Source organism: Schistocerca americana, chromosome 4 (assembly GCF_021461395.2).
Source record: "Schistocerca americana isolate TAMUIC-IGC-003095 chromosome 4, iqSchAmer2.1, whole genome shotgun sequence".
NCBI lineage: Eukaryota > Metazoa > Arthropoda > Insecta > Orthoptera > Acrididae > Schistocerca > Schistocerca americana.
Genome location: NC_060122.1, coordinates 610333633 through 610477004, shown reverse-complemented (window position 1 = coordinate 610477004; position 143372 = coordinate 610333633). Strand labels below are relative to the sequence as shown.

General features: G+C 41.8%; 1 protein-coding gene and 1 pseudogene across 1 annotated transcript; both read right to left on the bottom strand.

Moving 5' to 3' along the window:
• Positions 1 to 21867: 21867 nt before the first annotated feature.
• LOC124613218 (serine--tRNA ligase, chloroplastic/mitochondrial) lies at positions 21868 to 113234 on the bottom strand. The gene is made up of 4 exons (XM_047141891.1): positions 112462 to 113234; positions 72231 to 72418; positions 41363 to 41632; positions 21868 to 22912 (listed from the first exon to the last, which is right to left on the bottom strand). The coding sequence occupies exons 1-4, from the start codon at positions 113122 to 113124 to the stop codon at positions 22675 to 22677; spliced, it is 1359 nt and encodes a 452-aa protein (XP_046997847.1). The 5' UTR covers positions 113125 to 113234; the 3' UTR covers positions 21868 to 22674.
• Positions 113235 to 138034: 24800 nt separating this feature from the next.
• Positions 138035 to 138152, bottom strand: LOC124614157 (annotated as a pseudogene).
• Between the last annotated feature and the right edge of the window lie 5220 nt (positions 138153 to 143372).

Genomic DNA, 143372 nt, shown 5'->3' with positions numbered 1-143372 from the left:
TGAGTACATATAACAGCTCTGCCAATGCACTGCCTTTCATACCTAGTTACATCATACTACCACCATCTGCATATGTGCGTATTTCTATCCCATGACTTCTGTCATCTCAGAGTATATCCCTGGGGCTTATATTACAGGTGATGAGCATCAGTGTACTTCCAGAGAATGGTGACCATTCAAGGAGTACATTCCTGAAAAACCTGAAAGTACAGTGTAGAAGTGTGGGCTGCTGTGGACTGTGAGACCAATTATCCCTAAATGCACAACTGTATACAGGGAAATAAATCAAGGGAGACATCTGATACACAATTTATTTGATCACCTGAGGGGAAGTGGTAGGAACATTACCTCTGATAATTTTTTTACAAGTCATGGTTTGGGACAGGAACTTCTTGCTAACAAATTAATCTTGTGGGAACTGTTCAGAGTAACTGAAAAGACACATACAAAAAAGTTGCCATCAAAACAAAGCGCTCCCTCATTGACCACTTTTGGGTACACAGAGAATACTGCTTAGCTTCTTATGTGACTACACAAAACATATCATTTATTTTGTTGTCTGCTCAACACCAAATATTTGACATAAGTGTGCATGAACACAATAATCCTGAAATAACTATCTTCTACAGCTCAAAAAATTCAGGCGTTGCTATGGCTGATAAGATGGCTAGACTTTATTCAGTGGAACATGGAACAAGAAAGTGGTCATTATATTTTCTTGATTTACCATTTCTCAGTGCTTATGTCCTGCACTGCAAATTTTTCATGATACGAGAGGCAAAAATGCAACAAAAAGAATTCCTCTCAGGACTGGGAAAAGAACTAGTCAATCCTCACATTGAAAGATGGTTTGACAGGTTTGTTTGACTCTGGGAGAGCATCATGGAAATGCTGAAAAATCTAGAGTGACAACACACTTGAAGTTAAATGACAACTGCCTCACTGAAGCCTACTTACTTCATGTTTTTACCATGTACCTTCTCTTTCTTCCAAATATGCTTTGCAACAGATGACTCAGTGTATTCCTTGTTTATGTGGTTGTGGTTTTCAAGAACCAGAAACAAAACTATCAGTTTCCAGGCAAAATGAACACAGTAATTTACAGGATAGCTGGCCAAAAGACACAATGATTTGTGTATTTCCTTGAGTTCTTCTCCATGCTCTAGCAGGACTTTGTGTTACTTGCAGTATTTTGAAAAGAAATTAATATTTTTTGGCTGCCTTTATGTTCAGTCACTACATTTGACTGAGTCACTAAAGAGTGCTGCTCTCTGTAGCTATCTCTACCTGAGACACACTGGGCAGGAGGTAACCTAGTCCAACGGCACGTAATGGTACACTTGCCCTGCTACAGAACAGCAATGAACGCAGTGCCTGTCTGTCATCTGTCTTAAGCTAGTGGCATGTGGGCCACCAGACGGCTGAGGGTGTTCTACGTTACACAGGAAAAATTCGTAATTTGTTTAGTGAACATTCATCTAACCATGAATAGTACGTGTTTCACCAACACCTCTCATCATTCATTACAGTCGGAAGGGGTGCCAACCATTATGCAGTCCTTGTAAATTCTTGGTCCTCTGGACCACATGAAGTTTGACATTTCCATCTATGGATGCAAGCATTACATCACCAATTTTTTTTTAAATGTAATTCTGCTCTTTGTCATTGACAGAGGATATATGGTCACTATGTAAATAGATCACAATAAAAGACACCATTGTTTTGGTAGGTAGGTTGAGCAATTATGTTTACAGAGATCCTAAGTACTCTATGTAATGTGCCCTGGCAGACATAGCACTGGCATCAAATCATACCAGTGGTAAACTATACTTGTTTGCCATGATCGATCTTATCAGGAGAGTTAGTTTTGACTGGAATGTCTGGTTATGTTGAATGCTGACTCACACATTCAAGAAGTGTGATTACACTAGACATGGCTCCCATCTGAATAGAAAAAGGGAAGAGAAAAGTGGCTGGAATAAAAGCAAAAACTAAAGATGGGAAGGAACTGTTGTTGTTGTTGTTGTGGTCTTCAGTCCTGAGACTGGTTTGATGCAGCTCTCCATGCTACTCTATCCTGTGCAAGCTTCATCTCCCAGTACCTACTGCAACCTACATCCTCCTGAATCTGCTTAGTGTATTGATCTCTTGGTCTCCCTCTATGATTTTTACCCTCCACGCTGCCCTCCAATGCTAAATTTGTGATCCCTTGATGCCTCAAAACATGTCCTACCAACCGATCCCTTCTTCTGGTCAAGTTGTGCCACAAACTTCTCTTCTCCCCAATCCTATTCAATACCTCCTCATTAGTTACGTGATCTACCCACCTTATCTTCAGCATTCAAGGAACTGTTATAAGTGATAATATACCAGTGGTTACATGGGTCTGAGCAACACCATTTTTATGTCATGGAAGGAAGAAGAATTATAGTTCTTTGGCTGCTTAGGATTGAAACAAAGATTCAGTTTTAAAAAGTAATTTAACAGCACAGACCTCTTACTGCTTTTATGGAAAACACAGTATGCTGAAAATTTCCCCCACCCAGTTATTATTCTGTCAACATAAAATGTCAATTTTCAAAACTGCATCAGAATACCAGAGATCTGAAGAGGCAAATAAAGAAATACTTATTTGAACTGATGAGTAATTCATCAAACTCAGCAGACATAATTTGCCTCTCTGAACATCATTTGACCACTGGTACAGATATTTGTTAAGAGGATTTATGTTAGTCTTGGTGGTGTGGACAAGATCCAGGGAAAAGGGAAGTTGCCACATTCATCAGGTTTGGCATACATTTATGAAAATGACGTTAATAAATTTTGCTTTGAGCAGTATTTGGAAGTAGGTGCAATCCAAGTAGAGTTCTTAAGCAATCATTTGTAATGGTAACAGTATAATCAAGCACCTACAAAAAATTTTAATCCAGTGATAAATCTCCTTGAACACCTACTGGCCTACTTCAAAGAAATAAAAAGGGAAATAGTTTCGTAACTTTTTGTAGTGTGGGTATGCTGCGTATAGGGTTGTTTAAAGGACGCAATTTTCGGTTTATAGCTGTAGAAGCTTCTAATCTACTTCCACAGCTGTTAAGTGGAAAAGAAATAGTTGTTGCTGGTGATTTTACTGTACATTTTTTCAAAAAATCTTCTAAAAAAAAGCCACTATAGTCAGTAATATTAGCATTTAATTTAATCCCTACTTTATAGTTTCCAACTAGGGAAGCTACCTGCTTCAAAACAGCAACTGATAATATTTTTATATACAAGTCTAATGAACACATTCTGATTACATAGCCTCCGGAGCAAAAGTATTTTGTAGGACAAAGAAAGAAACTATATTTGCCAGTCAAGAAAAGGTCTGATGTTGATACTGTAATACATTACATGCAATACTGAGCAATACTAATGAAAGTAATCCAGAAACTAAAGCAAATCCATTATGAGAAGAGGATAGTCCCATCAGGTAATGATTTTTATAAAATCTTTACACTATAATGGCTTTATGTGCCTCATACTATATGACTATGTGTTTGACTTTGCCAACAGTGCACAATTACATATATATTCAACTCTACTAATAAGGGACACCCAACAGGTTTTGATCATGGGCTCACTACCGTTCTTGGTTTATATTACTGATCTACCATTTTATCTGAATCAAGGTAAAATTAGTGCCACTGGCAAATGAACAAGCATTGTTGTGAAGCCAAGCAAAGAAACATCAACAGAGAAATTAGCAAATGGTATTTTTCTGAAAGATACTTGAATAGGCTAACTTAAAAAAAAGGAAAAAGTCACAGCTTGTCCAGTTCCATACTGCAAAGAAAATCCCACCTCCTGTTAACTTGGTATAAAAATAATAAACAGCATACAAAAGTCCTAAAATCTCAGATGTGCATACTGATGAAAATAAACTGAAAAACTATACAGTAGATGGCTAAATATTCCAATTACAGTTATGTGTTTATCAGCAGCACAAAGTCCTCTCCTGCAGTATGTCCCTGTGGATGGCATCTCCTCCTGCTTTGGTACTTATGCCTTTCTAAGACGATCCACAAAGTGTTTTAGCATAAACAGCACACACATATTGTGTGCCACAGAAGTTTGTTTAGAATGTGTTTCTGTTTGCACTGCAACACTTTATGCATTGTCCTAAAAAGGTATCAGCACCAAAGCAAGACGAAATACCGTTCACTGGAACACACCATAGGAGTGGACAACATACTGCACATGAATAAATTACTGTAAATGAAAATATTAGCCTTCTGAAGATACGCATGGTAGCCCAAAATCAGTAATAGCATTCAAATAAAGCTTTTTAAAAATATTTGTGACTGGTTGCATTCTTTAGCAACAATCCTTAATGGCTGCGGATTTCAAAAATATCCAGGATGGATAAAATAAAATAAGAATAATTGTAAACTTTGGGAATATACACAAATCAAAAAAAGTTTTGCACCTTGGTTCTGGGAGTTCTGGAACCTGTACAGAAAATTGTAATAGAGATCAACATAAACAACATTTCCGCCCTTTTTATTGCTCATGAAAACCACACATTGTATGTTGTACCACCATACAGCGAGATCTTCAGAGATACACACCAGTACCTCTAATACCCAGTAGCATGTCCTCTTGCATTGATGCATGTCTGTATTCATCTTGGCATACTATCCACAAGTTCATTAAGGCTCTGTTGGTCCAGATTGTCCCACTGGTCAACAGTAATTCGTCATAAATCCCTCAGAGTGGTTGGTGGGTCACATCGCCCATAAACAGCCCTTATCAATCCATTCCAGGCATGTTCGATAGGCTTCATGTCTGGAGAACATCCTGGCCACTCTAGTCAAGCGATGTCGTCATTCACATGATGTACATGACGGAGGTGCGAATTGTCATCCATGAAGATGAATGCCTCGCCAATATGCTGCCGATATGGTTGCACTATCGGTTGGAGGATGGCATTCACGTATCGTACAGCCATTACAGCACCTTCCACGGCCACCAGTAGTGTACACTGGCTCCACATAATGCCACCCCAAAACAGCAGGCAACTTCCACCTTGCTGCACTCGCTGGACAGTGTGTCTAAGGCATTCAGCCTGACTGGGTTGCCTCCAACACGTCTCCGATGATTGTCTGGTTGAAGGCATATGCGACACTCATTGGTGAAGAGAATGTAATGCCAATCCTGAGCAGTCCACTCGGCATGTTATTGGGCCCATCTATACCGCACTGCACGGTGTTGTGGTTGCGAAGACAGACCTCGCCATGGATGTCGGGAGTGAAGTTGCGCACCATGCAGCCTATTGCGCACAGTTTGAGTCGTAACACAACGTCCTCTGGTTGCACGAAAAGCATTATTCAACATGGTGGCACTGCTGTCAGGGTTCCTTTGCGCCATAATCTGTAGGTAGTAGGCATCCACTGCAGTATTAGCCCTTGAGCGGACTGGGTGAGGCATGACATTGACAGTTCCTGTCTCTCTGTATCTCTTCCACGTCCAAACAACATCACTTTGGTTCACTCTGAGACACTTCCCTTGTTGAGAGCCCTTCCTGCACAAAGTAATAATGCAGACATGATCGAACCACAGTATTGACCATCTAGGCATGGTTGAACTATAGACAACACAAGCCATGTACCTCCTTCCTGGTGGAATGACTGGAACTGATCGACTGTCAGACCCATCAGCTATTAGACTCCCTCCATCTAATAGGCACTGCTCATACTTGGTTGTTTACATCTTTGGGTGGGTTTAGTGACATCTCTGAACAGTCAAAGGGACTGTGTCTGTGATGCAAAACCTCTTTTGATGTGTGTAGAAGTCAGTAAGGTAAAATATTTTGCATATTTCCAATCATTGATGTCTTAAGGGACAATACCCTGGGGTAACTTATCACTTAGCAAGTAGTTCTCATTGCAGAAAAAAAGTAATTAGAACTATGTGTGGGGTACACACACATACATCTAGCTGGCATCTCTTTTGGCAGCTCGGAATACTAACCACAGCTTCACAGCACATTTACTCATTTACGAAATTTATTATTAACAATGCATTTGAGTTAGTGAGTAACAGAGAAATTTGCATGTACAACATTAGAAAGGAAATTTATCTGAATTACCTTTTAATGAATCTAAATTGACAACAGGAAGGGGTGTAATATGCAACTACAAAACTCTTTAACAATCTACCCATGCAAATAAAACATCTGGCAGAAAGCACAAATGTTTTCAGATGTAGATTAAACATGTTTCTCCTTAAGAGCTCTTATGCAATACAGGAACTCTTGAATAGAAATAATTAGTCATTTATACAGAAAAACTGATAAATGGGCAGCATGAGATATATAAATATTTTTCAATTCTTTTTTTTTTTAATACATGTGCAATGCTTCTTCAGTTTGTAATACCACAACCCATTGCCTCATATATTTTTCAGATATTTGATTTCTCGATTCCATGGCCTTTTTTTATTTTATTTTTTTTTTATTTTTTTTGTAAATATAATTATTAATGAATTCTGTCAGTAACTTGTGTTTATAAAAATGTAATTTATGTTGATAGGATAATTAAAAATTATTTATGTCAAATCATTGTAGTAAACATGATGTCCAAGTCAGGGTAGTTTTTATTCTATTAAGAACAGAGAATACCTTTCGTGTAACAATAATATTTGGGGTCAGTGCATACAGTTGTAGAGATGAAGGCAGAGAAGTAGCTGTGAAGTACCTCTGGTGTGCAACAGATATATGTGTTGGCCCACAAATGCCAGAGCATTTTGCATCAGAAATGTTGTTGCAATATGTGGCGGGGCAAATAAGTGGGTGAGTGAGTGTGTGGGCCAATGGCCTTGCCACAGTGATAGCACCAGATCACCGAAGTTAAGCACTGTCACACTTGGCAAGCACTTGGATGGGTGACTATCCAGTCTGCCAAGCACCGTTGGTAAGTGGGCGCACTCAGGCCTTGTGAGGCAAACTGAGGAGCTAATTGATTGACAATTAACAGCTCTGGTCATGAAAACTGACAATGGCTGGAAGAGCAGTGTGCTGATCTCCCGCCGGAGTTTAGTTTTTAGTAATAGTGAGTATGTAGGCATGGTCACAAGAAGATTTTGGAAGTAATGAAGACTGAATGGCCCAAATTTATTAAAGCTCTTCGCTAATCAAAAGGAGACTACTGCCAATAATGGATCTCATAATAAGCATTACTTCACACCATAAGCAGTGCTTTGCAAAGTATGATCCAGCTAGTATTTTGTAGCTGTGTAATAGGCATCTCAGTAATTTTTTGTAACATTATAGTGTGTTAACTCAAAGAACAAATTTGTCGAGAGAAATTTCATTAGCCTCATTCATTAACCATTAGGAGGGTCCTATCCTTTCATCACAAATTCCAAGAAAGTCACAGGTGAAACAAACAGTCAAATCACACACACACACACACACACACACACACACACACACACAAACAGAGGACTGCCAACTCCAGCCGGAATACATCATTATCTGGGTTGCAAGCAGCACTCTCGAGGGAGGAGGTGGGGAACGGAAAGGGATAGTAGTGTACAGGTAAAGAGAGAGACAAACGCTGTCTGGTGGAGCGTGCAGGACTAAACTGTCAACAGGTGCAGCATCACGCGGTTGTGCAGCAGGGAGGTGGGGAAAATAGGAGCAAAAAAAGGAGACAAGTGGGGAAAGATGGGCGAATGCATTGGCAGAGGGCTGCAAATAAACAGGACGGGAGTTGAGAATGGGAGAAGATGATAGGGCAGAGGTGCGAAAATAGTTAGGTGGAGGGTGTGGGGACAGTATGTTACCACAGGTTGAGGTCGGGATAATTACGTGAGTGGAGAATGTGTTGTACAGATACCTCCCAGTTCAGAAAAGCTGCTGGTGGAGGGAAGGATCCAGATGGTTCAGCTAGTGAAGTAGCCATTGAAATCAAGTGTGTTACGTTCAGCTGCATGATGTGCCACAGGCTGGTCTACTTTGCTCATGGCCACAGTTTGGCAGTGGCCGTTCATCCTGGTGGACAGTTGTTTGGTAGTCCTACCAATATAAAAAGCTGTGCAATGATTGCAACAGAGCTGGTAAATGACATGGCTGCTTTCACAGGTGGCCTTGCCCCTGATGTCATCAGGTAAACCTGTGACAGGACTGGAATAGGAAGTGCTGGGTGGGTGGATGGGGCAGGTTTTGTACCTGCGTCTTCCACAGGGTTATGGTCGTTGTGGCAAGGGGTTGCGATTGAGAGTGGCATAGGGACAGACTAGGATGTTGTGGAGGTTGGATGGGTTACGGAACACCACTTTAGGAGGGGTGGGAAGTATCTCGGGTAGGATGTAGTTCAGTTGTTCCAGTCAGGGGTGGTACTAGGTGATGAAGGGGACACTCTTTTGTGGCTGGTTCTTGGGGGTGGTGGGAGGATTTGGGGTGTGAGGGGAAATGGCACAGGACATCTGTTTGCAGACTAGGCCTGGGGGACAGTGCCTGTCTGTGAAGGTCTTGGGACTCAAGGGAGTTGTTATCACTGCAGATACAGCATTCCCGGGTGGCTAGGCTATTTGGGAGGGATTTTTGGCATGAAAGAGATGACAGCTGTCAAAATGCAGGCACTGTTGGTGGTTGGTGGGTTTAATATGGGCAGAGGTGCAAATGGAGCCATAAGAGGAGGAGGTCAATATCTAGGAAGGTGGAATGCTGGGTTGAGAAGGACCATGTGTAGCAGATGTGAGAGGATGTGTTGAGGTTGCAAAGAAACTATCATAGGGTGTCTTGGTCCTGAGTCCAGATCATGAAGTTATTAGCAATGAATCTGACCCAGACCATGGCTTTGATGTTTTGGGAGGCTAGGAAGGTCACCTCTAGATGGCCCACAAAAAGGTTGGCATAGAAGGGTGCCATGTGGGTGCCCAAGGCTGTGTTTGTATACCTTCCCTTCAAATGAGAAGTAATTGTGGTTTCAGATAAAGTTAGTAAGGTGGATGAGGAATGAGGTAGTGGGTTTGGAGTCTGAAGGATGTTGGGAGAGGTAGTGTTCCATAGTGGTAAGTTCATGGGCATGGCCATCCTTCCCCAGGTCCCTCAATCAGAACACTGACCTTTCAGTAGAAGAAAGAACAGTCATACACAATCTCAAAACAAATCCTAGCCTTGTCAAGTTCAACCACTGTTGTTGTGAAATGCAGTGATTACACAGCACAAGGCCTCCACCAGTTATCTGACTCCTCCACCTGTAAACTCTGCCAGAGTGGTCCCATCCCAGAAGTCCAACACAAACTCCATTCTCTGCTTAAAGCAGGGTCCTTCCCACAGCATCTCCCCTGAATCCATTTCCCTCCACACCCCTATGATGCCCTGCACACTTACCTTCTACATGCTCCCCAAAATCCACAAACCCAACAATCCTGGACACCCCATTGTGGCTGGTTACTGTATCCCCACTGAAAGAATTTCGGCCCTCATTGACCAAAACCTCCAAACAATTGCCCATAATCTAGCCTCCTACATCAAAGACACCAGCCACTTCCTTTGCCATCTCTCCACCATCCCCATCCCTTTATCTCCTGGCTCCTTACTTGTCACTGCTGATGCCACCTCCCTATACACCGACATCCCTCATGTCCATGCTCTTACTGCTATTGAACACTTCCTTTCCCAACACCTTACAGACTTCAAACCTACCACCTCGTTCCTCATACACCTTACTAACTTTATCCTAACCCACAATTACTTCTCATTTGAAGGGGAGGTATATAAACAAATCCACAGTACAGCCATGGTCTCCTGCATGGCATCGTCCCATGCCAATCTCTTTATGGGCCATCTAGAGGAGACCTTCCTAGCCTCCCAAAACACCAAACCCCTGGTCTTCATGATCTGGACTCTGGGCCAAGGCACCTTATCTTCATTCCTTCAAAACCTCAACACATTCTCTCCCATCTGTTTCATGTGGTCCTCCTCCAACCCAGTGTGCCACCTTCCTAGATGTTGACCTCCTCCTCTTATGGCTCCATCTGCACCACTGTCCACATTAGACCCACCAACCACCAACAGTACCTGCAATTTGACAGCAGTCATCGCTTTCACATCAAAACACCCATCCCAAATAGCCTGGCTACCTACAGACAGTGTATCTGCAGTGATAAAAACTCCCTTGCTCAGTACATTGTGGGTCTCACCAAGCCTTCACAGACAGGCCCTATTCCCCAGATCCAGTCTACAAATGGATCTCCCATGCCATTTCTCCTCACATCCCCAATTCTCCCACCATCCCCAAGAACCAGCCACAAAGGATTCTCACTCTCATTACCCAGTAGCACCCCTGACTGGAACAACTGAACCACATCCATCGCCAGGGCTTTGATTACTTATAATCGTGCCCTGAAAAGGGGGACATCCTACTCGAGATACTTTCCACCCCTCTTAAAGTGGTGTTCCATTGCTCACCCAACCTCCGCAAAATCCTAGTCCATCCCTATGCCACTCTAAATCCCAACCCTTGACACAATGATCATATCCCTGTGTAAGTCCCAAGCACAAAACCTGCCCCACCCACTCACCCAGCACTTCCCATTGCAGTCCTGTAATATGTTTACCCTACCCCATCAGGGGCCAGGCCACCTGTGATAGCAGCCATGTCATTTACCAGCTCTGTTGCAATCACTGCTCAGCTTTTTATAGTGGTATGACTACCAAACAGCTGTCCATCAGGATGAAGGGCCGCTGCCAAACTGTGGCTATGAGCAAAGTAGATCACCCTGTGGCACATCATGCAGCTGAACATAACACACTTGACTTCAATGGCTGCTTCACTACTCAAACCATCTGGACCCTTCCCCCACCACCTGCTTTTCTGAACTGTGCAGATGGGAATGATTTTTACAACGCATTCTCTACTCCCATAAGTATCCCAACCTCAACTTGTGGCAACATACTGTCCCCACATCCTCCACCCAACAGTTTCCATCCCTCTGTCCTATCATCTCCCAATTCTCAACTCCTACCCTGTTTATTTGCAGCCCTCTGCCAATGTATTCACCCGTCTTTCTCCACTCCTCCCCTTTTTTCCTCCCCTCCCTGCCGCACAACCTGTTGGGAATTTAGTCCCCGCACGCTCCAACAGACAGTATTCATCTCTCTTCTGACTCATACACTAACATCCCTTAGCCTTCCTCACTCCCTCCCTCCAGACTGCTGCTTGCATCCCACATGATGCTGGATTCCAGCCCAAGATGCTGGAGTTGGCAGTCCTGTGTGTGTGTGATTGACGGAGGCTGTGGCTGAAACGTATATGCAAGTGTCTACAACTTGAAGTGTCTTAGATTAGATTAGATTCAGTTTTCATTCTGTAGACCCAAAACATGAGATGATTCTCGTGGGTGTGGAACATGTCAGAAAGTATAATATAAAAACATAAAACATTTGAATATAATACTTACTACCCTGATCATTTATCATTTGTCAGGAGATAGTCGAAATACATTAATACAATGCAGTAAACTGGAACAACTAATATTTACAGAATTAACACACCATCAGAATGAAACACTGTTATGCACTATTAATAAATTTATCATACACAAAATACCTAATCTTGACTGTTGAGACCAAGTGTTGTCAAAACTGAAATTTAACAGATATTTTTACTTAAGGTGGGTTAACAGTCTCTGTTAAGATATTCATCTATGGAGTAGAAGGAGCTTTCTATCAAAAAGTCTTTCAAACTCTGTTCAAACCTGCTTTTTTCTGAAACGAAGTTTTTAATGGTTGCTGGCATTTTATTAAAAATTGTGTTCCTAAATATTGGACCGCTTTTTGGACCAAGGTAAGTGATTTTAGGTCTTTATGTTGATTGTTCTTATTCCTAGTATTGATACCATGTATTGAGCTATTGGTTGGAAATAGAGATGTATTACTTGTAACAAATTTCATTAAGGAATAAATATACTGAGAAGCAGTGGTTAGAATACAAAGTTCTTTGAACAAGTTTCTACAAGATGTTCTTGAATTTACACCACAAATGATTCTTATCACATGCTTTTGCACCTCAAAAACTTTTTTTTCAGTTTGATGAGTTGTCGAAGAATATGATCCCATATTACATAAAAAAATGAAAGTACGCGAAGTATGCAAGTTTTTTTATACTTATATCTTCTATTTCTGAGATCATTCTCATGGCAAATGCAGACTTGTTTAGGCACTTAAGCAATTCTGTGGTATGCCCTTCCCAACTGAATTTATTATTGAGTTGTAATCCCAGAAATTTAACACTGTCAACGTCTTTGATCTGCATGTCTTCATATGTTATACTCATGCTGGAAGGAAATCTCTTACAGGTTCTGAACAGCATATAGTGGGTCTTCTCAAAGTTTAATGACAGTGAATTAGCTTTAAACTACTTATAAATGTCAGTCAAAATTTGATTAGCAGCTATTTCTAAATCTGTACTTGACTTGTGATTCTTCAGTTTCTCCCGGCGTATTTGATGCTCAAACAGTCCACGGGTATACTGCCGGTTCATAGTGTCCAACGGGCACAATATTTCAGCGATCAGACATGTCGCCATCGTCAGTTGCGCTGACGAACTGAGCTCCTGAGGGCGGGCGGCCAATTTAAATCCCCTCCCCCTGTGGGCCACTCTCTTCGTCGTCCGCGCTCGCGTGCCGGCGGTCATGAAGACGTGGGTGTTGGAATCTGTCGTAGCATCGATGTGCTTGCTACGTCCACCCTGGTCACCAGTTCGTACTTCTTGCTGAGAGTCTTCTTAATTAGATTCAATGCCAGTTCCCAAGCTGTGATGAGATTGTAGCCGCAATCTTGGTTGATAAGATCTTCCCTGGTGCGAATTTCGATAGCCTCCCTTACAACGCTGTCCCAATATTTAGATGTCCGAGCCAAGATCTTGGTACGCTCATAATCCATCTCATGTTTCTCAGACAAACAGTGCTCTGCTACCGCCGACTTATTTGGATATTTCAGTCGAGTGTGCCTTTGATGTGCTCGACAACGATCTTCGATGGTGCGTACTGTTTGTCTGATATAAGTCTTCCCACACTCACAGGGAAATTGGTATATGCCGGCCTTCCTCAAACCGAGGTCATCTTTCGCAATTCCCAGTAATGCCCGTGTTTTATTGGTCGGGCAAAAGACGGTTTTAACTCGGTGTTTCTTTAATATATGGCCGATTTTCCCTGATAGTGCGCCATTGTATAGAATAAAGGCAATGGCTACCTCTTCTTCTGTGACTTCATCCGTCTCCACAGGTTGTGCTGTGGTGGTGGGACAGAGAGCGCGTCTCATCTTCCATTCCGAGTACCCGTTTTTTCGGAACACGGTCTTGAGGTGTTCCAATTCCTAGAGCAGATTCTCTGCGTCTGAGATGCTGCGCGCCCTGTGTACTAGTGTTTTTAGTACTCCATTCCTCTGAGAAGGGTGGTGGCAGCTGTCTGCATGCAGGTACAGGTCAGTGTACGTTTTCTTCCTGTACACACCGTGGCTCAGGGTACCATCAGTTCTTCTCTTGACCATGATGTCCAGGAATGGTAATCTTCCTTCTGCTTTGGTCTCCATAATGAATCTGATGTTTGCATGTATGGAGTTTAGATGTGTAAGGAAATCCAGGAGCTTGTCCCTACCATGGAGCCAGATGATGAACGTGTCATCGACATAACGGAAGAAACAAGTAGGCTTCCAATTGGATGACTCCTTGAAGTACTCCATGTACAAATTCGCGACCACCAGCGAGAGTGGGCTGCCCACTGCGACTCCCTCTGTTTGCTCATAGTATTCCCCATTAAACAGAAAATATGTTGAAGTCAAGACATGCCTAAACAGTTCGGTGGTCTTCTCATCAAATTTCTGTCCAATAAGCTCGACTGACTCTCGTAGAGGCACCCTGGTGAATAGTGAAACCACGTCGAAGCTCACTGAGGATATCAGTGTCTTTCAGTCTGAAGTTGTCGAGACGTTTCACGAAATCCACGGAATTATGGATATGGTGAGGGTATTTACCTACATAGGGGCTAAGTAATTCAGCCAGATATTTTGCCAGCAAGTAAGTAGGTGCCCTAATGTTGCTGACAATCAGGCGCATAGGTACCCCCTCTTTGTGGACCTTAGGGAGTCCATAAAGTCTTGGTGGTACAGGTCCTTGAGGTGACAATATCGGACAAACAGTACGCACCATCGAAGATCGTTGCCGAGAACGTCAAAGGCACACTTGACTGAAATATCCAAAAAAGTTGGCAGTAGCAGAGTACTGTTTGTCCGAGAAACATGAGATGGATTATGAGCGTACCAAGATCCTGGCTCAGACCTCTAAATATTGGGACAGTATTATAAGGGAGGCTATCGAAATTCGCACCAGGGAAGATCTTATCAACCGAGATTGCAGCTACAATCTCAGCAAGCCTTGGGACCCGGCATTGAATGTAATTAAGAAGACTCTCAGCAAGAAGTACGAACTGGTGACCAGGATGGACGTAGCAAGCACATCGACGCTACGACAGATTCCGACGCCCACGTCTTGCAACCACCGGCACGCGGACGGCGAAGAGAGCGGCCCGGGGGAGGACGGGATTTAAATCGGCCGCCAACCCTCAGGAGCACAATTCGTCAGCCCACCTGATGATGGCGACATGTCTGATCGCCGAAATATTGTGCCCGTTGGACACTCTGAACCGGCAGTATACCCGTGGACTGTTTGTGTACTTGACTTGCTACTTATTGCAATGTTTGTATCATCTGCAAATAAAACAAACTTAGCATCTGGAAATGTAACAGATGAGAGGTCAATAATGTATGCAAGAGAAAGCAATGGACCCAAAATGGAACCTTGAGGAACACCACATGTAATTAATTTCCAGTCAGGTGAAGTGCACCGGTATTTCGCGACACCCTTTGTTACCTGTTAGATAGGTAAGACTCAAACCATTTTGCAGCACTGCCAGTAACACCATAATATTCTAATTTACTTAAGACAATGCTATGTTTCATACAGTCAAAGGCTTTTGACAGGTCACAGAAAATGCCAGTAGCCTCTAATTTATTATCTAATGAATCAAGTACATTCTCACTGTAAGTGTTAATAGCTTTCTCTATATCAGAACCCTTCAGAAATTCAAACTGTGACTTAGACATTATATTATTTGCAGTCACATGCTTACAGAGACACTTGAACACAACCTTTTCGACACAACCTTCTTGTAAAGCGGCTTAACTTCAGCACATTTTAGCCAGTCTGGAAATGTTTTGCTGATAATAGATTGATTATACAAATAACTTAAGATAGAACTCAACTTGCATGAGCACTCTTCGATTAACTTTGTTGATATAATACTTAGATTTTAAGGATTTTATGATGGATGCTTCTTCTTTGGGAGACATGTCATTTCCATTTTACTGAAATTATTTTTAAAGACTGGTCCCAGATATTACATTGCACAGTTCACCGAACCTGATAACCTCAAGCTGTCAGTAACAGAAATGAAGTACTTGTTTAAGAGGTTTTCAACACTACGTGTACTTGTTACCAAAGTCTCATTTATTTTTAGAGCTATTTGTTCCTCTTCCTTTTTAACCCACCTATCTCTGTCTTCACAATATCCCACACACTTTTTATTTTGTTACCTGAGGTAATTATCCTTTTCCCCATAATAAAGCTGCTTCGATTTCTGGATTACTTGCTTCAATATTTTGCAGTATTCTTTGTAATACATTACAGTTCTAACATCAGAGCTGTTTCCTATATTGTTGATATTCCTACCTGGAGTTTCCACTTTTTAAGTTCAAATTAAAAGTGGTTTAAAGTGAAATTTATGCAACAAAGCATGCTGTCTTTCATGCAGTCAAAGTGCTTTTAGATTTTTATGTTTAGTTTTGTACATGATATGATATGAACGTAATTCTATTTAACATCAGTACCAAAAAATATTTGTTGCAATGAATGTAAATTTTTACTGGATCTATCCAAAAAGCAATCAGTTGCAAAGTAATAAGTAAAGAATGATAAACAGTTTATGTCTCATTTAGGCATGTTGGTGACATTATCAAGCATTACATGACACAGTACAGTTTCCATTAAGTGTTTCTAACCATTCCTTTTTATTGGTTATCTTTAAGGTAACTAACATAATTGCATTACAAATTAACATTTTTTATGTTCATAGTACATGTCTTTTACATGTAAGCTAGTGTGCGTGTGCATTTTGTCAAGTTACTGCTTTATTTTTGCCACACAATATTCACGTGATTACCAAGTCATTAAAGTTACTTATTAAATTAACTTTCGCTCATTTCTGGAGCTGCCAACTGTCTTATTCTGCAGTCTAAATTCATTTAAACTAAGTTCTGACATTCAAAATTACAGCTATCTATGGTGAAATTTTCATTTACCATCATTTATTTACATTTTTGGTATCTTTGTACACAGTAACACTCACAAGTGATGGCGATCAGGTCATAACTATCTATATTCCTTCAGTAAGCACTGGTCTTCGGATTCAATGCCTTGTTTCTACTAACAGTGGAACATTAGGTACATGTGTCATTATAAACCTTACATGCACTGTAGAGTATATGTATATCATAAGCTGACATATTCCACATAATAATAGTTATCATGAATATGGTATATGGAAAATATAACTAACTAATTAACTACCTATAAAAACAAAAAAAGCCAAGTGGTTACGATAAAAGTCGTGTTGTCTCAACATCAGCTCCTATGAAATACTTTATTATTTTCGATTCTTACTAACTGTTATGCATAAGATGTTTTACAATTTACTATCTGCATGGAGATGTGATCTCACTGTATGCAACTCTTAAGTATTACTTATGTAAGGAATGAAAACAGACCCAAACTTAGTGGATATGGTTTGGGCAGGATAAATAATTTATTTTTTCCTCTGTGTAAATAAATGTATAAAATTATATGAAACTCTATGTAAGCGAAAGGTTTAATTATCTTGGAAAAAACGACATTTTGTCTATGGAGTGCGTGATTGATTCTCTTGTAAATTATTTTTTTGTTTATTGTTTGACAATACATGAACCTGTGTTCAGTGTATGCCACCTTTAGCATCTGAAGATGGTCACTGTATGGCCAAAACCGGTTATGACTGTGTCATAAACATGTGATTGTGTTTAATTATCTGGTAATGGTTCATCTTTGAAAAGCAATGATCTCTTATTAGCTGTCATAGCAGATGTATTTTGTGTGTGTCACTCATGTTTTTGTATTTTAATTGAATAACTATGGTGGATTTATGTTAAGCAGCCATGTCATTATTTTGATTCCTCTTCTTAGTACATCCTTGTCATAATGGATTTTTAATGTGTGTTTTTTAAAGTAATGCTTCAGGCCTCATTGGAGAGAAATTGCAGGAGCATTGTCAAGTGGCCGTGAACGAACTTTGATAGTGTTCATTCATTGCTTATTCCATCATTTCAAAGCCACACATCCCCGAGATCATTTTTCTGATCTTTTCTATTCGCGATCTTGGCTATGTGTACTCAAAAAGGATGTATTGTTTCAGATCAGTCATTAGCTGCCTAACAATGTCACCATGAAACAGTCTCGTTGATTTGATGCAGTGATACAGCTGGAGTGCAGGGATAGTCACAGTTATATAAGGGATTAAAGCAATTACAAAATTTATCTGTTTCATGTTTTGTTCTGCAGGAATAGAACCTCCAGTGAAGCATTACATTACATTATGGTGTTTCACATTCAACCAGTTTGAATTCATAATAATATTTTCAATATATTCAATAGTTTTGTTGTTATAATAATTTCAAAAGATATAAATTATATTAAAACCATAGAAAAGAAACAATATAACTCCTTCAACATGAACTTTACATAAAGGAATTATGTACAGTGAGAAGTCTGGTAATTTATGTATACACAAAAATACTATAACTGAAAAACTTTTTGTGCATAACAATAATTAGTAAAAATGAAAACTGCTGACTTTGGCATGACACAACTTTTGACAAATGTCTGCAAGCTGTGGGGCATCAACTACTAAAAAATGTTATGACTAAACAAAATCAATTAAATAGTATTTTTACATATTCAGTAATATCTTTAGTTACCTACATATACACTCCTGGAAATTGAAATAAGAACACCGTGAATTCATTGTCCCAGGAAGGGGAAACTTTATTGACACATTCCTGGGGTCAGATACATCACATGATCACACTGACAGAACCACAGGCACATAGACACAGGCAACAGAGCATGCACAATGTCGGCACTAGTACAGTGTATATCCACCTTTCGCAGCAATGCAGGCTGCTATTCTCCCATGGAGACGATCGTAGAGATGCTGGATGTAGTCCTGTGGAACGGCTTGCCATGCCATTTCCACCTGGCGCCTCAGTTGGACCAGCGTTCGTGCTGGACGTGCAGACCGCGTGAGACGACGCTTCATCCAGCCCCAAACATGCTCAATGGGGGACAGATCCGGAGATCTTGCTGGCCAGGGTAGTTGACTTATACCTTCTAGAGCACGTTGGGTGGCACGGGATACATGCGGACGTGCATTGTCCTGTTGGAACAGCAAGTTCCCTTGCCGGTCTAGGAATGGTAGAACGATGGGTTCGATGACGGTTTGGATGTACCGTGCACTATTCAGTGTCCCCTCGACGATCACCAGTGGTGTACGGCCAGTGTAGGAGATCGCTCCCCACACCATGATGCCGGGTGTTGGCCCTGTGTGCCTCGGTCGTATGCAATCCTGATTGTGGCGCTCACCTGCACGGCGCCAAACACGCATACGACCATCATTGGCACCAAGGCAGAAGCGACTCTCATCGCTGAAGACGACACGTCTCCATTCGTCCCTCCATTCACGCCTGTCGCGACACCACTGGAGGCGGGCTGCACGATGTTGGGGCGTGAGCGGAAGACGGCCTAACGGTGTGCGGGACCGTAGCCCAGCTTCATGGAGACGGTTGCGAATGGTCCTCGCCGATACCCCAGGAGCAACAGTGTCCCTAATTTGCTGGGAAGTGGCGGTGCGGTCCCGTACGGCACTGCGTAGGATCCTACGGTCTTGGCGTGCATCCGTGCGTCGCTGCGGTCCGGTCCCAGGTCGACGGGCACGTGCACCTTCCGCCGACCACTGGCGACAACATCGATGTACTGTGGAGACCTCACGCCCCACGTGTTGAGCAATTCGGCGGTACGTCCACCCGGCCTCCCGCATGCCCACTATACGTCCTCGCTCAAAGTCCGTCAACTGCACATACGGTTCACGTCCACGCTGTCGCGGCATGCTACCAGTGTTAAAGACTGCGATGGAGCTCCGTATGCCACGGCGAACTGGCTGACACTGACGGCGGCGGTGCACAAATGCTGCGCAGCTAGCGCCATTCGACGGCCAACACCGCGGTTCCTGGTGTGTCCGCTGTGCCGTGCGTGTGATCATTGCTTGTACAGCCCTCTCGCAGTGTCCAGAGCAAGTATGGTGGGTCTGACACAGGGGTGTCAATGTGTTCTTTTTTCCATTTCCAGGAGTGTAAATTATTTTTATGAGCTTTCCGGACTAACTTAATGTGAAGTTCAGCCACTGTATAAGAGAGGGAATTCAGAAATACTGTCAACCTCCAGATAAGTTTCACTTTTATTAATATTCTTAAAATTTTTAGAGAAGGTTATACATAAAGGACTTAAATTACGGTCTACCAATATATTTTGAAATCTATCACAGGCATTTAATTGCATAGATCTTGATACACTTAGCTAAATTAATAAATGTCACAAGCAATTCTGTGAAGTAGTTCAAGTCATATTTTCCCAGCAGGAAACAAAGCATCAATTTGAATGTCAACTAATTACACGTCAATTCCCACAAGATTCCTCACTTATATTAATGACAGTACAATAATAACATTATGAGATATTAAGTTTATTTTATTTGCTGATACAAACATTGTGACAACTGACAAATCAAATGTAACTTTGAAGTGTGCTATTAATGAATTTTTTATGGACATTAATAAATGGATTTGAGTCAACTCACTGTCAGGAAGAAACCTGACTACATGAAGTTCAGAATCTGCAATGAATTTTCATGCAACATATGTAAAAAGTAACAAAATTAAAGAAAAGTGTCAGTGTTAAATTTTGTGATCAAAACATGACAAATTCAGCTGGATGGATCACAGAATAGAAACATTGAAATTCCTGAATAAATATTTGTAATGTTCACCTTTTCAGACATCAGTGACTGAAAAGAAAAAAAAAGTGGTGCATTTACTTTATTTGCATTCCATGATGTCATACTGAAGCTTATAGAATTCAAGAGTATGCAGTACAAATTATTGTGGCGTAAATCCAAGTACCTTAAGATAGTCATGTAAAACATCAGCATGTTCCTACATTTTTCACTGTGGTAAAGTAAAGTTGTAAAAGTGTGCTGATGAATTTCTTAGTACAAATCACTGTTTTTGTCGATAATATAAATGGATAGATTAAAAAAGTCTACTCACCAAGCAGCAGCAGGGGAAAACATATACAAAAGGATTTAACGTTTACAAGCTTTCGGAGCCAGTGGCTCCTTCTTCTGGCAGAAGATTTGAAGGGGAAGGAAGAGGCATGATGGAAAAGGACTAGAGAGGTTTAGGGAAAGGGGTACAGTTCAGAAAAGTCACCTACAACCCTGGGTCAGGGGAGACTAACTGGACGGGATGAGAAAGAAAGGCTGATTGTTGGGGACTACACCGGATGAGATTTGAAAACCTGAGAGCTTAAAGGTGGAAGCCAGGGTAATATGCCAGACAGAGATTATTACTAAAACATTGTTCACGAGTTAATAAGAGTGAAAATCTAAGTGCATTGTATGTAAGAGAAGTGGGAGGGGGTTCGCAAAAAATAGACAAGTCAGAAAATGAAAGATGTAGAAAACTAAACTGGAATCTAAAATGGAGTAAAGAAAAGAGTAGTTACTGTTTTTGTTATTAGCTATATCAAGTAGCATACTTGACCTACTATCACCTTAGCATAATCTCATAAAACTACAAAGAGAGACAATAACTTTCCAGTATTTCAGAGGCAAAATTCCAGTACTGCAGACAGAGACATTACAAATGAGAAAACTGTTCCCAGCTTTTGGAACCTTTAGTTCCTTCCTTAAGGACAAAACAGGAATAGGTTGGGGAAGGGTATAAGAGAGAAAACAAACCACTTGGAGTCCATGATCAGATAAACCCTCTCAGTACGATGACCCCTCCTTTCTAATCTTCTCCAGGCTAGTCCTCCTACCATCTCAATGAAGGAATTTACAGTCTTGAAAGGTACAGACAGGTTTTTCACTTTTAAATGTGTACCAGCAGTTCTGGGGTATCATCTCCTTCAGGTGAATATTGGACAGCCACTCTGTCTCTTGTAATTTTATTGTGTTCTCAAGAGAATCTTCCTTTTCATGTTATTATAATTATCTTATATTACTTATTATATTGTCTTATATTATTTACAATATAATTGTCTTATATTAGTGAAGTTTTAGGTGGTAGTAGTCCTTATTTAGTCCCTCTGCAAGATTTGTTTATACGCACTCGTAGTCGCAAGAAGGTAGATGATGATGAGGCTGTATATTTTTGGTGTAAAGGACATGGTGGTTGTGAAGATCTGTCACTTGCTGGTGACTTAACTCTGTATTATCATAAATAATGCGTTGACCTTGAATAAAAAGACTACATGTTGATCTTGCCAAAAGCCGAGAAGCAGTTCTTCTTCGTGTTATAGCTCTCTAGGGCACTCTGGAATGCTCTCTGGGTCATCTACAATGCCCCTGTGTCTTTGTGAATGCACGTGTCTCTGTGAGCTGTAACCGTTTGGTTACGTGGCACAACTGCTTAAAGAAGCTGTTAAGGTAGTGGGACTTAGTTTCTGGCGAGACAGGGCTTGGCACAGGCCCTTGTATTACTAGACCCGTGATGGAGAAAAATTCATTTCCGATTGCACAACTGGCGGGAAATGCATTTAAATGATAATGGTAAGCTTTTTAATTAATATGTAAATGGAAAAAATGTATATTATTTTTACTTATTTTCATATCCAAGAGGACACGCTCACTCAGGTCTATGAAAGGAACATTAGCATATTAGTTTTATTTTTGTAAATATGTGCTGTGTATTTACCTTCCCTGGCATGTTTTACATCCTTGAATATCTCTTCACAAAGGAATGAATACTGCATCCAATTTAAAACTATACCACCAATTTACAAATGTAAGAACAAACACTTATTGTGCAAGAAATGAAAAGTCGGCAGGTGGTCCACATATCCTCTCCCATCAGGTCTGGTTCCTTATGGTTACCACTTTCTGGCTTCATGAATAATTAGGAAGAGTGAACATTATTGCAGCAAACATATGGAGGTACTTCAAATTTACTGTATGACCCACGCTTCTCCATCACAAAAATATTTTTAATATCTCAGAAATATGCACTGAACATAACTTAAGTTCTGCTGAAGATTAATAGGCTATATACTTCCAGCGTGAGAAGCCTTGTACTTCTGTGATTTAACTTATCCCGCAAATAATAAAATGCTCACTACAATATTCAATAAAAGCTTCTAAGATATAATTTTTGAATGTATCTTTGGAATATTAATGAAAACATTTGAAGCAGAGTGACTTTAGATATCTCTTTCAGCCTTTCTCAGTCAGTTCCCTTTTCCTGATAAACTGCATGGCAGGTATTAAATCTTGTTTCCCAATGCAAGTGCTGCCCCTCATGAATGGCTGCAAAGGCTCTGGAATGATGACAGTCCCATCATGTTGTTGATGCGTTTCAATTATAGCTATAAGCATCCGAGGTACAGCACACGCAGTTCCATTCACAGTATGTGCATGGATGGTACAATCTGGCACACCTGTTGGCTTGTATCTGTAAAAACAATAATCACTGTAAGTCAAAGTAGAGCTGGTGCTCTCATTATACAGTGGAATCATTTTTCAACAAATCTCGACATTTTTAAATGAAGATTCAGAATACGAACCAGAACCTATTAGGTCACCTGAATACTCTTTAATTGCAAACCAACCACATGTCAAGTCATTGAGTTTAATGTTAAGCTCATGTTTGAAATGATTAATCATCATCACACTAATTTTTATATTTTCCCTAACCACAATTACACAAACTACCATAGGTAAACAATTTGAAGGTTCAGTAAATAACACAATACTTTACTGTATTTGCATGTCTGGACTTTATGGAACCTATGATATTGCCATGAGGCATGCATGCTGCATGCTGTGTGGCATAGCAGTTACAACTGATGGCTGGTGTACTGCAGGTTGCCAGTTCAAACCCGACCACTCACAATTATTTGTTATTTATGTTTAATAGTTGCGTAGGATCTCAAAATTTATATGTTTGTAATGTTTGTGTATGCTGGAAATTTAGATGCTTGTATAAATAGCTATGCTCTCCATCCAGGAGTTCACTACTGTTTTGGCTGTACGTTGGTGTTCGTAATAAACATACTTTCTGTGCTAAGTGTTGTACTTCATTGACGATCCTTGCTTTCGAATTTGGACTTCATTGTGGTTATGATGCACTATTGCTACGTAACATCTAAATCACCGTGTCTCCAATTAGGCGATGTAAAAGACATTGCCTTCATGGGCAGGAATCTGAATACAAGGAGTACATTGTTCCCATTGTCTGTATGTTCAGGAGACCAATGGATTCCAAGACAGCAGTACGTCATGTAGATTGGTTGGAGAAGGGACCAAACTATGCAGTCATCAGTCCCTCTGACCTCAGATTAACTAAAACCAATAAAATCTCACTTTAGGAGAGGGAACTACAATGTCCATGAAATGATAAACTAATGACAGGGAAGGAAGGAAAAGGGCGGAAGAAGAGGTGAGGGAAAGAAAGTGATTAATGACAAGGGCAGGAAGGAAGAAGCACAGGAGACAAGAGAGACGCTCAAGACATAACAGACCCTATAAGGAAAGGAGTGGGAAGGCAAAGGTCCAGGGTGTACCACCAAGCCCAGGGTGTACCACCAATCCAGTCGGGGCGAAGGGGGGAGCAAGAGGGCCTGCCATCCCCTCCGCTCACCGATAAGGTGGAAGGTCCCTACCTTAAATAAAGTGATAAAAAGCCCATCACGAATAAAACTTAAAACGAGATCTGCCGCTGAGGCATTGTCAGCCAATACCAGGGGCAGCGAGTCTGGAAAGCTAAAAGCCCATCGTAGGGTGGCTAAGCTGGGGCAGTCCAATAAGATGTGAGCCACAGTCAACATCGATCCACAACGACAGAGAGGGGGGTCCTTAAGTTGGAGGAGATAAATGTGAGTCAAAAAAGTATGGCCGATGTGGAGCCAGCATAGGACGACAGAGGCCTTACGAGAAGCCCATAAGGAGGACAGCCATGGAGTTGTAGAACCCTTAATTGACCTGAGCTTGTTCAACGAAGAAAGAGTGATCCATTCTGCATCGCAAAGGCCCAAAACCAGACGACATAATATCAAGCGAAGGTCTATTTCCGGAATACCAATAGCAAGAGATGGCCTGGTAGTAGCTAATTTAGCCAGTTAATTGGCAAGTTCATTGCCAGGAATCCCAACATGGCCTGGGATCCAAATGAAAACCACTGAGCATCCAAGTTGAGCGAGGAGAGAAAGAGAGTCCTGGACAGCAATGACCAATGGGTGGCGAGGGAAGCACTGGCCGATAGCGTGCACACTGCTCAATGAGTCACTACAGATAGTAAAGGATAGCCCTGAGCAGGGGCAGATATGGTCTAGTGCACGCAAGATGGCTACCAATTCTGCAGTAAAAACACTACAGCCATCTGGCAAGGAACAAAGTTCCGTGCATTGCGCATAGGTGTAAGCAAAACCAGTGCAGCCAGCAACCTTGGAGCCATCAGTATAGATCACTTCTGAACCCTGAAAAGAACTGAGACAGGAGAACTCGTGGCAAAGGGCCATCGGAGGGACAGAATCCTTTGAATCAATTGAGAGATCAAGACAGAGCTGTGGCCAAGAGATGCACCATGGAGGGGTACGTGCGTGACCAGAGAAGAGAGGTGGTAAAGGCAATTGCTGGAGCTCAGAAAAAAGCGACTGAATGCGGACAGCCATGGTAAGCCCACATTGTGGCTGCCGCTGAGGCAGGGTGATCTCCATGTCTGGATAAAGGAGACCATAATTAGAGTGCTTTGGAGTGCAGCAAATGTGGATATCAGCTGTTGCTGGTGCAAAACTCGCAGTGGTGGAATCCCTACCTCTGCGAGAAGGCTAAGAACGGGGCTAGTCCGGAAGGCACCAGTCACAAGTCAGACCTCACAGTGGTGGATGGGGTCTAGTATCTGCAGTGTCGAAGGTGATGCAGAACCATAGACAGGACTTCCATAGTCTTAAAGAGACTGGACCAACACTTGATACAATCACAGGAGAACAGAGCAGTCTGCACCCCATGAGGTATTGCACAGACAAGTAAGAACATTGAGATGGAACCAGCATGTCCTCTTCAGGTGGCAAAGATGAGAGAGCCATGTCAACTGGGCATCGAAGACCAGACCCAAGAAGCGATGGGTGTCCACCACCTTGAGGGACTGGCCATCAAGGAACAGTTCTAGATGGGGATGGACTGGATGGCAACAGCAGAAATGCACGACACACATCTTGGCAGCCGAAAACTGAAAGCCATGGGAGAGAGCCCATGAGTGCGCCCGACAGATTGCCCCCCTGTAGAAGGCATTCTGCAGCACCCATTACGGAGGAGGTGAGGTAGATACAAAAATTGTCAGCATACAAAGAGGACGACGCTGTCGGCCCAACAGCTGTCACCAGACCATTAATGGCTATGAGAAAGAGAGGGACACTCAGCACGGAACCCTGCGGAACTCCATTTTCTTGCCGATGGGGAGAGCTGTAGGAGGAGCCAACTTGGACCCGAAAAGAGCAACAGGAAAGGAAATTACGGATAAAACCGGACAGATTGCCACGAAAGCCCCATTCATGAAGAGTGGTGAGGATTTGGTGGTGCCAGGTGGTGTCATAGGCTTTATGTAGATCAAAGAAGACTACAAGGAGGTGGTGCCGATGGGCAAAAGCCGACCGGATAGCAGACTCCAGGTAGACCAGCGAAAACCACTTTGAGTCGATGACAAAAGGTCGCAGGATCCAAAACAGCCACTGACTCACCATGTGTTCAAGGAGCTTGCCGAGGGTATTAGTAAGGCTAACTGGACGATAGCTATCCAACCAAAGAGGCGATTTCCCTGACTTCAACACCGGAACAATGCTTTCCTGCCACTGGGTAGGAAAGACTCCCTCACTCCAAAGATGGTTGAAGAGGGTGTAATGGAACTGACAAATAGACATCATTTTGTTATATTATACACTAAAGTTGTGTTAAAAAAGCTTTTGCTTAAGATAATACTAAGTTAGGTGTTGCGATCAATAATCGATATTTGAATTGTATGTTCTTTGTAGCTTATGACTGTGATCTTTGGTCTACAACGGGTTTTCGGCCACTTGAGTGTTGGCTGCTGTTGAGTGTAGTTGTGTATTTAGTTTTGGCAATAAATGTGTTTTTGATACAAAGAAACCGTGGAATACTGCATCATTTTTCGATAGTTCAGTGATAATTAAAAAACCCGCACCTTTTCTTGGACCCAGAGCAGCAAAGGAATCATCGCCTAGACAACGAGAAGCCACGTGGACAACGCAGACTTGGCAGCATCAACAAAGGAGACATCATGGCCAGCTCTACTAAAGTACTATACAGCCATTAGCCACACCGTAACGGTGTCCTTATGGAGATAACTTTTCCTCCACAGTAGAGCGGGTTCATGACAAGGGTCAGTATACAATGGTGGCCAGCCACCGATAAGTGTTGGAGCATTTGGTTATGTATCTGATCCGGTCCAGGAGTCATGTCAGGACAAAGGGCGAGGACACTGGAAAATTCCCACTTGATGAATGGGGAATTATATGGCTCCAAGCAGTGAGAAACAAAAGACGAAGGCAATCGTTCTGAACGCTCTTTCAGGAGAAGGAACGTAAGTGGACACAACCAGTGGTGAAGCTTGAGCAAAATGTTGAGCGAAATTTTCTGCTACAGAGTCCAGATTGGTAAGGACAACACCACGCACAGAAATTCCTGCAACCCTGGTGGGAGAACGGTGTCCAAAAATTCGCCTGAGTTTCACCCAGACTAGTGAAGAGGGGGTGTGGGGTCCAATGGCAGCTACATATCGCTCCCAGCAAATCCGTTTCTGAAATCTGATTAGGTAGCGGGCCCAGGTGTGGAGTCATTTGAAAACTAGGAGAAGAGCAGTAGAAGAGTGCTGCTTGAAGTGTTGAAGAACATGGCGGCGGTCTTTTATGGCTGCAGCAATTTCTGGAGTCCACCAAGGGACCATCTTCCAGCGGGGGGAACTGAAGAAGAAGGGATTGCTGATACAGCTGCTGAAAGGGTGGCGGCAGTCAAAGTCTGAGTAGATTCATCGACAATGTTGTGTGGCAATACAGGGGGGATGGAAGCAGAGGAGAAGGCACCCCAATCAGCCTTAGATATGGCCCACCTAGGAGGGTGACAGAGCGAGAGACACTGAAGGAAGGTCAAAACAATCAGGTAATGGTCGCTGTCATGTAAGTCATTGTGGATGTCCCACTGAATGGAGGGAAGAAGGCCGGGACTGCAGATGGAGAGGTCAATGGTTGAGAAAGTGCTGTGTGCCACACTAAAGTGTGTGGGAGCACCTGTGTTTAGTAAACAGAGGTCAAGCCCTGCCAGAACAGCTTCAACTGCCCTGCCCAGGGCAGCAGTCGTATGACTACCCCAAAGAGGGTTGTGGGCTTTAAAGACCCCTAATAACAGGAAGGGAGAAGGGAGTTGTTGAAGAAGGGTGGTGAGGGTATGGGATATGGGTGGCCTGCCAGGTGGGAGGTAGAGATTAGAGATTGTGATGGGAGTGGCCAGATGGACCCTGACAGCAATGGCTTCCAGAGTGGTATGGAGGGGAACCTATTTACTAACAATGTCCTTGCGGACCAAGGTGCACACACCACCAGAAGCCCCCAAGGGGCCAATTCGGTTCCAACAGAAAGCATGGAACCCACAAAGGGCAGGTGAGTAAGAACTGAGCGCAATACAAGTGACAGAGTAGAAGGAAAGAAGGGGCTGAAACTCTGGAAGGTGACACAAATATCCAAAGTGTAAGCGAATGGATTGGAGTCGGTCATGCAACCGAGTAGCTATCCGTCACCGATAAGGATGGGGTAATATCCATATAGGTTGGGTCAGACTCTGTGGGTTCATTGACTGTAGGAGGGGAAGGCTGCACCTTAGGGGGTACCACAGGGGCCTTGCCCTTGTTCCTGCATTTCTGCAGCTTCTCTTGGGAAGGAAGAGAAGGGTAGACATCAGCGAGGGCAATCTTGGCACCCACCGGTCGTGGATCACACTGCCGATGTGGAGCAATAGATCGCCTTTCAGGAGGGTGCCGGGAAGAGGAGTCCCGGGAGGGAGCTCCAGTACCAGCGGCCGCCGAAGAGGGGAGCACTTCTCCGGCAGGGGAGGGGGAGCAGCACCCGAAGGGGTGGGTATGGGTACTGAGGGGGGAGTGGGAGAGAGGGGGAGGAGGAGGAGGCTGAAGGCATGGGGTGAAGGGGGCAGGGCTGGGAAGAGGCAGGGGTAGGAGAGGGAATGGATGTAATTGAAGCAAAGTAGAAGTCACAGACATGGGATGGAGCCGGTCAAATTTTTGACGAGCCTCAGTGTAGGTGAGATGATCTAAGGTTTTATACTCTTGAATCCTCCTTTCTTTCAGAAACACCGGGCATGTAGGCAAGCGTGAAGAATGCTGTTCATTACAATTTACACACATTGGCGGGGAGGGGGGGGGGGGCTGCATAGGCACTCCCCTCATGGACGGGGTATCCACAGTCACCACAGAGGGGATCAGTGGTGCAGCGGGAAGACATATGTCCAAACCGTAAGCATTTAAAAGCACCTCATCGGTGGTGGAATATAAGGTTTTACATCACACCAGTACACCATTACCTTGACCTTCTCTGGGAGGACATCCCCCTCAAAGGCTAGGATAAAGGCGCCCATAGCAATGCGATTGTTTGGAGGGCCTCGCTGCACACGGCGGATACAATGAACCCCTCACCACTCGAGGTTAGCACGGAGCTCCTCGTCAATTTGCAAAAGATCTCGGTGGAAAATAATGCCCTGTACTGAGTTCAAAGATTGGTGGGGCATGACAGAGACTGGGATGTCACGAGACAGTCACAAGCATGCAGGGCACCAGATTGGGCAGCAGAAGATGTCTTGATGAGCAAAGCACCCTCCTCCCACAGGGTGGCCAGGGAGGGGAAAGCCGAAGGATCAGGAGAAGGAGTGTCACGTCTGCTACCACTCTTAGAGACGGCCACAGAATGGCCAGAACGGTGAAGCTTTTGTCGCTTCATGTGCAAGGCGTCTGCCCTGGTACCATCCACTCCAGTCAGGGGCTCGCACCATGGGTGCCACCCAGCCACAGCAAGGGCCGTCTGGCACGGCAGCCATTGCCGGGAATTCTGGTGCCCCAAAACGATGAGCATCGACTCCAGGGCATACACGAGGCATTAACAGTTCAGTTACTAGTAGTGTGATCCCTGTGGTTTCAGGGGGCTCAGCCTAGTGAGTACTTAACAGCCCCACCACACGGACTGGCTACCGTGCTGGTGACCTAGCAGGAGGGGGGACAGGGTACAAAGGGAAAGGGGGAGAGGAACCTGCGCCATGGAAGCAAGGTAGGGAGTTCATCCCCAAATGGCTCACAGTGAACGGAAAATTTTGGAAATGGAGGTCAAACCCCAAGGGGACCAAAAACGCCGAAAAGGAGATGGAAACAGCAAACTAAACAATAGCACAGACCAAAACAAAGCCAGGAGGATAGCCAGGTCGACATAAAGAAGTCCACAAAGAGGGAAAGGAGGGGGCAGGGACAAAGGAGCAAGGATAGGAAGGGAGAGGAACAGGGATGGTAATGTAGCCTGGAAAGGAAAGGAAAGGAAAGGAAAGGAGGCTGCAATAGCTCGGGGACCCGTGTGCACCACACACGTACCCACAAAAAGACTGTGGGCCCCCTGGGGAGAGCAGTACGTCAGCTGCACATCAGGCATCCATCAGTGTCTGCTGGAGAGGCTGGTTAGGACCCAATGAAATGGCTGAAAGGATTTGACGGTGCCACAAACTACAACAGTGGGATAACATGATGTAGCTGCTGGTAAGGATTTTGAGATGTGAGGTCAGGGTCCAAGAAACTCTTCTATTCCTGACATTTCACCCAGTGCAGTCCTGGACAAAATGTCAGGAGCAGAAGAGTTTCTTGGACCATGACCTCACATCCCAAAAGGTTTACCAGTAGCTATGTCATCCGGTCATGAAAGCCTTCATTCTATGATAACATGATGTGTTTGGCAAGTGTGTACCTTTGCCTGGATGGCACAGCCCAGCAGTGGTTTGAGAACTCAGAAGCTTGTATGACTTCCAGGCCAAACCGAAGAAAAATTTTGGCAACAGTCAGCAGAATGTCAGTTTCGTGACAGAAAAATTGTAGAGAAAGTCCCAACATCATGGGGAAATGACAAAGTCCTACATATAGAAGGTTTTAGCTCTGTGCCACATTAACAATCTACATATGACAGACACTGACAGAATCTCACATTTCATGTAATGAACTGCAGAAGACACGTTCCAGAACTGAAGCCAGAATGGGTCGATAGGCTTAATCTGTGAAAGGCAGAAGAAGAAGAAGAAGAAGAAATGTTCCAATCTCTTCTGGTAAAGGATGTCTATCACAATAAAAGAGGTATTCCTCGAGTGGTGCCAACTCTTTGTGGAAATTTGATGATACTGTGCCAACACCCTCTGTGCAATTTTTGAATGAAACCATTCCACTTTTGGCTGTTAAAACATTTGGTAATACGTCAGTATAGAACACGTTATGGAAGGAGGAGCTTTGACATAAGCTGAACTTGCTGAAAGCCAAAGTATCATCTTATGAAATGCAAGCCTACTTTGAGGAAATGCAACAGAAAAAAAAGTAGGATGATAGAGGTCTGTAGGGTATTTGTGGAAGACAACCGAGACCTTATATCTCTCATACAACTCGCTGTAAGAGAAGAAATATAGCATTTTATGGCAGCCAGAACTGTCAGACTGAGTAAGCATGAGACAGCAGGCATGAATGTCGACTCTACACATCAGAAGGTAATTGAGAATTTTGAAGAAGTGGTGTATTAGTTTTCAGCACCAATCTCCACCACCAGCTGAACATGCCATGAAGAATGTAGTTGGCCAATTGAGACTTATGCGACAGTTGTGAAACAACGACCCAGCATCTGGCTGCTGCAGATACAATTAACTTCTCTTCCAGGTACAACTACCCAGAGAAGAACAGACTTCTGGAGGACAGAGGACTACATGCTGGTATGCTTCTAATGTGGATGCCCTAGGCACATGGTGCACTACTCCAGAAAAAGAAGATTACTTTTTGATGACTACTACAGCATCAGATATCAACCATCACAACAAATATATTCAAGGTAGTCGACTGCGGGCAATTATAGTTGACCTGCGGGATGAAGATTTATTTATTTATTTGCTATTTTCTTTTAGTATGTTACCTAGATACATGAACACATAAAATGTTGCACATGAATTAGTACATATGAAAATAACAAAATATTTTAATGCAATTTCATATGAGTAAGTACAGGGTGACACACAGGAGATGGACGGTTTTCAACTGCGTAGTACAGAGTGGTGGGAGGTGATCATGGCGGGGATCTACACAACACGCCATTTCATTTACTCAGTCACTATGGAGCAGTGGGACTTGCAACGTCGAGTGTTTGTCTATGACAGTTTCATGAAAAGTGGTGAGTCTATTATTCCTATGCAGCGATTGTTTCGTGCGCAGTTTAATGTCGGTCGACACGGAGCTGTTCCGAGCTGTAACACAATCCCCAGATAGGTGGAAAACTTCGGATCAACTGAGAACATACTGGATAAGAAGCATCCTGGCCCGAGATGCAGAGTAACGACACCAGAAAATGTTGAAAGGGTAAGGCAAGCGGCAGTCAGAAGCCCAGGATGGTCAGCTAGACGTCATGCTAGTGAGTTACGAATCAATCGTGAATCGGTTAGACGAATTTTGCATAAAGAATTAAAATTCCATCCCTACAAAATGCTCATTGTCCAACAACTTAAGGAAACTGATTTTGCTGTACGAGAAGACTTCGCTTACAGAATGCAAGTGATTTTGGGATCGAATGAAAATGAAATTTTATTGATGAGCGATGAAGCTCATTTTCATTTAAACGGGACCGTGATTAAGCAAAACCCACATTACTGGGCTCCAGAGCATCCACACCTTATCTACCAGCATCCTCTACACTCAGAAAAAACAGCAGTCTGGTGTGCTATTGGCTCTGTTGGAATTATTGGACCTTATTTTTTTGAAGAGAACGAGGCCACAGTTACTGTTAATTCGGTTTGTTACATTCGTATGCTTGAAACATTCTTGAAACCAGAACTAAGAAAATGATGAAGCCCTTTAAAATGCGTTTGGTTCCAGCAGGATGGGGCAACATCGCACACCACAAATACTCCAATGACAGTTCTTAGATGCATGATTCTTGGCCGGATTATCTCACATTTTGGCAATATTCCTTGGCGTCCCAGGTCTCCAGACTTGTCAGTGTGAGAGTACCTTAAGAACTGTATCTATAACCACAAACCACGAAATTTGGATGAGTTGAAGAATGCAATCATTCAAGAAATCACTGCCATCCCTGCAGAGATTTTAGTCCGTGTGATGGAGGATTTTGAGAATAGACTTGAGTCCTGCATTCGAAATGATGGACATCACCTTGATGACATTATTTTTCACAAATAACTTTGTTAACTAAAATGGCAAATAATGAGCTTTGATTTTGTGTAAATAAACATGCATTAATTTTAAAGTTGGCTGAGTATTATTTCATTAAAAACTGTCCGTCTCCCTTGTGTCACCCTTTATAAATAAGCATTATGGTGTTAACATGAAATACATAATTTTCACAATCTGTGTACTACCCTTTGGCCATCTAGCGTACAGATAAACTAATTAATCTGGAATACAGAAGGTACATACTACGACATTGCTAGTCACAAATTTTGTAATTTATATTTCTAGACTAAATTGTAGAGCACTACACCACATTTCACTGCTGTACTTGGTAACAGAACAAACCTGGATCTCCTCATTTCTCTGTACAATTGGCTCCTGGGTTGCTGAGGCACAATTCAGAATTCCTTGTGGCTGTGTTGCCAGGCCATCCAGGGTAAAGAGACTGAAAGATTGCTATCAGGATCTTGGGATACTGTTCCTGGTTATCCCCAAGGCTCATTTTCCTGCCTGGCTCGAAAAAGTTGTTGTGGATGGATGTTCTGCCCTTCTCGGTTGTCTCTCAGCCACATAGGGTTGCAGTTTGGCTGTCACCATGTTCAGATTATGCCAAAGTTCCTCATTCCTTACCATGTTATAGACTGATGAATTGCCAAAAATGTGCCTATTTTGATCTGTGAAGTCTTACCTAGTAGCACACTCCCAGATGATATGGTCCAGGTGCTGATTGCTACACATTCACAAGCAGCCTTAGGTGTTCTGACAGATAGTGCATAGCTTCCTTGGTAGAAAGGAAGTACGGCAGTCTTGATCTTTCTTTTATGTCAGGAAGTTCTCTTTCCTGTTTCAGCTCTGTCCTAGATTTCTCGCCATGTCCATCAATGTATGCCTTTATTTCCTTATTTGATGTGGCTCCTGTGGCTAGTGTCTGCTCTACCTTGGCATATTCACCCTTCTTGAGTCAGTATTGTTAATGTCTCTTCCTTACTGCTAGGAGTGGTAGTAATCCTAGTACACTAGCAGTGCCTCAGTTGGTCATGACCTACACACACCGGTCATGTACAGGAGTACACTTCAATTTGCTCACTGAAGAGCTTACGCTGTCTTTACCTTTATGGCTCTAAGAGCTCATACACCCAAACCATAGCCCACAACAGTGATTAAGACTGCATTGTCATATGTTCTTATTGTACTTACAGGCAACTCTGGCCAATTGTTGCAATTTTGTTCAGGATTTAAACACCTCTCTTACAAACAATTTCTAAATGTGCATGAAAGTTTTGATTTTTGTTGATATTTATACCAAGGTACATACACACTTTCTTTCTCTTAATAGACTGGTCCTTCATTCTGACTGTGGGGTTTCTTGATCTTGGTAATGTTCTTTTTAGTAACATGTAAATTGTTTTGTGTGCTGTTATTGTGGTGTCACCACCAGACACCACACTTGCTAGGTGGTAGCCTTTAAATCGGCCGCGGTCCGTTAGTAAACGTCGGACCCGCGTGTCGCCACTATCAGTGATTGCAGACCGAGCGCCGCCACACGGCATGTCTAGAGAGACTTCCTAGCACTCGCCCAAGTTGTACAGCCGACTTTGCTAGCGATGGTTCACTGACAAATTACGCTCTCATTTGCCGAGACGATAGTTAGCATAGCCTTCAGCTATGTCATTTGCTACGACCTAGCAAGGCGCCATTATCATTTGCTATTTATCTTGTGATGCATGTACCGTCAGACTGATGTTCACCAATTATGGATTAAAGTTAAGTATTCTAAAGCTACGTCCTGTTTTTGCTGGTTCATTTCCGTGTCCTGTTCCAGACCTCACGCCAGCCTGCGTGAGCTCAAACGCGTGCCTTTCGGCTTCACCTCGTAGTGGCTTGGCTGTCTTGCAAAGTCACAACAGTTATCATTAATTTATTTTCTACACACCAATTGATAAGTGTTTCAAGAACTTCACTACTTATTTTCCCCCAATTTAGCCCTTGTGGTGGCAGATATTATAAGTAGCAGACCATCTGAGTAGGCAATGCAGTGCCTAGTGTTTGTTGCATTCTTATGTAGGTGATTCAGTAATAGCTCTATGCCAAAATCTCATAACACTGGACTACAAACAGAGCCCTGGGGGCCACTTTGGTGATGGTTTTCATATTTTCTTTCAGTGGTATTTAGTTTCACATACCTGTCTGTGCAGCAGTCGCCCTGTTGCAGAGACAACTGGAGCAGTTCGTCTGCCTGATTCTTTTAAACAGAGGAGGCCACTACAAATTATAAAATGCCGCAACTATGTCAATCATTATGCCTATACCATACTGATCGTCTGAGGAGTTCACAATACATATTGTGTGATTTACCACACTGCTGGTGTATTTCCCTTTTCTGAAATCATACTGCAGGGAGGCCATGCCAATTACCTGTCTGTGGTCCCTCATGCTGTGGCACAGAAGCTTTCCCTGTACTTTGTAGAGCATTCACCAAACAAATTAGTCTACAAGATTTCAATTTCTTTCTTTTTTGGGTCTTTATCATCACTCTTTTTTAGTGTAATGATATTCAAGTTTTTCCAGATTCTGGGCACCTGCCCCTGCAAAAGACAATCATTAAGTAACACTGTTGGGTATGGAAAAATTTGCTCTTCTAGATGATGCAACACTTTCACCATAACTCTGTCTGGCACAGGTGATTTCTTCTCTTTTAACTTCAGCATTGCTACTTCACTTCTTCCTGGGCAAATGGAATCACAATTCTATTATTCACATGCTTCTCTAGTAATTCAGAATGGAGATACTAGTGGTGCTCTGTCTTTTGTATCACATCATCCAGCAACAGTGTTCTCAGTAGGTATTGCACCGACATCTCCCAGTTTGGCACCATACCATCGGATTGAAATGCTGATAATTACAGTGGGTGATCAAATCTTGTTTGTGGCAAGTGTGTATGGTAAGTCCCATACATCTGTTGCCATTTGGTGCTTGACATAAACCCCCCTTTTTTTATTCTTGTATGAGAAAACAGATCTTTGTATTATTGTGTGACTGCTCTTCAGAACTCGCCCCCTTCTGTCATTCTGTCTTCCTTAAGCATCTCTGGTATAATCTTCTGTCCAGCCTTGCTTTGTATCTTGAATACAGTGTGATGCAACACCAGGAAATTTTAATCCCTTTTGACTTCCTAACAAATGTTGGATCACCTCATTTGCATCATCTGCAATGCTAGCACCAATTTGCCTGACAACAAATACACTTCTTTGCAGTAGCTATATCCTGAATTCTATGTTCCCAATTCAATTTCATAGATTGTATATTTTCTTGGGCTAGGTGTTAAGAGTCTAAATAAATGATATTAAGGTCACTTGTAAGTCCATCACAGAACTTCCAGTTTGCAGTGTGGTCACTGACTTTCCAATTTGCAGGGGTGATAATATTTGTTGCTACCCTTGCATAATTTTAGAAACTAGGTTGGTTGTGAGGGACCAAGACCATTGCCATTCCCTAGATGATGTTATTCCCAGTTCCCCATCGCCATACAGAGGTATGAGCAGCTCGCCTAGCCACCAAATAACGAGGCGACCGTCTGTGTGGATTAGGCTGCCACATATGAAAATCTTCCATGCACAACAGTCACCAAGGTATCAGCAAATGTCATTAATGTCATTATCGACTGCCAACCGTTCAGGCACCTGTCAACTCAGGTGCTTTTCTGCCAGTAATGTCGAATTCTTATCATTGCCAGCAAAAGAAGAATATGTTCCACGATATGAAAGTGACTATGCTAAAAGTCACAAATGGGAAACACATCCAGTCAACAGAAACATGTATCACAACAGTAACCACCAATGACAGAACACTGCCCTTCGAATTTGTTGTTTTATTGGAATGCAATCATAATGTTATTCACAGATGGGACTCCTTGGAGGCATCAAATGCAGCCAGACTGTGGAAGATCAAAGCTCCAGAATGACAAAGCTATTTCAACAAGCACACATAACAAAGATTCACCTGGGTGGTGGTTTGTTGTTGAAAATGAGGCTATCCCACCATCCTCAACCAAACGAGTCCCAGCCATCAATCTAGATGCTCTGCTACAGTACAAGGTAGATGTCAATTTAAAAAAACTACTCAGGCTCACAAAAGAAATCTAGATGCTAATGACAGTTGTAAACATTGTAGATGGTCAAAGAAAACTAGCTGTTGTGAGCAGCTACAACTCACTCTTAACGGCACATGTGTTGGAGCAGCCAAAACAGTCCAGTGAGGATGGCTTAATGCCATTGACAGGGAATCGTGATCCCCTACTACTACAGACAACATAAGAGAAGAGGCCAATAGGATTGGCCCAATGGACAATGGTAAAACATTATATCAACACTGGGGTCATTCACCAATTAGCCAGTGCCTGTACAGGGTGTTGCTGGCCGAATGACACACAATCCAGGAGGACCTGGAGAAGATATTGTGAGATGACGTCATTGAATCTTCAGAGAGTCCTTGGTCGACTCCAGCGATCCTTGTGAAGCAGGACAACACATGGTGCTTCTGCATCGACTGCCAATGACTGAACAAAAAAAATGTGTAATCATTGCCTCACACGGACACCCTAGACTATTTGAGTGAAACCTACATAAATCCTGATGGCCTCTGAGTTTAAAGTTATGCCATTTGGAATGTCTAATGCTCCAGCCACCTAAATCATATGACGGACAACCTGCTTTGACACTTAAGACAAAACTTCACAAAGATGCAAGCTGTTATGGGATAGGTGCAGATTTAGTGCAAATCCAGGGAGGTGCTGAAAAAGTAATAGTTTATGTTTCCAGAGAACTCCCCAAATCTCCTCTACAAGTGAGAAAGGATGCCTTGCAGTTGTTTGGGTGATCAACAAGTCCCGACTTTGCAAACCATTCACTGTTGTGATGGACCACCATTCTCTATGCTGGCTGAGTAGCCCGAAGGATCCATCAACATTTGAAATGGGCACCGACACTTCACGAATATGATGTCACAGAGGTACACAAAAATGTACGCTTAACACAAGGAAGTTGACCGACTGGAAGATCCTCAATTGCTGAAAACCCCGAAGTTTTTCCGTAATGATCCAACATCTGATCACCTGGGATTTGTGATGACTCTAGACAACAGAAGCAGACTCAGGTATCACTGGCCATATCTCTACCAATCCAATAAGACACTCCTGAGCCACTGTACGAAATGCCAGTAACAGAAGCACATGTTGCAATTACCCATCCAGAGCATCTGGTACCAGATACTCAGGATGACTACATCAAACGCTCATCACCATTATCGAAAAAGGAGATATGCTCACATGTGGAGCCAGGATACCCAGGAGAAAGACCAAGAGTGCTGTAACACCAAGCACCAACCAGTGAAATAGAGCCAAACTGGTATGTATTTTTACACCTATGAGGAAACTGGAATTATTGGAAAAGTTACTAAAGCACTACATTTGGCCATATAGTATCTGACGTTGCTTGTCAGATCACACATCTGTAGTGATGAGTCACCCCTCTCCAAATATTCTAAGGGTTTCACTGGGGCCTTTACAGCCAAAGTTACCCTCCAAACCTTGTCCAAAAACAGGTTTCCCAAGCCTTGTTTCAGTCACTTACCATCCTCCACATACCTCTGCCCATCCACAATGGAGCACTCATCTTATGACTCTGAACCACCAATGACTGGAACAACTGAATCACATTCTCTGCCATGGACCTGATTACTTATTATCATGCCCAGAAATGAGAAATATCCTCCCCATCATTCTCTCAATGGTATTCCACCACTCACCCAATCTTTGCAATATCTTCGTCCATTTCTACTCCAACCCTACATGGAACCCCTTGCCTTGCAATAGATCTAGATGAAAGATCTGTCCCATACATCGTCCATCTAGCATCTGCTTCACTCCTGTCACTAGCATCTCCTCACCCATCGAAGACAGGGCCACCTGTGAAAGCAGTAATGTGAGCTATCACATTTAGCTGCAACCCCCGTGTTTCGTTCTATGTAGGCACAGGAACTAACAAGTTATGATGTATACAAGCAGACTGAAATGGAAATTTGTACCAAGGCTGGGATTTGACCCTAGTATTCTGCTCACTAGGCAGATGCATTATATATAGCTTGAGGTGATGAATGAAAATTTGCACCAAGGCTGGGTCTCAAACCCGGGTCTCCAGTTGTGCAAAGCCACAGTGCCAGAATGGTGTAGTGGTTACCTCATCTGCATAGTGAGCAGGACAGCTGGGTTCGAATACTAGTCTTGGTACAAATTTTCAGCCATTGCTTCAGTCTGCATATATACATTACAGATGTTTGAGACTTGAAATGGTTTCTGGAACCATATAGTTTCATTTAGCTAAAAAGCTGTCTGTCGAGATGAATCGCCACCACCAAACTGCAGCCAAGAGGCAGCTGGACCACTCAGTTGCCCAACAGGATGTGCTTCACTTTAGTGACTGCTTCACAGCCTGTGCCATCTTGATTCGTCCCATCAACACAGCAATTTTTTTTTTTTGGTTGGACAGGTGGGAACTCTCCCTACAACATATCCCCCCCCCCCCCCCCGACTCTCTCCCAATTCAATTTTTTTCACCAGTCCTGTTCTCTACCTGTCTATCCCCTTCTCTACAACCACTCCACTACTACACACACCATGTATCTTAACAACAAACCTACGAAGTCCTTTCCTTCTCTCTATTTCTCCCCTCTTCCTTTCTCCCCACCCCTCCCTTTTCCCTCCAGCACAGCCTCACAATGCTGCACTTAGCACCCCTGCCCTGTCCTTATCACATCCCTGCAAATTCCAATGGGCACCAATAGCATTTTCCCCCACCCCTGACTGACAATGCTTTCCCCTATCCCCATCCCCATCCCCATCCCCATCCCCATCCCCATCCCCATCCCCATCCCACACCTCTTACCACCTCCCCACCCTCTACCCTTAGCAAGATTGCTGTTCATGTCAGAAATGGCTGTAGTTGGGCCTTGGTGCCTGGAGACAGTGGTCATGTGTGTGTTTTCTACTTCTGATGAAAGATTATGCCCGAAAGCTGGAATATTTCCAGCTCCCCCTGTCTGCAACTCAGTACCTCCTCTATGTGGTCAATATGGACATCCTTTTCATATTGTTAGAACTTTATCACGAGAAATTTTTTGCAATCTTTGCTTTTCTAAATATGCCACCTCAACTCTACAAATAAAGAGAGGTGTTTAAAACACTATCTCCAATATGTCAGTGAACTAGGTGTATAAGACTTCATATCCTGATTTTTATGAAAATGTAACCTGTTTCAATTCAGTTGGCAAATGCCTCTCAGAGTTCTAAATAGGGGACTAATTTGGAATCTTTCTCCAATTGAAAGATGCATGAACTTTTTTTAATACACTGGCCACATTTCCTGTGGACACACAGTGCCTTTAAATGAGTGATTTCGATTGCCTTCCACATCCTCATGCCACTGATCATTCTTAATTCACCCTCCACTAGCGGCAGTTTCCTACCCAAAGGCCGAAAGGCTGCCCTCAACCTCTATTTGTCTCTGTCTTCTTTGATGAGCACTTTAGCAAAGTGACTGTGACTCATACCAGGAGCCTTAAGCCATCACAGCTGAACATTTTTATTAAGAATCTATACAATGGCTAGGAATGAATTTGGGACTTTCAATCTATGGATCTGTATTGTATTGTATTCATCGGTCCTGTTGTCAACAAAAACATCTTTCCATATGGCATTGGACAAGGCAAGTTATAAGTTCATTTTTGAAAGTGCTTTCTAGGCACACTTATTTAAGGTTACAATAATACATTTTATACATTAAGTATTTATGTAATACACTTCAGAAATATAAATATTCTTCAATGGAGTAAACGCAGTCAAAGATGCCATGATACCATGGTTCAATAGTGTTATCTTCTTCGCATTTGGAGGGAGTGGTTCATTACGCATATTCCCCGATTCTAAACTAAATCTCTCTCTCTCTCTCTCTCTCTCTCTCTCTCTCTGAGTGTGTGTGTGTGTGTGTGTGTGTGTGTGTGTTTTGGGGCCGGGGTACAGTTCTCATTACACCAACTGAGTTACTGTGCTATTTTAAACCTGAAAGTATGTTTTGTTTTGATGGAGTTTCTTTTAGGGGCTTTACTACAAATGATTACTTGAACTGTGGCAACATCATGTTAAACACCAGAGTAAAGCTATTATACATTTGTAACTTCCTGTAAATTCTCTGAAAGAAGCTTTTAGTTTATAAATTATATCTGCATATAACAGATAAGCAGTGATGAAATACTTTCAGATGCTTATGAGATGTAAATACTGTTTTTTACACAGCAGCAATAGAATAATTGTTAAAAATTAATTTCTCGAAAAATCAATCTCAATTTTAATGAAATTCATGTCTCACTAACCTAACATTCAGGCGCCGTGTTTGGTAGTCAGTGCAGTTGCTGCAGCTTGAAATCTCACCCCAGGCATTGCGACCAGGCATCCAAGCTTCAATGTCATGCTTACGATATGCAGCAGCTCCCAGCTCATGTGGAGGCATGTCAAGTGTACGAGTATGCAGTCCCAGTGATGAGAAGAGGTGTTCTTGTAAGTGACAAAATTCTGACATAAGCTCAGCTGAGCTTGTTTGATTTGTCACAGCAAACATTTCCACTTTGGTAAACTGGTGCACTCTAAACAAAAAAATATAACACTCTAAACAAAAAAATATTACAATATTGGCTTAAAAGCAATTACTTACTGCAGTTAGTAATCATTTACTTCAATTAGTACAAACACTTTACGAAACAAAACCTACTTAATGCATGTCAGCAGACACACAAACAAAATCAACAGATGCTAAAAATGCTATTAAATTCACAGATTACTTCATCAGTAAAGAAAATAGTAACAGGATGGAAAACTATAGTATCAATAATGAAGCAACTCTTCAGATCTGAAAGCCTTAAAAAAGTTACTAGAGGAAGGCAGAGAAGTTCGGCTGGAGATAAAGAAGACTACAGCACAACTAGAAGTATAAATGAAAAGACGATGCAGAAAAATAAAAAAAAAAAGAACAAAAATATCAGAACTGACAAGAATGCAAATGAAAGAAAAGGCAACTTGTGAAATCATGAAAACAAGAGAAGCAAAAAGCAATGAATAAAATAGCATACATGATGGAGATCATAAAAATACAAACATACCAGAAGTAAATGAGGAACTAGTGTTACCTGGATTTTGGGAAGGAAGGAATGATAGTTATTTAATTCTACATGTATGATTGACGAGCCATCTTATGGTGTATGGCAAAAGGTAATTCTGGTTCCTTTATCATTTCACCTTTTCCTGTTCCATTCATAAACATTACCAAGCCTGTGTTTAAATTATACCTCTGACTTTTCTATAGTACTCATTTTGCAAGTTTTACATAGGAGGAACTAACATGCTGCTCACCTCGTCTTGGAACATATGTTCTCAAAACTTTTAAGAGAAACTAAACTGTGATGCACAGTGCCCATCTTGTAGCACCTGCTACAGAAGATTGGTAAATGTCTCCTCAACACAGTTGCACTTACTGAACAAACCAGTGACAAAATGTGCCACTTTTCGTTGAACCTTCTCTATCTCCTCTGCTATTCTTATCTGGTATGGGTCACAGGATGATACACAATACTCAAGAATCAGTTGAACAATAGTTTTGTGGGTCATTTCTTTCATATCCTCAGAAATCTTTTAATGAATCTCAGCCTGGCATCTGCTTTTCCTACACTAGTTTCATGTGGTTATTCCATTTCAGGTTTCTATGGATGGATACTCCTAGATGGTTTATGTTGTTTCCACTGATAGTGCAATCAAACAGTAATGGATCTCTTCATATATTTATGTGCAATATCTATTTATGTTAGGAGTCAACCGAAAAATCCTGCATCTGTTGTCAGTTCTCTACAGACATTCCTGCATTGTGCTACAAACTTCTGGCATTGCTATCTTCCTAAAGACAACCTCATGGAGCTATACATATTATTCTCTACATCACTTATTTACTCTGCAAATTAAAAAACTCTCTTCAGCCACTCCCAAAATTACTTTTATATTTGTTGATTTTTATGAGATGGAGGATTTCAAGCAAGTACCTCTATGTAACACCTGGATCTGGATCTTGATCTTTCAGGGAGCCATTATGATCCCAATGGCTGCAGTGAAAGTTTCATCTCCTCCACATGCAGTCTTAATTTATTAATCTTACTCTGGAGTAAGCGGACCATTTATTGGCATGTTATTACACTGTCTTACACTTTACCTGTCTGTTGATGTGAACAGACTGAAATACTTGATCTACTGATTAAAGGATTTGCAGTTGCCTCATCCAAACAGCTTTTATATCCTTTTTGGATGCAACACCTTCTAACTTGTCAGATAGGAGCAATGGTGCATCGTATGATGGCTTTTCTGATGTTTCTGTTTTTGTAAGTTGGATTACACTTCTACCTTTTATTCTTTCTTCCTATTTGGGACAGTTCATGACTATGATGTGTTTTAGATACATCAGACTATTGGCTCTACAAATAGTTCACCAATGCAAATTATGAAAATACTGAGTGTACATCAGACTATTGGCTCTACAAATAGTTCACCAATGCAAATTATGAAAATACTGAGTGTTTCACTATATTTATCATCATTGTATGAAGCATTTGGATTGAATATGAAATACAATTTTCTGGTAAGCATACTTGTTAAGGAAATGTGTGTTAACTGTCAGTAAAAGAAACTACAATTACTAAAAACTTTTAAAATCTTAAACATGGCTGCAATTCAGCAACTATCTAAATTTGAAGAGGATGAAAAAACCCAGACAATTAGTTGCAAACCAAAGGTTTATGCAGCCCTTGATCTACGTTTTGATATTTATAAAAATATTTTCTTTGGAAGGTTACAAACTATTTTTACATATATAACAAAATATTAACAATAGAAAAATATTTGTGAGGTAAGCATACTCACTTGTTACATCACATGGTGGTAAATTGCATTAGCTGAAGCCGAGTGACTCTTGTCATATATAAAATGACATAAAAACCAGAAACATCACATGCTATGGCTTAAGCAGCAGCCAGATTATACTCAATGTATGTCAGAATAAATGAGCAAATGTATTCACCAACTAGTTAAGTCACTTGTCTAGATAAAGTATAACAGGAGTCCAAAGAATAAAATGTTTGCATAATATAAGTATTCACAATGCCAGAGACTAAGGCCAACTGTTCAAAGGTACAAGTGCAAGCAATAAGGAAAAATCAGGATGTATAGGGCACTAAATACATGTGTGTAAGAACTATGCCTCGCTTGTGTTAAATAAGAGAATTTTACAATAAAGTAAGAACAAAAATTTCTTCTACAAGACTACTAATAATGCAGTAAATTCACAGGTATACATTACATATAAAATCTCTAATATGTTTGCTGACAGAGTAATACTGAACATATAATTTAGTGTGTAGAAGCTAGAGTTCTATTTCCAAAGCACCACTGTTACAAATTCATGGGGAAAGAAGAGCAAATACAAGCTACCACAATGTCACTAAAACAGGAACTTCCACTTAACAGTACAGAAGCTTAAGTGATATGAAAAAATTGGAATGCAGTGATTGCTATATACATGCATGTAAGCACTGCTTCTTGCTGGTGTTATGGAATGTAATTTTACACTAAAGCAAAATGACAATCTCTTATTGACAGCCAGTCATAAATGCAATAAGTTTAGAGGTACACATTAAATATGTAATTATGTGCAAAACATTTATGTGGCAGAGCGATACTGCAAGTAAATTAAGCATGATGAAGAATACAATTCTATTACAAAAATTAGTTATATTACAAAGAGATGGAGGGAAGAGTAAAATAGATAAAGTTACATCACAGCCTAAGAATAAAAGAAAAATGAGAACCTTCTGCTTAACTGTATGGAGACTTATGCAGGAAAAATGTAAGCCACATCACAAAATACAATTTTTTTGAATACCAACTTTTGGAACATTTGCTAGAAAGGTCTTGAAAAATGAAACCTCGTGATATGACATGTAAGTATCCCAACAGTAGAGAGGAAGAACTGGCACATTCGCCAACGTCAGCAGGGACTGGTAAACACTTATTATGTGACCATGAGCAGCGGCTTAAAGCCATCAAGGAAGCCTCCCATTTTAAGAAGCCAGTTTAAGCTTCACAAGAACTAGCATCCAATTTGCCTGATCATAAATAATTTAGGGAGTGGTCACCACAAGTTAGTTAGACACATACAAAGTGAACTCAAGGAATCTTTTACTTTTGACAGTAATTCTTCTGTTAAAAATAGGAAAGATCCAATTAATAAAATGAAAAACTCAAATTCTCATACTAGGTTGTTGTCCTTTGATATTACATCTACATCTACATTTATACTCCGCAAGCCACCCAATGGTGTGTGGCAGAGGGCACTTTATGTGCCACTGTCATTACCTCCCTTTCCTGTTCCTTCGCGTATGGTTTGCGGGAAGAACGACTGCCGGAAAGCCTCCGTGTGCGCTCTAATCTCTCTAATTTTACATTCGTGATCTCCTCGGGAGGTATAAGTAGGGGGAAGCAATATATTCGATATCTCATCCAGAAACGCACCCTCTCGAAACCTGGACAGCAAGCTACACTGCGATGCAGAGCGCCTCTCTTGCAGAGTCTGCCACTTGAGTTTGCTAAACATCTCCGTAATGCTATCACGCTTACCAAATAACCCTGTGACGAAACGCGCCGCTCTTCTTTGGATCTTCTCTATCTCCTCTGTCAACCCGACCTGCTACGGATCCCACACTGATGAGCAATACTCAAGTATAGGTCGAACGAGTGTTTTGTACGCTACCTCCTTTGTTGATGGGCTACATTTTCTAAGGATTCTCCCAATGAATCTCAACCCGGCACTCACCTTCCCAACAATTAATTTTATATGATCATTCCACTTCAAATCGTTCCGCACGCATTCTCCCAGATTTTTACAGAAGTAACTGCTACCAGTGTTTGTTCCGCTATCATATAATCATATAATAAAGGATCCTTCTTTCTATGTATTTGCAATACATTACATTTGTCTATGTTAAGGGTCAGTTGCCACTCTCTGCACCAAGTGCCTATCTGCTGCAGATCTTCCTGCATTTCGCTGCAATTTTCTAATGCTGCAGCTTCTCTGTATACTACAGCATCATCCACGAAAAGCTGCATGGAACTTCCGACACTATCTACTAGGTCATTTACATATATTGTAAAAAGCAATGTTCCCATAACACTCCCCTGTGGCACGTCAGAGGTTCCTTTAACGTCTATCCATTGAGAACAACATGCTGTGTTCTGTTTGCTAAAAACTCTTCAATCCATCCACACAGCTGGTCTGATATTCCATAGGTTCTTACATTGTTTATCAGGCGACAGTGTGGAACTGTATCGAACGCCTTCCGGAAGTCAAGGAAAATGGCATCTACCTGGGAGCCTGTATCTAATATTTTCTGGGTCTCATGAAGAAATAAAGCGAGTTGGGTCTCACACGATCGCTGTTTCCTGAATCCATGTTGATTCCTACAGAGTAGATTCTGGGTTTCCAGAAATGACATGATACGCAAGCAAAAAACATGTTCTAAAATTCTACAAAAGATTGATTTCAGAGATATAGGTCTATAGTTTTGCGCATCTGCTCAACGACACTTCTTGAAGACTGGGACTACCTGTGCTCTTTTCCAATCATTTGGAACCTTCTGTTCCTCTAGAGACTGGTAAACACTTATTATGTGACCATGATCAGCGGCTTAAAGCCATCAAGGAAGCCTCCCATTTTAAGAAGCCAGTTTAAGCTTCACGAGAACTAGCATCCAGTTTGCCTGATCATGAATAATATAGGGAGTGCGCACCACAATGTTCCTTTTGACATGACACTTGAAATCATAGAAAAGAACCTATTAATGCATAAGAAGTTAACCGAATTGCAAATTAACAGAACTGGTGAGGTTGTTAAAGGTAGTGCTCAAATATAATTATTTTACTTTTAACAGTAAATTGTATGTTGAATCCTTTGGTCATGTGTTGGGTAATCCCTTAGCTGCCATCCTGGCTGATATTTTCATTAACTCCCTTGAAGATGGCTTCTTCAATGCTACATCAGAATTAGTGACTAAAACAGGTTTTTTATGTGTTATATAGATGACTTAATTTTTGCACTGATGGAAGGAAACTGACCAAGGATTAGATTTATTACTTAACAGCATTAACAGCTTCCGCAAGAAAATTAAATTTACAACAGAAATTAAAAAAGAGAATGGTGACCTATATTTCCTCGATTTGAAATTACGTGTACAGAATGGCAGTATCACTTTTGATACTCATTGTAAGACAACCTACTCTCATAATATTATTCCATCATATTATTTCCACCCACAGTCTCGTAAGTTGCTTTTTTCCATTCAGCAGTACATCATGCTTTAACAATGCCTCTTTCCCCATACAATTTTCAGAAAGAAGTTAATTTGATTAAGACTATTGCTAGTAATAATGGTTTTAGACAAGACTGTCAGTCATATAATTAATAACAAAAGGTCAAATAAAAAAATTTCAACACTAGGTGACAATACACGGAAGAGTAAAGAAGATGGAAATGGCAAGTTCATTTTGATACCATTTTTAGGTAATATGTCCTACAGGACTGACCATCTTCTGGCTAGAAAATACACTTTTACAATTACCTCTTTTGCTAACAATAGTTTAAAGAAAAATTTAATACATACATTTCAAAAAGAACAAGATCCTTTCACAAATTCAGATGTCTATAAAATCATCTGTAAAGATTTCCCTACCTATTGTATAGGGCAGACTGGCTATTAAAGTCAGATATAAGTAGAACTTGTTGGGTTAAGAATGGTGGAAATGTTCATAATTCTTATTTTGCTAAAAATTTGCTTATTTCAGACCATTCTCCTGGGGGATTAGAAGACACCATAATTTCACATAAGGAAATATAAGGCTGGAAATTGGACTTATTAGAAGAATTAGAAATTTACAAACATCTTGTTAAGAGAGACAGTAATATTTTAATGATCATTTGCAACTCGCGAGTAAGCACTTCTTTGATGGCTTTAACTTCTGCTCATGGTCACATAACACATGTTTACCAATCTCCGCTAACATCAGCAAATGTGCCATTTTTCTCTAAATACTTCCTCTCTACATATCATATCCTTGGGGTTTCATATTTTGAGGTCTTTCTAGCACATGTTCCTACAGTTGGTATTAAAAAAAATGTATTTTGTAAAATGGTTTACATTTTTTCTGCATAAGCCTCCATATAGTTAAGCAGAAGGTTCTCATTTTTCTATTATTCTTAGGTTGTGATGTGACTTTATCCATTTCACTCTTTCCTCAATCTTTTTGTAATACATGTAATTTTTTGTAAGAATTGTTATCTAATTTACTTGCAGTATCACTATTGTTTAATCTTCCGTACTGTCAAGCAGAAGTTTCTTTTCCAGTGACATTGTTTCAGCTCACATTTACTCTTTCTTCCCCATATATTGTAACAGTGGAAACAGAACTCTAGCTTCTGCATACTGAATTATACATACTGAATTACTCAGCCAGCAAATGTATCAGAGATTTTATATGTAATGTACACCTGTAAATTTATTGCATTATTAGTAGCCTTGTAGAAGAAATTTTCATTCTTACTTTAATGTAAAATGCTGTTACTTAACACAAGGAGGGCATAGTTCTTGTGCGGACATATTTAGTGCCCTGTACATCCTGACTTTTCCTTATTGCTTGCACTTGTACCTTTGAACAGTTGGCCTTGGTTTCTGGCATGGTGAATACTTGCATTATGCAAACATTTTATTCTTTGGACTCCTGTTATAATTTTATGTAGACAAAAGCCTTTACTAGTGGGTGAATACATTTGTGAATTTATTCTAACATACGTTCAGTGTAATCTGGGTGCCCTCTTAAGCCATGGCATGTGATGTTTCTGGTTTTTACATCAGTTTTATGTATATGACAAGAGCCACTTGTCTTCAGCTAGTATAATTTAGCACCATGTAATGTAACAAGTGAGTACGTTTACCTCACATATATTTTTCTGTTGTTAATATTTTGATATATATGTAAAAATAGTTTGCAAACATTTATATACATTTTAGGGCCCATTCCTTCTGAGGAAAACTTTTATTGGATGATGTGAGAGATAGAGTGATTCTGGGTGACACAAGTAATAGAGAGACATCCCAAACCTGAGAGGTGAAAATGCTACTTGGTCTAGCACAATAGCACATTCCTCTAAAGATCAGCACGGGAAACTGGTGGACAGGTTATACATTGAGCCACAGAATGTTCAGAGTATTTGTCCACGTCTATTAAAAGAACTGGATTTCACCATTATAGCTGTGTATGTGGTACCACTGTACAATGGTAACTGACTTCCATTGCAATTATTAAATGTCATGGTTGCTTAAATTGGCTTGGTCTGATGTGAATGTATTTGTGTGTGTGTGTGTGTGTGTGTGTGAGTGTGTGTGTGTGTGTATGAGAGAGAGAGAGAGAGAGAGAGAGAGAGAGAGAGAGAGAGAGAGAGAGAGAGAGAGAGAGAGAGAGAGATTACTGAGTGGTAATGTACGAACACACTGTTCTCGCTTCTGTCCCAAACAAAGTAAATGTAAACCACTAAATTACATTATTGCACAAAACTAGATAGCAGTAGGGAAAAGTACTCAGAAGTAATGTCCAAATAGTGGGAGATATTTGTTTATGAGAGGAAAGTTATAGTACCAAATTGGGATTCCTTCCGTTTTGTTCTTTTACTAGTTAGTTTCCTACATGCAGTACACAATACATTTTGGATATACAGTACATTTGTTTTTCAGTCTGGTGCATACATGAATAAATCGAAAGGTTTTCCAATGTGTTTGCAGGCTACATGGAACTGACTATGTGAGACACATGGATTTACCAAATTTTATCCATACCCCCATAGCAATTGGATACACAACACTTTTTTTCAGGTTGATTGGTTGGTTGTTTCGGGGAAGGAGACCAGACGGCGAGGTCATCGGTCTCATTGGATTAGGGAAGGACGGGGAAGGAAGTTGGCCGTGCCCTTTGAAAGGAACCATCCCGGCATTTGCCTGGAGTGATTTAGGGAAATCACGGAAAACCTAAATCAGGCTGGCCGGACGCGGGATTGAACCTTCGTCCTCCCGAATGCGAGTCCAGTGCCTAACCACTGCGCCACCTCGCTCGGTTTTTCAGGCTGAAAAAATATCATTTAAATGTTTTCAAATGTGTTTGCAGGCCACATACAACTGACCATGTGAGGCACACAGATTTTTCTTATTTAATCCATACACTCATAACAATTGTCACAATGCTTTGTTAGTGATCATTGCAAGTGCGAGATGCACTGGAAACTGCAAATGTTTGAATTCAAATGGCATATCTGTCAGTATCATTGGGATGCATGCCAACTGCACTACTACTCCGGAAAATTTTCCATTTAATATTGTAGTTTTGATGATGTTGTTCATAATCCTTTACACTGAAAACCTTGTACCATTGCAAAATCATAGTGGATTTATGTTCTGAAAAAAAATCAAACACAGGCCAAGATTCAGCATTATAATGTGTGCCAGCACACCTGGCAAATCAAGTGAATTCAACAATTCGATTGGATAAATGACAACTTTACTAAGTCATTATGGTATCGATGGACTGATATGTTGTTGCTTTTCCTGGTATTTCATTTGAATGCTGAAACTGAAGGCATTTACATCGTTGTTTGTGGCTGCTAATATCGCACTTGCACTGAGCCACTGATGATTTTTGTAATTGTATGTAATATTTGGGAAAACTTCCTTAATCAATTCATCCACGGTTCTGTGATTTTACGGAAGTTTGTTTACGATGTGATACACTGAGTGGATTCAGTGACTGCTATTTTCCCACTGTGAATAAAAAAAATTGCTCTGCAAAACGTTCAGTGAATGTACCATGTTGAGCTGTACACACATCTTGGTTGTCAAAATCATTGTCTGTGTATATTACCAGAAAATTGATGATTTGCAACATGCTTTCAGTTCATCAGCAGCTGTTGAAGGTACTGTTTGTCGAAAATAACCAGACAATACAATGAGGGCTCCACCAAACAAATTCCAATTCCTCTCAAATCTCTGAGTGTACAATGAAGTGCCTTAAGTGCTTTTTAGTGTACCATTGTACATTCGCCCCATATAATGAGTTAATATGATTTGGCACTTTATCCACCCCAGAATGTTTGTTGATTTTGTGTATTAGTGTTTCGGTGATTTGCATATCCAATGGTAATTTTAGTGCTGATTGTGCTGTTTGGCCATCATTCTACACAATGATAAATTTGCCCTTGCACCTTGAACGTTGTCATGTAGTTCTCACTCACGATATTTGTTGCACCACTGTCATTTGGAAACATGAATTCAACTTTCCTAGCAATGTTTCAGTTCGCTTATTTCATCTGATACCAATGTTGACAATGGTTCAAGTGGTGAGTGTAATTCTGCCAATTTCACTTTTGCACCCGCACAGTGTTTTCCTGCTGTTTCATTCTTAAATTTGAAGGCACTGCAATACAAACATAATTTACCTGTTTTTCCAATAACCACACTTGGATGAAGACCGTAATCACAATTAGAACCATAATGGAATGCACTAAGATGTAAATCCGCATGCAGTTATCATCTTGATTGAGCAATGCATACTCGAATGGTACCCAGCCTTGTATCCTGTTGCTTGTCTGCTGCAAACAAATGGACTTGGACTTGAGTAGTGCATATTCTAATGGTTTCCAGTCTTGACACTCTGCTTCTGAAGCTCATGATGCCTTTTTCTTTTGTGCTTGAAGTGTAGATTGACCTATCACTTGTCATTTGGGTGGCACAACCAATTTGACATTGAAAGTAATGCTTTTTAATGACTATCATAAATGCACTTGGAGAGAGAAAAGAAAATGCATGTGATATCTATTTTCTGATGTCAATTTGCAATTGGAATTTCACAATCAAAACTACTTGTTACGTCACACATGGAGTGAAATGTCACTCGCATATGATTCAATCCAATTATGTCATGTGTGCACAGACACACACTGAAAACACACAAACTGCCGGCAAACTATATGAGATACATACATTTGCTGAAACAAATCACTTTCCACCTACTGTAAAATGGATGTACTAATCTGGAAACTTTCACAGGCAACTGCATATCAACTCATGTTTCATTATTGAAATGACCTGCATGCTACCTAGTGTAAAATATTTTACTGTTTCAGAAACCTTTGCAGGCAAGTGCACAACAGCTTACCAAAGTTTCACTGCAATCAGATGATTGGTATAGAAATGTAGGTGGCATAAAGAAAGACACATTCATTTTTATAGCTATTGATTGATGTGGATTTAGGTTCAGAAAGCATAGGCCAGATGCAGGGGCACGTCAAATAACCATGTCATCACTTATTTCAGAAACAATCACAGTCAAAATGCCACAACAATACACACAACAGCGACAGCACAGCTTAGTGACAATGCAATCAACAGTGGTGAACAGCATGCTGTGAAGTTGTCAATGAACATCCCCAAACCATTACAACGCGAAGTCTCCAGATGGCTGCTGAGTTCTATCAATAAGAACTAGGAAGCCAATGGGCCAAGTTATAGTTCTCACTTAGTAACATGTCTGTGAAAAATAAGTGCAGCTAATGCTAGGTAAATATATCATGTGGAAAGAAGTTTTTTATTAAACTATAAATAAAGCTGTATATGTTTGATATGTAATGTTTTTTTAGTTATACCTAAAAAGGGAAATACTGAACGTCATTTCAGAATAGTTCATCAAGACTTTGAATCTGAAGCAGCTGTTGGTAGTGAATTAAGCCGAAAGAAACTTTCTTATCCTAAAAGTAAAATACAATAACAGCAGTCTTTTTTGTAAAGCCTCTACAAAAAAAGTGTTTCATCAAACACAGCATACTTTCGCGTATCAGAAGTACTGATGAAACAATCAGAATCACTTGATGATGACAAAGTTGTTACAGAGTGCTTTCCCACAGCTAGCGAGTCTTTGTTTCCAGATTTTAAAATAAGTCAGAGATAATATTAGTCATCAGAGACATGCCTCTATCAACACCTATATAACAGCAAAGTGGGAAAAAATGTAAAAGGTCAACTGGTAACAGATTTAGAATCCTGCTTCTGATTCTCATTGCATTTAGGTGAGTCAATAGATATAGTCAATTCAGCTCATGTAATGATTTTTATGAGAGTGATATTTTTGAATCTCACTGTGGTGTCACCGCCAGACACCACACTTGCTAGGTGGTAGCCTTTAAATCGGACGCGGTCTGTTAGTATATGTCGGACCCACATGTCGCCACTGTCAGTGATTGCAGACCAAGCGCCGCCACACGGCAGGTCTAGAGAGACTTCCTAGCACTCGCCCCAGTGGTACAACCGACTTTGCCAGCGATGGTTCACTGACAAAATACGCTTTCATTTGCCGAGACGATAGTTAGCATAGCCTTCAGCTACGTCATTTGCTACGACCTAGCAAGGCGCCATTACCAGTTACTATTGATACTGTAAAACATGTACCATCAAGAGCGACGTTCACCATTAATGGATTAAAGTTAAGTATTCCACCAGCTACATCCGTTTTTTCTACAGTCTAATTTCCTTGTCCTGTTCCAGACCTCACGCCAGCCTGCGTGAGCTAAAACACGTGCCTTTCGGCTTCCTCTAGTAAACCGGTGTTGGCTCTCCAGCCAACCCACAACACTCACTGTAAAAGAAAACTTGCTTACAATTCTGACCTTGAAAGATACCACATGAGGAGAATTCAATTCGCTCACAATCACTACAGACAAGAAAGTTTAAAGTGCCACAAGAAGAATTGGATTGCCAATATGGAGACCCGCAACTGCACATCAAAGTTTGATGGCTGTGTAGAGGTATGCTTCCAAACAGATGTAGAGAACTTCTGCCAAAGATAAAATCTTTTGTGATTGAAAGAGAGGAAGATAACTCACAACTGTATGATTTAAGATAGTTGTTGGATCTCACATTTGTAACTGATATGGCAGTTAAACTACACGATTTAAAAAAAGAACTTCAAAGAAAGAACCAAACAATCATAACTCTTACCTCTCCTATAAACTATTTCATGCAAAAGCTTGACCTTAGTTACAGATATTAAATGTGAAATGTTTTCCTCAAATACAGTCAGAACTGTGATATACTGATGACATAGTGACTTGTACACTGTTGTGCTAATGGCTATTTGGAGTCATCAAGGGCACTCCAAGGTAGGAAATCAGAGACACAATGCAGAGAGCAGATAAAAGTGGAATCATTTAGGCCCCCGGAGATAAATAGTGGCACTATAGCTGTGCAAGTTGCAGATGCTCTTGGCAGCTGTTCCTGGGCAGAAATTTCACTTCAGAGAATTAACTGGTAACTCCATCCACTGCCTGGATGCTGCTGTAAGGCACCATTGTAGATGATGGCCATGAAAAGGCACACCTTAGCAGAGGCAGCAAACCTGGACTTGCTCCTGAGAACTGCAATGTCAGTGGGTTTACACAGGTTAGAGTGCTACTACACCAGTCCCCACTCACAGAAGGATGGAGGGCGGGGCCAGGTGACATAAAACACTGTTGTTGTTGGCCATAATAGGAGTGGTAGTGACGTTCAGCTGTCAGCTGAAAGCTGTTGATGCCAAACTTGGAGTTTGTTAATGTAAAATCCAGAAGCATCCCTAACTACCGAGTAGGAGTAGGGGAGGAATCTAAATCTGGTTTGCCGCAGGCGCTCTGGAGGTGCTGAACAGTTTGCCAGATTGACTGAAGCTCGTTAAGTGCTGGTGGACTGGTTGGTCGACTATAGGTAGGGAGGAATTGTGCACCACCATGATTCTTTAAAAAACCCATGCTTGTGCATTCAGAGTTCTCAGTCAGATCACTAGGGTGCCAACTCCACGTTCCTTGTGACCAGCCTTGATAAGCTGGAGTGCTGCTCTCAAGTTTGTAATTAACACGCTGCTAGCATTCGCTACTTGTGTTAGTACCTGCCCCTGTGGCTTCAGACACTGACTTCCATTCCCAACCCATTGACATCTTTACTTTTTTTAATGTTTAGAATTAGCCTCCAGTACAGTAGTTAGTCTGATCACAAATAAATAGCGTTAATCAGACCCCTGAATTCCATGAGTCTCCTGCTCCAAACAACCTGTCAAGTCCCAAAATCCGCATCTCTCATAGATGCCCTGTAACAATGTTTGGCACTGATGCAAGTCATCAACTTGCTTCACTGGAAATGTGTCTTTCTGCATTTGCTTCTCACTGCTCAGAAACTGCAGACTGATCACAAACCCCTAACTTCCCTCTACCATGTGTCAGAACATGACCAGGTAAATATTTCTGGTGTCAGATGTGGGGTATTGAGACAGATAGGGGCCTATAATATACTCAGCCCGATTTCATGCTTTGAGACTGAAAAGCAGCAATTGCACTCCAGTGAGAAAAGAGGGAACATGATGAGCAGAAGTACACTTAGGTCTGGAGATCGACGCTTGATGAGGAAAGATGTGGCCAGGGCAGCCTCCTCTGCACAACCTCATGACAACACGTGGCTCACGGGAACAGCTGAGCAACAATGAGATGGAGCTGTGGGGAGCAGTCCAGAGAGATCTGCGAGGGCAACAACACAAGGTGACAGCACAACCAAGAAGTGGAGGATGCTTGGCACCTTTACAAGTTTCAGCAGCAGCAGCGGCCAGTGAGCAGACAGCAGGTGGCAGCAGCGGCCAGCGAGCAGACAGCAGGTGGCAGCAGCGGCCAGCGAGCAGACAGCAGATGGCAGCACAGCTGAGGGTGACATGACGCTGCAGGCATCATGCAGTCATGCCCTGTTCAGCTCAGCTCAGCTCAGCTCACCCCAGCAGAGCGCTCCACTTTCAGCAATGATGCAGTCTTGTGTCACCTCTCCACAACACATCCACAGATAAAAGTAAGTCAAGGCTTTGTTTAACAATGCAGTTGCTGATGGTGGAGCAGAAGTACCTAACATTAGTATCAGTGATGCGCTTAAATGAATTCCCCAGTCTTTCAATAGTACAAAATTGGCATTAAATGAATTTATTAATAAAGTGGATATAGCTTTTCAATTAGTATGTGAAACTGACCATCCAACAGTGTTAAAATTTGTAAAACCCATATTCAGGGACCTGCGTAAAGTAAATTGCTCATGCATGAATTATCTTCCACATGGGAAGAAGTAAGAAATATTTTGTCAGAATTACACATGTAAGAATACTTTAGATTTTTATGCTTGTAATATGTTCTGCAGTGGTCAATCGAAGGGGGGATTGATTGCAGATTGGGCCAGTAAAGTAGATACACTCTGACATCAGTTTTACGAAACAGTCCATTGTGCAATGCCAGCATCAGAACTGGCGAGACCTTTGCCATAAGTAGGAAAATAAAGCAGAGCAGTATTCATTCAAGGCAACTATGATGACCGCAACAGACAATTATGCCTGCAAGGGGCAGAAACATCACCCTCACTGAAGTTGTTATGGTAGTTTTGACTGAAGAGTCAGCAGTTATGTTCACCAAGGAAAAAGGATTTGGTGACAAAATTCATCAGTGCGAGATGGGGAGAGTAACCCTTACATGTTTCTCACATGGATATGTAGGGCACATGTCTAAGGATTGCAGAAGTAATATTAAGTGTAAAACCTGTGGAAAATCAGGGCATTTAATGCGAGACAGCTGACTTGAGAAAAGAATTCACAAAGTAGAACAGCTCAAGCATGACAAGAGTCAGAGCATCCAAGGAGTCTCATGTGAAAGTTGCAATTTACTGGGACAGGGAGGTCCCTGTAAGAAAGCACACCAGTTACGTGTTTCACATGTCACGGTCCAGGGTACATGACTAGAGAGTGTGCTGAGAATGCAGAGACTTCTGTGAAAAATATGAAGCAGGGAAACAAAAGCCTTATGCTGAATTGGGAAAGGTATTCAAAGGTGAATGTGAAAATAAAAGTGAGTTTGTAGGACCGAATTGCCCAAAGAATAAAGAAAGTCCACTAAAATTGCTTCTAGATAATGGATTACAAATTAGCTTGTTGAATATGAAGTATCTGCAAAGCCAGGTCAGGTATAGAACTGAAGGAAGTATAAAGATTAAAGGTATCATAAGTCCAAGAATATATACATACATACGGGACAGCAATTTCAAATCTTGGAATAGATCGGGAATTAAGACTGAAACATAAGTTTCATCTGATAGGAGGGGAATTGGATATTCCCTAAGCTGCTTTAATTGGTACAGACTTCTTTACAAAGTATGGTGTAGTAATTTATTATGACAAAGGAACCCTGTGGATTGCGGGTAGGCCCGTCAAACTGTGTACAGAGATGGAAGCGCAATGTGCAAATACACAGTGGCAGGACATTAGAAAGCCACAAACAGATTCTGAATCTGCAAGGTGCAAATGCAGTGGAGTTCAAGGTTCTCTGAGCTGTTCACAGGGGACAGTAAACAACAGTACACAGCTGAAGAAATGGCGAAGTAAACAGGGTACCAATAGACAGATGTGTTACCTATGTGAAATGGTAACTCAGTTGCTATCAAGTCTTCGAATGAATCACTAGTGTAATGATTGAATTCACAACATCAGAGATTTATGGCTTTATATGACATTTTTGTTTATTTGAAGACATGCATATGGGGCCTGAAGATGGTGTATGAAATGCTGAAAGTAGTAGCCTTCAAAATAAAATAACATCTTAAGTTACACGGCTGTTGGTGAATTTCATTGCCTTTGACAATTACTTAACCGGCTGATATCCCCTGTCCATTATGGACCAATAGAGATAAACCATTGCAGTGGGTCGGAAATATTATCAATCCATCTTCACACTTAATGAAGTTCAGATTGAAATTGAAGGAATGTGATTATGAAATTGTATACAAAAAAGGTATTGTGAAGGATAAGGAAAGTAGTATCAGCTGGTACAGAAACAGGGCCAAATGAAAGCAAGGAAGTGCTGGTAGTCAAGGAAGACCAACAACAGGAGATAACCACTGAAGAAAACCCAGAAATTATGCAGGAATTCGATTACTCACCCAAAGGTGGCCATCAAGGGATCATAACAAATTAGGAAATACCGAATGTGGGCCAGTACGGAAAAGGAATTTGAGGACTACATCAGAAAATGAACTAACTGTAAACAAAAAATTATGCACAATAACACAAAAATGCAATTGGTTATAACACCAACACCAGAAGGAGAGTTTGATAGCTGTGATATTGACGCAATAAATCTGAGGTGAACAGCCTGGTACGAGTGTGCATAGGACACAATATTTCGGCAATCAACCACATTGCCATCATCAGGTGCGCTGATGTACTGAGCGGCAGTGGCCTGGGCGCCATGAATTTATAGGAAAATCCCACTTCCGCTCCTCCCTCAGGCGCTTCCGATGAGTCGATACGCTCCGTGCCCCACGCGCGGTCCAGGTACAGCGTCAGTTCTCCCGCCGTCTGGGCGCTGCATCCTAGCTCTTCTCGTTCAGGAGGGTCTGCCAGCACTGTTCTCGTAATTCTTCCCTCCTCCCCCGAAGTCGGTACACTCTGGGAAATATCCTTTTTCTTCTTAATCCAGTTGATCACGGGTTCCCGCGCCTTGCTAAGGATGTAACCGCTGTCACGATTTAGTTGTGGCTCCCTTACTCTGATCTCTATGGCTTCTTTGATGACACAGTCCCAGTATTAGGAAGTCTGTGTCAGGACTCTAGTATGCTCATAATCCATGCTGTGGAGTTCCGACAGGCAGTGCTCAGCGATTGCCGACTTACTGAGCTGTTGCATTCTAGTGTGCTGTTTATGTTCTCGGCATCGGTCCTCAGTGGTACGAATGGTCTGCCCTACGTATACACTACCACATTTCCAGGTATCTGATAAATCCCTGATTTACATAGACCAAGGTTGTCCTTGACACTACCAAGAAGGCTCTTGGTTTTGCTTGGAGGACAGAAGGTGGTTTTCACTTGGTGTTTACATAAAATGCGTCCAATTTTTCTGGATAAGGCCCCACAAAAGGGAATAATAGCCAAGGCTGCCTCCTCCTGAGGTTCATCCTCAGTTTCTGCCGGTGCTGCAAGTGTGGCATGTAGAGCCTTCCAAATTTGTCCTTCCTTGTAACCGTTCCTGCAAAACACGGTCTTCAGATGGTCCAGTTCTTGTTGGAGACTGTTCCTGTTGGAGATGGTGTGAGCTCTGTGTACAAGAGTTTTGGGCACGCTATTCTTTTGTGCCGGGTGGTGGCAGCTATCCGCATGTAGGTACAAATCGGTGTGCGTCTTCTTCCTATACATGCTGTGGCCCAAAGTGCCGTCAGTTCATCTTCTAATCAAAACATCTAGGAAAGGGAGCATCCCAACTATTTCGATCTCCATGGTGAACTTAATATTCTCTTGTCTGGAGTTGAGATGTGTGAGGAAGTCTGCCAGTTTATCTCTTCCATGTGGCCAGATAACGAAGGTATCATCCACATATCTAAAGAAACAGGTGGGTTTTATATGTGCTGATTCAAGAGCTTCCTCCTCAAAATGTTCCATGTACATATTTGCGACAACGGGTGAGAGTGGGCTCCCCATGGCTACTCCTTCTGCCTGCTCGTAGTATTCACCATCAAATAATAAGTAAGTTGATGTCAGAACATGTCTGAAAAGGTTGGTGGTCTCTTTGTCAAATTTCTGGCTGATGAGTTCCAAGGATTCTTGTAACAGAACTTTAGTGAATAGAGGTACCACGTCAAAGCTTGCCAGTATGTCACATTCCTTAAGCACAAGGTTGTTGATGCATCCCAGGAAGTCCACAGAGTTACGGATATGGTGTGTACATCTCCCAACGTAAGGGCTAAGCAGTTGTTTGAGGTGCTCGGCGAGAAGGTACGTTGGGGCACCAATATTGTTGACAATGGGACGTAACGGAATTGATTCCTTGTGCATCTTCAGCAGTCTGTAAAGTCTAGGAGGAACAGCAGCCCTCTGGCGTAGCTTCTTGGTGATCTCGTCAGGGAAGCCGGAATCCTTGAGAAGCGCCAGAGTCTTCCTCTCGACCCTCTTGGTAGCATCGGTGTCAATCTTGCAGTATGCGCTGTCACCAAGTAGGCCCCGCATCTTCTCAGCATAATCCTGTCAGGATAGGATCACTGCTGCGTTGCCCTTGTCTGCAGGTAATATTACTAGGTCTTAATCTTCTCTTAGCTCCTGTATGGCAATGCATGGGACACAATGTTGTGTGCTATGCACATTCATACCAGGCTGTTCACCCGAGATTTATTTTGTCATAAAATACGCCTGAAAATTGAAGAATCACATCACATACCTCTATGGGGAGAGATGTATCGCAGCATGAAAAGGATCGACAAGCTGTGTCATAGGAGAAGCTGTCTACTGAGTTCTTTTGTTTTTCTTATGAAGTGCTGAGAAGAACGTGTGGTACCAAATTTTGCTTAGGTCAAGCATCACATCAACTCAGAGACGACCAGAAAAATCAAGAAATGTGCAACCTAGCTTCGGTACGAGAGAGAGTTCGCTTCACGTGGTGGCGCTTGGACACTACCAACAAAGAACTCCTACAGTTACATCTACAACTGGCCAACTGGTTCAACCCATGGACGTGGGATTGGGTTGATGATGTCACATGGGCCACAGCGGACTCAACCCAGAGGAAGTCAGCCGAATGACAGGCATCCAAGTTTGAACGTATATCGGAGAAACAAACCTTCTGATGGCAGCGGAAAGACCATCATCAATCTCACTAATGAGGAACTGGATCATGACACTATTCGGTTCTTAAGAAAGGATAGAATATCGCTCTGACTCCTAAAGATGTACCCATTGCTGACATCATTAGCACAGTGGAATAAACAGCTGCTCGACTTCCACCTGCAGCTGCTGAAAAAGTTCGACGTGAAACCTGCAGAACTCTAACCAAAACAAAGGTGATGAAACTGAACGCCTCCTATAGGGAGAGAGCCGCCATATGGGAGCTAAGAGAAGATCCAGACATAGTAATATTACCCGCAGACAAGGGCAACGCAACAGCGACCCTATCCTGACAGGATTATGCTGAGAAGATGCGGGGCCTACTTGGTGACAGTGCATAAAGCAAGATTGACAACGATCCTACCAAGAGGGTCGAGAGGAAGACTCTGGTGCTTCTCAAGGATTCCGGCTTCCCTGAGAAGATTACCAACAAGCTACGCCCAAGGGCTGATGTTCCTCCTAGACTTTACGGAATGCCGAAGGTGCACAAGGAATCGATTCCATTATGTCCCATTGTCAGCAATATTGGTGCCCCAATGTACCTTCTCGCCAAGCACCTCAAACAACTGCTTAGCCCTTACGTTGGGAGATGTACACACCATATCCGTAACTCTGTGGACTTCCTGGGATGCATCAACAACCTTGTGCTTAAGGAATGTGACATACTGGCAAGCTTTGACGTGGTACCTCTATTCACTAAAGTTCCGTTACAAGAATCCTTGGAACTCATCAGCCAGAAATTTGACAAAGAGACCACCAACCTTTTCAGACATGTTCTGACATCAACTTACTTATTATTTGATGGTGAATACTACGAGCAGGCAGAAGGAGTAGCCATGGGGAGCCCACTCTCATCCGTTGTCGCAAATATGTACATGGAACATTTTGAGGAGGAAGCTCTTGAATCAGCACATATAAAACCCACCTGTTTCTTTAGATATGTGGATGATACCTTCGTTATCTGGCCACATGGAAGAGATAAACTGGCAGACTTCCTCACACATCTCAACTCCAGACAAGAGAATATTAAGTTCACCATGGAGATCGAAATAGTTGGGATGCTCCCTTTCCTAGATGTTTTGATTAGAAGATGAACTGACGGCACTTTGGGCCACAGCGTGTATAGGAAGAAGACGCACACCGATTTGTACCTACATGCAGATAGCTGCCACCACCCGGCACAAAAGAATGGCATGCTCAAAACTCTTGTACACAGAGCTCACACCATCTCCAACAGGAACAGTCTCCAACAAGAATTGGACCATCTGAAGACCGTGTTTTGGAGGAACGGTTACAAGGAAGGACAAATTCGGAAGGCTCTACATGCCACACCTGCAGCACCGGCAGAAACTGAGGATGAACCTCAGGAGGAGGCGGCCTTGGCTATTATTCCATTTTGTGGGGCCTTATCCAGAAAAATTGGACGCATTTTATGTAAACACCAAGTGAAAACCACCTTCTGTCCTCCAAGCAAAACCAAGAGCCTTCTTGGTAGTGTCAAGGACAACCTTGGTCTATGTAAATCAGGGATTTATCAGATACCTGGAAATGTGGTAGTGTATACGTAGGGCAGACCATTCACACCACTGAGGACCGATGCCGAGAACATAAACAGCACACTAGAATGCAACAGCTCAGTAAGTCGGCAATCGCTGAGCACTGCCTGTCGGAACTCCACAGCATGGATTATGAGCAAACTAGAGTCCTGACACAGACTTCCTAATACTGGGACTGTGTCATCAAAGAAGCCATAGAGATCAGAGTAAGGGAGCCACAACTAAATCGTGACAGCGGTTACATCCTTAGCAAGGCGCGGGAACCCGTGATCAACTGGATTAAGAAGAAAAAGGATATTTCCCAGAGTGTACCGACTTCGGGGGAGGAGGGAAGAATTACGAGAACAGTGCTGGCAGACCCTCCTGAACGAGAAGAGCTAGGATGCAGCGCCCAGACGGCGGGAGAACTGACGCTGTACCTGGACCGCGCGTGGGGCACGGAGCGTATCGACTCATCGGAAGCGCCTGAGGGAGGAGCGGAAGTGGGATTTTCCTATAAATTCATGGCGCCCAGGCCACTGCCGCTCAGTACATCAGCGCACCTGATGATGGCAATGTGGTTGATTGCCGAAATATTGTGTCCTATGCACACTCGTACCAGGTTGTTCACCCGAGATTTATTTTGTCATAAAATACGCCTGGAGAAATTGAAGAATCACAGCTGTGATATTGATATCAACAGTCCATTGACAATAAAAGACAGAAATAATAGATATTTATACTAACATTCCTGGATGCTCTAACAAAGTTAACTGTAGCAGAACTGATAGAAAAGCAGAATACAGGTACAATAGCTCAGGTCCTTGTGAAAAGAATAATGGAAGTTTGGAATATCCTTAGTAATACTCTGTGACAACAGTAGCAATTTTTTGAGTGACACTTAAAGAGAGTGTGCAGATTGTTAAGGATTAATAGGTAGTGCAAAGACATACTGTTACCATTCCCAATTAAATGGAGCATTCATTGGAAAAATCACACCAAAATATAAGAGAATTCTTTAGAACTTACCAACAGGACTCAATGAAATTGGGACGAATGGCTTCAATTCACAGTACCATGTACAATACCATGCCCCGTAGAGCCAGCCACGAATTATACACCACATGAATTATTTTTCGGCAGAGCATGCAACATATTGGGTATATTGCAGAAAGATCCTGCATGTGTTTCTCATAATTATGATGATTATGCACTTGAATTAAAAGAGAAAATGAGGCAGCACCAGTGTGACACGGAATATACACTAAAGATCCAAAGAAACTGGTACAACTGCCTAATATTGTGTAAGGACTCTGAGAGCACACAGAAGTGCCGCAAAACGATGTGGCATGGACTCGAATAATGTTTGAAGTAGTGCTGGAGGGAACTGGGTATGAGGGGGTTGAGACCTCTTCTGAACAGCATGCTACAAGGCATCCCAGATATGCTCAATAATGGTCATATCTGGGGACTTTGGTGGCCAGCAGAAGTGTTTAAACTCAGAAGTGTGTCCTTGGAGCCACTCTTTAGTAATTCTAGACATGTGGGGTGTCGTATTGTCCAGCTGAAATTGCCCAAGTCTGCCGGAATGCACAACAGATATGAATGGATTCACGTGATCGGACAGAATGAGTCACCTGACAGAGTCATATCTAGAAGTATCAGGGGTCCCACATCACTCCAACTGCACATGCCCCACGCCATTACAGAGTCTCCACCAGTTTGAACAGTCCCCTGCTGACATGCAGGATCCATGGATTCATGAGATTGCCTCCATATCTGTACATGTCCATCCGATGAATACAATTTGAAATGAGACTCGTCCGACCTGGCAACATATTTCCAGTCATCAACAGTCCAATGTCGGTGTTGACGGGCCCAGGCGAGGTGTAGAGCTTTGTGTCACGCAATTATCAAGAAAAGACAAGTGGACCTACACCTCCAAAAGCCCATATCAATGATGTCTCGCTGAATGGTTCGCACGCTGACACTTGTTGATGGCCCAGTATTGAAATCTGCAGCAATTTGCAGAAGGGTTGGACTTCTGTCAAGTTGAATGATTCTCTTCAGTCATCATTGGTCCCGTTCTTGGAGGATCTTTTTCTGGCCATAGGGATGTTGGAGATTTGATGTTTTACCAGATTCCTGAAATTCACAGTACACTCGTGAAATGGTTGTACGGGAAAATCCCCACTTCATCGCTACCTCAGAGATGCTGCATCCCATCGCCCACGTGCTGACTATAACACCACGTTCAACCCCATTTAAATCTTGACAACCTGTCACTGTAGCAGCAGTAACTGGCCTAACAACTGTGCCAGACATTTGTTGTCTTATATAGGCATCACCGACCGCAGCAGAGTACTCTGTCTGTTTACATATCTTTGCATTTGAATACGCATGCCTACAATAGTTTTTTTTGTTGCTTCAGTGCAATACACAGTGTAAGGAAAAAACAAAGAGTATTATGACAGACACCAGAAACCAAAAGATTTTAAAACATATGATCAAGTCTTATTGCACAATGAAAGTGTTAGAAGGGCCAGAAGCTGTAAGTTAGAGATGCAGTAGCATGACCCATACACTGTAGAAAGGACAAAGGGCCCAAATGTGGTCATTCGTTTAAAGAGAATCAAAATTTCAACCATGCATGCTGATAGGTTATAGCAGTTCTACTGAAATAGAACTTTTTCTTGAATTTCGGATGAGGAAATGATGTGTCTTAATTCTAAAACTTTATGGGTGAAATTAGTAAAATGTTGTTTGGAACATTAGATGAACAGGATGCCTCCTATTTCAAATCAGCTACCCTTGCATGTAATGAGGAAATGATGTTAAAAACATGGAAAAGCTCCATAGGTACATGAATGAATATACTAATAGCACTGATCAAAAGATACAGCACCTAGCTCTGATCTCAACTGTTAATAAACAGTTGATACAGTTCGTATCAATTTACAATGAGTTAGAACGGGAATATGAGATGCTAATTACTGCCATAGTAACTGCTCAGAAAGGAATACTGGAACTTCATATAATTAATCCAATGCAAATAGCTAGGTACCTGCATTTAATTCAGGATGATATTAAAGACAAGAAGTTCACAATTGCTCTCACAGAACAGACCGGTTACCAGTTATTATGCATAATTGATGTTGATGCATTTATGTCTGGCCATATACGGGGTTATGTAGTGAATGTACCATTAGTAGGAAAAAAAAAATCTGTACAAAATATTACCCCTAACTTTTGAAGTTGATGGTAGTCAAGGTTTATTTATGTACATAGAGCCAGGAAAAGATTATTTGTCATTTGATGAATCCAAGCTGCACTAGATAAAAATGAGCAACGAAGATCTGTTGCGTTAAGAGATAGATCGCGTTCACAAAATTTGTAAATGAAAGTTTTTTTCAGTGTCCACATATGATCACAAAACATGTGGAACAAGGATGCTGCAATCCATAAGGCAAATTCGCAAAGACTGTATCAAGAAGTTTGTGAACTTAAACAATAGTATTTGGACTCCACCGAGTCAGAACCAATGGTCATTTGTTGCTCCAAAGGAAGAAGGCTTGACAATTCTGTGTAAGGACAACAAGCCAACAGATGTAATGGTCAAATGTACAGGGAGACTAACATTTTATGAAAAATGTACATGGTATGGAACTCCAGTGCTCATACAGTCCAAACAGACAATAAGAATTAATGTGGCCAGTGAAGACATAGTGCCAGTTTTAAATATGGAGACTGACTGCTGTATTACAAATAAGGAAAAGAGGAACATTTCTGAGTTACTGAAATAGAAGAAGAGATATCTTTCCAAGAGCAGCATAGTTTCTCAAAAATACTTTAGTATCATTACTCGTTCTGGTCTTACCTAGGAGTTGTAATATTTACCATGATGTTTATATGTTGTTTGTGTAGATGCTGCAAATTCTTTAGAGATTCCCTTAAGTACTTGTGGAAAGGCAGGGGTGATGACTGTTGTGGCAGAGTGTGAAGGGTCAGAAATGACATGCATTCATAGTAGACAGGTCAAGCAGAGGAAATAGTGAAGAGCACGATGAAGGCTCTGTTACATTTAAATGCAATGAGGAAAGAGCTGTGTTGCCTATGGCATCACAACGCAGAGATCAAAGATGATGCAGGTCACTGCGAAACTCCCCTTAGTAGATAAGAAGTTACTGTTGTGAATCATATAAATGAAATGTACACAAGAATTTTGTAAGACTGTGTGTTTTCTTTCAGATTTATTATTGTAACGATGATACGTAATTTGCAGTATTGATATGTTTATGTATAAGTGATGTGAAGAAAAATAAACAAATAAATAAATATAGATGTGTATATATAATGTACAAACAAAAGTGAGAGAAAAATATTTTATATTGTTGTGTATTTGTATCTGTAATGTAAAAAAGGGCGAAAAGTTAATTACCCAATGATTTAAATTTATATCCTATCTAATGTATGTCTTCATGAAAAATGAACCAATGTTTTATGATGATGCTTCTACATTTATGTATCTATTTGTGTATAAGTGCAGTTAAAAATGAAATTGTGTTTTATGCTGATATTCACATGTGTGAAAAAGTGAAGTGAAATACGAGCTTTACAAAGTGCTAATCGTGAAGAGAACTTTAGTCATTAACCACGAATGGCTATAATGTTGTTCCTAGAGCTAATAAGTTTTATCTACAATAGAAGCCAGATTACAAATTTGTCACCACATAATTGTCAACAAATTTTTCCTGTGGGGTGAGATGTCATATACTGATGACATAATGACTTTTACGTCGTTACGTTTATAGCTACTCGGAGCCGACACGGGTACTCCAAGGTAGGAAATCAGAGACACAATGCAGAGAGCAGGCAAAAGTGGTAGCATTTAGGTTACCAGAGATAAATAGTAACACTAGAGCTGTGCAAATTGCAGACACTCTGGACAGCTGTTCCAGAGGAGAAGTTTCACTTCAGAAAATTAAATGGTAACTCCATCCACCACCTAGACACTGCTGTAAGGCTTCGCTGTAGAAGACGGACACGAAAAGGCACATCTTAGCAGAGGCAGCAATCTTAACACTTGCTCTTGAGAACTTCAATGTCAGTGGGTTTACACAGGTTAGAGTGACACTACACCACACCACACCCACAGAAGGACGGAGGGCAGGCCAAGTGATGTGTAACACTGTTGTTGCTGACCATAATAGGAGTGTTAGTGATGTTTAGCTTTCAGCTGAACAATGTTGATACCAAACTTGGAGTTTGTTAATGTAAAATCCAGAATCATCCATAACTACCGAGTAGGAATAGGGGACAAATCTAAATGTGGTTGGCGAGAGGCGCCCTGGAGGTGCTGAATGATTAGCCAGATTGGCCAAATCTTGTTAAGTGCTGGAGGTTTGTCGCGTCAACTACAGAAGGGAGAAATGGTGCACTGCCATGATTACTTAAAAACCCATGTTTTTGTATTCACAGGAGTCCTCAGTCAGAACACTGTGGCAGCATCTCCAGGTCGCTTGTGGTCAACTTCGATAAGTTCTGACATGTCTGTTTTCCTCATTGGAAGTGCTGCTCTCAAGTTTGTACTTACTGTGCTGCTAGTGTTTGCTACTTCTGTTAGCATCTGCCCCTGTGGCTACAGACACTGACTTCTGTTGGTAAACAGTTGCCACCTTTATTTTTTCTAATGTTCAGAATTAGTCTTCAGTGTAGGAAGTATTTAGTCTGATCACAAATAAATATTGTTAATCAGATCCCTGAATTCCATGAGTCTTCTGCTGCAAGCATCCTGTCAAGTCCCAAAATCCGCATCTCTCATAGATGCCCTGTGACAGGCGCTGATCCAAGTCATCAACCTGCCTTCACGGGAAATTTGTCTTTCTGCATTTGCTCCTCACTCCTTGGAAACAGCAGACTGACCACAAACCCCTGATTTCCCTCTGTCCTGTGTCAGGACATGACAACATGTCATTAGACCAAGAAGCTACAAAAAAGTGTATGCCCCACCTGATAGCACCGAAGATTGAGTCTAAAACCCAATTTTCAGATTTCAAGGCAACTTAACCTGTTCTAGCTTTCATAACTCGGCCTTTCCAAAAACTGGATGTGGAAGATATTTCAAGTGAAATGAGTACTGTTTTCTCTTGTAGTGGGACTGAATTTGAAGAGGAAATAATTCAACTTCAAAATAGCATTTCCCTTGACATCAGAATATCATGATCATAACTTTTGGAAATTAGTGAGTGTAAAGAAAACTATCTTAATATTAATTTTTGAGAACATTTTAAAACTGAATTAAAAACTGCCTTGACCATAATAAAATATTTATTGGCAACGGTAACTGGTTATAGTCAAAATGTTACCATTTTCAGACCATATTATCCTAACACTGTAAAAGTGGCATCATATGTTTTATCGTTTTCTGGATCAGTTTTATCCATGTGAAGCAGCATTTTCAATGCCAAACGGAGTGAAATCTAAGTGTACAAATAAACTGATTGATCCTCATCTTCCGGTCCGAGTAAGGCTGGCTCGGACAAATCATTTGCCAGATTATAATAAACTCGCTAATGATATGCAAAGCCAAGTACCTCATTAAACTTTATTTGACATTTATCATGGTGTGTATTTTAATTTTCTTTTCACATGTGTAATATCTCGAAAACTGAGTAGTAGATTTACAACTTTTTATGGAGAGAAAATTACTGTTTACATATTTTGTGTAATTAAAACAGTATATTTTGGCTACAGTGTTGTTTTGTGATCTCTAAATGAACTAAATTGCATGTAGTACATCTCAGACCAAAAAGAGATGGAGCATCCCTGCCCTAAAATTCTAGTTTTCTTTTTTTTTTTCCCTTCTGTTGGCTAATCACAAACAAAGACCCACCAGAGGGAATAGTTGCAGGTTGTAACACCTGGGATCCTAACCTATGTTACTATATAGAGGGTTTCAAAAAGTCACTCCCACTCCTTGTGGCCTCTGCTTGTTAACTGCCAAGTACTGCGGTCCAGTGTCATTGGTGAGGATTCATACCAAGACAAGACAAATCAATCCTACTATGTAGTTTATATCTAAAAACAAAGATGATGTGACTTACCAAATGAAAGTGCTGGCAGGTCGACAGACACACAAACAAACACAAACATACACACAAAATTCAAGCTTTCGCAACAAACTGTTGCCTCATCAAGAAAGAGGGTAGGAGAGGGAAAGACGAAAGGAAGTGGGTTTTAAGGGAGAGGGTAAGGACCCACATCCTTTCGTCTTTCCCTCTCCTTCCCTCTTTCTTGATGAGGCAACAGTTTGTTGCGAAAGCTTGAATTTTGTGTGTATGTTTGTGTTTGTTTGTGTGTCTATCGACCTGCCGGCACTTTCATTTGGTAAGTCACATCATCTTTGTTTTTAATATAATAGAGGGAAACATTCCACGTGGGAAAAATTATATATAAAAACAAAGATGAGGTGACTTACTGAACGAAAGCGCTGGCAGGTCGATAGACACACAAACAAACGCAAACATACACACAAAATTCAAGCTTTCGCAACAAACTGTTGCCTCATCAGGAAAGAGGGAAGGAGAGGGAAAGACGAAAGGAAGTGGGTTTTAAGGGAGAGGGTAAGGAGTCATTCCAATCCCAGGAGCGGAAAGACTTACCTTATGGGGAAAAAAGGACAGGTATACACTCGCACACACACACATATCCATCCACACATACAGACACAAGCAGACTTAAATATGTCTGCTTGTGTCTGTATGTGTGGATGGATATGTGTGTGTGTGCGCGAGTGTATACCTGTCCTTTTTTCCCCCTAAGGTAAGTCTTTCCGCTCCCGGAATTGGAATGACTCCTTACCCTCTCCCTTAAAACCCACTTCCTTTCGTCTTTCCCTCTCCTTCCCTCTTTCCTGATGAGGCAACAGTTTGTTGCGAAAGCTTGAATTTTGTGTGTATGTTTGTGTTTGTTTGTGTGTCTATCGACCTGCCAGCACTTTCGTTCGGTAAGTCACCTCATCTTTGTTTTTATATACCATCTTTGTTTTTAGATATATTTTTCCTACGTGGAATGTTTCCCTCTATTATAACCACTATGTAGTTTATTACAGAATTTCACTGACCAATAAATATGAAATGGCTATTCATTCAGATTCATGACAGTGCTGAATACTTGAAGGAGGGAAAGGGGAGGGGGGGGGGGGGGAGGGAGGAGGGAGAGAGAGAGAGAGAGAGAGAGAGAGAGAGAGAGAGAGAGAGAGAGAGACTATTGACCAACTTCAAAGTTCTTGTCCACTTCAATCTGTCAGCGGCAAAGATGACTAAATTACACGTAACCCACTATAAGCTTTTCCTCCAATTCGTTCAACACTCAACATTTCCCATGTACGCAAATGCACTTAGGTTATTTGTACAACATTCTGTAATCATCTGATTGCAAATTCATCATATACTAAATAAAACTGATTTTTTAAAGTTTTTTATATCATTATAACCCTTGGAGTACACAAACAAATGCAATTAACAGACAAATACTCTCCGACACCTTATTTAGTCACAGCATTATTAAATATTATATTAAACAATGTAAACTCCAGGTAGGTATATAAAAAATGTAGGAAAAGATAGATTGCTACTTACTGTAAAGAGGACACATTAAGTCGCAGACAGGCATAATTAAAAGACACTTGCAGAAAGCTTTCGGCCACAAGCGTCATCAGCAAAAGAGAAATACACACTATTCATACACGTAAGCAAGCACACATACATACATACATACATACATACAAACACACATGACTCACATGTATGTATGATGTGTGCTCGGTTGCGTGTATGAATAGTGTGTGTTTCTCTTTTGCTGATGAAGGCTGTGGCCAAAAGCTTTGTGCAAGTGTCTTTTAATTACACCCGTCTGCAATTTGCTGTGTCCTCTTTATGGTAAGTAGCTATATATTTTTCCTACATTGTATATATTACTGATTTTATGGCATGTCCATGTGGCATGGTATAAATGATTTGTGAATATAGGCTTTCCCGGCATGTACACTGCTGCTGAAATCATCTTGGTCATCCTTGTGGCTGCGCTGAAAATCCTTGCAACATTTCAATGAGTGTCACTCTCAACATCATCTGGCGAAGTGAAACTCACTGTAACATCATGGAATTTCAACATAGCCATTTGGATGGAGGCCCAGGAACATTTCATCAGCTGAAATAAATGAAATTAAGTTTTTCAGACATGTTTCACCTCAATTTGTTTAAATGACATCTGTGGTAGTTTGTTGTTCTAGATGTGTACTTGCTGTTCTGCTGGTGAAGCTAATCTTCTGCTGACACTGTGGTGGAATGGTGTGTCTCCAGTTTTTTACAGTGGTAACAAGAATGCACAGCATTGTAGACATGAATAGCTACAGACTAGTATATTTGCTAGCATAAAACATGACTTCTGGTTTATCTCGCAATGCAACTTAAAAGAGTTCTGTCACTAAAATAATATCATTACATATTAGAACATTCCACACAACTGGAGTAGTCAATGCAATTTATTTTTAAATGCGGATGATGTAATAAGGAGTAACTAAATGTTTAGGCAATAGTTTGACAATTAAAATGTCATAATACCATACATTAGCTGTCTACTCCAATATTAAACATGGAAGTGGACTCATCACATTATCATAATGATGGGTGAATTATTTTAAATAGTCAGAAGTCATGTTGTATGGAGTAACAACTAGAGTCAAATCATAGTGTTCTTCCACTACCGATAAACATGACAATTTCAGACAGAATGAGTACATATTCCACATGTGGAGAATGTAAATAAATTACCTATAAATTCCCCTTTCTTCTGCAATGCTTGATGTTTCAGCTCTATAGCACCTGCTCACCGCTGCAAGCTTCTCAGGTAATGCAGTCTCTTCAAATACTGCATTTGCCAGGTAGCCAGCAAGGGCCATCTCTGATGTTCCAGATAAACACAGATCTTCACCATGTAGCTGTGCATCCAATGAGAATACCTGCCCACAAAGTTCCAACTATTTTTTTAAAAATATCAGCAACCAAATTCTCTACTACATATGGACTGATACATACTGGAGTATTAATCAGTCTGGTTACATGACTGTTATCACACTTAAGTTCTATTTACACTGATTGTACCTATGCTAAATTGACATGTAGTTATTCTAGAATGTGGCTCAGAAATACTGTGAAGGAGTTGCCTATGTGCAACATTATGTTACTTTTAACAAATAAGATATGAGTTAAATATATAAACACAAAAACCACCTCATATTTTAAACACAACTGGAGAATTTTATTATTTCTAACAGTGAACATATAAGTAACATGATTCTAAAAGTTCAGAATTGAAATAACACTGGTAGAGGATAAGATGTTACTGCCAAAATTCACAGGTTTGGTTCTATGGTGGAAAGTAAGGAATAATTGGAGGAAATAGGCTGTGCACGAAATTTTTGTGAATAACAAGGAAACTATATGGTAAAGGCAATGAAGAAAGACCATTTTAAGTATCAATAAGGTAAGGTAAGATAAATTCAGCTACATAAGATATCAAACTACACTAGTTGTCTGAGGCAAATATAACAAGCTTAAGTTTCTGAAAATGGATGTTCTATGTAGAGAACTGCATGAACATAAAATGACAATAGCAGGAAACAAAGAAGCAACCAGAACAAGTTTGAAATGAAGAGGTAGTGGACAGACAAGTTGAGCTAAGAAATATCTAGAAAACTTTTACCAAGGCTGAAGGCACAGAGGTTTAATATACAGGGCTACTATAAATGATTCATTCATTTTCAGAGCACTATATTTTCCAAAGCATTACATGTACAAATACTCGTCAAGTTTGCGTCTTGCACTCTACAAATGTCCTATGAATGACACTCTTGTCTCATAACATACATCCAAGTGGTAGTCAGGTCCGTACCATACCTTACGTAGCAACAACCTGTCAACAGTCAACAGCAGTGTTGAAGTGCTTTCTGAGCTGTTCCAGCATTCTTGGCAGTGGGGATACATAAACATTCATTAATGTACCACCAAAGGAAAAACGTCGTGCTGCATTAGGTCAGGCAACCGAGTGGGGGTGAGGGGGTGGGGGGCAAGTCAACAGAGTCGCGTCGTCTTCACCATTACACCCAAACCAGTGATGTAGAAGTTCATCATTTAGGTACTGATGGACATCAATGCTACAACAATGGTGGTGTCCCATCTTGTTGGAAGATGAAATTATCAGAATCAGAAGTCAGTTGTATGAACAACCACAAATACAGCATACCAGGGTAAGAGATATCTGTCACAGTCTTCTCACGGAAGAAAAATGGTACACACAGCTTCATCTGTAATGTAGAACAGAAAATATTAACCTTTGGCAAATCTCATTCATGTGCCACAATGTATTGAGAATATTCAATGCTCCACACTCTCACATTATGGTGATTCACATTTCCATACTAATTAAAGATTGCTTCATTACTGAAACTCAGACTGGAAGCGAAATGTTCATCCTCAAGTGCTTCCTGCATTGTAATGCTAAACTGAAGACATCGGCCATAATCTCCTGGTTTTCTTTGCTGCAGAAGCAGCAGTATGGTTTCAAATGTAAGCACTTTCACATTACCTACCACACAGTTTTTTGCAGCATTCCAATTTTGTGGCTTGTGTCGACCATTTACTTTTATTTTTATTTTTGGACTGCATATGAAACATTCCTTCATCTTCTCCACATCTGTATCTGGAACACTCGGTACTTTTCTGTTTACAGAGACAACCTGTGAACCTAAATTGTTGATATCAATATGCAATGCTTGGTTTACAAAATATCATGCATATTCCAACACACAAGAAATCTTTTCTTGCTTTGTTGCCACTCCATCACTGCACTCTTAACACCAACTGGAGGACACAATGCAAACATTGTGAGTTTATGGTTCTTTTCATGTATCAATCGTCTTTGTACGTGTAATACTTTGAAAAACACATAACTCTGAAAGAGAATTAATCATTTACAGTAGCCGTATATTACATCCACTAACACTAATATGTTGACTGAGGTGACAGAAGTAGCAGAGCATGGAAGCTGTAGTGGAATGGAGGCAGGGTGAGGGAGGAGAAGGCACATTACTGGAATATGCAGTGGGCATTAGCGAGAACAATGGGAATGTGAGGAATGGTGAGATCACTGGCATTTTGTGTGGGGAAAAAAGGGAAGGAATGGCATCAAATGCAAGACATCACTGGATAAGAGAAAGTGAGGAAATGCCTGGGCCACCAACAGAGTCTAAAATGATTAATTATGCAGTCTGGGGAAGAATGGGAAAGAACAGTAGAAACCTAACAGAAGAGATGTACAAGAGAAAGCAATAAGAATTGAAGAAAAAAGAGGAAAGGAAATTAAAAGGAGATATTAATTGGGGATAAGACTTTCTGGTTTATTGTTGGACAGGAAAATGGCAGATGGAACCTACCAAGAGATGCTATGCCAATAATAAGGAAAAGTTTTAATGACCCTGCAGCTGCATGTTGGGCTATGTACAGATTGTAGGGCAATTGGTTCCACAGATGTTGTAACGGAAATGGAGATAGAGATGACAGAAGTTCAGAATTATGTGTAAGTACAGGGGGTGGATGAAAACATGGAAACACCAAAAACACAACACATTACCATGTCTAAAATGGAGTAGGTAGGAAACCCCAGGAAATCCGACAGTATTCAAAACAGCTTCCAGTTGTCTTGGAATGAATAAACATGTAGTCTGCATGGTTTTCAAGGGAATCTTATACCATTCCTCCTGCAAAATAGTGGCAACTTCAGGTAATGGCGATGGACATGGATAGTGATCAAGCAACCTTCTCTCCAAAGTAGATCACACAGGCTCAATAATATTGAGACCTGGTGACTGTGATGGCCAGGAGCGATGCAAAAATTCATACTCATTCACACAAAACCAATCCTGGATGATGTGAGCTGTGTGAACAAGGACCCTGTCATCTTGAAACACAGGATCACCAATGGGAAGAAAACCTTGTACCACAGGATGGACCTGATCAGCCAAAATGGCTGCACAATCCTTGGCAGTAATGTAACTTTGCAGATTAACCACAGAGCCTATGGAACACCACAATATGGCGGGCTAAATCATCACTGAACCAGCCCCACACTTCCCTCTTGAGACATAATTGTGGCCAACATGTGGCAACAGTGTGAAACAAGACTTATCTGACCAAATGACATTCTACCATTGCTCCACAGTCCAGGTTTCATGGCTATGGCAGTATGTGTTCCTGTTATGGGGATCTGCATCACTGATAGGTGGTTTTAGGCTTCCAGCTCACCTGGCAATTCCGCATTTATGAAGCTCCCTTCATGTTGTTTTGGTGCCGACACACTTCATAAGTGTGACATTCAGTTTTGCAGTGACTTTTGCAGTTGTCATCCTCTTATTTTTCATCACAATCCTCTTCAGTGACATTCTTCACAACCACTCAACATATGCTTTCATCTGCAATGTGACTTAGTGGTTTGTGTTTTTCCACTTTCACAGTATGTGGTGTAAATCTTTGATATGGTGCTTCTTGAAACATCAAATGATGTTGGCTATCTTTGTTATGGAAGCACTTACCATATGTGCACCAACAATTTCCTCAGTTTCAAATTCACTTAGCTCTGACATAACACACTCACAACTACACAGAATATTTGCCAAGTATAGAGAATATTGCATCGGTGCCATTCATTGTCAAATGCAACAGCGCAACGTAGATGCTGGGCATATAACATTTTTTGTTACATTTATCTGATATGTGTTGAGAAAAAGTGAAGAGGCCAGTGACAACCAATGTATTAAAGCGATATCATATATTTATTTGCACCCACCCAAACTAAGCACAGAGCTGAATAGCATGATCAATCAACCAAATGTTACATGCATACTTTACACAATCATCCATGGCAAGGTTGAATAATCTGATTTTTTCTTTTTTTCAATTTGTGCATAATTACAGCATGATAGTCAACATCTGGAAGGACTAATGATTCACTATGCCCTCCACAGAAAAATCTATCTTGCATGGTGAGGCTTCCCACTGGTTTTTGATACAGTAACAGGATACCACTGAAGAGTATGAGAGGAAGTGATGTGATAGAAGGACCAACTGTAACTTCTTACGTTCAAAGTGGAACCCATATGAAGTGCCAATCTCAATACTGTACAAATGTCTGTTGCATGAGCAGACTGAAATGACATTTCAGTCACTGGCATTTGGATGCAACTGGAATTCGTTAGCACGGAACTGACAGTTATTGTTAGTCACTGGTTAATGCTGTTTTCGTGCCACAGTGTTTTTACAATGACCTAATTGATATCCTGGTGGATGCTACACTCTATCAATGCACAAGAAACATTGTGTTCCAAAGTTTTTGATACCTTAGGTAATATAGTGATTAGCCTGTAATTACTTTTGGGTTTTAATTTCAGCAATACCTTTAATTACTTATAAATTACATACTAAATAAAATGAATTCTCATTATGACTAGTACTGTTCTTACTGAAATAGATTCCAAAGAAAACAGCTCTGTCATTGAAGTGTATAATGATGATGTTTAGGATAAAATTTAGTGGGTCTCAATTTTGTAGTAATTAAACCGTCAATCCTCCTTTGGTATCCAAAGGTATAGGTACAAAGCCTTTGCTTTTGCCCCTCTCTTTGTTTAACAGTAATAAAACTATCATATGTTTTTGTACTACATACATGAATGGGCAACTAGCTTACTACAGGTTCAATCGACAAAATATGGAAACTAAGATCATTACACAAAAGTTGAAATGGCTACTTAATTAATATATAGTTAATGGTGTTGTGACTTGCCGATCATTCAAAGCGCCGCGGCGCAATTACGCGCGTCCTCTACATGCGGCGCTGTCTGCCAGCCATGCAGCAGCTGCGCCACCTAAGCGGCCAGCCGAGCAGCGGCCGCCAGACTGGGACTCAGTGCTCATTCGAATGCTAACGTGTATGCATGTCTTGCTTGTCAACTTACTCTGTGACTTATATGTGTTGTGTCGTTCTGAAATATATGTGTTAAACTTGACGTTATAACAATTGGCGACAAGGTAGTGGATTTTTCCTTTTCACCGTTGACCCACAGGGTTCCATGGCTACTGTCGAGCAACTATTGCAAAATCTCCTCGAACACAAACGCTTCTAACAGCGGTGATTCACGATTTCGTTGTGGCGTCAAATGCGGGGCGTTTCTCGTCATTGGCTATACCTCCTTTTCCTCCTTACGACGAGATGGTGGAAGACTGGTCTGATTATGAAAAATGTCTTCGGCAGCACTTCTTGGCATTTCATGTCACGGACGAACAACCATGTAAGTCTCTGTTCCTTTCCTGGATTTCACCTCAAATGTATCGGTTGTTGTCGCAATTGGCTCCTTTGAAGGATCCTGCGTCTTTGTCCTTTGCTGAAACGTGCTCACTTCTGTCTGTCTATTTTCAAAAGCAAACGCATGTGGTAGCCTCTCGTGTTGCCTTTTATCATTGTCAAAAACAGCCACATCAATCCTATCGCGCTTGCGCTGCTGAACTTCACGGCCTCAGTTGAAAGTGTCAATTTGTAACCGACGTTCACAAAGAATCCTATGCCGATTCAATGGTACGGGAAGCTATTATCCGGTCAGCGCCCGACAAAGAAGTTCGGCAACGTGCCCTTCAGCTGGCGAATCTGACTCTAGATGAAGTTCTCTCCATTGCGCAGTCTTTTGAAATTTCTCGCGCCACTGGGGCGCAAATATAGGCGTGGGGTAATGTCAGGGAAATACAACCTCTGTGCGCTGTTGAGGACGCATGCGGCGCGTCCCCGCCGGCCGACGTGGCCGCAGTGCGCTCCCACGCGCAGCCTCGGCCTAGCCGTAAACAACCCGCTAAGAAACTGCAGCAAAACCCCCGGCAACTTTCTTCATGTCCGCGGTGTTTTACGAAACATTCACGCGAGGATTGTCCCCAACATTGGGCTGTGTGTCACAATTGCAAAAAGAAAGGTCATGTGTCTTCCGTTTGCAAATCCGACCGCATACATGATGATCATCAACATGATGCTGATTCTGATTCTGTATTGTCTGTCAATTGCACTTCTTCTCTTTCAGGGAAGTTATTTCTCACTGTCCAAATCCTTGGTCGAGATGTTCGCATGCAAGTGGATACCGGTTCTGCTGCCACTATAATTAATTCTCAGATGTATCTTCAGTTGGGTTCTCCACTCCTGTCACCTGTCACTCGGCAATTACAGACGTACAATAAACAGAAGATTTCTCTCTTGGGACAGTTTAATGCTGAGGTATCTTACAAATCCGTCGTTCACACTGTTCCCATATTTGTGGTCAACCAGAGCAATGCAGAAAATCTTTTTGGTTTCGATGCCTTTCGCGTTTTTGGGTTCTCCATAGATGACTCTGTCAATATTGTCTCTGATGCTATTCCTTATGCTCAACTGGATTCCTTGTCGACGACATTTTCGTCCCTTCTTTCTCCTAGGTTAGGCCGTGCAAACGACTTTGAAGCTCATATCATGCTCAAACCCACTGCTCGGCCTAAGTTTTTTCAGGCTCGGCCCATTCCTGTGGCCCTTCGTGATCGGGTAAAACGGGAGTTGGTTCGTCTCACTACTTCAGGGGTCTTGCTTCCTGTCACTTCCAGTGAGTGGTCCTGTCCTGTCGTCGTCGTTGCTAAGCCAAATGGTGATATTCATCTCTGTGGCGATTTCAAAGCCACTGTAAATGCTCAATGCCTCATCAACACTTACCCTATGCCCCGTCCTGAAGAACTGTTCACTAAACTTGCTGGAGGCCAGTATTTTTCTAAAATTGACCTGTCAGAAGCTTATCATCAACTTCCTCTTGACGCTGCTTCCCGGCAGTTTCTGGTCCTTAACACGCCTTTCGGCCTCTATCAATACCAATGCTTGCCATTTGGGGTTGCTAGCACCCCTGCTCTGTTTCAGCGATTCTTGGAACAATTATTGCTCCCTGTCCCTGGGTGTATCAATTACATGGACGACATTGTTGCCACTGGCTCCGCCACTGAAGACCATCTTCAAAATCTCTGCACACTTTTTCATGTCTTACAGACTGCCGGTCTTAAGTGTAATCTTCAGAAATCACAATTTTTTCAGGCATCTATCATGTACTTGGGGTTTCAACTCTCTCGGGATGGTATTCGTCCGCTTCAGTAAACTGTCGCTGCGATCGATGCCCTTCCTCGCCCTACATCTGTTAAGGAACTGCAGGCCTTCTTGGGGAAAACAGCATACTATCACAAGTTTTTACCGTCTGCGGCTTCGGTGGCTCAGCCGTTGCATCGCCTGTTGCACAAAAACGTACCTTTTCACTGGTCCGCGTCATGTGAAGCGGCTTTCCAGAAATTGAAGACTATGCTGAAACAGGTCCCGTGCCTGGCTACTTATCGACCTGGCCACCATCTTGTTCTTGCCACAGACGCCTTTCAATACGGGGTTGGTGCAGTCCTTGCGCACCGTTTTTCTAACGGTTCAGAACAACCCATTGCTTATGCCTCCAAAACACTCACGGATGCCCAACAAAAGTATTCTCAAATTGAAAAAGAAGCTTTGGCCATTATTTATGCTCTTCATAAGTTTGGTGTTTTTCTCTATGGCTCAAAATTTCATCTTGTTACAGATCACAAACCACTTGTTTCCTTGTTTCATCCATCAATGTCACTTCCCGACAAGGCTGCACACCGCCTCCAGCGTTGGGCTCTTTACTTGTCTCGTTTCAATTATGAGATTCATTTCCGGCCAACGGCTCAACATGCAAATGCTGATGCTCTGTCTTGCCTTCCCATGGATCCTGATCAGGCATTCGATAGGGACGAACTTTTGTGTTTCCACCTGGATGTTGTCGAGCAGCGGGTTTTGGACGGGTTCCCCATCACTGGGGACAGGCTGGCGGCTGCTAAGGGTTCTGACCCTACCCTCTCCCAGGGTTTACGCTGTATTCAGAAGGGTTGGCCAGATCGCCCATCCGCTAAGACTTCTGATCCGTTGCGGAACTACTATGCTTTGCGCTACCGCCTCACAGCTAGGGATGGTGTTATCCTCCTCTCCACTGACAATGCTTCGCCGCGTGTTGTGGTACCTGCGTCTTTGCGTGCTTCGGTCTAGCACCTCCTTCACCAAGGGCACTGGGGTGTGTCTCGCACAAAATCTCTGGCGCGCCATCATGTGTACTGGCCTGGCATCGACTCTGAAATAGCACACATGGTCGCTGCCTGCGGCCCTTGTGCGTCACAGGCCGCTGCCCCGAAGTAATCTTTGTCACCGTGGCCTTCGCTTGAAAAGCCCTGGGAGCGCATTCATGCTGACTTTGCGGGACCCTTTTTAGGTACTTATTGGCTCCTTGTAATTGATGCCTCCTCTAACTTTCCTTTCATTGTCCGTTGCACGTCACTTACCACCACAGCAACCACCAGTGCTCTCGCCTGCATTTTTTCTTTGGAAGGCCTCCCCTCTACTCTTGTTACTGATAATGGTCCGCAATTTGCCTCTTCCGAATTTGGGGATTTTTGTGCTCATCACGGCCCTGCCGTTCCATCCACAATCCAACGGTGAGGCTGAACGACTGGTCCGCACATTTAAGGCTCAGATGCGGAAACTTCTGACTTCTTCTGCTGCTGATGATGTGCTTCTCCAGTTTCTGGTGTCTTACCGTTTCACCCCCATGGGCGACCACAGCCCGGCTGAGCGCTTACATGGCCGACAGCCCCGCACGCTACTTTATCTTCTGCGGCCTTCCACCTCACGGCCGCGGGTGCCTTCACTTGGCCGGTTCACTGCCGACGACCCCGTCTGGGTACGGAGATATGGCAGGCAGCCAAAATGGAGCCCGGGCCGCATCTTAAGACACCGTGGGAGACGCCTGTATGAAATCCAGATGGACACGGGTGTTGCAATGCGTCATTCGGACCAGCTTCGGCCTCGTGTGCCAGCAATGCCTGTTCCGAATGCCGCTACACCACCTTTGGCTCTACCTGACACTCGGGATCTTGGCATCTCTCAATACTCACAACGCAGCCCTCTCACCATCATCGCGATGCCAGCAGAAGAACGGACGCCACCAGGACACGTGCCCATGCGGGAACCGGATGACCATCCTCTGTCAGAGCAAATCTACTCGCCTCCTCCTCCAACGGACGCCGACACATCGCCCATGTCTCCTGTCATATCAACTGGACTTGCCGCAACGGGCAGATTGGTGCATGGGGCCCCAGCAGATTTGACCCCTAAGTCTCCTATCATCTCGACCTGTTATCATCGGGGACACTTCCGTCTGTACGGGAAGCCTCCTCCTCGAGACTTTACAGCGAGTCAAACAACGCCTATGGACGTTAGCCATCTCCAGGACACCTCCATCAAGACCAGTGCAACAATTTCAAAGGGGGGAAAAGTGTTGTGACTCGCCGATCATTCAAAGCGCCGCCGCGCAATTACACGCGTCCTCTACATGCGGCGCTGTCTGCCAGCCATGCAGCAGCTGCGCCACCTAAGCGGCCAGCCGAGCAGCGGCCGCCAGACTGGGACTCAGTGCTCATTCAAATGCTAACATGTACGCATGTCTTGCTTGTCAACTTACTCTGTGACTTATATGTGTTGTGTCATTCTGAAATATATGTGTTAAACTTGACGTTATAACAAATGGCTACTTAATTAATATATAGTTAGAATCTTAGGTTAAGAGACACAAACAAGAGATACTTTGTTGTTCATGACAGGTTCATGTGTGACAAACAGATTTAGTGGCATGTAACAGTTAAATCAGCAATGGGAGACTCTTCCTCCCACCTCTGCCCCATAAGCCAATATACAATGGTGGTGTGTTTAAACCCTGCAATATCCATTTCTTCATAGGAAGTGTATCACACAGCATATAGTTGTTACATCATCTGCTAGAATTTCTGACAGTTGGCATCCTAAGTCCATTTGACATCGCAGATCTTGGATAGCTGTAGTGTCTTTGAGGAGACGGAGAACCAAAATTAATGCATCTCCACAGATGCACCATGAGGGTTCTTTGAATCATACTAGAAATTCACGAGTGTTGTAGTATGTCCAATTCTGAGACAGCACAAGGTAACACCTTCCTTTCTGTAGAGAAGCCTTCCATACTTTAGTGGTGTGTTTTGTGGTCCATATCTTAATGGACTCTCTATGGTGAGTCTTGCTACTTGTCATCCCATTTCTTCCAGATGTGGCACTGAATGGGAGACCTTAAGTAAGCATTTTGGAGTATCCAGTTCAAATGTTTCCGTCTCCCTTACTTCTTTGGCTAGCTTGTTAGTCAGCTCATTAAGTGGAATGCCAATTTGACTTTGTGTCCAAAGAAAAATGGTGGATATCCCAGTACTGATGTGGGCACATGGTTGTTAATGTATGGCAAAGGTCAATGGATGTTACATATAGCTCTTGTCTGCTGCTGAGGGGACACAGCATATAATTAAAATCTATCGAGAGAAAATCATTATGTTGTGTTGTGCCCTATGGATAGCTGTAGTGTAAATACAGCATTATTTGGGTCCATAACATTGTTAATGATTCCAGTTATGTATGTATGTACAGCAGACTCATTTATTATTTTTGGACCGGTCTATGTAAAGGAGTTTAAAATGTGGATACTCTTGGATGATTGAACAAAATGCACAGTGATAAAAATTGGGAGTCATAATGTGTTTGCTATCACACTATAGAGTAATCCTTACTGTTGGGAGGCGGGGGATTGAAAACAAATAAGTCGCGAAGTCCAGACAGACTCCCCCTTTCCCAATTTGGTTTTACTGAGAATACTCTATGGCAGTGGCTCCTTTTTAGTGTGCATTTATCGCAAATCTCTCGCGCAGCATGAAGTCCCAAGTGATTAGAACAAAGTATAGGTGACTGCTGATGTGTAAGAAAGAGTAAAAGAACCAGCCCACATAATTACATACCAATACCCTTAACATCGGTCACTGCAAAATTCTTGGGCACATTCTGAATTCAAATGTAATAAAGTTCATTGGGATAGAAAAGCTTCTGTCCACAAATTAGCATGGATTTAGGAAGCATCTCCTGCACAAAACTCAGCTTGCCATTTTGTCACATGATATCCTACAGACCATGGATGGAGGGCAACAGACAGATTCCATAAAACTAGATTATCAAATGTGCTTGACATGGGATCCCACTGCACAATGTTAGCAAAGGTAAAAGTGTAAGTAATATGTCCCCAGAAAGGTGAGTGATTTGAAGACCTCTTAAGTAATAGCACCCAGTATGTGATCCTCGATGGCGGGTCTCCATAAGAGATGAGGGTATTGTCAGGAGTACCCCACGGCAGTGTGATAGGATTACTATTACAATGATCAGAAAGAACATTATGACCACCAACCTACTACAGATACAAACACATCCAGGCAATAGCAGTGTCACCTGGCAAGGAATAACTGCTTGTCAGACACACACACAGTGCATGTAGTATCAGTGAGAATGTGGAAGGCATGCAATCTGAGTCTGACTGTGGACAGATTGTGATGGGGCAGAGGCTTGGCAAGAGCATTCCAGAAACTGTACAACTTGCTGGTGTTCAAGGAGTGCTGTGGTGAGTGTGGTGTCACCACCAGACACCACACTTGCTAGGTGGTAGCCTTTAAATCGGCCGCGGTCCGTTAGTATACGTCGGACCCGCGTGTCGCCACTATCAGTGACTGTAGACCGAGCGCTGCCACACGGCAGGTCTAGAGAGACTTCCTAGCACTCGCCCCAGTTGTACAACCGACTTTGCTAGCGATGGTTCACTGACAAAATACGCTCTCATTTGCCGAGACGATAGTTAGCATAGCCTTCAGCTACGTCATTTGCTACGGCCTAGCAAGGCGCCATTACCAATTATGATTGATATTGTAATCATGTACCATCAAGAGCAACGCTCATCATTTATGGATTAAAGTTACGTATTCCACCAGCTATGTCCGTTTTTTTGCTAAAGTCTAATTTCCTTGACCTGTTCCAGACCTCACGCCAGCCTGCATGAGCTAAAACGCGTGCCTTTCGGCTTCCTCTCAAAACTGGTGTTGGCTCTCCTGCCAACCCACAACAGTGAGTGTCTTCAACTTGTGGCGAAACCAAGATTAAACCACCTCCAAATGTAATGGGGTTGGGTGGCCACCCCTCATTGCAAATGCTGGACATCGTAGGCTGGGCAGACTGCTAAAAACAAACAAGTGGCAAATTGTGGTGGAACATCAGACTTTAATGTTGCACAGAGCAGAAGTGTGTGTAAACACACATTGCACCAAATACTCGTAACGATGGATCTCCACAGCCGGTGATACACACATGTGCCAATGTTAAAATCACAAAATCGGCAACTACGACTGAAATGCACATGTGACCACCAGCAGTGGATGTTGGCAGAGTGAAAGAGCATTGCATGGTCCAATGAATCCCAAGAGCTCAGATGGAAAACTAGTTCTAAGCAAAGAGGGAAGGCAGAAAGGTGGAAGGAGTATACAGAGGGTCTATACAAGGGCGATGTACTAAATGGCAACATTATGAAAATCGAAGAGGACGTAGATGAAGATGATATGGGAGATATGATACTGTGTGAAGGTTTGACAGAGCACTGAAAGACCTAAGCTGAAACAACGCCCTGGGAGTAGACAACATTCCATTAGAACTATTGATAGCCTTGGGAAAGCCAGCCCTGACAAAACTATACCATATGGTGAGCAAGATGTATGAGACAGGCGAAATACCCTCAGACTTCAAGAAGAATTCCAAAGAAAGCAAGTGTTGACTGGTGTGAAAATTAGTGAACTATCAGTTTAATAAGTCATGGTTGCAAAATACTAACACAAATTCTTTACAAACGAATGGAAAAACTGGCAGAAGCCGGCCTCAGGGAAGATTAGTTTGGATTCTGTAGAAACATTGGAGCATGTGAGGCAATACTGACCCTCTGACTTATCTGAGAAGATAGATTAAGGAAAGGCAAACCTACGTTTCTAGCATTTGTAGACTTAGAGAAAGCTTTTGACAATGTTGACTGGAATACTTTTTCAAATTCTGAAGGGGGCAGGGGTAAAAATACAGGAAGCAAAAGCCTATTTAAAATTTGTACAGAAACCATATGGCACTTATAAGAGTCGAGAGGCACAAATGGGAAGCACTGGTTGAGAAGGGTCTGAGACAGGGTTGCAGCCTATCTCCGATGTTATTCAATCTGTATATTGAGCATGCAGTAAAGGAAACAAAAGAAACATTTGGAGCAGGAATTAAAATTCATGGAGAATAAATACAAACTTTGAGGTTTGCCGATCACACTGTAAATCAGTAAGACAGCAAAGGACCTGGAAGAGCAGCCAGACAGAATGGACAGTGTTTTGAAAGGAGGGTATAAGATGAACATCAACAAAGGCAAAATGAGGATAATGGAATGTAGTCAAATTAAATCAGGTGATTCTGAGGGAATTAGATTAGGAAATGAGACACTTAGGTCGAAATTGAGAGGATATAAAATGTAGACTGGCTATGGCAAGGAGGCAAGGAAAGCTTTTCTGAAGAAGAGAAATTTGTTAACATCGAGTATAGATTTAAGTGTCAGCAAGTCTTTCCTGAAAGTATTTGTATGTGGTGTAGCCTTGTATGGAAGTGAAACAGACGACAAATAGTTTAGACAAGAAGAGAATAGAAGCTTTCGAAGTGTGGTGCTATAGAAGAATGCTGAAGATTAGGTGGGTAGATCATGCAACTAATGAGGAGGTACCGAACAGAATTGGGGAGGAGAGGAATTTGTGGCACGACTTGACTAGAAGAAAGGATTGGTCGGTAGGACACATTCTGAGGCATCAAGAGATCATCAATTTAGTATTGGAGGGAAGCACGGAGGGTAAAAATCGTGGAGGGAGACCGAGGCATGAATACACTAAACAGATTCAGAAGGATGTAGGTTGCAGTAGTTACTCGGAGATGAAGAAGCTCACACAGGATAGAGTAGCATGGAGAGCTGCATCAAACCAGTCTCTGTGCTGAAGACCAGAACAACAACTACTACTACTACTACAATAAAAACAACAGCAACAGTGTGCAAACATTTCCAGATGTTCATTATTTTTGTCTTACACATTGGAGTTGAATGATGGTCTTCCAAAAACCTTGATTCTTGTATTGCTATACATATTGTGGAACAGCTGGTGATTGATTGTGGAATTTCTACAAGGTGACGACGGCAGCCACTATAATTTTATCATAAAATCATTGAAAAGGTGTCTGTGGGGTCAGCAAGAGTGAAGATGAGTTTCCTATGAAGATAATATTACTGAATCACAGTTGGAATGTGTGAACTCATACAAATACTTGAGTGTAACACTCGGTAGGAACATGATATGATGTGCGATCAGAATGTAATGAGACCTTTGAATGTTGTGGGCTTTATACATCCAATTTTAATTTTTTTATCTTGTTGGTGAACATGTTCTGGATGTAAGTTTGCATTTTCAGCTGTTTTGAAATTTAAGTTTCCTGTTAACATTAGAAAAGGTTACAAGTGTTTCTGATTGCAAGGCAAATTTTTACTTCTGAAAAAGATGGCTCAAAGATTGAGCATTAAATTTTGCTTGAAAAAATGGAATAAAGTACAATACTGCATTCGAAATGTTAACAGTGGCTTTTCATGAATCTACTACAAGCAAGACAAGAGTTTACGAGTGATGTAAAGTTTCAAAGAGGTTCGAGAAGATGAAGATGATGACCACCCTAGACACCTTAGCATATCAATAACTGACAACAATCTGGAATAAGCTCTGGAAAATCGCCAAATCACTATCAGAGTGCTGCCACAAGTGTATTATATCTGAAGGTGATTACTTTGAAGGCGAGAAAGTTGATTTTGATGAATAAATAAAGATTCTTTAAGGAAAATAAAAATTTTGATTACATCTTGCATGCTCAGTCGGAGGTAAAGAACGTATCAGATTTTATTGGTAGAATACTAGGGAAATGCAATAGTCTACAAAAGGGATTGCTTACAAATCACTTGGGCAATCCATCCTAGAAAACTGCTCAACAGGACTGGTAGGGAATATTGAACATACACAGAGAAAGGTAGCACAAATTGTCACAGGATTCTTTGACCTGTGGAAGAGTGTTCCAAGATGGTGAAATAATTGAATTGGCAGACTCTTGGAGATAGACAGAAACCATTGCACGAAAGTTTACTAACAAATTTTCAAGAACTGGCTTTAAATGAGGAATCTAGGAATATACTACAATCCCCCAACATATTGCTCCCATGGGGATCGTCAGGGTAAAATCAGATTAATTACAGAACACACACACAGGCACTTTAAGCAATCATTTTTCCTGTGTTCCATATGCAAATGGAATGGAAAAATGCCCTAACAGCTGGAATAGTGCGACATACCCTTTGCCATGCACTCCACTTTGGTTCCCAGGGTATAGATGTATGTGTAGATATTGATCTGCAGAGTATTCCCATGCCTCCCATGCAGTTGGCATAGTGTCCGCAGAGTATTCTGCTGTCAAAAAGAGCTCTTGTTCCGTCAGAACCAATGATGAATTAGTTCTTTGCTTTGTTCATTTCCTATCTTTTTCCTTCTTTTTCTCATTTTGCTGTTTTCCTTCATGAAATTTTTCCAGTTGGAGGTCGAAGTAAGAAGATAATTGGATATTTCTTTGGTTCACTGTCTTGGTCTCTTTGAACCACTGACTAGTATCTGACTGTACACCAGTCATATTTTGGGAGGAAGAAGCTGTGGAGTGGGTCTTCTCTCTTGTGGTATCAGAGGGATATGAACTATCACATTTCTGTATCTGCTGGAAAGCTCCTCAATTAGATGTAAGAGGGATGGAGCTCTTCTTTGGACATAATGTTTCACTTTGCTTGAGTGTTATTGGTTTGTAGTAAGTTGAAGATTTAGTTATGAAGAAGCTGAGGAAGGTGAGGTGACAGCAGTGACTTTGGCATAATTGGTCATCATGTCGACTGTGTGGTATCAGCCGCTATCTGGTCGGCCACACATCAAAACATGCACCGGCATTTATGCAGCCATCACCATGGCATGAGAGCGCTACCCCAAATGATTATGCCACTGTCAATTAGATCCAAGCATCCCTTCTCGGGAGTTCCAGTAGCTGGTGTACTCAAGTTCGAACTTTCACAGATTGACACCTTTTCGTGCATTTGCCAGTTGAATGACATTTACAGACTTTCATGGTGGCAAGAGCTCAACATCTTCTGAATAGACATTGTATTGGAGATTGACATATTTACAAATCTTTTGTATATGTATACATTTCTACATTCAAAATAACTATCAGCAACTGACACTGCAAATTCAGCAACAAAGTTAGGTATTACTTTTATTATTTGATATTAGAAGTAGAATACATTAATATCTGAATTCTCTGTTCATGAACAGCATCTGCTCCTCGGTCCTGTATCCACTAAAGAACCACACAGCGTGCAAAGGAAGAGGCAACAGATTGGCAATGAGAAAAAGGAAGTGGAACTAGGAGCTTTGGACACTACAGCAGGAACATTTTTTTCCTTTCTATTGCTTCTTTGTATGTGTGTGTTAAGTTGAAATATATAAGCTGAAATAATTAAACTGAGATATTTAAGGAATCATGGATCATGGCAAACCAGGAAGAGCAACATCTAAGCACTGAGCAGCATCCAACATCTCTTGTTCAATTTCAGAGCCAACAAATATCAGAACTGCTGTCAGCTGCTACCTCTGCCCTACCGAACAATTCAATGAGACGGAGGAAACAAGAAAAGAATACATATCACAGTTGCACCAACATTTCGACACCTATAAAGTAACAAGTGAATCACATTGTGCATTTTTCTTTTCTTGTGTAGGAGTGTACACCTACTGCCTCCTAGTGAAATTGTTTTCTCTTAGCAAGTATTGCAGGGCGTTACTCAAGGCTGCAAATTCAATTGTGGCAACTTATTAGGAAAAAATGCTTTGTGATGCTATTATTCGGAATCTATCAGATCAGAGATTGTAAATTGTAAAGCATCACAACCCTATACTCAGTGAAGTGCTTAAAGCTACTGATGCATGCGAAGATCAAGATTTAGCGAGCAAGATTTATCTACCAGTTATTGCTTCACATGGGACAAACAACCCATGCCCCTGCAACAGCCCCAGTCCCAGCATTTGTAAGTCAGCACTGCACAAACATGGCCGGACACACTACACACAGCATTTGCTGCAACAGTGCAATGCTAATTACACAGTCTCAGCTTCATGCAAAGCAAAGACATGTGTGAAAGGCTATGTCACCAATAATTGGAAGAACTGCTTCTTCAGACAAGATGAATGCAATTTCTGTCATTACAAAACCAGTCTGCCCACAAAATACTAGAAAGTCCTTCTCCATTTCATCTGGGAATAATGCAAAGCAGGAATGGATAGAAATCAATGCCATTTCATGTTCAGATTATGCACCTCCTCCTGCACAAAAATCAGTCAAGTGAAGATGCAGAAAACCCACACACGTGTTTAATGTGAATACCAGAGCACTGGTGGAAACAGAGAACACTTTTTCACAACACGAAATGGACAATTGTATTCAGAGAACATACCACAGACCGTGGATTACAATGCAAATTTGTAACTAGTCAGTGCCTTTTTAACTAGATACCAGAGCTTCTGCCACATTACTAAACCTAGATACATATGAAGAAATTGGTCAACCACTGTTGCAGAAATCAAGTCCACATCTTACAGCCCTTAACAGTGACAGCATTTCAATGCTTGGAATGTGCTGCTTACCTGCAAAATACAAAAACATAATGAAGGAAGTCCCTTTCACTGTGGTCTGCTCATGTAAGAGCCCAAATATTTTCAGCATGGCCGTGTTTGATTCCTTTGTATTAGATATACAGGACAATGTGAATTCCATTGACACAAAAGTTTTACATTCTGCAATTCAATGATTCTGTGACAAGGATCAACATTTGTTCGGCAGTACTCAGGAACTGCAAGAGATTTTCACACTCATGTTACACTAGCTAATGTACAACCCAAATTTTGCCACACACACCCTGTGCCACATGGTCAGCTCACAGACAGTCATTCATTACTACCAGCTCCCAAATATTTGACCGCCTAGTGGGAGGACAGTTTTCCTCAAAAATTAATCTTGCAGAAGCCTACCTTCAATAACCACTGGACAAAGAAAATTTTTGTTGTAAATATCCTTGTCAGCTCATTTGAATATCAATGCCTAAGTTTCAGAAGTGCTTCCATGTCTGCGTTGTTTCAAAAATTTCTTATACAAGTAACTTCCAAGATGCCTTCTTGTTTTAATTATCTTGACAATATAATCACCTCTGGACAAATACCAGAACACCACCTTAAAAATTTGGACTGTTGTTTTCAAGTTTTCACTTTTTTTTTCTTCCAACACAATTATCAGATGCTTACGATAGTCCATCAATGACAATGGTGTTCATCCTTTGATGAGACATTTGCATATGTGAAATACAAGCTGTTCTTGGAAAACTGACTTACTACATTAAGTTCATTCCTAATGTGGCACAAATTGCCATTCCTCTGAACTGCCTCAGACGTAAAGGTGTTCCATTCCATTGGACAAAAGACTGTTACCTATGTTTTTATCCAACAAAATTGCCACAACAGAATGCCCCATCACATTTGCTTCCCAAACTCTGAAAAGTTCTTCAATGTCATTTGTTGTTATTGTCAAATTACCAGCATGAACTTCTGTATTGCCTGATGGTGCACCATGGAAATGCTGACACAATGTCTCATTTACCTGTCGGCATAAATTCAGGATCTGATGCATTGGAAGCATCTTGTTTACATAATGATTCTTCTGGCTCTCAGGAATGTATTCCCGATTCCTTAGTGCGGATATATTTCATGCACCACAACAGTTCCTTTCTTCTAAATAATGTGATTCTACTTCACATGCCTAATGAACACACAAGAGTGTTAATTCCCACCTCATTGCAACAGCAAGTGTTACGTCTTCTACACAGAGGTCATTGAGGAACAGTTTGCACTAAGCAGCTGGCACATCAACATTGCATGTGGCTTGATTTATATCAGCAAATAGAACATGTGATGGCACAATGTTGCACTTGCGTGAACAGTCAGGCTACTCTGTGCCAAGAATTTTTTTTCTGGCCACATTCTGATAAACCATGGCAATGCCTCCATACAGATTTTTGCTGACCCCTTTTGGCAAATACTTCGGTTGATTATCATTGATGCCTACAGCAAATACCCTTTTGTTATTCCAATATCTTTGACGAATGCTGCAAGCACTATCAAAGCACTTACTTCTGTATTTTCTCTCAAAGGGTGAATGTTTGCACAGGAGACGTCATCGAACATTGCTTCATCCTTACTAATCTGCTCCAGCTTCACACTTCACCAAGAAGTTTCACCCAAATGAGTGTACAACAAGCTACTTTTATGGGAATCCAGCATTGTTCTCAGATCAGCTTGGCAGAGTGCAGTACACTATTTGTGGCAGCGCTGGCAAGCATCAGTGCCACCAAAATCAGCTACAGATCTGAAAATTCAGTGATCCTGCCATAAATGAAACCCAGATTTCTTCACTGCATGATGTCCAGCCGCCACAATGCAGCCTCCTACACAACTTACCGGGCAGGTGCCTCCACTTGCGGTCGTCTCACTGATGGAAGTCTCCATGTGCCCAACTGTGATGCTGTGCCACCAATGCCACAGTTTATCTCTCCCACGGAAATTAATGCTGTCATCAACAGCTAGTCACCAACACCCTCTGCAGCATCATCCATGTTCCTACCTGTGCCGTCAGATGCATCCTGCTGTGCCTGGTTTTCCAGGGCAGGTTCCCACAGCACTCGCAAGACACAAAGTCGGGATGCAGGTTGGTCTGCTTGCCCCCAGCCAAACAATCAACCTCATCACTATTCATAGCACAGGCCTCCCCCCCTCCCACATACCTTCCAAGTTGAGGAGGGGTTGCAGTATCGACCACTATCCAGTTGGCCACACTTTAAATTTGCGCTTGCCAGTTATACCACTGTATTTCCTATAGCCACCCTTTTCTTGAGTTCCAGCAGATGGTGTACTTAAGTTCAAAGTTTCATTAACTGACACCTTTTTATGTGCTTGCCAGTTGAATGACATTTACAGACTTTCATAGTGGTGAAGGCTCAACATCTTCTGAATAGGGACTGTACTGAAGAGTGACAGATTTATAAATCTTTTGTATCTGTATATATTTCTATGGTCAAATTGACTGTCAGCAACTGACACTGCAAATTCAGCAACAGAGTTATTATTTGATATTAGATGCAGAATAAATTAATATCTGAATTCTCTGTTCATGAATAGCATCTGTTCTTCACTCTTGTATCCACTAAAGAATCACACAGAGTGCAAAAGAAATCACAACAGACTGGATGCTTGCATTCATGTTTTTATCATTTTATACTCTTGTATTTTCTTTTTTAAATACTGGGCAAACTGCTCATGGTTGGGAATACTGTTCAGCACAATTTACACACAAAGGTGGTGGTTCACAGGGACAATCTTCGTGAAGTGACCTTCTAGTGTTACAGCACTTTGGGTCTGCTGTGCAGTGGGATGACATGTCCAAAATGTAAGCACCAAAAACTTCTCAAGAGGTTGTGGGATGTGAGGTGTCATCTCACACTTGTACACCCTAACTCAAACTTTCTCCAGGAGAACATTTCCTTAAAAAGCTACAATGAAATTGCCTGTGTCTATTCAATTATCTCTTTGGACCTGTAGGACAAAATGTATACCTTGCCATGTGAGATTAGCCTGTAGCTACTTCTCTGTCTACAGTGTAAGGTCTCTCTGAAAGATAAATCTTTGTACCATACTCAAGTTTTATGTGGAGTAATAGTTACTGGTACATCACCCAGTATTCCACATGTTTGAAGTTCTTGTGAGATTGTGTGCAGCAGGAGGCTTTAATCAATAGAGTCATATTTCACATTTTTTTCCCCATTTGCTCTATGAAAAATAACAGCTGCAGCAATGTAAAAAAATCTCCAAAAGCTCTAGTACACACCGGGTATTGAATATTGAATGAGTTGTTTTGTTCCCACTCTTCTGGCTTGTCTCTGTTCCCATGGTGTAGCCAGTGTAGAAAAAGAAGTTGGATTGTAACAGGCCGTACTGAAATACCTGTTGAGATACCTACCTGTTGAGACAGCAATACCCATATGGCCATTGTGTTGATTTAGTTTTGCCTGTATCATCTGTGAAACATTTGTCATGATGACATCTACTACTAGCAAGAGCTCTCTGCAGAGGTATCACTCTGCCACAGCAAAGGTCATCTGACATGATGGGCGTTGCCAGGAGTCCTGATGCCCCAAGAAAACAGGCATCTACTCCCTGGCATGCATGGGGAGCTAGCAGCTCAGTATTAGATATGCAACTCCTGTGTTGTCAGTGGAGTCTACTAAAAGATTGCATAACAATTCCACTACACAAGATTGTCAATTGCATTGGGTTTTATGTGCATATATTACATTAGACAGTTATTGTGTGCAGAGGATCTTCAACACTGCAGGCAGTAGGCCCTATTTAAGGTGTTCTTCCCCTGCCAGTCCACACTACAGAAAAAAATATATATCAAAATGTAGGTCAAACTCAAAGGGGGGCCAAAAATTATTTTACCCAAAAAGAGATGTAAAAGTAAATGGTTAAAGATATAACTGGAAGAGGGTAGAAACCAAGCACACAGATGGGCCAGTATCAAAGGCTGTCACCATGTGCTAGAGAGAAACAAAAGTAAGGATAGTTGGAGATGGGAGACTGCAGCAGAAGAAAGAAAGTGGATGCTGCAGTAGCTTGGGAACCATGCTAGTATGTGTGTACTCACAAAAGAGTCGTTGGGCACACAAATGCTAACTTGTGGTTGTGACTACTAAATTTATTCAACCTGAAGACCCAATTAAGACATCTTCAGAAGCTTGAACACAGCATCAGGTTTTGCATACCTTGCCCTCTTCAATAACAGTAAGATCTGCTTGAAACTGCTCAGGAAACAGAGAAACATATTAATTTCACTATACAAAGATTAAATAACCAAATAATGGTTTGTAATGAATATGAAAGAGTGAATATACTTCTATATCTGCATGATTACTCTGCTATTCACAATTAAGGGCCTGGCAGAGGGTTCATCGAACCACCTTCAAGCTACTTCTCTACAGTTGCACTGTCGAACAGCACATGAAAAAAAATTAATGCTTAAATCTTTCCATGTGAGTTCATATTTCTCTTATTTTATAACAAAGATTGTTTCTCCCTCTGTAGGTGGGCAGAAACATTTTCACACTCTAAGGAGAAAGTTGGCGATTGAAATTTCATGAGAAGGTCCTACCATACTGAAAAATGCCTTTGTTTTTATGACTACCACCCCAATTCTTGTGTCATATCAGAAACATCACATGGCCTATAACACTTCCCTGGTGAATGCCAGATATTACTTCTGTTTTTCTCAATGACTTTCTATCAGTTATTACGAACTGTGACCTTCCTGACAGGAAATCATGAATCAAGTCACCTAACTGAGACAATACTCCTTAGGCACACAATTTGATTAGAAGTCACTTGTGTGGAACAATGTCAACAGCCTTCTGGAAATTAAAAATATGGACTCAATCTGAAGCCCCTGTTGATAGCATTTATAGATTCAAACCAGAATTTTATAGTAATAAACACCAGTCAGAAATTCAGAAGTATAAAGAAGTGTTAACATAAAAGGAAGTGGGATATTATTGTATACATTGATTAACATTACCCACACACCTGTAAGTGGACGTTTATGTGGGGTGTGTCCACCATTCGCCTTTATGATGACTTGAACTCTGCTGGGGACACCAGGTGTGTGAATGTCTGTGGAGGAATGGTGCCCATTCTTCCTCGAGAGCCGAAACCACAGGAAGCACTGATGTTAGACTTTGGGACTGAAGTGAAGTTGACATTCCAACTAATCACATAGTGTTCGGATCAGGATTCTTGAACAGGCTAGTCCATTTCAGGAATTATACTGTCCACAAGCAGGCTGTTCCTTTACTGTGCACTGAACACAATGCAGTGGAAAGTTTTCATGTCTTTCCGCATTCAGCATTTTATAAAGCTGGATACGGGGATAACAACCTGTTGTTGTTGTGGTCTTCAGTCCTGAGACTGGTTTGATGCAGCTCTCCATGCTACTCTATCCTGTGCAAGCTTCTTCATCTCCCAGTACCTACTGCAATCTACATCCTTCTGAATCTGCTTAGTGTATTCATCTCTTTGTCTCCCTCTACGATTTTTACCCTCCACGCTGCCCTCCAATACTAAATTGGTGATCCCTTGATGCCTCAGAACATGTCCTACCAACCGATCCCGTCTTCTGGTCAAGTTGTGCCACAAACTTCTCTTCTCCCCAATCCTGTTCAATACTTCCTCATTAGCTATGTGATCTACCCATCTAATCTTCAGCATTCTTCTGTAGCACCACATTTCAAATGCTTCTATTCTCTTCTTGTCCAAACTATTTATCGTCCATGTTTCACTTCCATACATGGCTACATTCCACACAAATACTTTCAGAAATGACTTCCTGACACTTAAATCTATGCTCGATGTTAACAAATGTCTCTTCTTCAGAAAAGTTTTCCTTGCCATTGCCAGTCTACATTTTATATCCTCTCTACTTCGACCATCATCAGTTATTTTGCTCCCCAAATAGCAAAACTCCTTTACTACTTTAAGTGTCTCATTTCCTAATCTAATTCCCTCAGCATCACCCAACTTAATTCGACTACATTCCATTATCCTCGTTTTGCTTTTGTTGATGTTCATCTTATATCCTCCTTTCAAGACACTGTCCATTCCATTCAACTGCTCTTCCAAGTCCTTTGCTGTCTCTGACAGAATTACAATGTCATCAGCGAACCTCAAAGTTTTTATTTCTTCTCCATGGATTTTAATACCTACTCCGAATTTTTCTTTTGTTTCCTTTACTGCTTGCTCAATATACAGATTGAACAACATCGGGGAGAGGCTACAACCCTGTCTTACTCCCTTCCCAACCACTGCTTCCCTTTCATGTCCCTCGACTCTTATAACTGCCACCTGGTTTCTGTACAAATTGTAAATAGCCTTTCGCTCCCTGTATTTTACCCCTGCCACCTTTAGAATTTGAAAGAGAGTATTCCAGTCAACATTGTCAAAAGCTTTCTCTAAGTCTACAAAATCTTTCTTCTAAGATAAGTCGTAAGGTCAGTATTGCCTCACGTGTTCCAGTGTTTCTACAGAATCCAAACTGATCTTCCCTGAGGTTGGCTTCTACTAGTTTCTCCATTCGTCTGTAAAGAATTCATGTTAGTATTTTGCAGCTGTGACTTATTAAACTGATAGTTCAGTAATTTTCACATCTGCCAACACCTGCTTTCTTTGGGATTGGAATTATTATATTCTTCTTGAAGTCTGAGGGTATTTCACCTGTTTCATACATCTTGCTCACCAGATGGTAGAGTTTTGTCAGGACTGGCTCTCCCAAGGCCGTCAGTAGTTCTAATGGAATGTTGTCTACTCCGGGGGCCTTGTTTCGACTCAGGTCTTTCAGTGCTCTGTCAAACTCTTCACGCAGTATCGTATCTCCCATTTCATCTTCATCTACATCCTCTTCCATTTCCATAATATTGTCCTCAAGCACATCGCCCTTGTATAGACCCTCTATATACTCCTTCCACCTTTCTGCTTTCCCTTCTTTGCTTAGAACTGGGTTTCCATCTAAGCTCTTGATATTCATACAAGTCGTTCTCTTATCTCCAAAGGTCTCTCTAATTTTCCTAGATTATATAATTAGATTATACAATGGTAAGACAGAGATTTAGGAACCAGGTTTTAAATTGTAAGACATTTCCAGGGGCAGATGTGGACTCTGACCACAATCTATTGGTTATGACCTGTAGATTAAAACTGAAGAAACCGCAAAAAGGTGGGAGTTTAAGGAGATGGGACCTGGATAAACTGAAAGAACCAGAGGTTGTACAGAGTTTCAGGGAGAGCATAAGGGAACAATTGACAGGAATGGGGGAAAGAAATACAGTAGAAGAAGAATGGGTAGCTTTGAGGGATGGAGTAGTGAAGGCAGCAGAGGATCAAGTAGGTAAAAAGACGAGGGCTAGTAGAAATCCTTGGGTAACAGAAGAAATATTGAATTTAATTGATGAAAGGAGAAAATATAAAAATGCAGTAAATGAAGCAGGCAAAAAGGAATACAAATGGATAACAACCTAACCACAAAAAACACCACCACACTGTGCCACCACCTCCTCCATATTTAATTGTTGGCATTATGCATGATGGCAGATTACAAGCACAAACGTCTCAAACAAGAGTATATACTCTTACCACTGCGCTACCCAACTCCACATTGAGGGAAAAGTGTGCAAACTGTGACCAAAGAAAAGAAGGTTGGTATGGACTATATCATCCGGTACTGTAGTTTATGACACATCAAGATTGTGTTACAATTAATATAATGGAAGGAAACATTCCACGTGGGAAAAATTATATATAAAAACAAAGATGAGGTGACTTACCGAACAAAAGCGCTGGCAGGTCGATAGACACACAAACAAACACAAACATACACACAAAATTCAAGCTTTCGCAACAAACTGTTGCCTCATCAGGAAAGAGGGAAGGAGAGGGGAAGACGAAAGGAAGTGGGTTTTAAGGGAGAGGGTAAGGAGTCATTCCAATCCCGGGAGCGGAAAGACTTACCTTAGGGGGAAAAAAGGACAGGTATACACTCGCACACACGCACATATCCATCCACACATACAGACACAAGCAGACAATGTCTGCTTGTGTCTGTATGTGTGGATGGATATGTGCGTGTGTGCGAGTGTATACCTGTCCTTTTTTCCCCCTAAGGTAAGTCTTTCCGCTCCCGGGATTGGAATGACTCCTTACCCTCTCCCTTAAAACCCACTTCCTTTCGTCTTCCCCTCTCCTTCCCTCTTTCCTGATGAGGCAACAGTTTGTTGCGAAAGCTTGAATTTTGTTTGTGTTACAATTATATATAGAAGAACACACAGAGAGACAAAGGTTCATAACAAGAATAAAAGTACAATGGTAACAGAGCCCAATAACAAGGTCAACAGATGATTGCATTGTCCTCCTGACATAGTAATGGTGATCTGAAACACTGAAGTGAATGGGACATGCTGCTACACCAAGGTCAACAGATGATTGCATTGTCCTCCTGACAAAGTAAGGGTGATCTGAAACACTGAAGTGAATGGGACATGCTGCTACACCAAGAACTGCTTGAGGCTTAACCACACAAGGATTAAATTAATGAAGATCAGCAAAAGGATAGAAACTCTGAACTAGTTTACTATTGGGGAGCATTTTTTATAACATTTGATAAATGCAAAAAATTTCAAAACAAAGTTCAGCAACCTCTGAACCAAGTTACAGCAGAAGTCAAACACTGACACATGTATAAGACTCTAAATCTCTAGGTTTTGCTAGATCCTGATTTATGCTTTCTTAGGGTTAAAGCAAAAGCCACCAAAGGCAATGAAATTACTCTGAAGTCCCTTAGCTCTCTTTCCATAGAAAGTAGTTGGCAATAACAAAGTTGATTGGCAAGCCAGATTGCTGTATGCCACGTCACTCATTATTGTAACAATATTCACTGGCGAGAGTCTCGTTGCAAACAGACTTTATCATCTGCCAAACATTTACAACTTACTTTTAGGAAAGTATGTGCTTCATGATCTTGTGTTACTCTACAAAGAAGTATTGCAAGCTAAAGCAGAAAGGATGATGACTCTCGTGATTCTGGAAACAGCCTATTGGTCAAATAATGTTTCAGTGGGAGAAAATTTTCATTCAGGAAGAGCTTTCATTGATCTAAAACACAAAGAAAAAAGTGAAAAAACTAAGCTATAATTAAATACATTCAAGGACTTGAGTTTTGGCCTTCAAAAGCTAGAAGACTTAAGGAACACAAAGCCACTGAACTCTGCTATGAAAATATCAGCCAGTTTCACCATCATGCGACATCAAATAATGTACATCAAGATAAGTGTCTGTAAAAATTTCTGAATATTTATTCACCTCAGAGTAGACTAGTGAACATCCAGAAAGCAAAAAGGAAGAGAACAGTGAGAGTGAAGTATATCTTTAGAAAAACAAAAGGCGAAGTAGCACCTGTTTGTGCTGCCACTTTCCAAGGACTTTTAAAAAGAGTAAACCAGCATTTGACTGTATATTATCATATTTACCTTTTGTACTAAGCAGATTTCAGATTTTATGCCATTATCAAGTACTACGCCTGAAGTTATTAGGCCATTAACAATGGCATAAAATTCGAAGTCTAGATGGTACAAAAGATAAATGTAATAGTACACAGTCAAATGGCAGTTTACCCTTTTTAAAAGTATTGCACGAGTGTGTGTCAACACCATCGAAAACTTTCCAAGGAGCTTCTGGCATGTCGAAGAATAGGTTATCCTACTTAGCAAGCACATTCCATGATGGAGCAAGGTTGCCAAAGGAACGAAGAGCAGGTTACAGAACAGGAAAGGATCAAAGGATCTGACTACTGCCTTTAAGAATGATATAATGAAGAAATATACATGCAGTGAGAGCCATCATGGCAGGGGCGAAATCTATGAAAGGTTATCTGCCTTCAGATCTCACAATCAATTAAATGTATAAGAGAGTCTATGAAGAAACAAAAAGGTTATGACTGAAACAATGCTCCTTATCAAAATACCAGTACATATTTTACAAACATTTCAATCAATCATTCAAAATGCCTCACACCACACCAACACCAGCTCCACTTGCAACATTCATTTAATGGAAGTACAAGCAGAAACTTGTCTGGGAAAGAGGACTGAACTACAAACTAAACACAGATCACATAAAATTCATGCAAAGTGGTTTTATGATATAATGAAGAAACATAGTCCACCTCTCATTTAGGTTTGCTCTGGCATGCAACAAAACCAGTCCATTCCAAAACTATCAGTCAGTGAGGTTTTTCCTTACTAAACAAATATGGTTATACACTCTGTGCATCATGATGCATACTAAGTAGCAAAGAAAGGAATGCATCTTTGCTACATTCGGTGGGAGACAGAATCTTCAAGAGGGTGGAATTTATTTGAAATAACCAAATATTGGCATCAATACTATACATCTATCTCACATTGCTGCAGCAGCTAAAATAAAAATAGTTGTATGCTGGTGATGCTTACAGTGTTCATGGAAAACAGCACAAAATTCATAATAATCTCTGTTCATGGTCATAGTTACATGCCTCCAGACAAGATGTCTGATAGAATTTGGAAATATTACAGAAGAAAAGAAAGCATTTTGTCTCATCAAGAATATTATGAGATTTTAGAAGAGCATGGTACTCTTAAAGTTCTAAACACAGACTAAATCTAAAAATTAGTGCACAGAAAGTATTAAAATCCAAGTTATTATCCAAAATGAACCACCAGAGTGTCATCTCATACAATAAAGTAATGAAATTTATTCATGTGTCAGTAAGTAATACATACTTTGCAGATCCAGTACAAGTTAACATCCTGAGAACAAAGAAACCATGCCATCCAACAGTACTAACATCTTTCTTTTTACCAAAACAAAATATTATTAACAAAGAAAAGATGAAAGTTGTGTCTGTCTTGGCAATGTATTTTGTAAGTCCAGATGATGCGAATGAGTTTTACAAGGATTTCTGAGACAAGTAATGAAGAAACATAATGGAAAACTTGACAATAACATGCAAGAGTTTTTGTAATAACAAAATTCATTTATTATTTTATGTAGTACTGATAATAATGATACAAGTTAAACAACTATGTTAAAAATAGTTATCATTATTATTGTACTATGCCACTGCAGTTCTATTATTATGGTTCATTTATTCTCAATAAAGTGCACATCTACAAATTAAGGAAATGCAATATACAGTAATGTCTGTAAAAATAGGCACTGTATTACGATGGAGATATATAATGAACACTAAAGCACATTAAAAAAACATTAGTTGTGAAAAAAATGTAGTAGTTACACAGAACTAAAAATGGCGAAGTTATTTATATCCACTTTTGAATAAACTGAAAAAAAATCACACCCTAAGGTACTGTTATAAAAATGAAAATTTGATATATTTCATTACAACAGTTTATTTGTGTCAGTGAGACCTAATAATCATGGGAAAATTAAATATTCAAATGTATCTATCTAGGTGAAAATAGAAAAATTCATTTTATGAAAAACTATCTACTGCATTCATAGACTTTTGAAAAGTGCTCCTCAATTATGAAATGCATTTACTCTTGTGCATAATGACCATTTTGGACTCCAAATAAGGAAAAACTTACAGTGGTACCCCAGTACAAATTTAAGATTTGTTACTTAACTGAAACTGCACTTTTTAAAAAGTTTTGTTTCCTTGCATGTGATTCTAGGTTCAAGGTGGCCTTTTTCCCAGGGCCACAGCCTTGTATCTAGAACCACTACGCAATTTTTACTTTCATTATTATTACATATACAGGTAAAGGTATTTTATAAAATGTAACAGTGTTACTTTCCAAATAAACTTTATTTCTAGCCAAAAAGTTGGAAGAAAACTTGTTCGTACAGATTTTGAAAGTTTGCTTAAAACTATTGCAGCACAGAGCAGGAAAAGATTGGAGATACCTCATTATTTCTATGTTGTGCCTTTTATGTAGAAATTTTTAATGTGCAACCAAGTGCTGTAGCAAAATTGATTCAATAAAATATCAATATAATCTATTTCAAATTAAAATTAAACTTACACCAAATGTTAAGCACAAACCCTGATGAACAGAGCCTCCAATTATAATAGGCTGGGGGAATTCTGAGATCAGTTCATCTTCTGACAGTTCATGTATATCCTCTTTAGCAAACAAGAACTTATTAGCTTATGTAGGTGTCTCCTTCAAGTACTTAAATGAATGTGTGTGCCTGTCATCATCAGTTATTTCTACCATATAATGATAAAATTCATTTTCTCCAGTCAGTTTTGTTAGGAAAAGGTCCCCTGTTTCAATGCGTTATCCATTTCTCCTGTTCATTCGATGACAGGAAACAGGTCCCTTCCATCTATGTAGTCTGAATCAGTTTCTGTGCTGTCACCAGAAGTTGAAGAACTACATTTTAATTTCAAATTGTTCTTTGGGGGATTGTGGGGGCATAAGGGGGGTGGGCTTCAATCATATTTTTGTTTGTGATGTTCCTTTTCGTTGCCCTCTAAGCTGGCCTGGCTTCTTTTGCTGGAAGTACCTGTAACTTTTCAGGAGTATCAGTCAAGATTCTGTACTTGCCTGTACAAAGGTGCAACCTTTGAAAAGGGACAAACTTGTTCAGGGGTAAGATGTCTACTGATGGGTTTTCTTCCGGAAGCTGATGCACTCTCTATAGATGAACAAGTGCCAAGTTTTTGTGTTCATTAGAAGTTGTCACACAGCCCCTTCTGCTGAAGTTAGGTTCTTTACTACAATCACTTACTAGTTCATTAGCAGTATCTGGGCTGTCAGTGACACTCTTCAGTGAATATGTTTATATCAACTGACCCAACTCCTGTAGTTCTAAAACCAGCCATTATGCACTGAAGAGCCAAAGAAACTGGTAAAACTGGCTAATATCGTGTAGGGGCCCCGCGAGCAAGCAGAAGTGCTGTTAACACAATGTGGCATGGACTCAACTAATGTCTGAAGTAGGGCTGGAGGGAACTGACACCATGAAACCTGCAGGGCTGTCCATAATTCATAAAAGTATGGGGGCCTGGAGATCTCTTTTGAACAGCATGTCACAAGGCATCCAAGATATGCTCAATAATGTTCATGTTTGGGGAGTTTGGTAGCCAGCAGAAGTGTTTAAACTCAGAAGAGTGTTCCTGGAGCCACTCTGTAGCAATTCTGGACATGTGGGGGTGTTACATTGTCCTGCTGCAATTGCCCAAGTCTGTTGGCACGCACAATGGACATGAATGGATGCAAGTGATCAGATAGAATGCTTATGTACGCGTCACCTGTCAGAGTCATATCTAGGCATATCAGAGGTCCCATATCACTCCAACTGCACACACCCCACACCATTACAGAGCCTCCACCAGCTTCAATAGTCCATTGATTCATGAGGTTGTCACCATACCCATACACATCCATCCGCTCGATACAATTTGAAATGAAACTCGTCTAGCCAGGCAACATGTTTCCAGTCATCTGCAGTCCAATGTTGGTGTTGACAGGCCCAGGCAAGGCGTAAAGCTTTGTGTCATGCAATCATCAAGGGTACACAAATGGGCCTTCGGCACCAAAAGCCCATATCAATGAGGTTTTGTTAAATGGTTTGCATGCTGAAACTTGTTGATGATCCAGCACTGAAATCTACAGCGATATGCGGACGGGTTGCACTTCTTTCATGTTAAACTATTCTCTTCAGTCATCATTGGTCCTGTTCTTGCAGGAGCTTTTTCCAGCTGCAGCAATGTCAGTGATTTGATGCTCTACTGGATTCCTGATATTCACAGTACACTCGTGAAATTGTCATACAGGAAAATCCCCACTTCATCACAACCTTGGAGATGCTGTGTCCCATTGCTCGCATGCCGACTATAACACCATGTTCAAACTCGCTTAAATCTTGATAACCTGCCATTGTAGCAGCAGTAACAAATCTAATAACTGCACCAGACACTTTTTGTATTCTATAGGCATTGTAACCACAGCACCTCATTCCGCCTGTTTACGTATCTCTGTATTTGAATATGCATGCCTAGACTGGTTTCTTTGGTGCTTCAGTGCATTAACTAGTGTAAAAGCCTTAGGATATGCTTTGCTGAAGTTCTCTCCAGTATCATAAAAAGAGAATGGCACACCAGCATGCAACTGAGGCCACTCATTGCAGGCACTGCTGTAATATTTTTTCAAGAGACCATACACTATGTAACTTAATGGTTGAAGCTTGTAGCTAGCAAGTGTTGGGAATGTGTGTAATATGAAACCATTTCTTTTAGCCAAATCCATTGCCTCTATTGTAGTATGTCTCTCATAACTGTCCAATGTCACCAAGAGCTTCCCCTTGAGGCTGAGCTTGATGTGCCAAATAAAATGGTTACTTAAATCAAACTTTTCAGCTGTGGGCCACATAGAGGCATTTGCCTGGCTTAAAATGAATACTTGGAAAAATCATCATGGGGTGGGAGGACAGAATTCCCAACTGCATTAACACCATGAATGAAGGCTGTATCATATTTTCATATTTAGTCCCCCCCCTCCCCCCCCTCCAGAAGTTATGTATCCTGCTTGTTTGGCTCCTTTTCCAGTAACTATTTCCACTGGAATATGAGCTGTTGTTATGCCCAATTCACTAATGCTGTAGATGCATTCAGGAGGGAACTAATATTTCTCCCTAACTTAACAATATTTGTCAAAAATAGTTAACATTAAATCTGTTAAAAGCAGTAGCTCTTGCAAAGCTTGTTGATCATAGTTTTCTTAAACTATGACCACATTCGTGCTGATTACTAAAGTCTGTTTACCAGGGTTCACAAGCTTGAGCATTTATTTCTCAGGATAGCGCAAGTTTTCCATTTAATTTGGCATATTCAAAAGCAAGTTTCCTACTTCTTTACATAGTAGCCCATTATGTGTTTTGCTAGGCTGTAAGGGATATCCTTTATACTGAAATTTCTATTTCTTTGTGAAAATAGTCCATCTCTCAAAGTAATTCCCAGATGCCTGCTTTCCATCAGCTCTCCGATACGACAAGTACCTCTGCAAAGTAGTTCCAGAAACTAGATACATTTTGGCACCTTCTCCGATAAATAAGCAATCTGTCTGCACTCTTTTTGTCACTTCAATCAGTGTAGCTGTATAAGGTTTGGGCCTCTTCTTATCTTCCTTGATTCATGGTATCTGATGATGAAAAAATGTTATAAGTCATCAGTTAGTGTATGCCTGTATTTACAGGCGAGAGAAACTAAAAACTGTTTTTGTGATCTATGCCTGCATAGATCTATTAGTCTTACACTGTAAACTTAAATAATTCTGACAGCAATGAAACAACGATAAAAGTAAACACCATTAATTTGTTCAGTCAGTGCATTGCCTAAGTTTTATGGCAGCCTTATACCTAGGTCCATTGTGTTAGCTAAAATGTTTAGAAGGTGCCCTGGGTGCACATGTTTACAGTAATATGCACATGTGATCATAATATCCTCACATTCTGGGCAAATGTAAAAACACAACATATGAATAAATAAGACATTACATTCTAAGTTATTTGATACACATTGTAAAAATTGATAGCACTTGCCTCAGGAAGAAAAAATGCACAAGTAAAGAAAGAACAATTTACTTTATTAGTGTGAAAATATGAAAAGTCCTCCAACTGTCTTAATGGCAGCCAAATTCTCTCTGAATGTGGACTACAGAGAGCTGCCAACAAGTACAAAAAACTAAATATCCCAACCTTTTTCATAAAGTATGTGGCTCAGGGTACAAGGTGGCCCTGGGCACAGTAATCTCCTGGTAGCACTCGCATAAGCAGTATTGTACCCACAAAACAACTGTCAATGATAACTCAGATATTGACTGTTTGTTATGGTTTATTCCAGAAAGAGTGTTTCCCATTTTTAAAACTTAATTTTAATTTGTGTGGTGTTTGGTGTAGGAAAATGGGTATTGGTTAGTGGAAGGCCAAGAGGGAGGGTGGGAATCTGTTTGTATGAATTTTTTGTGCTGTGTAGTAAATGGTCTTTTTTTTTTTTCTCCTTGTGAGAGTTTTCTAAAAGGTCAACACATTGTTAAGATGTGTTTATGTGATTTTTGCATTTTATTATGCATGCATTAGTGTGTGTTTGGTGGATATCATTGATTTCACTTTAGCTATATACAAAAATTAAAGTTAATGTGTGCTCACTATTTTGTGTTGTTTGGTTTCTGTGTGAATCCCCCCCCCCCCCCCCCCCTCCCTCAAGGTTAGTACATATTGTGGCATTCATTTGACCCACTTAGCTTAAGTGTGGATAATGATACAGGTCTTACGTCATAACTTGCCTGTTATTTGCAGATACCTTCCTTTTGTTTTTAGCTGGTATTTTGAAGTTCATATCAGCTATATAGGTTAAATGTCATAAATGACTTGTTATGTTTCGGATATTAACACTAGCAATTCCTCCCTCCCCATCATCCCTAGCAAATATCGCTGTTTCATGGTTACTCAAGGCTCAATCCTTGGACCCATTATATTCCTGTTCTAGGTAAATGACTTGCCTCTCAATATAAATATTCATTTAACTTTGTTTTCAGATGGTACTTCTGCCCTAATTGAAAATGAAAATTCTGACAATATACCACAGTGTGTTCTGAATACGTTAAGTAACCTGGAAACACTGTTCAGTCTAAATGGCTTAAGGCTAAACATTTCAAAAAACCACATGACGAGTTTTAAAACCAAACAGTCAAAAACTGAAGAAATCTGTATCACTCACAACAATAAAAAAATGGAAGAACTCGACAGTCAGGTTCCTGGGAATAAACTTAGACAGAACTTTGAGTTGGAATTCTCAAATAGAATATCTAGCAAATAAATTTGCAATGGAAACTTTAGCCTGTGCCACTGATAAGGTCACTAGGAAAATAGAATATTATAGCTACTTTGAATCAGTTATTCGATATGGCATAATTTTTGGGGGGAACTCGGGAAACATTACATGAATTTGAAAGTTGCAAAAAAGAATCATTTGCAACATGTGCTCTGCACAGTTGAGGGCATCATGATGACCATTATTTAAATACCTTTTAAGATTAACTGACCCCTCTTTACACATCTTTGAGGTGGTTCTTTTCCTACGCAGTAGAGCTGCTCTATAAAAAAAAAATCATTTTGAACACTCATACGACGCAAGATATACAGAAAACTTTATGCTCACCTTTCATTGCATAAAACTGGGTGCTCAGACTCCTCGGTATATAGCCATGAAAATTCACAACACAATACAAGGGTGTGACATAATGAATATGAAGGTAAATATTTTAAAAAGCAAGCTACATGATTTTCTAATTAAACAATACTACTACCCTGTGGAAGATTTCATGAAGGATAAGTGAGTGATACTTTGAGCTGGATCCCTAAAATGGAATAAAAATGTATGATAGTTATAGTAGATGTAAATACTGTAAGTCTGACGAATTTTAAGTAAGTAAATTCTCCACAAAGTATTATTGTAAGTGTAACAAAATTTTAAATAAGCAAATTATAACCTTGACGTGTCTCCTGTACATCAGACACATGTTCTGAAATTATGTACATTATGAGATGAATAAAACACATTTCACATTTCATTACATGTCTTGAAGTTCAGGTTAGCTATACAGCTTAATTTAACATAACAATACCAAACTTGCCATGGTGGTTTCTTTCTTTTTCAGGATTTGTGTAATAAGTGGTTAACAAACAAAAAAACTCAAATTCCCAAAGAAATGCTCTGGTTTTCAAATTATTTCCAAGTATATATTTTTAAGACATAATTTTTTGATGTGTGTGTTTTTTTTTGTGTGCTTATTACAGTTGCATGATAGATGTCATGGTAGTTATACTGGATTTAAACAATCACTTAATGACTGATATTTTGACGTCATATGGGTCAAACCCGATGCTCAATATCAGAGGCTTCAGTATTTCCTTCCAAGACTGACAGCTGGGAATAATGTAAAGCATGTAACCTGATGGAAAGATACTACATTATTTGACTGCATCATCAGCGACAAGTCAGTCTGTTAGGGATTACTATTCCGCATAATTGAAGTTTGGATACCATATAAATATATGTTGTCAGGAAATAAGCTGACATGCTGAAGCTCAGTAGAAGAAGACAGTTTTACCTTGTTTACAAGGATGGCCCCATAAAAATTTGAATTCTGTATCCTTCAAAGGCCAATGGCCTTGCCACAGTGGTAGCACCGGTTCCTGTCGGATCACTGAAGTTAAGAGCTGTTGGGCTGGGCTAGAATTTGGATGGGTGACCATCCAGTCTGCCAAGCACTGTTGGCAAACGGGGTGCACTCAGCCCCTGTGAGGCACAATTGAGGAGCTACTAGATCAGAATAGTGGCTCCGATCCCATAAACTGACACACAGTTGGGAGAGCATTGTGCTGACCACATGCCCCTCCGTATTTACATACAGTGAAGCCAGCAGGCCGAGGATGACACGGTGGCTGGTCGGTACCGTTGGGTCTTCATGTCCTGTTCGGGCGGAGTTTAGTTTATTTTTTTCCTTAGCAAGAAACTAGCTTTAAAAATATCTGCATCAGTGAGAAAGCTCAGTTAAGAAAGCTGCTAAAGACAAGGAGACAGAACAGTTTACCAGTGGGCATACTTACTTCCAGGACATAAAATTCCTGGTACTGAGGAAAACAGCAACACTTAAAATTAGAAAACTATTTTTCCTGACTTTTGGAACGTTTATGTTACTTCCTCATGCAGATGAGAGGGATTGGTTATGGAAGGTTTTAAAGGAGTGACAGGTCACTCATGCCTGTCTAGTTTAATCTTACCACATATTATTTTTAGTTGCACATCACTTGTCCAGGCAGTGGTGGAGGATTTGTCAAACGGCTGAAATTATGGAGAATTAATTTTGTATGTATGAATTTAATAGCTTTTAAACCCTACATACACATACAAATGTTGAAAAATTTAAGTAAGAAGATACTTTCATGGCTGATGCATATCACACAGAAGATCATTTGTAATGCCACAAATTTTCACAGTTGAATCTATTAAATTTTAAGAGTTGAGGTTATCTACAGAGTTTTATATTTCGAAAACGATCATGGAAACACACTTTCTCCATGAAAAATGGCTAACAGCTATATAGATTAGATTAATTTTTCATTCCATAGACCCATAAAAGAGGGAATCCTCCTGGATGTGGAACATGTCAGATAAACACATTACAAAAATGTAATTAGAAACACTTGAATTTCATTAATTTTAATGATCCTCAGTCAATAAACAGTAAAATTATGTACACGTATTAAATTTAAACTTCTAATATTTACAGGTTTAATAGTTACATCTGCTTTCATTAAATCCATCATTCAGACATTTGCTGGTTTCTCGGCTGTTACAACCAAGTATTGTCAAAAATTAAAGTATAATAAATTTTTATTAAAATGGTCTACTGCACTTGAGAAACTCATGGATGGAATAGGAGTTGGCCACCAAAAATTCTTCTAAATTATGTTTAAATTGTGCCTTATCTGAAACTAAACTCTTATTGGTTGCTGGTAACTTATTGAAAATATGCGTTGCTGAATACTGGACTCCTTTCTGAGCAAGTATAAGTGATTTTAAATCTTTATGTATATTGTTCTTATTCCTAGTATTGATACTGTGTACTAAGCAGTTAGAGATGTACTATTTACAACAAACTTCATTAAGGGCATAAATATACTGAGAAGCTGTGGTTAATATGCCCTATTCTTTGAACAGGTTTTGACATAATGTTCTTGGATTTACACTACTCATTGCTCTTATTATACGCTTCTGTACTCTAAAAAATTTTTCTCTGTTTGTGGAATTACCCCAAAATATGATACCATATGACATAATGGAACGAAAATAAGCAAAATATGCCAGTTTTTTTATATTTATATCTCCTATGTCTGAGATCATTCGCATTGCAAACACAGACTTGTTTAGGCACTATAGCAGTTCGTTAGTTTGTTGCTCCCAACTGAATTTATTATCAAGTTGTAATCCCAAGAATTTTACATGATCAACTTCTCGTGTTTCCATGTCATCATATTTTATATACACACCAGAAGGAAATCTCTTGGAAGTTCTGAACTGCATATAGTGCATCTTTTCAAAGTTAATGACAGTCAATTAGCTATGAAACACTTATTAATGTCAGTAAAAATTTGATTAGCTGCCATTTCTAAATTTATATTTGATTTACTATTTACTGCAATGTTTGTATCATTTGCAAATAAGACAAACTTGGCATCTGGTAATGTAACAGATGACAGGTCATTAATATACACAAGAAACAGTGGCGAGCCTAGTATGGAACCTTGGGGAAAACCACATGTAATTTCTTCCCAGTCAGATGATGTCTGATTGCTACTGCTGAAGTGTTACGTAATGACACCCTTTGTTTTCTATTAGTAAGATATGACTGAAACCACTTTGCAGCACTACCAGTGACGTCATAATATTTTAATTTACTTAAAAGAATGCTGTGATTCACACAGTCAAATGCCTTTGACAGGTCACAGAACATGCCAGTTGCCTCTAATTTGTTGTCCAATGAATTAAGGACATTTTCGCTGTAAGTGTAAATAGCTTTCTCAATATCAGAACCCTTAAGAAACCCAAACTGTGACTTTGACAGTATGTTATTTTCACTAAGGTGCTTAAGTAGACACTTGAACATAACCTTTTCAAAGATTTTTGAAAAAGCTGGCAAAAGTGAGATTGGTCAGTAATTTGATGACATTTCTTTGTCCCCTTTCTTGTAGAGAGGTATAACTTCACCATATTTAAGCCAGTCCGGGAATGTTCCTGTGACAAGTGATTGATTACACAAATAACGTAAGATATGACTAAGCTCACAAGAACACTCCTTTATTAACTTTGTTGATATGTTATCATAACCACTAGAATGCTTTGATTTCAAGGACTTTATGATGGATTCTATTTCTTTGGGTGAAATATACATCAATTCCATTTTACTGAAATTGCTTGTGTGCACCGGTCTCAGATATTCCATTGCATTATTTACTGAACCTGACAACCCATGCTATCAGTAACAGACAAAATACGTGTTTAAATGGTTTGCAACACAACATGTGATTGTTACCAGGGTTTCATTTAGCCTATTTTTAGAGCTATTTGTTCTGCCTCATTCCTGGTCCAACCTATTTCTGACTTAACTATATCCCATATTGTTTTTATTTTATTACTGGCTGTATTTATCTTCTTCTCATAATGCAGGTAGGCTATTTAGATTTCTGGATAACCTTCTTCAATATTTTGCAGTAATTTTTGTAATAAGCTATAATGCTAGTATCAAATGTGTCCCTACATATCAGATAGTGTTTCCTTTTTGTCTCACTTGATATCTTTATCCCTTGTGTGATCCATGGTTTCTTATTAGGCTTCTGCTTAATTTGAGTTACCTTCAGGGGAAAACAATTTTCAAATAAGGTGCTAACTTTATAATTGAATGTTTTGTATTTTCCATTTGTGTCTTGGATGCTGTAAACATCCATCCAATTAGACACATACCAGTGGCATCACAACTTACTGGAATAAAATCCTCTTTATTCCATGCAACCTACTGAAGCTCATTTCAAGCATTTGCTGATACTGTTGCTGTATAATTAACACTTAGTTGTACTCAGTTATGCCATAACACACTGTATGCAAATGTCAGTAAGTTAGAAATTCATATCCGTTTAAGCACAAACTCGGTTGAAAGGAAACAGTCTCATTCTTTTCTTTGCTCATTAGTAACAAAAACATTTGGTGTCTCACACTATGTTAATAAAATTCCCTTTCTGATGGCAGTTAAAATGTGACATATCAGGCATAATGTTAATGAAAAATATATTTCTTATTCTTAGTTGCTTAGGAAAAAAGTCAACTAATGGAGATTTATCAGAGGTTTGTGGGAGGGGGCAAAGTATCTGTAAGACACAAACATGTGTATGAGAAATACAAGCTGTTATTTGCGAAACTGGCTCTTCTTCAAACATGTGTAGAAAAATTACGTAGTTTGCTTGCAGTACCAGCAGGAACACTGCATTCGCAGCCAGGTAAGGCATCTAATACGCAACCAAGTTAAAAATTGTGTTCTGTACTTATTGGTTTCTAAATATTTACCTGCGTACGTTCTCCCCTCGTGTTCATTCCACAGCCTTCAATTACTTCTCTTGGCAAGATGTCTGGGACTGAAATTAGCTTAAAATTTCTCGATAACAGTTCCCTCACGGTGTATCGAACAAGAGCTTGTTCAAGTTCTGCAAGCTGTCCACTAAAGCAGTAGCCTCTGTGTCCAGTAAATACGGCCAAATTTTCCGTTCGCAAAGTCCGATTCTGTATGGTGATTTCACTGAATTCTTTCGCCTTGAACGGGAAACTAGGTTTCACTCCCTGAAGATTAAGAACTTTCGGCTCTTCGCCGTACTGTGACAAGGAAGGGAAGGACTTGTTAGGTATGAGCAAGGCTTCTTCTTCAAATTCTTTTCTCAGTTCTTGCAGTTCATCTTCTCTGTCACGCGACAGTGAACTAATTCGTTTATGCAACTCAAGAACGCGGTTAATATTACCAACACCTTTCCGGTTCCTTATATTATTTTCAATTTCTGTTTTGTTATCTGCATTACACAGATAGTCTACATCCAACTCAGGCTTAATCAATGTCTCCAATCTCGCACTAGATGGTGTTGAATACTGTTTGAGAAATTTCCCAACATGTATTGGTTTACAATAGCATAACCTCCTTACACTGGCCAGCTGCTTGCATCGTAAGACAGCACCAGGCATTTTGATTAGGATACGCTGGCATTTAAACAATCACACTCCTTCCCGCTACAGTGTTTACAAACGTCCACTGCAGTGCTTGTATCGACCGTTCTTTATCGACGGACGACAAATATCGAAAATCGATACTTACCAGCATAAAATATTCGTGATCAAATACATAGCCACATATAGACCGCACGTGACGTTATTACACTGAAACCAACATCTAAGTCACGTGACTTGGGGAAGACGCTGATTTTCTGTTATTACGCACTGCGTATAATTGAAAGTTACAGATTTTTCTCATTAAGAGCTGAAATCAAGCACTGATTTTAACAAGAAAATAATTTTCCTTGCTGCTATTACACATATAGTGGTGCAGTTAACTTGGTTTCTCAGAAATTCCTAACATTAATGCGATGATTATCGTTTTTACATGTGGCCAGATGAAACGTACTGACAGTTCAACAGTTCTTCAGTGAATAGTTGTTGCACTGTGAGTCTTTTAGGCCACCATTTCCACAGGAGAGGAATACAAAATATCAGTTTGGTAGGCAACATTATCTTTCTGACGATTAGTCAACAAAACGTGTGAAATGTTTTGTTATGCTTTTATAAGAAATGAATTCCATTTATAAATCACAAGGTCCTGGTTTTTACGCAAAACAATCTTTATATTATATGACTTCTGCCACTTGGTGATGCTGGTATGTGAACCAGTAAAAGATTGACAGTTCACGTTAAAAGAAACTCCTTAGCGAACTTAAGTGGTTCACTCAACAAGAACGGATATTATAGGTATAATTAACGGTCTACACTCATCTTCAGTTTTGTATGACGCCTTCAGAAGCAGATCTGAACCATGAAGGACTTCTTTGCTGGCATGTAAACTCACTCAGGATCTGCTGGAAGTGTTTTCTAATGCTGTGGTTAGTCCTGTAGGAGCAGAATATGAATCCAGCAGTCTGAAGCTGCTTCCAAAACGTTATTGATATTGGTACATCTACTAGTGATAATTGCTCGCCGGCCGTGCTGGTCCAGCGGTTCTAGGCGCTCAGTCCGGAACCGCGCGATTGCTACGGTCGCAGGTTCGAATCCTGCCTCGGGCATGGATGTGTGTGATGTCCTTAGGTTAGTTAGGTTTAAGTAGTTCTAAGTTCTAGGGGACTGATGACCACAGATGTTCAGTCCCATAGAGCTCAGAGCCATTTTTTGATAATTGCTCCACCTTTGTAATAAATAACGAATATGATTATATAGCTCATCCAGTTTCTTACACTTCATATTTGGCTAGGAAAGTGAACAAAAAAGTAGAGAGCCACATTTGGCAAATTTCACCATGTTCTAAAATTACTAGTATTGGTATCTTGAACATAAAAAACAGAGCCAGCTTATCTATTATATCCAATGATCATGTTTATCTGTGAAAAATGAACCAGAAACTATTAGACAAATGTCAATTTTCAATATGAAAAACCCTTTTAAGAAATTAGTTACCTCAGCTTTCCAGGACATAAGGAATGAAGTTTTCCTTCAGCTGAATAAACATGCTTGAAACAGTCCTTCCCTTGATAATCACATTTATTAACTGAAAAAAGCTGTACTCACTTAGTATTGTAAAATAAGGCTAGATGATGAAGTGAGACTCCACAGCAAGAAGCTACGCCAACCTCTGATTAGATGTGTCCATACAAAAATAGTTTTGTTTAATAATGAGTGATTTTTGTGATCGTTTTGAAAATAGAATTACATACACATGGGGTGGCACCTAGAGCAGCAGAAGTTAAGTCACCTACAGCTGAATTCTAGTTTTTTATATTTCTTTAAGTGAAATAAATTAATGAATCTGAATCCCATTCTGTAAACCTTCTCTGTATTTTTTTAAATTCCATTGCTAAGTGAGAAATTAATGTTTATATTTGTTTCAATGTGTAATTCAGAATATCAGGCTCCAAATTTTTACATCTTAAAAAAATGTGTTATCTTAATTTTTAAGATGACTGGACTATTTTTTCTTCTTCTCCCTTATACAGAGTACCGAAGGCAACAAAAATTGGATTAAATGAAGCTGATTCTAAAAGATCTGTGTCAAGTGATACTGTAATAAATTTCCTCAGTATAAGTATGTAAGTTTTTCATAAGTGCTGTTTTCCTGTGATAAATTAAATCATTGTATTATTACCATCAGTACTTATATTTTTTGTGTTAATTGTTGACTTCAGAATTTTGTTCAACTTTTTGACACTAGAACAGGAAGTGAAACTGTTGTCATCATAATTGTACTCCCCCTGACACTTTATCAAAAAACGCTGGAACCTGAACACGCAGATCCTAACAATTTTATGAAACTGATAAGGATCCTTTAAATAAAGGCTGTTTACCTTACTCTTCTGAGAGAGCTGTTCATCTATAAGAAATGTACAATAATATTAAAATAAACATGGTGGTATCAAGAATGAAATTCTCACTCTACAGTGGAGTGTCTGCTGATATGAAACTTCCTGGCAGATTAAAACTGTGTGCCAGACTGGGACTCAAACTCAGGACCTTTGCCTCACAGCTTTGGAAGGTAGAAGACGAGGTACTGGCGGAATTAAAGCTGTGAGGACAGGGCCTGAGTTGTGCTTGAGTTGCTCAGTTGGTAGAGCACTTGCCCACGAAAGGCAAAGGTCTCGAGTTCGAGTCCCGGTCTGGCACACAGTTTTAATCTGACAGGAAGTTTCATGGTGGTATCAAGCTTGATTAATGTCTGTATGAAGTGTTTAGAGTGTACATTGCTGTCCATTTAAATTATTTTTATTTTTTGTGGGGGTGATGGGGGGGGGGGGGTGTTGGGCATTGGTATTGGCATACTTTCACTCTGCTATAAATGAATCCTTTGGCGCAGGGTTCTTCAAGTATAGAAAGTGTTTGGACATGAGTAGTAAATAGTGTCTATTCACCAAAAGAGAGCAGTAAGATTATTGTGTAAACCAGATAACCACACAGTGTGCTCTTTTTAAGGCTCTTGGAATTATTACTCCCCGAGACCTGTACTCCTTAATCGTTTTTTTATTGACAACAAAAACAAGTTTCAGCTGAATTGTGATGTACTTAACACAATACAAGGCAACCAAAATCATTTTCATGTGCACTTTGCATTCCTGCCCTATGTTGCGAGAGGAGTAAAGGAGTTTGCTGCTTAGGTGTGGTATTCAGCAAACTCCCATCTAACATAAAGCAAGAAATTGGGATTTTTTGCTAATTCAAAAGAAAGCTATACATAAATTAGAGAGTCTTTTTGATACTTGAATATCTAGATTTAACAATAAGAAACTTCTACTGGTTAATTGGTAGGTTTGAATATATGTTGTAAGGCTATACCTTAAATAGTAATGCACTGCAAGCAAGATTCAGATTTTGGAGATACGAGTAACTATTTTGTTTGAAAAATTAAAGTGAAATCAGGTTAGTATTAAGCTACCACTGGGAGTCAAAAAGTAAATATTTAGTGTAACTGCGAATGCAGCAGCTTTCTTCAGCGTAGCAACTTTCTTTTCACTTCAGTTAATTAGCTGTTGTAGGAATGAATATTGCTATGCAGTATAGAGATATGTACATTACTGTTAATAAAGATTGTCCACAATTTCTTTGTTGTTACTGTAGATCTTTTCTCATTGCACATCGCTGAGGGTTCTGCAACTACAGTGAAATTTCGTTACAGGTCAAATTTTATGCTTTGTATTAGCAGCATAATTAGTGACTTTTGTATATGCCCAGAGAAGTGTTCTTTTGACCCCACACACTTCACTAAGGATGAAAATTTTTCTTGTCAAAAGGAACTATTTCAAAATCCTTGCAGAGATATTTCCACGAGTTGAAAATTGGTAAATGACTAAGATTTTGAGACGATGTATCGTTAACATCTAGCTCACTACACAATTATGTAATCAACGTTTTGTAATATAATATATTATGCTTCATATCTCGATATCGTTTAGTTATATGTACTGGATTGCGCAAAAGTCAGAAAATATATACGCTTATTTTGTGAAAATGCCTGACATTATGCACATAAACGAATTTATTTTCTTACAGAAACATACTAAAACATTTCATACATGTTCTTGTGGAAGCGTTAGGAAACAAATGTCGCATGCGAAATTCTTATTTTGTCTTCCACTCCTTTGGCAGACCAATTGTAACCTCCCAAGTGATAAAATAATTATATAACATTCACATATAGTGTAACCGCCCAACAGATAAATTCCGTAACCTACCAATAATAAAATGTGACTAATCTCTCAATAAAGTTGTGGCTCACTTATAACCTTTCAATAATTAACTGACTGTGTATCTACACTGGTAAATTTGGACGTCAGCAGCTCTGTGTCATGGCCCTGAAAGATCATTCTGAATAAATTGAAAATTCTTACCTCAATGAAGTCGCTGGATAACGCATGTATATCTGCTCCTATAAGAAATTTTTCTGGCACAGCCCAGTGCAATGCTGGCCGATAGATTTGTCATGTATAAAAAGAAACAACTGATTTTTCTTTACAATAATCGGGATGACCATGGATTGCAGAAATTAGTTAATTCTTTAAATTGAGATGAATGATTATCCAAAGTTAATTTTTATAAGAAAGATTATTATTAAGAGATTTTTTTAAAACATTTACATGGGACTTGATATAACAATAGTACATATACGCGAGGGTGCTTTTACCTTATACATCGCTCAGGCACCGCCATCGCTCCCCACGACCGGCCCAGCCAACTCGATACACACGACTGCTAGCTACAACTTACTCCTACTGCCACACAGTTCCTTCTGCAGCCAACACTGCTCTTTGGTCTGAGATTCTCTTATAGCTTACATATCGCGGGCAGCGGGTGAGCAATCCATAAAATTACAACTGCTCGAGTACGCTAGCAATAAATTCCTTAGTCATGGACCTCTTACAATGGCGCAGCGTAAGAGGCAAACAATGATGGCTTAACTGTGTCAGTACAAACGGCTTTGGAGGTCCTTGTGAACATAAGGAGTGCAGTGTTGAAACTGGAAGTCGACAGATACCAGCAGTTACTTAACTCTGGACTAAGTATTTGTAGGCTAGCCGTTATTCGATGAACCTGACATCCTCTCCCTCCACCCCCCCCCCCCCCCCCCGCCCACGACTCCCTGTGCTTTTCTTAAAAATAATTATTCAAATCTGAGAGAGATGTGGCGGTTGGAGCGAATAGCGGTCATCAAGTGTCTTGCTTGATTAATAAGAAGGCCAAGCTTACGATGAAGTGTGAGTAGCTTAGCTGAAGCTCGTTCCTCAAACGATTACCCAGTACGAACCTTGGTCAGCGCGCGAGCGCTGGCAGCCACTGGGTTGACCCCGCTTGACCTCTGGTGACCTCAGCTGCGCTCGCCAGCGGCCGCGGCGGCCGGTCCGGCCTTCTGGTTCCATCCCAAGGTGAGAACAGGTGGTGTGTGAGGACAGGCCAGCTGCGACAGTGTCCCAGTGTAGAACTACGTAGCGAAGTGGAAGGGGGAAAAATGGGCAGTCACTGCCAGGGGCTGTCGTGATGCCTCACAAATCGGAATTCTACAATGAGGTGACAGAAGTCGAGGGATAGCGATATCCACATATACAGACGGTGGTGGTATTGCGTACACAAGGTGTAAAACGGCAATGCATTGGCGGAGCTGTCATTTCGACTCAGTGCGGTGAAATTTCAGATGGACCCTAGATTCCCGGAAAACCGTGGTCTGGTCAGATGAGCCCCTATTTCAGCTGGTAAGAGCTGATGGTAGCGTTCGAGCGTTGCGCAGACTCCACGCTGGTTTGGACCCAAGTTGTGAACAAGGCACGGAGCAAGTTTCCAGTGGCTCCATAATGGTACGAGCTGTGTTCTCCGGTCCAACTGAACTGATTATTGACTGGGAATGGTCATAGTCGGCTACTTGAAGATCATTTGCAGCCATTCACGGACTTCGTGTTCCCAATTCTCGTGGGTGACAATGCGCCATGTCACCGGCTCACAGTTGGTTTGCAGAACATTTTGAACAGTTCGAGCGAATGATTCGGCCACCAGGATCGCCCGACAGGAATCCTATCGAACATTTATGGGGCATAATCTAGAGGTTAGTTCGTGCACACAATCCTGGAGCGGCAACACTTTCGCAATTATGGGCGGCTACAGAGGCAGCATGGATCAATACTTCCGCAGCGGATTTTCAACGACTCGTTGAGTTCATGAGGCGTCGAGTTGCTGCAATACGCCCGGCGAAAGGAGTTCCGAGACGATATTAGGAGGTATCCCATCACTCTTGTCACCTCAGTGTGATATCTAAATGGTTCAAATGGCTCTGAGCACTATGGGACTTAACTTCTGAGCTCATCAGTCCCCTAGAACTTAGAACTACTTAAACCTAACTAACCTAAGGACATCACACACATCCATGCCCGAGGTAGGATTCGAACCTGCGACCGTAGCGGTCACGCGGTTCCAGACTGAAGCGCCTAGAACCGCACGGCCACACCAGCCGGCAGTGTGATATCTGCACGATGTCCGTAATGATTATGATTAAAATTACACAGCCGTTAGAGGATTGCGAAGTGAGTGCTTTAATTAAACCAGTGGGCAATAATGAATGTTTCTGTCTATTCAAGGTCTTGAATGGTTTCATAACGAAATACACTATCTGAGCGTTTCGACATCTGTTTGTGGACGTTAGTATGGAGTGTGTGCACCCTTCGCCTTTACGATGGCTCAAACTTTTCTGGGCAGACTTTCAAAGCAGTACTTTAATGTCTGTGGAGGAATGGCAGACCATCCTGCCTCCAGAGCCGAAACCAGAGAAGCTAATGATGTTGGTCGCTTGGGTCTGGAGCAGAGTCTACGTTCTAGTTCATTCTAAAGATGTTCCATTCGGTTCAAATCGGGATTCTGGACAAGCTAGTCCATTTGACGAATGTCATTGTTCACAAAGCGTCTAAATCTGCATCTATACTCCGCAAGTTGCCGTGTTTGGCGGAGGTTACTCTGCTTTCCCTTTTCCTGTTCCAGTCGCGAAAGGTTCGCGAGAAAAACTGTGTGGACTGAATCTTTCTAGTTTTATTTTCACGTCTTTTTGCGGGACACACGTAGGGTGGAGAAATATACTGGCTGACTTCTAGGAACGCAGGCTCTTGGGAATTTAACAGTAAACCATACGGTTATGCAGAACGCCTTTCTTGCAGCTTCAGCCACTGAAGTTAAAAGTGCTACGCTTCTTTGGATCTTTTCTATTTCCCCTTTCTATCAAACATGGTACGGATCCCTGAGGTGACGAGCAATATTCAAATATTGGCCGAACGAGTGCTTGCTTTATTGATGGACTACATTTCCTGAGAAGTCTTCCAGTGAACCTCAGTCTGGTATCTGCCTTACCCGAAATAATTTTATGTGGTCGTTCCACTTTAAATCTCGCCCTACACATATTCCTAGACATTTTACGGAGGTGACTTCTTTCAGTGGTGTTATGCAATTCTGTACTCATACAGTAATGGATCTCTCTATTTATTAATGCACAATACGCCACACTTATTTATGTTGTGGGTAGACTGTCACTCCATGCGTAAAGCGTCGATCCTTTACAGGTCTTCTTGCGTTTAGTTACAATTTTCTAGCGTTGCGATTTCTCTGTACACAAAAACATCACCCGCGAAAAGCCTGACGTAACTTCCGATGTTACCTGCAACATGATTTATACAGTGAAAAGTAATGGGTCTGCAACACTCCCTTGGATCACGCCCATTGTTACTGTTACGTGTGAAGACTTCTCTCCGTTGAGAATGAAGTGCTGTGTTCTGTTTGCTACAAACTTTTCAATCCAGTCACGCAGATGGTCTGGTATTATTTACACTTGTACGAGGGCGTGCTGGAAATTAATGCTTCCGAACTTTTTATTCCGTTCTCAATATCGGTGGAGATAATACATGTTATGTATATTACTTGGTCGACTTGCAAGTTACAACGCTCTGCTACCAGAGGGCTCCGATATGTAACGCGTAGCATGAAGGTATGTAACGTAACTTTGTCGGTGCAGAAGTAACAACGTGGTGTAATCGAGTTTCTAACCGCGGAAAACGTGCATCCAATTGAAATCCATTGAAGAATGAAAGCTGTGTACGTTGATGACTGAATCTACATCAGTAGTGTGCGACATATGGAAACATCCGACGCCTTGGGTTCACTGTCATCGATCATCGTCCATACAGTCCCGAATTGCCCCAAACAATTTTCGTCTGTTTCCAAAACTTGAAGAACACCTCCGAGGTCTTCTCTTTCATCTTCATGAAGCGATGAAAGCATAGGTGAAGTGCAGTATCTGCCAACAATGTCAAACATTCTACAGTGACGGTATCAACAAAGTGGTCCATCGTTGGGAGAAACATGTTCGTCACAAGGATGACTATATTGAGAGAGAAAAAAATGTAGCTATGAAAAATAAAGATAAGCAACATTAGTGAAGTGTGTTTCATTTAAAAAACCTTAAGAATTTTCACATAAAAAAATACTGAGGCATTACTTTTCAGTACGCCCTCGTCTTTTGTTCACTAGGCGACAGCGTCCCAACGTCTTCCGGGAGTTAGGAAGCACGTTATCTACATGGGCGCTTACGTATACCGCTTCCTGGCTCTCGTGGACGAAAATAGTGAGCTGGGTTTCACGCGATCGTGGTTTCTTGAACCCGTGTTGGTTCCTGCAGAGCAGATGTTCGATTTACAGAAGTGTCATAATACGCGAGCTTTTAACACGTTCAAGATTTCTACAACAAACCGACGTCAGAGATGTAGACCTATAGTTTTGTGCGTCTCTTCGACGCCCCTTTTTAAAAGTGGGAATGAGCTGCATCAGAAAGGCTACGCTCCTTGGGAAACCTGCTGCATACTGCTACTAGAATCTAACTGGTATCCCGTCAGGTCCAATGGCCTTTCCTCTGTTGACCGATTTCAGTTGCTTTTTTATCCCCTGGTCACTTACTGAGATATCTGTCATTGTGTTGTTCGGGCGACTATTTAAAGGAGGAACTACTGTCCGATTTTCTTTAGTGAAACAGTTTTGGGAAACACATTTACTATTTCCGCCTTTTATTTTTTGTCCTCCATTTCAAAGCCATTATGGTCACAGAGCGTCTGGACAGATGGTTTAGATTCGTTTACTGATTTAACATAAGACCGAAACTTCTCGAGATTTTCTGTCAAGTCGATACATACAATTTTACTTTCGAATTCGTTGAAGCTTCACGCATGGCACTCCTTACGCTAATTTTGGCATCATTTAATTTTTGTTTGTCTGTGAGGCTTTGGCTACGTTTAAATTTGCAATGGAGCTCTCTTTGCTTTCGTAGGAGCTTTCTAACACAGTTGTAGAACCACCGCGGGTCTTTTCCATCCCTTATAGTTCTGCTCGGCACGTACCTGTCTGAAGCATATTGTACAATGCTCTTGAACTCTGTCGATACATGCTCATCAGAGTCAGTGCCTCACATTGCCATTGCCTCACAGATGCTGCTTTATGGCAGAGTGCATTGTGATGCTGGTACAGTCATCGTCTCCGAACTCCTAAGTCTTCCTCTACTTGCAGTAGATCCTGATGCAGTTTGGAATTCCTGTGTAATAGGTTGGATAGATGTCCGCCTACTACACATTAAGACCCTCTTCAACTGTCGACTGTCTCTGTCAACAGACGAGGTCGGCCTGTACGCTTTTGTGCTGTACGTCTTCCTTCACGTTTCCAATTCACTATTAAATCGGAAACAGTGGACCTAGGGATATTTAGGAGTGTGTAAATCTCACGTACAGACGTGTGATACCCAATTACCTGACCACGTTCGCAGTCCTTGAGTTCCGCGGAGCGCCCCATTCTGCTCTCTCACGATGTCTAACGACTACTGAGATCGCTGATTTGAGTACCTGGCAGTAGGTGGCAGCACACTGCACCTAATATGAAAAACGTACGTTTTTGGTGGTGTCTGGATACTTTTGATTACATAGTGTATATTGTCTGCCAAATTCACATTGGTGGCTGTATTTTTTAAACCCTTCACTTTGCTGCTTTGCAGATGTGGAAAACAAAGCTTCAACTCTCTATTCATAGTTGTCCTTGAAACTTAACACTGGAAACTGCGTTGTCGCTTTATGGAGGTAACTAGAAAGAATCTGCCACGAGAATGCACTACTGAGGTCATGGTGTACCAATGTGTGTTGCTCTGTGTAGCATTGTCAGTCTGGCACACATTCTTCTCTTTTAATGGTGATTGTTGGTAATTGCAAGCAAGAACACCTGAACATAGAAGATATATAGTGCTTCTTTAACTTTTGGAGAGTATACTGTTTAGTTCATCTTGTATTTCTGCTAATAGATACGTAAGTACTCCGTGAATTAATTTTGTCTGCATATGTGCAACAGTGAGTATTAGCCCCTACTCACACTCGAACGATAACAAATTAGTGTTTGCTTGATCGTGCTATCTTCTAGTTTCCTGTGCTTTTTCGGTGGTAGTAATGAGTCATTCTCGTATTTTGAAAATGGACGATGTAAAGGGATGACAATCAGAATTCATGGCCCCAGAATATCCGTCTTACACTGAAGGCGGGTTAGACTTTGAAGATCCTATTATAACTGCAAATCATCAGGAACTTGCAGATAGTAATAGCGAACCTGAGACTACTACAGGGACAATAATAGTGAACTTGTTGCTGATATACCCGTACAGCAAGCTTCTGAAAAATATCCTACAAAAATATCGAATCATTTGAAAAAGGAAACCAAGTGTTTCATTTGTAAATGATCTTTTTAGATTCAAAAGAAACACCGCACTGCCCCAGTCGATGCTAGAGATGGCTATGTTATCAGTTTGTTCAATATTTTTTGTGGCGAATTAATGGCAAAAATTGTAGGTGAAACTAAACTTTACAGCGCACAGAAAAAAACCAACGAAACATTTAACTGCAATGTTAGAGATATATATGGAATTATAAGCATATGCCTTATTAGCTATTTGGCTCCTCCCACTGCTGTTCGTGATCTCTGGGATGATTTTATTGGTGCTTGGCTAGTGAAACAGACAATGTCTCAGAGAAACTCCGAGAGTTCGCTGAGAGCTTTGCATTTCAGAGACAGTACGAAGCAACCACACCCCTCGGCGTTGAGAACATGGCAAATTGTACAAAATTAACCGTATAATTGATCATGTGAATAAAAAAGTCCTTCAGTTTGCAATGAGAGAGTTTGTCACTTGATGAACAAATCTGTGCATGCAAAGCAAGGCAGCGCATGAAGATGTATATAAAACACAAACCACGTAAATGTGGGTAAAAGCTTTTCATTTTTTGACGAGAAATGGGATGTGCACACAAGTCTTAAACCTACAGTGAGCAGGAAAATAATCCAATATTCAGGTAAGATACTGAACTAGATATTGGAGCATCTGGAAAGTTTGTGATTTGCCTCGAAAGGGAAATTCCAAGGGATCGGAACTACAAGATCTTTCTGGCATATTTCAAACCTTTGTAGTACTTTTCGATAGTAGAATTAATTCTGTAATAACTGTTGTTCTTTTGGTATTTCAAACTGTCTTTTTATACTTGATAAATATTTATTAATTATGTAAATTTCACACGGTTTTACATAAGTGCAAAGTGTCGCATGTGAGTGAATGCGATAAATTTCACACAGTTTTGCATAAATGTAATGTCTAAAAACATATACACTGCCGGAAAAAAAATAGTACGCCTGGAAAGACAACGTTGAATTTGATCCGATGACGGCTTATTCTATCTGGGAGATGATAAATGTAGTGATAATTGTTACAACGTCATCCGCCAACAGATAACGTACTGACATAACTGCCAGAGCGCCATCTGTCTCTACCCTTTAATAAGGAATGTTCGCAGCCAAAAGACTCATTGTGGTGCATACCTGTGAAGCAAATACGCAATCAAGCCACGGAGATGTACTCGTGCTTCCTACAGCCAACTGAGCGAGTTTGAAAGAGGTCAAATTGTGACCTTGCGAAGGCGAGATGGTCCTTTCGGAGAACTGCCACACAAGTTGAACGTGCTACGTCATTTGTGCAACGATGTTGGTATCAGTGGTCCCACAGCTGTAGACGAGGTTTTGAACGTCCACGCAGTACAGACACCTGCCAGAATCGTCGTATTGTTAAGTGCAGCAGTGGCAGATCGAACAGCTACCACAGCACAGATAAGAGGGTTTGTGAGCCTGTACCCGTCAACACGAACTGTTGCGCACCGGTTATTAGAAATGGAACTATGGGCATACACATCTCTAGCCCTTCTTCCACTCACACCACAACATCGACGTGGACTGCTCGACTGGTGCTGTCAGAGGATAACTTGGCAGACGGAATGGACCATCGTGGTCTTCTGCCTGCACGCAAGTGGTGGTCGTTTGCGCGTACGACATAGACCTGGTGACCCGCCGTCTCTCAGAGTGCATTCGTTCGAGAACACTGGCCGCACCGCAGGCCTTATAGTCCGGGGTGCGATAAGCTACACCTCTCGTTCATCTTTGATGTTTCTGGAGGGGACGCTAACCAGCCAGAACCGTTCTTTTGATAATAATAATGAGCGTATGGCATTGGTGGCCGGGAGACCCCTCGCGGAGCGGTTCGGCCGCCGATCCACAAGTTCTTTAATGCCACTACGGCGACTTGCGAGTGAATGAGGATGAAATTATGAAAGACACACAACACCCAGTCATCTCGAGGCAGAGAAAATCCCTGATCCAGCCGGGAATCGAACCCGGGACCCTGTGTGTGGGAAGCGAGAACGCTACCGCAAGACCACGAGCCGCAGACCGTTCTTTTGATGTTCTTGCATCAGGAAGGTTATCTGTCCATGGCTGGTTTCGGAGATAGAGCATTAATCATTACAGTAGTTTGCAGATATGCGTTTAATAGATGGAGCTGAAGTGGAAGAACTCGGAAAGGAGAGCGATTGTACAGAAAAAATTATTGCAGTAGCAGGTATGTGGGGCGAAACAGGGTGATTCAAGATGCAGGTGGGCTGGGGAAGCTTAGTGACAAAGAATTCGTCACACAGTGGAATCTAAGGAGGTTGAGTTCGATCGTTTGGCAGAAGATTGGTCAAGGAGGTCTCAGCTTGCACATGAACTACACACTTCGAAGAATTCTGTTAGGGAGTAGTGGTAGAGCGGTAATTACATTTAATTCATATACGTTGTTTGCAAACAATGGCATCAAATGATTTTGAACCTAGAGCTCTACCAATGGATTATCCAGTACACTAACACAGCGACGAACTTATTAAAGTTGCGAAATTACTATGTGCTGGGGAAAAGCATACTGTGGTATTCCCGGCTATGAAACAGCAGACAAGCTAGCCTAGGCGATCATCTGTGACGGAGAGAGAGGACACGTGGAATTATGTGCCAGAGACCTTTTAAGTCAGTTATAAGAGAGAAGTGGAACACAGAATGACAAGATCACTCCAAATACAATGATAAAGATTAAGTCAGACAAACGTCGATACTACAGAAGGTGCAGAAACGCTGTGAGGTACCTCACATTCAACCGCGGCTGTTAGAACTGGTCTCTTCCCCCCCCCCCCCCCCCCCCTCCCCCCTACCCAGACCGATACAACGCTACATGTCTGGTCACCAGCGACTGCTGTTTGCCGGCATGTATCACCATATTGCTCTGCTTCAAACACTTGAGAACCTATCGCTTATTATACATCTTTTGTTAGAAGAGAAGGTCAATTTTTAATATGATTCTACACTCAATTTATGTATTTGTAGATGTACATTGTATTAAATCCTATGTATATGTTGCTCTTCAATGTGTTAAACCTTATATGCATGATATGATTGTAAGAGTATTGCTGAGATAGCAAAATAAAAAAATAAAAAAACAGACTTCAGTTCCTGTTGTTCACGGGTGAGGCCTCCTTCAGCTGTGATGGCGTTTTAAGTGCTGCAGTGCCCTTGTCTAAAGTGATGGAAGTACATAACCATGCTCTCTCAGTTCCTTGAAACTTCCTTGAGCGTTAAAGCTGTGAATAAGACTGGGGCTCGAACCCACGATCTTCCTTTTAGTGGAGAAATGCTTTTATCGACTGAGGTGAAATCAGATGATCGTATGACATTTTTGGCCAGGAGAGCCCATCTGGAAACCAGGAGAACATCTGTGAAGTTGAGAATGTTGGAAGCGAGGTACTGTCGGAAGTAAAGCTGTGAGTCGTGCTTGGGTGGTTCAGCCGGTGGAGACCTTGCCCACGAAAGGCAAATGTCCATAGTTCGAGATTCGGTCTCTCACACAGTTTCGATCTGTCGTGAATTTTCCCATCTGGGGTTGTTTGACAGCCGAGTGCAAGTCTTTTTATTTGACACCACTTCGGTGGCTTGCATGTTTATGATGATGAGACTAACACAACAATCAGTTCCTGGGAAAATTAAATATCTGACCAGGCTGGGATTCGAACTCGGGCCACCAGCATTGCAGTCAGCCACAATGCCCACTTTTTTCCTGTCTTCTTCCTTTTTTTAATTTTTTTGTGCAATAATCTTTATTGAACAATATATATACAGGGCTATTACAAATGATTGAAGCGATTTCATAAATTCACTGTAGCTCCATTCATTGACATATGGCCACGACACACTACAGATACGTAGAAAAACTCATAAAGTTTTGTTCGGCTGAAGCCGCACTTCAGATTTCTGCCGCCAGAGCGCTCGAGAAAACAGTGAGACAAAATGGCGAAGGAGCCAAGAAAAAGTATGTCGTGCTTCAAATGCACTCACATCAGTCAGTCATAACAGTGCAACGACACTTCAGGACGAAGTTCAACAAAGATCCACCAACTGCTAACTCCATTCGGCGATGGTATGCGCAGTTTAAAGCTTCTGGATGCCTCTGTAAGGGGAAGTCAACGGGTCGGCCTGCAGTGAGCGAAGAAACGGTTGAACGCGTGCTGGAAAGTTTCACGCGTAGCCCGCGGAAGTCGACGAATAAAGCAAGCAGGGAGCTAAACGTACCACAGCCGACGGTTTGGAAAATCTTACGGAAAAGGCTAAAGCAGAAGCATTACCGTTTACAATTGCTACAAGCCCTGACACCCGATGACATAGTCAAACGCGCGGTTGCAACAGCTCATGGAAGAGGATACGTTCAGTGCGAAACTTGTTTTCAGTGATGAAGCAACATTTTTTCTTAATGGTGAAGTGAACAGACACAATGTGCGAATCTGGGCGGTAGAGAATCCTCACGCATTCGCGCAGCAAATTCGTAATTCACCAAAAGTTAACGTGTTTTGTGCAATCTCACGGTTTAAAGTTTACGGCCCCTTTTTCTTCTGCGAAAAAAACGTTACAGGACACGTGTATCTGGACATGCTGGAAAATTGGCTCATGCCACAACTGGAGACCAACAGCGCCGACTTCATCTTTCAACAGGATGGTGCTCCACTGCACTTCCATCATGATGTTCGGCATTTCTTAAACAGGAGATTGGAAAACCGATGGATCGGTCGTGGTGGAGATCATGATCAGCAATTCATGTCATGGCCTCCACGCTCTCCCGACTTAACCCCATCCGATTTCTTTCTGTAGGGTTATGTGAAAGATTCAGTGTTTAAACCTCCTCTACCAAGAAACGTGACAGAACTGCGAGCTCACATCAACGATGCTTTCGAACTCATTGATGGGGACATGCTGCGCTGAGTGTGGGAGGAACTTGATTATCGGCTTGATGTCTGCCGAATCACTAAAGGGGCACATATCGAACATTTATGAATGCCTAAAAAAACTTTTTGAGTTTTTGTATGTGTGTGCAAAGCATTGTGAAAATATCTCAAATAATAAAGTTATTGTAGAGCTGTGAAATCGCTTCAACCATTTGTAATAACCCTGTATATTGCAACAGTTCTTCAAGGTACCATTTAAACACATACAAATGATTGTTAGTTAAACAGAAATATTAGAATAACATTAACTACAGCAAAACATAACATATTCTGTCTGCTTCCTTTTTTTGGTCAATGCATGAGAACGTGGATAAGGGTGTTGCATCATGTGGGGGGGGGGGGGGGGGGATAGGTATGGCACACCCCAGGCAAGGAAGACGCTGCAGGGCAAGGAAGACGCTGTGGAGATAACCGGCAAAAGTTTGACGGTAAGATAGTTGTCAGGTGAGGGTGCTATGCGCGGTCACAACGTTGTACCAGAAGTCAAGGACTGTATGGGGACCACTCTGAAAGAGGTATTCTAAAGCCTGTCCTCGAAACCAGATGAGTGTATGGTGCTTAGCAAGAGAGTAGTGAAATGTTTGGGGCAGCAACATCTGGGGTTACCGTCGTTGGCACTGAGGTAAAAGCCCACGATTCATTCAATGAGGAGCCATACGTTTTGTTTGAGGGGCCACGTAAGACGGTGCTCGTCGGTGTCTTCGAGCTGACAGTCAGGGCAGAGTGGGGAGGTGGCCAGCCCTATGGGATAAAGTCGACTATTAGTGGGGAATTTGCCATAGACTAAAACATACCAGTGTGCAGACACAGACGACGGTATAAAGGGTGCATGCACACACCCCCAAACCGTTCGCCAGTTAATGTTAGGGTGCTGTAGCACCATGGGGTCGCAAGGGTTGCACAGCATAAATAAACGATAATAGTCTTTTGTACGGGGAGGACGGGTGACTGGAAGACCAGCCCGAACGTAGCTGAGTTCTATGAAACAATTGGCGACATGGTACAATAATGGAGAAATAGGTGCCACATTGACTGGTGGATCGAGAGAAGCTGGTCCAATGATATCTAAGAGACTGCGTGTTAAGGACGGGACCGGCCCCCGCCAGTGCCGCAACATAGCATGGACAAAGAGTGTAGAAAATCGTGCCTGCATGTTGACGCGTCCGAGGCCACCTTTTGCAGGAGGCAGTGTTAGAGTGTTGTAGCGGACTTTGAAAAGTGCCCCTTCTGACACAAAGTATCCAAAGACTGAATGGATGCAGCGGCCAAGGAGTAACGGCACTCGGAGGTTCTGGCCGATGTGTACCAGTTTAGGGGCGACATACCTGTTGACATAGGACACACGTTGGAGTTGGTTTAAGTTACGGTGCACTTGCGCGCGGACATGGTGCCGAATCGACTGCAAAAGCCGCCGGTAAGCGAGGGCCACTGTGCGGTGTGTGGAGCCCGTAAATTCGATACCCAAGTAACGAAGGGTGGTACTGACTGGGAGTTGGGTCTGCACCATAGACGGGAGGCCGCGCCCAATGTGCATCACAGTCGATTTACGGACATTAAGAATGCTACCAGAAAGACGTCCATGCTGTTGGATCCATTGGATGGCGTCATTGAGATCTGTGGAGGAGCAGGTGAGAAAGAGGAGGTCGTCTGCATAAGCCCTGCAGTGAAAGATGCAGTCACGTAAAGTGAGACCCTGCAGTAAGTAAGAAAGACCAGTGATAAGGGGCTCAAGTGCGATGGCATATAGTAAAGTAGACATAGGGCATCCTTGACGCACAGAGCGGCGTATAGGAATCGGTCCTACAAGCCTCCCATTGACTTGTACCATCGAGACCGCGGGAATTAGTAACCGGCAAATGGCATCGACAAAGAGTAATAGGAACCCCATACGTGTCGCCACCATGAGGAGGAATGGGTGTCGAACGCGATCAAAGGCACTCGTGAAATCGATGGATACCAGTGCGGCACGAAGGCGACAAACTGCCGCCAGCGTGATGAGGTCACGGCATTCTCCTAGGGCTGTTTGTAAGGTGGCCCCACAACCACGTGCAGTCTGCTCCGGTGAAAGGACCGTAGGTAAGACGGTGCATATGCGCGCTGTTATGAGGGGTGCATAGATTTTATAGTCTACATTCATTAATGTAAGGGGGCGATATGCAGAGACATGAGACCCTCCCTGCGGCTTACGCACAGGTAGAAGAATGCCAGTGACGAATTCAGGTGGAATTGGGAAGGATGGAGTAAAGAGTTCCTGAATCATTCCCGTCCAGCGAGGAAGCATTAACGTGGTGAACGCCCGGTAAAACTCCACGGGGAGACCATCTGGTCCTGGTGATCTGTTCTTGGCCCCCTTGTTGATCGCATCTACCACCTCTTCTGTGGTGATTGCAGATATCATGGACGTTGACTCCGCTACGGTGAGGGTCCGATCAGGGGAAGGACGGAGATCATCGTCATAAAATTGGCGATAATGTTCAGCAAAGGCAGACACCACTGCCGCCTGTGTTGTGTGGTGAATACCGTCGGAGGTCTTAATGTCGGGGACGAAAAGTCGATGTTGACGCAGATGATCAGATACGGCATGGATTGTGGATGGTGTTTCGTCGTGGAGGAGGTCCTGTCGTCGGTAACGCACCACGACACCATACAGTCGTGCACGTTGGAGAGAGAGGAGACGAGCTTTAGTACGCTGTCGTTCCCTATGGGTTTCAGGTGATGGAGGGAGCGCATCGAGGTCACGGATGGGTTTCAGGTGATGGAGGGAGTGCATCGAGGTCATGGTGGACGGCGTAGTAAAAATTTGTGATATCTCGATGCCATGCTGCTGCTTCCTTGCCACATTGTATGAAGACATTTCTGATCGCAGGTCTGGCACATCTGAGCCACCACTGAAACGTGGAAGTGTACTGCGTGAGACGTCTTTCGCAAGACACCCATGTAGTGGCAATACATTGTCGGCAGTGTGGATCATTAAGGAGGGAGGTATTAAGCTTCCAGTAACCTCTGCTGCGCCCTACTGACTGAAGTGGCTAAGCCAGGGAGCAAATGAGGGCGCAATGGTCCGAAAATGCAAGGGGCCATCGTTCAGCTTGGGCGACTTCGTTCCCAAGGTGAGCAGAGACATAAAACCGGTCCAGTCTGCTCGCAGAATGTGCTGTATAATGGGTAAAATCGGGGGTATTGCCATGAATTGTCTCCCAAAAATCCATTAGATGAAAATCCTCGATTAAGTTGAGCAGCGCTGGCCATGGCGAATAACCAGGCATTTGGTCCTGCGGATGGAGGACACAGTTTAATCGCCTCCCATGATAAGGCGATCATATCGCCCAACAAACAGGGGCGCCACGTCATGTCCGAAAAAAGTGCACCGCTGCCGACGGTTTGTGGAGCCAGATGGAGCGTAGATATTGATGACGCGCGTGTCGAAGATGGTAACAGCCATGCCTCTTCCAGAGGGAAGGATTGTCGTGTCTTTGAGTGGGATTCCTTCGCGTATGTAGAAAGCCACTGCACGCCCTGATTGATCACATGTGGGCGAGTATGAGTCGTAGCCATAGACCGGTGGTAGTGTGGCAACGCGTACTTCCTGAAGAAGTGCGACGTCGACGTCAGAGACCCGAAGCATGTCACATAGGAGCTGAAGCTTGGGTGCGGTGCCAATTATGTTGATGTTCAGTTTGGCGAACCGGTACGTTGTTTCAGTGGTGGTGGACGCGCATCTACCATCACCAAGGGGAGTATGAGGAGGGCACCGACAGGAAGTCCCGTCCTATGTGCTGCAGTGCCTCGCTTTTGACGTTAACAGGCATCCTCGTCCGGCGGAGGCAACTCATCCGGAGGAGGGAGCGTACCTTCCTCAACGTCGTCGGCCCATGCTACTGTGCCATGGGTCTGTCCAATGTCCATGGGAAATGCTTCGTGGTGAGAGAGATCTGGAGCTGTCGGCGGGGAGACAGGCGTCTCAACATGCGCACCGATCGTTTCATTGTGCGTGGCGACCTCCATGGGGGTCCCGTCCTGCGGAAAGTCTTGTTCATCGTGGAAGCCGTCCGCCGAACTCTGCGTGGAAATGTCGGCTGGTTGGGTGTCGTCTTCGTCGTCTTGGGTGACGACGCTTTGAGAGCTCGTGGATGAACGGCGGCGGCGTTTGCCCCAACGTGGCGAGCGTTGTTTGCGCACGTGTTCCTGTGTCGGACGACGGCAAGGAGGCGCGTCGACCTGGTTCGAAGGCGTCGGCGGGTACAATGAAATTGTCAAACAGGTGTTGTGAAGAAGTACTGGTCTCTTCAGTGTCCGGTGCGGGAGCCTGTTCGGCGGCGAGGTTGTCAGGTGGGACGTCTGCACCGTCCGTAGGTGACTGGGACGGTGGGACGTGCCGATCGGAAGGACCGGGCGACGGACTGGACGAAACTGTAGACGTGGCAAGAGCCGCTGCGTAAGTGACCGGTAGGGCGGTCATCATGGGTGTGACGGACGCTTCGACAACGGGAGCTGCGCGACACGTCGTTCAATGCATTCAGATCGTAGATGACCTTCTTTCCCGCAACCGGAACAGGTCCGATGTTGGCCGTCGTACATTATAATGGCACGGCAGCCTCCGATACGTAGATAGGAAGGCACGTGTTTCTGCAACTCGATGCGGACCTGTCTAACACCGTTTAGAACGGGATAGGTTTGAAATTGTACCCATCGTTCGGCAACATGTTCCAGAACGTTGCCATAGGGACGGAGCGCCTCGATGACGACGTCTGCAGGTAGATCGAACGGCAGTTCGAAGATCCTTATCGTTCTTGTGCCGAGACTAGCGTGATCGACTGGCCAGTTTTATTTTGCCCAGGCTATAGAAGTGGGATGGTACACACGTTAACGGATCCGACGTTGCTGTCGGAATGACAGAAGCGCAGTCCACGTTTTGCCTCTTGAAGCACCTTGTCGCACGCCGCATCGTTGATCATTTTGACGTAGACGGTTCTGCTAACTATGGACAAGTGGTATTTTAACTTCATCCTCACATCTTTATTACCACTAATACCTCTTCTTCTACCTTCCACATGTCACTGAAATTGTCCTGCGTTCCTTGCAGCACTTGGACTCCTGGAGGAAATGATATTGCCGAGAAATGGCTTAGTCATAATCTACAGGATTATTACCGAGTCCGATACACAATTTAAATCTTCCATCCAGTTCCACATCAGCGCACACTCCGATGTAGAGTGAAAAAATTAACTGTGGAAACAGGACCTTATTCGCTGTCACCCAGTTTGCATGGTGCATCTTAACCAACGTGCATTCTAACATGCCACTACAGTTGTACACTGGGGTTTGAACACGACGGTGTACCATCCCACTTCTATAGCCTGGGTAAAATAAAACTGGCCCAGAGAATATTTATAAGACTGACGCAGAAGTGACTCTTATTAATGAACATGAGAACTGCCCGTCATAAAACAAGCTGGATGCCGTGGTTTCGATGTACCAATCAGATCTTGCAAGTGTCTGCAAACACACTTTTCCCACCTGCTCTGTCTCGAGTACTTTGTTGCGTCACCATGTTCGAGTGAGTGGAAGGAGTGGATGTGTTTTTACATGTACACCTACATACATACTCCGCAAACAACCGTATTGTAGACGGGAGATGGTACCTTATACTACAATTACTCACTACCTCTCCTGCTGCACTCACAAATAGAGCGCCTCCGTGCGAACCTTAATTTCTTTTATCTTGTCTTCACGGTTCCTACGCGAACTGTACGTAGAATCGTTCTGCAGTCATCCTCAAATCCCAGTTCTCTAAACTTTCACAAAAGTGTTTCGGAAAAGAACATCATTTTCCCTCCAGGGATTCCCATTTGAGTTTACGAAGCATCTCAGTAATATTCGCGTGTAGGTCCATCCTACTAGCAACAGATCTAACAGCTCGCCTCAGAAACGCTTCGATGTCTCTCTTTAATCCGACCCGGTGGTCATTCAAACACTCTAACTGGACTCAAGAATGGGTCACACTGGTGTGATATGGTCCCTTTTACATATGAGTTGCATTTTCCTAGAATTCTCCCAATAAATCGAAATCGACCATTCACCTTTCCTGTTTCTGACCTTACTGCTCGTTACTTTTCACATTGCTTCTCAACGTTACGTCTGGATATTTGATCGACGTGACTGTATACGAACGCTACAGGATTATTTTTTCCTACTCGTCCACATTAACTTGCAATTTCCTACATTTAGAGCAAGTTGCCATTTATCGCACCAAACAGTAAGTAATCCTGCGTTCTTCTACAGTCACTCGACGACGATACTTTCCCGCATACTACAGTGTTATCAACACACAGTCGCAGACTGCTGCCCACCATATCCGACAAATATTTTATACAGGGCGTTACAAAATGATACTAACAAACTTCGGAGGGTTATAGACAGTGTCTTGAGAAACAAACTGAGGATAGGAACCCATGTCTGGAAACGTCATCCAACGACTACAGAGCATCGAATTTACAGGCGCCATCTTAGCAGCAGCAAACGTGACGTATGCTGAGGCACCGCATGCCAAACGTCTCACAATAGACCTAAGAGAATTTTGGACGTTAGATGGCGCCGAAAGCGTCCACGCATGTCACAGCGTTACAGAGACCGCTAAATGCAGCGGCGGCAGGGGGGGAAGGCAAACATACGCGCTGGCAACACAGCACAGATTCATAGTTTGTCTGGAGCTGTTGTCTCGCATCATGGAGAACCTCACTTGATCCGAGTATCGCGATATGCACTTCGTATACAGTGAGGGGAAAGCAAATAGGCACACAGCTTTACGTGTCTATGGGCAAAGATATTCAAATCGGCGTCAGCCACACCAATCTACGTTTGCGGCTGTTTACCAGCGTCTGAGTGAAACCGGTAGTTTCGGAGGACGTCAAAACGACTGAGGTCGCTTGCAAAGCATACGCATACTATGATTTGAAGAGGACGTATTAGAGATATTCGACACAGACCCATCCACAAGCACTTGCGCTGTGGCACGAGCACTGCAAAATAACCAACACTTTGGAGGGTGATGCATGGAGAGGGAAGGCAACCATCCCATTTTCAGAAGGCACAGGTGCTGAAGGCCAATAATTTTGCCCTACGTGTGGAGTTCGGGCAGTGGTTTTTGCAGCGTTCGCCACGCAGCCCTATTCGCATGTTCTGTTCAACCATGAGGATGTGTTCAACGCTCACAGTTGTCACATTTGGGTGGAAGAGAACCTCGCGCCACCCATGAATTACGTCATCAAGAAAAGTTTATCATAGATTCATGGACAGCCATGGAACACGGTTACTTGATAGGCCCATGCATGCTTCCTTCTCGACTCACAGATGATAGCTATGCAACGTTCGTACGAGAAATGTTGGAAGAATTACTGGAGGAGGTGCCCCTTGCGTCCGTCGACATATGTGCTTCCAGCACGATGAGGCACCCACACACTTCCGTCTAGCTATCAGAACTCAGATAGGATAGATGTTCGGAGATCCCAGGACTCGTCAAGGTGGAACTGTAACTTGACCTCAACCCACTGGACCTTTCTTGTCGGATGATCTGAATAATGTGGTGTATGAAACCCCAGGGGAGTCAGCGGAGGACTTAGTTGCAAGGATAAGTGCACTGTGTGAAGAGGTTCGCTACATGCCCGATAACTCCGAGCAACTGAATCAGTCAATGGTACGCAGAAGTCTGGCACGCTGCAATGTTGGAGGCAGACATTTTGAACACTTTCTCTAATTTTATTTAATTTCTTCTAACGATAGAATAAACAGTAAAGTTCAATTCTTGAAACTTGTGCCCTGATGCCTGTCATACGAACACGCTTACGCTTCCTGCTCTTTTCTTTGCATTCGTATGTCCTTTCCTTCAAATTAAATAAAGGTCCCGAATTCTCTAAAACTTCGCCGTTACTCTTTGAACAAAATTGATAGCCGCAAACTCCAGATGAGCAGGCGGCGATAGCTGCTGGATAGGCGAACGTTAGCCCCTGAAATTCCGAAATTGTCGTTATCTTTCTGTTACATTCAGTATACCGGAAAACATTGGAGATTTTAGAAAGTTCCAGGAGAAAAATAAACTACGGTTGGAAAGCAGTGCCCGAAAGCGTTATCCACCTACGCAAAAGAGCATAGGATTCATAGGATATAAAGGCTGTTTATGCAGCAGCTAGCTCCACCTTCTCCACTGGGAATAGTGGCGTCATTTGCGATCACTGAATGAGAAACAAGACAGGCCTAGCGTGACACGTTCCACCTGCGATCCCTGAGCGTATCACGTCATGTTTGCCGACCAACGGTTGGCCTAACAGTAGGCTCCGGCGCTTGTAACTTCGATGCTCTCTAGCGTAGTTGGATGACGTTTCCAGACACGGGTCCCTATCATCAAGACACCCTCTAAAACTCCTCGTTGTTCGTCGATTTTGTTTTGTAACGCCAGGTATGTACAGGGAACAAGAATGATCGTGCCACTCTTCCCCGGAGCGCTCCTGACCATATCCTTGTCTCTGATGAACACTCGCCGTTCATGACAAAGTACTTGGTTCTATTATTTAAGTGCCTTTGATCCACTCACATACCTGAGAACCTATTCTGTATCCTCGGATCCACGTTAACAGCCTGCAGTGGGGCAGTATGTCAAACACTTTCTGGAAATCTGGGAATATGGAATCTGCCCATTGACCTTCATCTATTGTTCGTAGGATGTCTTGCGAGAAAATGGCAAATTGTGTTTCGCACAAACTATGCTGATATGTGGACAGAAACTTCATCTCAAAGAAATTCATTATATTGGAAGTTAGAATATGCTCGAAAATTCTGCAGCAAACCGATGTTAAGTAATTGGTCTGTAATTTCGCTGCTCCCTTCATTTATCCTTCTTATGCACAGAAATCACCTGCGAATTTTTTCAGTCGCTTTAGACTTTATGATGGGCGAGAGATTCGCACCAAAAGCAAACTACATCAAGGCCAATCCCGTAGACTAGTCTCTCCGTCCGAACAGGCCTTGGAAGGCCCAACGGTACCGAAGGACCGCCGTGTCATCCTCAGCCCATGTGGTCAGCACACCGTTTTCCTGGACGTTATGCCTGTTTACGAGACCGGAGCCGCTACTTCTCAATCGAGTAGCTCCTCAGTTTGCCTCACAAGGGCTGAGTGCACTCCGCTTGCCAACAGCGCTCGGCATACCGGATGGTCTCCCATCCAAGTGCTAGCCCAGCCCGACAGCGCTTAACTTCGGTGATCTGACGGGAACCGGTGTTACCATTGCGGCAAGGCCATTGGCAGACTACTCTTTGTAAAACTAAATTGGGATTCTATTCGGTCCTGAAGAGTTATTTGTTTCAACTCTTTCAGTTGCACCAGGGACGCCTATTCTGCACTGAGACAAAACATTGCGGCCACCTGCTTAATAGCTTGTTTGTTCGTCTTTGGAACGAAATATATTCCTCATTCCGAGTATCAGGGATCCGGCAGTTTGTTGGCAGGTTTGTGGAGGTATGTGGCATCAGATGTCTACGACAGATAATGTAATTCGCTTAAATAACGGGCTGCTGGTTTGCGTACGCTGTGATGGCGACCGATAGCGACCCAGGTGGGTTCCAGAAAATTTACGTCAGGCCATTTTGGTCACCAAGACATCAACATGAGTTCGCCAGAATGCTCCTCAAACCACAGTAGCATGGTTATCGGTCCGAGACACGGACAATTACACTGCTGAAAGATGACATAGCCGTCGGAGAAGACGTCAAGCTTATAGGAATGCACGTGGTTCGCAGCTGTCAGCTTGTCTTCGATTACTACCACAGGCCCCATGCAAGCGGAGGAGAATGTCTCCCAAAGCATAATACTGCTCCCACCAGCCTGCACAATGTGATTCACCCGAAGAGCCGACACGTTTCCATTGATCGACGGTCGAATCCCGATGGTCTCGTGGGCACTGCAGTCGTAATTGACAACGTCGTTGGGTCAACATGTGAAGACGTAGAGGTGGTCTGCTGCGGAGCTCCATGTTCAACAATGTACGATGAACGGTGTGCTCCGAAAAATTTCTGCGAGCACGCGTATTGTGCTCTTTCGGCGTAGATGCCACAGATCACCATCTATCCTACTTTACAGAGCAGAGAAGCCACTGAGCCCCACGTTATGTGAAGAGTTGTGGACATCTAACTATTCAACAACTAGTGGTAGTCTCATTGCCCTTCTACCTTTTTACGTAGATGCTCATGACAATAGCAGGCGAACATTCGATCAGCTTCGCTGTTTTCGAGATACTCGTTTACAGGCTCTGCCTAAAAATAATCTGCCCTTTGTCAAAGTCGTTTATCTCAGTCGATTTACCCATTTTCAGCCCTTATCTTCGCTAGCGTGATCCCCCGTTCGTCTTTGCTCCGCTTACATATTTTTGTTACCACGTCACGTACCTGCAACGCCACCAGGCGGCATGCATCGTTCCGATGGACGGTGGTCATAATGTTTTGGCTGATCAGGGTATGTCCTCTACACGAGAGTCGGTGCAACGGTCAAACGATGGTGTATCTGTACGATCCTTCTGCGTGAATGATTTTTTTAAACGCGAAATTTAAAACTTCAGATTTCTTTTTGATGTCTTCTGTTGTCACATCCATCTGGTCGACGAGTGACTGAATAGAAGCCTTGGATTCGCTTAGTGATTTTACGTATGACTAGAATTTTCTCGATCTCGGCAAATATTACGCTAAGATATATCAATGGAGGTTGTTGTATCCTTCGCGCATCGATATTTTTATAGAAGCACGAATTTCTAATAACCTTTACTTGCCGTCATTTCTGCGTTCGCCGGCCGAAGTGGCCGAATGGTTCTAGGCGCTACAGTCTGGACCCGCGCGACCGCTATGGTCGCAGGTTCGAATCCTGCTTCGGGCATGGATGTGTGTGATGTCCTTAGGTTAGTTAGGTTTAAGTAGTTCTAAGTTCTAGGGGACTGATGACCACAGAAGTTAAGTCCCATAGTGCTCAGAGCCATTTTAAACCATTTCTGCGTTCTTTTTTGAAACGAGAGTGCTACAATCTCTGCTTTCTCAGCGTTTCCGAATTTTGTTATTATACCATGGCCCACATACTCGACATGTTGTTCTCCAGAGCGCGATTTACATTCATGTTAAACTTTACCCATAATTACTCTACACCCACCACATTGGAACTAAACGAATTCCATTCAGTGTCTAAGTAGAATGCTAGCAAATTTTTGTCTGCTCTTTCGACCATAAGAACTTTCATAGGTTCCTTGATGCATTTATTAACTGTGATGGCATCATGACCATTAATTCTTTTTTCTATATCGATACCGTTGATAAGGTTACCCTGTTTACAGCAATAGGGCCTAAGATATGTCCATGTCGTATGATTTGTCGAACTAGCTGCTCAAGACAGTTTTTGCAAAATGTTTTCAGAGCTACTTCACAAGACTGTTTGTCGGTACCAACTGCGATGAATCCATAGACGTCCCAGTCTGTATCCGCTAGGTTAAAGTTGCCTACAGTTAATTTTGCATGATCGGGGTACTCCCGCGCTACTGTGCGTAGACTTTCTTTGAGTGACAGCTGTTACGGCAAAACAACATGGCTAGTGAAAACATCAGATGATTAACTTGAGTTTAGTTAAGCTGGTCACTCGCGTCCAGATAACTTCGTAGTCAGACTCAATTTCGACGGCCGGCCCGAGTGGCCGTGCGGTTCTAGGCGCTACAGTCTGGAGCCGAGCGACCGCTCCAGTCGCAGGTTCGAATCCTGCCTCGGGCATGGACGTGTGTGATGTCCTTAGGTTAGTTAGGTTTAATTAGTTCTAAGTTCTAGGCGACTGATGACCTCAGAAGTTAAGTCGCATAGTGCTCGGAGCCAGCCATCAATTTCGACCTCGAAAAACACAATACTTTCGTCGACTGTAATGAACTCTCCTCCTCCTATGGCGTCTAACCTGTCTGATATATGAGTACGTCCCATGCCTCGTATTATGTCTCGGAGCTTTCTACTTAGGGTTTCGTCTAGCCCTAGTTACGAGTATAAAAAGATTTGATATACGAGTACGTTCCATGCCTCGTTATATGTTTCGGAGATTTGTACTTCGAGTTTCATTCAGCTCTAATTCCGCGTATAATTTGAGCACGACAGCTTTCCTGGAGGGCGGTAAATTCGGAACGTTGTGAGGAATGCTCCGGCAATTTACTGTTAAAATCTTGTGACCATTTCAATGCAACACAAAAAGGTGCTCAAGATAAAATATCGCGTGTTCATTGTCGAAGGTTATGCAAAGCACAGTTTATGGAAAAAGACGGCAGAATTCTTTACGCAAGAATTGAAGACAGGCCAGCCCAGTTGCTAGTCGCATTGTGGTTGACATGGCTGGCTACGAAAGACTTCCTGGTGGGCCGAACATAAGGCCTCCCCGGTTAGTCTGACAAACAGATTCCAGGTGCTATTTGTGTCTGACAATGTCACTCAGCCAGATGCAGTCGCTTATCCTGTTTCAGAGGAAATCTGTCAGCCTGTAAGCTCCGGACACAGAGGGTGGGATTATAGGTAGTTGAGAGCTCCAATGTTGGGCGCGTTATGGCCCCCTCGAGTCATGACTGCCAAGGGGAAGAAAACCAGTGTGCACTCTGCGTGCATACCGGTTGGAGTCATTCCAGATGTGGAACGTTCTAACATTCTGCGTGGTGTCTGTTGTTCTATGTCGTGTCTCCCTACCACTTTCGCGCAACGACGCTCTCAGCGTGTTTTTTAGGGAATTGATTAGTTTGAACCTGGGACCTGTTGCTGGTAAGGAGACGCCAGACCACACATGACATGTAGAATTCAGAAGAGTTCAGTGAGACTAGCGATGATATAACCAAATACTTAATGATTTCAGCGTCAGCTCCACTGCACTCCCTGTAAAAGAATCTTAATACTAACTAAATTTAGTGGAAGGGGTTCAAGGCTTTCCTATTTTTAGTTAGCTGGTAAAATAACGTCGAAAAAGCAGTTAAGTTTACCACTGGAAATTTTATTCTACTCACAAAACATCGTTTATAAATTACACTATTGATAAATGGAAATGTTTTAATACAGGATGATAAAAACCAACTGCGTTCAACAAAAATGTGAACGAATATTCCCTGAATGGGGTTCCAAGTTCTACAATGGATCGAAGGATGACCTATGCCATATCACATCTATAATCTAGGTTTAAATTAAGTTTCACAAAAGAGAAAACTATCAAAATGGTCTACAGTGACCCTTAATTATATTTAATTACTTATCTAACTTGTCGTAAATTACAGTGGCTGATGTGGCTTCTCAATAATTGTATAACAGAAAAATCATCGCGTTTCAGATTTTAACTTACGTAGCAAATGTGAATACCATGAGCGTCAATTGACGATCGACACTAGTATTACGTAAAAAGGGGATGTAACAGATGAGACTTCTGCAGTTCTGAGTGAAGCCTTATGCGCTCAAAACTTCGGCATCGCGTGCGTTCATTACCTTGTCGTTGGTTATGCAGCGTCAGAGGGCGGCGGGCGACGCAGCCCCATACAGCTCGCCATCTCGGAAGCAACTCTCTCCTAACTTCTCCTTACTACAATTTACCGAAGTTGGTTTTAAAAAAAAACGATCTGGCTGTGTTTTTATCTGACCAATCAGGGTCTCAATGTTAACCTTAAGCTCCGCCTACAAAAATTCTGTCTATCCAATGAGAAACGTTATACTTTTCGTGGTGGTGCAATGTTTTTAAAGTTTGCAACGTAACAGAGACGCGAGAAAGTCTCACGCTAAAACTTGCGGCTGGTGTGGCACTTTTAGTGTTATCGTAAGATCTATACTGTTCTTCTGGAGGGCTGGGGGGTGGTCCTGGTGGTTAGCTGGAAACGTGGGTGTCCGTCCCTTATCGTAGGGCCTTCTAGCTTAACACGGTTCTGCTCTCGGCTTCTGTTCTCGTTTCTCCCCTCAGAACTGCGTCTGTCTCACGGTGGGAAGGTATGACATGCATTTAGGCATTCTTGTGTTAGTCTGTCGTATTCTATTTGCTCACTCGTTACTCGTATTACTTTGGTTAATTTAATGTCACGATTTATTCGAAGCTATGTGACATACTACTGGATTTGCTTATCATGTCAGGGTTTTCATGGAAGGTGTTGGATTTGCCTGACACCTTACAACGTGTCCTTATGGTGCCATGAAGAGATCGGGATGCAGCCAGCTGCAGGTGGTGGCTCACGCCGGTACCAATGATCTGTGTCGCTTTGAGTTGGAAGAGATTATCTCTGGTTTCGAGCAGCTACCTGAAGTGATCGCGGTCGTGAGATGAAAGCAGCGTACACCATTTGCAGCACAGTCGACAGCATCGATTGCGGACCTCTGATACTGAGCTGAGTGGAGGATATCAATCAGAGACTCAGACGGTTCGGCGACCGTGTATGCTGCAGATTCCTCGACTTGTGCCGTAGAATGGCGAGGCTTCGGTTTCCGCTTAATAGGACAGGATT

Excerpts from the sequence above, each read along its gene's own strand:
- LOC124613218 (XM_047141891.1), bottom strand. The coding sequence starts at position 113,124 with ATGCCTGGTGCTGTCTTACGATGCAAGCAGCTGGCCAGTGTAAGGAGG. Across the intron at positions 72,419-112,461 it reads CGAGGGGAGAACGTACGCAG|GTATTCTCATTGGATGCACA; the intron begins GTAAATATTTAG and ends CTTTGTGGGCAG. Across the intron at positions 22,913-41,362 it reads ACACGGCGCCTGAATGTTAG|ATACAAGCCAACAGGTGTGC; the intron begins GTTAGTGAGACA and ends TTGTTTTTACAG.